We start from the raw sequence: 144,179 nt of genomic DNA, 5'->3' as shown, positions 1-144,179 counted from the left end.
GCAATTGGAAACCCAGAACACTGAGGGAGGTGGCAGATGTAAAGCCATTGAAGAGAGTTTCCTGCTTACCCCATGGATGATAGACAGCCAAGGAAGAGTCTTAATCATGGGAATTATATGAGATAAAAAGACCCTCCAGTTCCCCTCAGAGATTCGCAAGGATTGGCGAGGGAGGGAGAACAGTCATACTGCGGATGGGGTGATGAAGCCTTGTCGCCATAATGGTAATCAACTAGGGAATCCTAAGGGAAATACAATTTGGAGAGACAAGAGGTGTCAGGTGGCTGTTTAGCTTTGCAACACTGAAGCTTGAGGGATTGATATATGCTGGAGTTATAAATTTGGGAAACATCAACAAATTTCCAAAATAGCTGAAACCGGAGAACGATGAGTTCATTCGAGCAGAAGAAGGGAAGTGGGCTCCGGACTGAATTTTGTGTTCAGCATTTATGAGGTGAATGAGAGAGCCCTAAGGAACAAGGAATGCAGGGTCAAAGCCAGAGACTGGGGGAGGGGGGGTGAGTTGGTGCCAAATGCAGAGCTATCCAGCAGAGGAAAGAGGGGAAGGAGAGCCAGGCGGCAGAGGGTGGGGAGACAAATGGTGGCTGGGGAAGCAGAAGAGGCTTTCCATCCTTTCAAGAGCATTCGCAGGAAGGTAGGACTCCACCAGGGCTGCTGTAACAAAGTACCATACACTGCTGGCCTGAACTACAGAAACAAGTGTTTTCATTTTGGGAGGCTAGAAGTCTGAAATCAAGGTGCTGGTTTCTTCTGAGGCTTCCGCCCTTGGCTGGTGACAGGTCTTCCCTCTGTGTGTCTGTGCTCTGATCTCTTCTTATAAGGACACAAGTTATATTGCATTAGGACCCTCACTAATGACCTCTTTTTAACTTAATTACCAAATCAAAGGCCCTGTCTCCAAATACAGTCAGCTTCTAAGGTATTGGGGGTTAGGACTTCAACGTTTTTTTTTTTAAGATTTTATTCATTTATTTTGACACACAGAGAGAGATCACAAATAGGGGGGAGGGGGAGCAGGCCCCCTGCTGAGGAGAGACCGATGCAGGGCTCCATCCTAGGACCCTGAGAGCATGACCTGAGTTGAAGGCAGAGACTTAACCCACTGAGCCACCCAGGCACCCCAGGACTTCAATATTTGAATTTGGGAGGACACAGTACAGCCCAGGACAAGGAAGAAGAGGCATTTTATATTAGGTGGAGGGGACCTTGAGAGTGGGGAGGATATCTCTCCCTCCCTCCGAATGGGAGAGATGGGAGGGTGCTCACAGGCATCCCCAGTAGTGTTAGATCACAGAGAAGCAGAGACTACAGAGACAGACTTAGAGAGCCCTAGAAGGGAATCAGGCCAACGACACAGGTAGATGGGAGGAGTGACCGTAGAAAAGTCTTCAGGGTGGGGGAAGGTATGGGTGGTGGAGCGGTGACATTAGGAATGAACGTAAACAGTTCTCTCCTGGCACCTGGCATCTATGCTATTATCCAGGTAACCAGGAGGGTCTGCTGCTTGCCCATCATGGGAGACCCCCACACTCTTCAGAGGCTTACAGGACTAGAAGAAGAGCAGGAGAGGCAGAACATTGAGAATATTCCTGCCTGATTCTGCTTTCTTCATCTCATAGGAGGCAAGGTTATTGCTGAAGATGAGGAAGTGAGGAAGTGAGTTACAAGTGAGTAAGAGTCCAAAAGGGAGGCTCAGAGAGGGCGGTAACAAAGATGGCCTCACAGGACTAATGAACAGCAATGGCAAATCGGCTGAGTTTAAAGATTATGGGTTCAGAATGGCACTGAAGCACATGACTAGACACTGTTTGGAGCACAAGGTGGGCATCTAGCTCTCCACACTAGCAGGATTTACCCAGCATGCTCTGCACCTGAAGATGGACCTTGTTTGCAGGGCAGCTGCTTCCCATGAGGAAGGTTCTGGCCCTTCTTTCTACAGTGAGCTTGCTTTCCACACAAGGCTCTGGCTGGGTAGTGTAAGTGTCTAGCAGTGGTTAGAGTTCTGTCTCCTCCATGAACCTTCATCACCCAGCAACCAGTTGCCATTGTTCTAACTCTTGCAGGTGGGGAACTATGCCAGACCATGCCAGAAGTCTGGGCCCCTGAATAATTGTGACGGATGCTTTAGACACACAGACCAAAGAAATTATGACACCTAAATCTGCCTGAGTGAAAGCACAGAAAAAAAAAAAAAAAAGGACATTCAATTCAGTCCACACTACTGAGAGAGAGGCTGGATTATGAAGAATTAGCAGAAGAAATAATACCCTACTTCAGCCAAAGCCACCTTTTAATTTCCCAGGTAGATGCCCAGGAACTAACGAATGTCAGTAGAATAGAGAGGTTACAATTTCTGCTACATTCTAACAACTTTGGTATATTATTTCATTAACATAATGACAATTCTATGATGATAGTATTATGATTATTTGACAAATAAAGAAAACAGAGTCTCAGAGTGCCATAAGCTCTCCCAAGATCAGCCTCTGATAAGTGGCCTCCCTGACTTGCGCACTACTCAGACAGGAAGAGTTAGACTGGAAAAGGAGTATGCTAGGTGAATTCCAGTGTAGGTGACCGGGCTTGGGGAGCGTCCTGCCCACTGTGTCCACTGGACGTGAGGTGGGAAGCCTCCCCACTCACAGCCAGCTTCACACCTTGTACTGGTTTTAGTATTCAGGTTTCAGGGACATGCCATTGAGGGCATAGGAAATGTGTCTATCCTTCTCTGTTTCTGATGCCTAATGTGGGGGCCTGATGACTGTGAGGTTGGCCCTGAAAGACAAGAATCAGAAACAGTCAGAAAAACCACTGCTTCTGTCTTTTCAGTTCTAGGGACTTAATTCTTCTTGGAATATTAAAGGATGCATATGGTAATGACACGTAAGGACTCCTTTTTTCCAAATGAAAGTTCTCTCATGTTTATAACTGAGCCAACCTGCTAGGACAGAAACAGAAACAAATAGCAAAATCATTTTTCCCTAAACATATATCCAACTGTCCAGATAGTGGTGATGCTTGTGACCTTGAAGCAGCTTAAATCCATATGCGGTCTCACGTGTGAGTCCTGATAAACCCAGCTGGATTCTTCTCCAACATCCTGTTGGAGTTGTATCTGATTTTATGGCCAGTTCTCATCTGAATCCACTGGGAGAACACTTCTTGGCTGGGAAGTACTAGATCCTGAAAGTCTTGTGAGCAGGGAAGGACACGGTGAGGAGCCGTCAACAGCAACCCCCATGGGTGGAGGAGAAAGGAAGAGAAGAGCTATGCTCACAGATATGAGATTGCTGATGTGGGCGCCGCAGAAAGTCAGGTCTACCCGCAAAGGAAACTGTCTTTGTTTTTTGCTGCTTCCATAGCACAGTTGAGCTTTGCCGTGGACCTACTTACAGGATTAAAAGAAATTGCCATTCCCTTCACCCCTGTGCCATATATACCACCTCCTTGTTCCCCAAATAAAAGTCATCACCCACGGGGGGTTCAGTGGGAGGGAGGAGGTGTGCTCTTCTCTCAATGTCTGGGGTTTTATCTGCATGTGGCCAGATTTAAAATCAGAGTTTTCCTGAGGCACCCATCTCACACTCCAAAATAGTCTTTCTCTGCTATATTTTGATGTATAATCTTTAAAATCAAAACCCAGACTTAAACCTTACACCACTAGCATCTCTTTCAAGGGATCCTTGGTTCCTACGTTCTTTTTACTCTGGAAATTTCTGTGTGCAATGATTACTTCATGTACATGGGCTTTGTTCTTCCATCTGGATGTGGGACAGAGAGGGTGTGTGCTGAACGTCCCCATTCTTCCATCAGCTTGCTACAGCTGCCCCCCTTCTGTCTAGTGACACTGTCTAGAGAGTGTTGATCAAGGAAAGAAACCACCCTCAGATGGCTTCATGTAAGTAGATTCAGACCCAGTTTTCAATGTGTTGAGAGAAAAGAGCACAACTGGATGGGGAGGGAGAAGACAGGGCCCTAGGCACCCTCAGGCCCCAGGAAAGGTACTTCTTAGTTTAAGCCCAGATTTTCTCACATAGAATGATGATATCTTCCCTGCCTCACAGGGTTCTGATGGGATCTGATTTAATGTGCATGCAAAATACAAGGCTATAATATGAATAGACAGATCTTCTCAAAAACCAGTGATGACCTTCCAAAAGATCTTCTTGGCTTTATGTGGTGAACTAACCCAGGCCTGTGCTCTCTATTCTGATCCCCCATAGCCATCAACTGCAGGATGAGAAGTTTCTAGAAGTGTAAGTGGGGGAGTTAGTATGGAGGTGTCTACCTCTGAAATGGAAGGAATTTAGTTCACCAGTGTTTTGGGTTGTCATTTTGTACTTCCACTGAGGAACAGACTAACAACAGGGGAGGAAAGGATAGGGTGAAAGGAATCTTAAAAATGAGCCATCAGGGGTTTTATAAGACACCTAGGGAGACCAGCCTTACCGACATAAAAAAAGTGGCCCAGCAGAACAAGGCCTATAATATGAATAAATATTACATGAATAAATGGTATAGTCTTGGTTAAATGGCATGTCTGAGGAAATACAGCAGAGAAGCATGATTCCAGAAGACGAAATGAATGAGGGGAGATGGATGGTACCAACTGCAGGCTGCATTTGAGCTAACAATCTGGAAAAGGTACATGGACCTGAGCGTGAAGGAAACCAGCTAAATGTAATCCCAGGAGCACATTGTCTTCATTAGCTTTTTTCTTTCTCATAACAAATATGAAATGTTCTATACATAACAAATATGAAATTTACCTTCAGGGAAGGGAGTGATCTCATACACCAAGTGTATGTCTAATGAGAAAAGAGAACTCCATTAGAGCTTTTTTCTCTTTCTTTCTTTCTTTTTTTTTAAAGATTTTATTTATTTATTTGAGAGAAAGAGCACATTTGGGGTGGAGAGAGAGAGAGAGAGAGAAGCAGACTCCTAGTTGAGCAGGGAGGCCAACGGGAAGCTCAGTCCCAGGATCCTGAGATCATGACCTGGGCTGAAGGCAGATGCTTAACCAACTGAGCCACTCAGGTACCCCCCATTTGAGCTTTCTTCTTAAAATTAAAGTGAGTGGGACACCTGGTTAGCTCAGTGGGTTAAGCCTCTGCTCAGCAGAAGCCTGCTTCCCCCTCTCTGTCTGCCTGCCTCTCTACCTACTTGTGATCTCTCTCTGTCAAATAAATAAATAAAATGTTTAAAAAAAGATTAAAGTGAGTTTTTAGGGGGCGATTCTTGGTCTCACAGTTGTGAGACCATGACTCAAGCCCTGAATTGGGCTCTACACTCAGGGGGAGTCTGCTTGAGATTCTCTCCTTCCCTCTCCCTCTGCCCCTATACACACACACACACACACACACACACACACACTCTCTCTCTCTCTCTCTCTCTCAAATAAATAACTAAATCTTTTTTTAAAAACAAAGTGAGTTTTTAGTTCTCTAGAAACAAAAGTGTGGAGGACAAAGAAGTAAGAATTACTGTCTGCTTGCCCCAAGCCCTCCTGTTGGGTGGTTTCACTGAAGGCCCACATCAGCATCTCCCTTCTCTCAGATACTGGAAACACACACGAGCCAGTAGGGAATTTCCACTCAAGGAACATGATGGCAAAAACCTGGAAAACAGAAGGGCCATGAGTCCACCCCAGTTATTTTTGCTCCAAATCTATAGCTCTCACCAGACCATCCTGAATGAGACAGATATCCCTTGTTCTACTTTCTTTTTTTTTTTTTAATTTTTTAAAGATTTTTATTTCTTTATTTGACAGAGAGAGGATCACAAGCAGGCAGAGAGGCCCGCAGAGAGAGAGAGGAGGAAGCAGACTCTCTGCTGAGCAGAGAGCCCGATGCGGGGCTCGATCCCAGGACCCTGAGATCATGACCTGAGCTGAAGGCAGCGGCTTAACCCACTGAGCCACCCAGGCGCCCCACCCTTGTTCTACTTTCAAGAAGACATCTATCCGAGTTAACCCCTACCTACACGGTTGAGTGTTACCTGAAGGATTGTTTGGAGCAGTGCTTTCTTCTCATTTGAGAAACACTGTCTTACTCAGCAGCTGTTGCTATGGTAGTCTATCATAGAGCTTGAGTATTTGGGTGTAATTGAAAACCATTCACTCACAGTTTTGAGGAATATCAGAATAGCTTGAGTTTCTGTGGGAGTTTCCAGGAGTCATGCAAATTTCCCAGCCAGCAAATTGGAGACCCCTCAGTACTGGCTCTCAGCTCCCAGGATTCAATCTGAGATTTGCTGGTGTCACCATCCAATCCATCAGCAACATATTCAGAGATGTTTCCAGAGACCTTAAAATTTGCCTAAAGCCATATGGTCACTTAGGAAATGCCAGCTCAGAACTGTCTCAGATCTGGGACAGGTCATCTGAAGCATATACCTGTCCCGGGCAACCAACCATGTCGGGTTACCTTTGAATAATCCAGACTTTGGTTTTTTTCTCTTCTCTTCTAGGCAGAGCAAGTGTGGGGCACAGAGGTGGGACACCCAGAGAGACAGAATAGTGTCCACGCCCTAGGTCATAACAAACATTTATTGGTCATTTGCTATATATCAGACACTGTCCTAAGCATTCCCCACTATTACTGCTTTCAACTTTCCTGACAGTCCTATGAATAGGTACTGTTAGCCCCACTTCACAGATGAGAGAGCAGAGATTAAGTGACCGGTACAGGGCAGGGGCTGGGAAGTGTGGGAGCCAGAACTCTCCATGGCTCGGGGCCTGAACCCTTAGCTGCGAGGATGCCCTGTGTCTCCACATGCTCTTTCCTTTCTAATTCAGGGGTGTGCAAAAGGAAGAAGGGCCTCACACCACAGATGCATTGGTTAAGATGGTTAAAAGATAACCACCCCAAAAGAGGTTAAAAGCAGCCTGGAAAGAATAAACCATTAACCTGAGGAATTGCTGCCCTATGGCTGTCAGGGGAACCCCCAGCTATCACCAAGGATGCAGTTTCTGCGGAGGGGGTGGGGGGAGCATATGTGACGGGTGACAGAGAACACATGAATGCCCTGACTTCCATGGGGGGGGGATGTCGAAATATCTGAGTCATTCCGACGTGTAATGTGCTTCATAAACCCTTATCTAGGCTGGCAGTATTTTGGATTTGGGGCTTTTGGATTTTTGTTTTTGTTTTTGTTTTTGAGCCTAGCAGTTTTAAACAGAGGAGAAACTACTAGAAAACCCTGCGATAACATGAAGTTTCCTTTTCTTTTGTTTCCTTCTCAGACTTTGTGGGGACTGAGGTCGAGAAAGGGAGACCTCATTCCACCCTGGGTGTCAGGCTCTGTCAATTCACAACCGAACAACCGCGGAGCAAACGCCCCTTGGATCCCTTAGGTCACATCCCCGGGCAGATTTCCAGGCAGGGCAAGGGCCCAGCGGAGGAGTCTCCCGGTCTGGTTTTCTGTGCGGGGCCCGGGAAGGGGGGAGCAGGGTGCCTTCTCCCCTTCCTTCACGACGGGGAGGGCGTGTTGAGAACTGCCTGGTGGCAGCGCTCCAGCCGGGCAGCAGAGCTCTGGTCCCCACCGGGTGGAGGGAGGGCCTTGGGACAATGCAGACTCGGGACAGCTCCATGCAGAGCCATTCCGCCCGTCTCAGCACGCCCCTCGGTTGAAAGGTTCTCGCCTTACTTAGTCTGCACGAAAGACAAGAAGTAGCTTGCAAAGGAGATTTTCAGCACAGTGCATAGGGAATTAAACCTATATTAACAATAAAATTGGTCTGTGGAGTGGAAAAGCTGGAACGGTGCTGGCGTTCCCTAGGCAACAGGCTGAAAATGTTCATTCCTTAGAAAATCCTTCAACTGGCCAAGGCACTTTCCTGACAGTCCCGGTGGCTGGGCTCCGGAAAAATACTGAAAGCTATGGATAGGATATGGTGAGTGTGCCAAGAGATCCCCCCCTCCCCAGGTCAGGAATGCTTTTCTTGGGTTTGGGTTTGCATTGGAAAAGCGAGCTAGCAGACCATGATGGCTGACACAAATAAATCCATAACTATATTGATAAACTCTTGAAATTCATCCTTGCTGTAAAAGGGGGAGGAAGGGAAACCCTATTTGCCTCTTCTCTTGTAACCTCCAGCGCTGTGATGGAAAACTCCGTTATTCCTAAGAAATACGTGGGATGAGCATGTGTGGTTTTTGTTGTTGTTGTTGTTGTTTTTTTGTTTTTTTCCCAAGCCGATTTTATACTTTACTATAGGAGTCTGTTGTTCCATAGACTAGCAGAGTAACAGTGGCAACTGGGCAGAGTGTGTGTGTGTGTGTGTGTGTGTGTGTGTGTGTGTGTGTGTGTTCACGTGCTGTATGGGTGCTGTTTTCCCTAATTATTGCAGCATAACTTCCTCTTTGCTTTACCAGACTAAATCTCAACCATGAGACATAATGTGTAAACTTCTTGTATGTTTGCTTTTTTCAGTTCTAGGGAAAATCCGAACCGCAGTGGGCAGTGCCCAACTTCTCATGGCCCAGAAATTCTACCAGTTCAGAGAACTGTGTGAAGAAAACCTGGTAGGTAACATTCCCCATCACTACCACTTCCTAGTCAGGAGGAGAATGTGTTGTCAAGACTGGTACAACTAAAGTAAAACTGATTTTGAACCAAGTGAAGCCCCACTGGACTCTCTTACCTGCAATAGAGTTTTCTGATGAATCTTATTTCCTGCTTTTCTTAAAATTAGAACTGTTTATTTTATACTTAAATAATCTTAGGAGAAAAATCCAATCAAGTTGAAACTCCATTTCCTGTTTTGTTTTGGTTTTCGTAACAGAAATTTTTCCATTTTCCTGGCTTTCGCATGACAGCCCTGATTTCATTATTCTTACCAAAATACGGAACAGCTGATATTTCAAAAATAAGAACCATTCTGGATAATGATTTTCCTTCTGAAATAGCCGTCGGTAACTATTTCATCATCAGGGGTTTCATTCAAGGCCAAGAGGTGGACGGCAGGCCAAAGTGTAGATTTGATCTCCTCGAGACGGATGAATCATTCATCCTTCTTGGACATACCAAAACCAAATAAGCAAAACGAAGAGAGGAAAACACCACTAGCATCAACAACATTTTTTAAATTGGCTGCAAAGTACAAGGACGAGAGCTTCCTCACATCCATACGCCTTTTTAAAAAAAACTGCCTACTATGTCTGCAAGTGTCGTTCCACAGGAATAGCTTTTATTGGTCAATTGTTGGTCAAGCTTGCTCTAAAGTAAAGAACATGAAAAGCAACTTGTTTATCTTATACAGAGTAAAAGCATGATTATTTGCAATCTAATTGACTCTGATTTTAGGGTCTTAACCACATCTTCTTGTTAACAAGGACAAATATAGGCTGAATGGGATTTACCAAGATAGGGTTCAATCAAGAGAAAACGGAAAGCATGCAAAAGTTGGTGTTCTCTGTCCCTCTTCACCAGTCTTCTCTTTCCGAAACCTCCCTTTGGGATGATCCTTTCCCTTCTCCTCACACTCACCACCCACATCTGTAGTTTGTTTTCCCCTCCCTCAGCCAAAATTACCTGGCCCTTCCTCCACCTTCTCAGAAATTATAATCTGGATTATGAGACAATATAGGTTAGTAAATGCATTGATAAGTGAATTCAACAAATATTTTATTGAGCTTCACCATGTGCCACGAACAGAATTCCTGCTAATTTATAAACTTGCTAATGTGTCACAGATCTTAATTAACATGATCGTTGGCTCCTCAAATGTACAAAGTACAGATAAAGCTATTTTTCTCAAACTGGCTAAAGGATACAGGGAAGCCCCTCTAGGGCAAACACAGCACACTTTGTAACAGAGTTGTACAATAAACAGGTGTGTTATGAAGTAGAATACAAACACTGTGAAGATTTTGAAGATGAAATCACAGAGAAGACGTTTTGAAAACTTTGCAGATTTCTAGGAAAGGTTAACACTGTTAAAGCCAGCTTTTGACATTTCCCAGTCCCTGATGGGTTCACATGCCTTAGCAAGTAGAGGGAGTTAGTTGTAAACACGGGTAGCACGATAGAGGTAGGAAGTAGAACCGTACTTCCGGCAGAGGGCCACTAAAGGCTGCTTCAAGACCCGCCCCAGAAGGGAAGAAGGAAAGCCAATCATGTGCTGGTCGCCATGCTGAGGGGCTTTTAGTTATTTTGATCTGGTTAAAACCTCAGAGAGACCCTATGGAGCAGATAGTGACGTTATTTTGATGACAGATTTACAGCTGAGCAAGACTGAGGTGGAAAAGCTAAATAACTTGGCCAGGAATAAAAAATAATAAATAAATCAATAAATAATTTGGCCAGGGTCACGGGGTAAGAGGCAGAGCCAAGATTCAAATTCCAGTCTGTTTGACCTCTGTCCCATTTGATTTCCCCTCGACCCCCAAGATTCCCAAGATCTGAGTTCTACTCCTCACCCTCCTAGAGGGACATGGGGTTCATCAGTCAGCTCCAGCTCCTCTGCAGCAAGAAGCATGGTAGCCAGATGGTGGCCTTGCTTAACTCTGTAAAGCTGCACAAAAGCCCAGCTAACATTGGCCACAAACAGACCCAGCTCTCCTTCCTTGCGTTCTTATCCTGCGGAAAAGAACACCTGAAAACACCTGCATATTACCCCAGACTAGACTCTCAGGCACAGAGTAAATGGATGAGCATTACTTTATCCCAACAAAACTAAACTAAGGAACCCAGCCCCCCTCATCCTTCCGCAACCTCCACCACCTCTGACCTACAGGTCTGGTTCAGACTAAGGCAAGAGCTGCAACTCCTTGTGCATGGAATGTCACATGACCCACAGATTCTCTTTCTCTCTGCTTCCCCATCTTTCCCCTTGATGAAACAGGGGCAAAGATATTCTTGGTGAAGAGGGAACAAATTGCCCATCATACAAAATTAAACAAACTCTTTGGGCCTACCGAACATTTCATGCATTGTTGCACTAAAACAATTTTGCCAGTAGGGCCTGTAACCTAAAACACTTCAGTAAACTCCAAAATGTGAACAATTTAGTTCTTAGTTACTGGTGAGAAAAAGAAGACCATAAAACTCCATTTGCGGGGGCGCCTGGGTGGCTCAGTGGGTTAAAGCCTCTGCCTTTGGCTCGGGGTCATGATCCCGGGGTCCTGGGATTGAGCCCCGCATCGGGCTCTCTGCTCAGCAGGGAGCATGCTTCTTCCTCTCTCTCTCTCTCTCTCTGCCTGCCTTTCTGCCTCCTTGTGATCTCTCTGTCAAATAAATAAAATCTTAAAAAAAAAAAAACCTCCATTTGCGATGTACTTTGTTAAAGCTATTTTCCATCTTTTCTGAACCTAGATGTTGAGTTAACTTACTGAATGAAAATACCCCAGAGAAATTTTTTTTTAAAGATTTTATTTATTTATTTGACAGACAGAGATCACAAGTAGGCAGAGAGGCAGGCAGAGAGAGAGAGAGGGAAGCAGGCTCCCTGCTGAGCAGGGAGCCCGATGTGGGGCTCCATCCCAGGACCCTGGGACCATGACCTGAGCCGAAGGGGGAGGCTTTAACCCACTGAGCCACCCAGGCACCCCCCCAAGAGAAATTCTTTAGTTGAATTCACAAGTCAGTAGACTAGAGTTAAAACCAAATACTTAAAAACTTCAGAAATTACATCTTCCAATCAATCCAGAACTATGGGTAGTTTGAGAAGTGTAAGTTTATAAATACGTTTTTACTTGTATTCATTTTGAAACCAGACCAATAATGTTAGTCCATCAAGGGCTAAAAAGTTCTTTCCAACCTATTAACTTTGATGAGCACTGACTTTGTATTTTCTGAAAGTTGGTTTTTTTAAAGTACAGAATGGCCTTAGGTTATTATATGGCATAGGGTTTCATAGTATATCAGATTGCCTTGAATACCCACAGGAAACCAAAACTGACCCAGATGGAAGCCTCTGACATCTGGAGGCTCCCACCCACCTAACGATGAATACCTTTGGCTACCATTGGTGGTAGTGATTAACAATGAGCATGACCCCTTCACTCTCTTATATGTTTTGTCTGTTTTACATCATAAAAATTATGTATATAATCATATATAAAAATTATTATATGTATGTAATCATACATATAAATTATTATATGTAATCATATAAATTAAGTATGAGCCATACTTTGTAGTACTTGTCAGGGGTATATAGATAGGGGAAAAAAAAGTCAATCCTTAAACACTGAAGAATGTTTAATATTATCTAGAAAATGGGTCATTACAGACATCTATGTTGTATGTATAGATATGTGTTCTCACATTTGCTATTTTTTTTTTAAAAATTTTATTTATTTATTTGACAGAGAGGTCACAAGCAGGCAGAGAGGCAGGCAGAGAGAGAGGAGGAAGCAGGCTCCCTGCTGAGCAGAGAGCCCAATGCGGGGCTCAATCCCAGGACTCTGAGATCATGACCTGAGCCGAAGGCAGCAGCTTAACCCACTGAGCCACCCAGGCGCCCCTCACATTTGCTATTTTATGATATGGTTGATTTAAAACGAATTCATTTACAATGATTTTGCCAAAGTACTTGTATGATAAAATGACTTCTTATACTAGCAACATTGCAATTGCTAAAAACATAGTACTTTAAAAATCCAATTATTTTATTACTCATCATTTGTTTACCTTATTGTTTTACTCAACACAATTGTTAAAACAAATCTTATTTTAGATTCTTTATCTGTTCTCTGAATAAGTGGGATGGCATGGAGTCAATTCCAATTCTAATAATAATATATTGTATTTTTTTCCCCAGGGACAGTATCTTCATTTAGATATATTTCCTTAAAGATTTTATTTATTTATTTGACAGAGAGAGAGATCACAAGTAGACAGAGAGGCAGGCAAAGAGAGAAGGGGAAGCACCTTCCCCGCTGAGCAGAGAGCCCGATGTGGGGCTTTATCCCAGGACCCTGAGATCATGACCTGAGCTGAAGACAGAGACTTAACCCACTGAGCCACCCAGGCGCCGCTAGATATGGTTTAAATGAATCTTGTCATAGTTTTTTGAAAAGTTTGGACTCTCTCCCCATACCACATTAATAGATGTATTACAAAAGAAGAGTTTTACAACCTTGACATTTGAGAATCACTGACTCAGACAGATGAGTGTATAAAATTACCATTTGAAATGGAATCTTTAAAAAAAAAAAGCATCAAATTCATTGAAAGAGAGAATAGAAAAGTGGTTGCCAGGGGTTTGGAGGTGGAGGGGAAAGGGAGAGATTGGCAAAAAGATAGATTTTCAGTTACAAGATGAATAAGGTCTGAGGATTTAATGGGCAAGATGATGACTATAGCTGATAACACTGTATTGTAGAACTGAAATTTGCTGAGAGTGGAACTTTAAATGCTCTTGCACACACACAAAAAGATAAATATGTGATGTGATGGATGTGATTATTAATTCTATGGATAGTCCTTCCCAGTGTGTGTAAATATCCAATCATCATGTCGTACACTTTAAATTACCTTACTGTTGTCAATTATTCCTTAATAAATCTTTATAGATAGATGATAGATAGGTAGATAGATAAGATTGCCATTTGTAGCCTTACTCTTATCTCCTATTTGAAAGCCGAAAGGAACTCATCCCCCTTACATTATTTAAAATATTTTAAAATAGCCCTTTGGTCCTGCACTTGTTGTCACAGACTTTCTCTAAAGTGTGAATGTTTTTCTTTCTCTCGTACAGAATCCCAATGCTCATCCGAGGCCCACCTCACAGGATTTGGCCGGGTTCTGGGACATGCTGCAGTTGTCCATAGAAAATATTAGTATGAAATTTGATGAACTTCATCAGTTAAAGGCCAATAATGGAAACAGATGGATCCTCTTGACAAGAAGGTAGAACAATGTAGATTTTGTATGGTTCATTAAAAACCTGCACAAACACTGGACAGTCTAAATAGGCTTCTGCATTCAGTCCTGCTGTTTACAATGTGAAATGGAGCTGATATCATATTAATCTCATTGTAATGACAATGTTTACATAGTAATCATTTGGGATATTATCTGTAATATGTTTCAGGCATATTTTTAAAGAAAAACCTGTCTTTGTGAATTGGAAATGGGAATGTGGCTTTTTTGTTAATTAAACTTTAAGTTAAATCATTTTAGTCACTGGAAGGAACTGCCTCCATTTTGCTTTTTAAACTAAAATAAATGACATCTTCAGTGCATGATTATATAGAGCAAGAGTTCAACTTCCTTACACCCCTAGGATGTGTTTTGGAGAAAAATAGGAAGCCCTGAAAAACTAACCGACTTTGATAATCATTTCATAAATATAGTAATAAAGAAACCACTGTTGTTCAAATTTAAAAATATACTCCATAAAGCTTCACAGTAATCATAAATGTTGGGGTTTTTTTTTTTTTTTTTTTAAGACTTTTACTTTGGGTTGATTTGCCTTGGGGAATATTGCTCACTGGGTTTTCTCATTCAACAGTCTAGAAATAAAGATCAAATTCTTTACTTTAACAAATAACTGCAATTTTCACATTCGATTATGGTGGCTCCACCAGGCTCACACAGGTATCCAATATCCACCTCCCTAGGCCTCCTGTCATGCTTGACTTTTTTAACCCTTTGCTTTCCTAGGGCCTGAGGTCAAACAGTTCTGAGAGATTCAGCTTCTAAAAATTAGACTTGGCTATTCCCATGAAGTGCTGGCGGCCCTGCCCTTTTCAGATCTCCTTACCTCTCAGAGAGCTAACAGCAATCCAATCCATTCTGCTGCTCTCCATCATATTATCTGAGTTCATAGGGTCAGTAGACTCCCAGGAGAAATTCAGTCCCCAGGGCCATGCCTAATTGACAGGAGGGTTATTGTCATTGTCCCTCATCTCCAATACTATCACCAACAACCTGGGAGTTTTTAGTGTTAAGCATGAAAGTACCATTGATATATGTGTGGCCTCTCACTTGGGAAGCCAGACATCTGCACTCAATCTAGTTTTCTTTAATCTGTGTTTAAAACTGTCTACTAAATAAGCTTTTAAATTGTTTTTATATAAGAAAACACTACAGATGTACATAACATACTGGTAATTAGTTTCTAGAGTTGATCTGTCTAACTTCTCATTCATTGATTTTTTTTCAAATATTATTGTTTTTTTTTTTTTAAGTACAAGTAAAGGAGATATGACTAAAAAGTTTCCAATATTCTCACTCTTCAAAAATACAAGTTACCCAACAATGAAGATTAAAATGTCCAAAAATTGTGATGCTAAGAATTGACATATGTACCCTGTTGACGTTTACACAGTGAGTCATTAGTGAACTGGATTTCTAAATTTTTATACACTTTGTCTATGACCAGAGCTTTTCGGCACCCCACGAACTTGAGGGGAAGAAACGAACAAGCACAATCAGAGTTGGCCCAAATATCGTTTGCACTCTGTACTTTCCTTTTCTCTCCACCAGACTCCACTTTAAACAGCATGTGGGCAATTCTAATGTAATAAATTTATTCAGTCACTTCACCCAGGCAAGCGAGGAGGATTTGAATCAATGAGTGTGTGTTAAGAGACAAAGAGTGCCCCTTGGAGAATCACGAATCCCTATTTTTAAGATAACCTTCACAGTTGTGTCATGAGAATTGAAGGTATTCACTAAAATGAAAACAACAGATTCACACGGATCTTTTCCGGGCCTGAAAGATCACCAGCCTTAAAAATTCCTTCGTGGTTTAAGTTTGCTTCTTTCCCACTATGCCCCCCCTCACCCCCCCGCCAGGGAACAAAGTGTTGAGTGGCTTTTGTCTGTGCAGTGGCATTTAAAAATTTCCGAACATTTCATAGTTTGCTGATGCTGAGGGGGAACTTCTTTCAGTCCTGTGTTAAATTTTCACCACACAGTGTCTGTCCCTGTGACTGGAATTGCCTTCTGGGCCACCACAGACATCCTGAGGCCCCTAAGGAGTGACATCCCAGCGGGATGTTTTAGAAGCTATCCTGGAACTGATTCCAGCCGCCCCACCCCGCCCCCATCCGCCCACTCCCGCTCCCAGTATAGGAACTGTATCAGTGTCCTCACTCCAGGGTGACCCCGGAAAGAATATCGCTGTATGTTTGTGTGTGATATGCAAACGGGTATAATAACTCACTTTGACATCGACAAAGCTAAAGAACACAGCTTTATCATCTCTTCTTCATTTGGCCAATCTAGGTTGGGTGGGCCCCGGGAGAGGGCGGGGATGTTTTCAAACTCTGAACCGAGCTTTGAGATTTCACCCGTTGCCTCACCTCTTTAGTGGGGACGCAGAGTTCCTGGAGGCAGCCGCTGCTCCCCAACCCATCTCTGGCACCCGGAAGAGTCTGGAGCCTCCAGAGAGAACAACACTTAATGTGCTGGGAGCCGCAGCCTTTCAGAAGGGGGCATTTTAAATACCCACATCCTTCCCTTGGAAAGACTAGTTCTGCAATTCAGCCTTACCCTTGGCCTTAAGCTTACCGGTATATTTTTTCCCCCTGAAACTTTTGAATACCCAAGCCAGAATAATAAAGGAAAAAAATATATATATGCATATATTATATATTCACAGTGTGCATATCAGAGCTAACCACCCCTAGGTTAAAAAAAAAAAAAAAAAAAAGGAAAAAAGTGTGCGTGTTCTAACTACTGACCTATCCCAGTTTTTCCCAAGCTTGTCCTGAGAAGCTGTGTAATGTCCTGAACCTTCTGCTTTGATCAGGAGAGAAGGGCCCCTCCTCCAGTGCCAAAGAAGCCGGCGAAGGGCCCCGCGCCGCTGATCCGGGAGCGCTCGCTGGAGAGCTCGCAGCGCCAGGAGGCCCGCAAGCGCCTGATGGCCGCCAAGCGCGCCGCGTCCGTCCGCCAGAACTCGGCCACCGAAGAGCGCCGAGAGCATCGAGATCTACATCCCGAGGCGCAGACCCGGCTCTGAGCGCCCGGCCTCGCCGCGCCGCCTCCGCGCTCTGTCCTCCCTCCGCCCCCCTGCCCGCCCTCCGAGCCCGTCCGTCCGGAGCTCAGTGACTTCCACTGTCGCGGTTTGTAGTTGTCGGTCTTGCAGGAGCCGTCCCCCAGTAGCCCCCGCCGCCCGGACCGTTTGCCATGTTCTCCACCGAGCTTCGCCACCCGTACCGACGCGTCACCCTGCCTCATCCGGAGAGCCGGCCCTTTCCTTCTTGGCAGAACCGAACCCACCTGTGTAGAAATGGCCCCTTTAGGTCGCCCACCATCCTCAGTTCCTCCGAGCTAGGTCTGTCCCTAGAGTTCAGCAATATAAAATCATAGGGTATTTCAGAAATCCAGTATCACAGGGTGATCCTTTGGGACTTAACCGTCTTCCACGTTGAAAGATACTAGGGCTCGATTCCCTTTATTTCCCTAACGGTTATTATTTTGTAAAGCAGATGGAGCACTTTATTTCCAACCTCAGAAATCACGCTATCTCACCGGAATCGATGAGTGACAAGCCAAGAGGGGACCAAGTTGGGCCGGGGGTGGGGGACCTGGATACGTAGTGGGGAAGGGAGAAGCGAAATCTGCAGGTGCTGGCGATACCTGCTTCAATCACAGCTGCACAAAACTGCCTCACTGTTATTCCATCAATCACTGCTTCAAATGTTTCAATCAGCAGAAGATTGTAAATTCGATCTTTCAGGGAAATTAATCTATTCTGAAAGGCAATAACATGAAGAAAGGCAAGGAAGCACTGATAGTTTCAGATATACTACATAAGGGGGATTTTTTTTTGTCCTATTATTAAGAAAATTTAGACCTGAAATGTTTTATCAACTTTTATTGTACTGTGTGTATTATATTGTTGTTGTGGTGGGGGTCTTTAAAGGGGAAAGTGTCGGTCCTCTTATTTTGTTAGTGTCCATCCTGGGGGGGCCTACCTAATTACACGTATTTAAGTACACATCCGCTTAAGAAGTGCTGGAAATGGCAGCTAGGGTGTTTTCAGAGAGAAGTTTGGATTTTCCCATCATCCCTTTGAATGCTACACATCCATCTGTTGTAACCCAGTAGTTTGTAATGCAGACATATTTTCTCCTTTGGTCTTCTCTCATTACTACATAGAGCCCTATCCCACCCCAGCATAAGGATCGTGTCCTACGTCAAACCGATAAAATCAATTTTCTACCCGAGCAGATCCGCAGCCTCATTCCAAAGAGCTGCCCCTCATCTTGAGGTCCCAGGTAGTGAGAGAAGAAATTTGATTTGGAAGGTTCAGCAACCAACAGGAAGTGGGGGAAAAGTCATGATCCAGAAGCATTGAAAGAAACCCAGGCTTTTGGCAGAGAATGTGGATTTACGCTTTTAGTCAGGACGGATAGGCAGTGTGCACTTTGCATCTAGCTGAAGTTATCTTTAAATGCCCTAACTCGTAGCAGTTTAAACATTTAGGAGGTGGTGATCTTAAAGAATCACTGGCATCTTATGTCCAGCTCCCACCCCCAAAGCATTAGGAATTACCATTGAAAAGTGACGGATGAAAAATACACATTGAATAAGCTTGCACCAGAGCTCTTTTAAAAAATACACTCTCGTAGCCAGGTGCTAATTTAATTTTATTTATGAAATTAAGAGAGGTGATGGGTTCTGGCAACAACTATTTTCACGGACATATTCTAAAACCATTAGGGAATTCGCTACCTCTCAGAGCCATTGATGCTTTGAGCTATCTTTATAAACAGGGCACAAATGTTTACTGCTGTGGTTTACAAGAAAAGGGCTACTAACTTATTTAAAAACCAACCAACCAACTTTTAACTAGAGTGAACAAAGCACCTTGAGTGCTTTGCACAATGGGAGCTTACCGAGATTTTGAACTTCAAATGTCCATTTGTGTTAAAAAGAGTATACCTTTTCTTTGCTTTGTAGCAGCAATGGAAGGTCACACAAAGTTTGCATCAAGTAAGGCCAACTGCCACCTTGGGTAGCCTATAATCACATTCAATCTTGAAAATGACTTGGAACTCATAGACTAACTGAAGGAAGCGATCTCCACTAGAAGACCCATGTTCCCAACTACAGCTCCATGCCCTGAAATAGAGATGAGATTGGGATTAGGAAATAGATTTCTAATATGATTCAAGATCATCCTGCAGTATTTTCTTTGGAAACTGGTTTAGCCCAGGATATTTTAAAGAGAGACAAGAGAAGGCCTATTTATCTTGTCTATGTGAATGGTATTTGTATATTCATAAGCTATTTTTGGTAAGAATTTTAAATCTTTTAGCTGACTGCCTACAGGCATCATGACCTTTGCCTTCCTTAAAAACACAAATTGTACAAACACTTTATAAAAAGCTAATTATGGATCTTAAAACATGACCCCACATAAAGCTGCTTGTTAACCACTTGCCCCCTTAAGCTGACATCCATGAGCATAACCTTTGTTACATTGTTCTTTTTGATGTATTTGTAGAAATGTTTTTTAGTTCATAATGGAAAATGTATGTACCCTGAAAAATTACTTATTTTGTTTAACTTTGGTATAAAGCTGTTTGGGCATTTTCTTGGGGAGGGGGGAATTACAAAAGAAGTTTGTCTCCCACATCAAAAAACATTCAAAGAAATTAAGTATTTATTATATTTTTTGCAGATGTTTCCATACAATTCACATAACCTTTTTGTAAAGAGAGATGAAGAAATGGATTAAAGATTTTTAATATTTGAAATGGTAAATAGAACTAATTTATTTGTAATATATTTCTGTTATTTATAGATGTTTCCTTAATGTTTTACTGTGCATTACCACTTTAATTTAAGCCTTATCCTTGTGAATTTACCATTTCTTTTTTAAAACATGTCTAGATGCATATTTTAAATAACTGGAATGTAAATCACTAGCATATCTGAATTCCCGATGTAATTTTTAAAAATTATTTTGGTTTGGAAAAAAAGATTCATTTGAAAGCCTTCAGATGGAGGGGTGGGGAACATTTTTATGGCCTTATGAAGTGGAATTTCATAGGCTTATTTACCTAGATTGTGTGTGGACAAAAAAAAAATTGTAAATAGGTGAATGTTTCCCATAATGTAAAAAGAAGAAATTAATAAAATAATAATGCACAGCTTTCAGGTCTGTGTGTTTTCACTACAAAGCCCTGCTTCTCCCAAAATAAAATTGTCTTTGGAGGGAATAATTAAGTAATTAAGAAACACTATCATTCTAACTTTCATTGTGACAACACATACACTAGCCGCTGTTGAACAGGTGGGTAGACCTTTTATCCTATGTAAGGGATCAAAACACTGAAAACCAAAAGGCCTTTTACTGGGAGGATCACATGCATCTGAAAGGTTCAGGTCAGGAGCTGTATATTTCATGAAAGAAATTATTAGCCTCTCAAACACGTGTAGATTTGTGTGTATTTTACCCACTTGTATCTCTTCTCAAACGTTTCATTCATTTTGTTTCCTACACAGCTTCTACCCTTGGAAGATCAGAATAACGCTTCGTGGTTTTTATTTCATCCCCAAAGTAATAAAAAACTATCCTCACTGAGGCTTAGTGACTTGCCCAGTGGGATACAATGATCAAGTGACACATTTGGGTCCAAAATCTAAGCCTTTGTTCAGCTTCCTCTTCAGTGGGGTCTCTGTCCTTCTTCCCACATTTAAAATTGATAATTATTTGGCACTGTCTATTTCCTCTGGTTTTCGTCGCGATCATATTCATAAACCTTACTTTATACACAAAAATACAGATTTACCCCCAAACAGGTAAATTAGAATGTTTTATGAAGTGGACTTACACATCTTTGAAAATGCCAAACTCTGAAACCTGTGTCCACAGTGGTTTTTCCCCACCAAGCTCTTGGGCAAACCCACCCATGTATATGCAAAAAACGTGGAAATTAAGCAGATAAGCCACTTTTTATTGTTTTTGTACATAATAGCACAATGAACCTTTGAAACATTTTTTTTAATATCTTATTTAATCATTTGAATACAGTGAGAGAGCACAAGCAGGGAGGGGGAGCAGCAGGCTTAGGGAGAAGAGAAGTAGATGCCCTGCTCAGCAGGGAGCCAGCTGTGGGTCTCCATCCCAGGACCCTGGGATCATGACCTGAGCGGAAGGCACACGCTTAACTGACTGAGCCACACTGGGGCCCCTTGAAACTGTTTCAAAAGAGGATTATTCAAGTGGCTCAGTCTCTGTGAAACTGCAAAGATCTCATTACTTGATTTTGTGCACTAACTATTCCACATAGTGTGACCCGCGATTATACTTCTTGCCTTTACCTAATTAATTCTTATATCTCACCAGGGCTTCTTAAACATTTTGGCCAATTCCAAAACAAAATGAGTTTCTTTTTTGCATGTAAAACTTTGACTTTCAATGAAGCAAATTTCAACTTCCCGTGTAAATTTGTTTTTTATAGAAATTGAACAAAATTGTTTGCTCTAAACATGAAAAAAATTTTTAATATCTTTGAAAGCCACCCCTTGAAAATACAAATTGATTTTTGTTTAAATAAATGGCATGTTAAAATCATAGTGTCTGAATGTGTTCATTCTCAAATGCCAGTGATACTGAAGGGTGTGAAAGGTACCTGAGGTTTGCTTACTAGGCTGTTTGACTTTCAGCTGCTAAACCAAGATGCGATCAGCTCCTTTTGCAAACAGAAACTGGTAATGGTGTCTGAAAACCCTCTGTGGGTCCCAATTCATTTGCTGTGAGTTTACAGACTAGGTCTTAAATTCCTCTGTAAGTCACTGATTATCTCCCCTAAAGCAGAGAGAGGAAATAGTGTGCTACTTCCTGGTCCATATGCTTCCCTCTGGGCTTACTGCTGGCTTAGGGAGGCATCACCAGACAATCGCAGGAATGTGAAATCCCAGGACCAAGGATTCCTGATTCCTGGGTCTCCATTTAGCCTGCCAGTGGATTATTTCATTATGTTTCTGTGTAAATGAGCACAAGCCTGAGTTTGTAGAAAATGGCTGAAAGCAGGAAAGCCCTCTGATAAAAACCAAAAGTCAAGTTCTGCCATGTAGCTGATTCAACTCACTATTCATTGCACAAATGTTTTTATCAGGGCATTTGAAGACTGCCATTCTTCCTCTTCACACTTGGAGGCTTTTTTCCTCCTTCCATATTACTTGATACATGAATCATTGTCACAGGGAGCTTCTATGGAGATCAAGATAAAGAGATTTCCAGTAGAAAAATTCACCTTTTCACTTTGGAAAGAGAGAAAGGGAAGCAAATAGTCATAGTTTTCTTTTCTGCTACAAAGGAGGAAAATGCATTCTCCTTATTGACATTAAGGAAGGTGATATACAACAATTACAGGTTCTGGGACACCTGGGTGGCTCAGTGGTTTAAAGCCTCTGCCTTTGGCTCAGGTCATGATCCCAGGGTCCTGGGATGGAGCCCCGCATCGGGCTGTCTGCTCAGCAGGGAGCCTGCTTCCTCTTCTCTCTCTGCCTACTTGTGATCTCTGTCTGTCAAATAAATAAATAAAATCTTTAAACAAACAAACAAACAACAATTACAGGTTCTGTAGTCTTAAGTCCTAGTGTTTTCACTGCTTCTGGGGGGTCAATGCTCTGCAAATAGAAAATACTCCTGCATAGCTGCCCTTCTCTCATCAGTTGCTGAGCCCTTCCTTCTTCCTAGGGCTTTCAAGTCCAATGCCTGCCAGCAATATCTATTATGAAAAATGAAGAGAAACATCTGGGGACTTAAATAATACTATATGGATGGCCCCATAAGGTGTATTGGAGGAAACATCTCTCCAGGGTAAAATAAAAACATTTTACTAACTTTAAAAGATGGCCCATTTGAAAGGATTTTTGGTCCTAGGAAATAACTCTTACTATTGAAATGTTTATTTACTTCTGTAAATTAATTTTTTTAAAGTAATCTCTACACCCAAGGTTGGGCTTAAACTTACCACCCCGTGATCAAGAGTCCAACTGAGCCAGCAAGACACCCCCATAAATTGTCTTTTTAAAAATACCAGCTTTGTCACCATTGTTTCCTTTCTAGAATAACCCGTAATGTACTTTGCAACCTTGGCCAATACAATGTCTGTCTGTAATTCCCAAGTATGAGAAAAAGCAGACCTCAAAGGCAGCACTTAAACAAAGGCAAGCAGGAGATAGTTTATATAATTTACTCTTAGATTCCTTTCCAGCTTGATTTAATGTAACACATTGATCAAGAGCCTCCCTTCTCCTCAACACACTCAGTGAAGGTATTTCTCTCATCTACAGCCTGGTCCCTGGCCAGAGCAGTACCTGGAAGATCTTGGTGAGCCTGGCATTTCCAGTGTTGAGCTGGACAAGCATGAAAGAGCAACTCAAAGGCTCCTGAATTATTTCCTACATTAGTCAAGCAAGGCAATGAGTCTAAAATGATTGAAGGACGATCCTTTCAAAAGAGCTCGTGTCTTCGTGTCTAGGCTTGAGTTGGTACACCAAGGATTCCTTGGCTAGCAGACCATTCAAAATGAAATCTTACAGAGAAAGGAAAAAACTGATCGATCGTTTGGAAAATTAGAACAGTGGAGAGATGTTGGTACGGGAAAATATTGTTTGTTTGTTTGTTTGTTTTAACTGAATGTGAGTGAGTATTAAACGCTTAGTAAATAGCGGTGAAATGAGGTATAATTATTCAGATAATTCTGAGTAATTCTGGAGACAGAGAAAGAAAGTAAAAAACCCTAACCAAGCAAGCCTGAGATGTCTCTGTGTTAGACTCTTCAGGACCTGTCAGTGGCTGAATTCATCACGTAGTTTTCTCAAGGGCACTTCATTTTAAGATAGGTTAAGAGAAGGCCAAGGACTAGCTATTCTTCCAGCAAAGGCAACACATTAGAATTGGGTTAAATATTCTACTGAGAGAACTTGAGTTAAATATTAAGGAAATGCTTACTGGAGGAAAGTATGAGGTCTTGACTACCCTGAGAATCTTGGTATAAAGAAGTTATTGTGACAACAGTGTCACCTCATGAAAGAAGGTGAGTCCCTGCGTGGTTCTTAGTATTTAAATTTGTTTATTAGGGCACCTGGGTGGCTCAGTTAATTAAGCATCTGCCTTCAATTCAGGTCATGATCCTAGGGTCCTGGGATTGAACCCAGTGTGGGGCTCTGTGCTCAGGGGGGAGTCTGCTTCTCCCTCTGCCTGCTGCTCTCCTGCTTGTGCGCTCTCTCTCTCTCTCTCTGTCAAATAAATAAATAAAATATTTTTAAAAATAAATTTGTTGGGGCGCCTGGTTGGCTCAGTGGGTTAAAGCCTCTGCCTTCGGCTCAGGTCATGATCCCAGGGTTCTGGGATTGAGCCCCGCATCAGGCTCTCTGCTCAGCAGGGAACCTGCTTCCCCCTCTCTCTGTCTGCCTCTCTGCCTACTTGTGATCTCTATCTGATAAATAAATAAAATCTTAAAAAAAAATAAATTTGTTTATTAGATAATAAATACAGAAAAGACAGGTCTCTCGCCCCCTCCACACCTCATAATCCCTGTTGGCTTCAGCCCAAAGTAATAATTTCCAAGCAGCATTTCTGTCAGTGACTACAGATTCACCAGCAGAGAGGATCCATCTGGGAGGAAACAGGGCAGAGGGAAAGTCCCCACACCCTCCAGGGGAAAGACCCATGTGATATTTTGATTGTAATATTCTGACTTGGGGTTGGGTAGGAAAGAATTGCTATAGGCTTACAAATATTCCCAGCATTTCTCTCAGAAACTAGACTGACTCTCTGATCCTCTTCAGAACTGTGCCATGAGTGGGCCTGTCTGGCCAGCAGAAACAGCGCCATTCTGCAAGTGGGAAAGAGCTCAGGTTATGGCCAACCACCTGTGTTCGAATCCCAGTTATACCACTGACAAGCTATGTCTTTGGGGGCAAGTTATCTAACTTCTCTGTACCTCAGTTTTCCCACCTGTACAATTAGGATGAAAATGGTACTTACCTCATAAGGTTATTCTAAGGATTAAATAAATCAACACATGTAAAGCTCTTAATATGGTGCCTGGCACATGGTAAGCACTCAAAGATTCATTCTCATTATTATCATCACCATTATTATTACACATTTACATGTACATTTATTGGAAAAGTGCTTTGTGTCCTGACTATATTGTTTCATATGCAGTTCGTAGCTTAATCTTCACAGTAACCCACACTGAGATAGTCACTTACAGGTAACTTAGAGGGAGCATCCCAAGGTCCCTGGTAACTGACAGAGCTAGTCTTTCAATCCCATCTAACTCTAGATTCTTTGTTCATAGATGTACAGTTTGTGCAAGCAAAGCCATTTATCTGTCAGTTTTTTACTGGCAAAAAAGAAACACATATGAAAATTTCAAACAGAACAAAAGAGTAGACGTTGAAAATGAGCCCATTTTTCCGCTCCAGTTCTGCAATATTCAACAGCTTTGAACAATTTATTGTTTTTCCTTTTGAAATTTGTCTATGCATACTGAAGCATATATATTTTTTATTTCCCCACAAACATGAAGCAGACTAGACACATTCCTTTATTATTTGCTTCCCTTCGTTTAATGACGTGTTGCGTCATTTCAGAACGTTATGACCCACCTATTCTCTTTATTGGCTCCATAGCATTCCATTTCACGGGTGAACCATAATATATTGTTTAGTCCCTGGGTTGATGAACATTTAGGCTGTTTCCACAGCACGCTATGACAAACAAAATCTGCAGTAAAAATCGTTTCACAGTGTATCCTCAGTACATGTGGAAGCTGTATCTACAGGTTTTACTCCAAGATAAATAGACCAATTAGACGTGTACTTTGTTTTAAGTATTGCTAATAACCTTTCCAAAAATACTACCTTGATTTTCAGTTCACCAAACATGGACGCGTTTTAGCACTTATTTTTGCAAACAAGAAAACAGATTGTTCATAAAGTGAATTTCGAGGCACGTTTAGAACAGCAACAACAACAACAACAATAACAACAACCCTGGAATCTTCCAGTTGACTTTCAACAAGGAAGGAGAAAAAGTCTCTGGAGATGTGGAGGTGGTTCCATGCAATCTTTGATGTAACTCTCAGAACAAAGGTACCAGAACTGAAGGAAAAAGTAAACACAGCGTTAAGGTTTTGATTTATTTGACAGGTAGAGAATACAAATAGGCAGAGAGAGGCAGAGGTAGAGAGAGAAGCACACTCTCCACTGAGCAGGGAGACCAACGCAGGACTCATTCTAGGACCCTGGGATCATGACCTGAGCCGAAGGCAGCCACTTAACCAACTGAGCCACCCAGGCGCCCCTCTTTAGTTATTTTTTTTTTTTAAGAAACTCCTAAAAAGGCTTTAAGATGATTTATGGAATGAAAACATAAAACTCCAAACAATTTTTTAAACAAAAGAAAGAAAGGAAAAATTGGTGGATGACTTCACCAAGCTCTCAGGCCCCCAGGATTCTGAGTTGTCAAATGAATACTCCATTTCTTTCTAAGCTTCCAGACAGCCACAGCAAAGTGGTCAGCATTTTAAAGGTTGTCTTGGGAAGCCTGGTGGGCTTAGCCCGAAGAGCAGGCAACTCTTGGTCTCGGGGTTGTGAGTTTGACCCCACGCTGGGTGTAGAGATGACTTAAAAATAAAATTTTGGGGTGCCTGGGTGGCCCAGTGGGTTAAAGCCTGCCTTCAGCTCAGGTCATGATCCCAGGGTCCTGGGATTGAGCCCTACATCGGGCTCTCCGCTCAGCAGGGAGACTGCTTCCTCCTCTCTCTCTGCCTGCCTCTCTGCCTACTTGTGATCTCTGTCAAATAAATAAATAAAATCTTTTTTAAAAATTAAAAAATTAGGGACGCCTGGGTGGCTCAGTTGGTTAAGCAGCTGCCTTCGGCTCAGGTCATGATCCCAGCGTCCTGGGATCGAGTCCCACATCGGGCTCCTTGCTTGGCGGGGAGCCTGCTTCTCCCTCTGCCTCTGCCTGCCATTCTGTCTGCCTGTGCTCCCTCGCTCTCCTCTCTCTCTGACAAATAAATAAAATCTTTAAAAAAAATAAAAATAAATAAAAATTAAAAAATTAAAATTAAAAAAATTAAAATAAAATAAAAATAAAATCTTAAAAATAAATAAAGTTGGTCTTCCTTCAGTTTGGAGACTCCAAAACTTTTAAAGTTCCTTCCATGCTGAAAGAGCTACCAAAACAATTTTGCATATGTCACAGACCTAGTGTGTGAGTGCCACTGCCTTGCTAATCACAACACTGACAAATGTCCACGTAGAAGGAAGTACAACTACTACTGTGTCTTTTAAAATCAACCCTCTTTTACTTAACTGATTTGAGTGACTTCTGGTTCTTGGCAAACAAATAGTCCCATAAGAAGACAGAGTTAGTTCGGACATCCTTGTTGAGACTGACATCCTTTGGAGTTCGATCCAAGAATATGTCCTTCCCTCTAGGAAGTAAGCAATATTTTAGTGGGTACTTTTTTTTCTTTTCTTTTCTTTTCAAGCAGACCTCCTGACAAATAAGAAATCCTCCTTTTCCTGTTCAGACAGGACCATATCAGAGCGTGTGACTTTCAAGACCTATTTGTCTGTGAGCAGGAACTCTTCATTTCCCAAAAGCATCCCTTTGTCTCACTAAAGGTTGCAACCCTTTCTTCCCAGCAGGCTTGGCTGGTCTTGCTGCGCGGAAGTCGCTGCTGTCCCTCAGGGCTGTTACCACCTGACACCGTGTTCACGTTGTGACCCAGAGGGCAGTTTCAGCCGTGTTTAGGCAAACAGCCCTGTGTCTTTTAACACACATTAGGACAGAGGACTCTTCTTCAGTGTGGGAAAGTCCACAGAGGACTTCAGACAGCAGCTAGGGTTCTAAGGTCTGGCTAATACTTTAGCCCCAGCCCTCGAAAGACTATGCTTGGATGTTGAAAGTAAAAGGCCATTACTTTATTAAGTGTAAAATTCTGGGCTGAGCTGTCCCTACCCTCTCATAGTCACATTCTACTGTATGGAAGCTGGGAGAAGGGAAGGGAAGAAGACACACTCTGCAAATGCAGAAGAAGAAAACTAGACAATAACCCAAAGATACACCAAAGCATTCTGCCTTTGACAAAGTACATAAGGTGATTAACTGCAGGGAAGGAGGCAAAGATTTATGGAAGATGGGGTTTGACTTGCAGACTTTTTTTTTTAAAGATTTTATTTATTTATTTGACAGAGAGAGACATAGCAAGAGAGGGAACACAAGCAGGGGGAGTGGGAGAGGGAGAAGCAGGCTCCCCATGGAGCAAGGAGCCCAATGTGGGGCTGGATCCCAGGACCCTGGGATCATGACCTGAGCTGAAAGCAGATGCTTAACAACTGAGTCACCCCAACGCCCCTGGACACCTTATTTCAATCAACCCTCACAACAGTGAATTTCGTGGACAGTCAGATTTCTCTCTGGATATTTCATATAAGAATGGAATTTGAACTATAGTTCACCCTTGAACAGCACAGATTTGAATTGCATATATCCACTTATATACAGAGCTTTTTTTTATATAAATACAGTACAGTACTGTAAATACATTTCCTAATAACACTTTCTTTTACCTAGCTTACTTTATTATAAGAATACTGTATATAATACATGTAACATATAAAATATGTGTTAAAGGATTGTTTATCTTATTAAGGCTTCTGGCCAACCGTAGATCATCAGTAGTTAAGTTTTGGGAAGTCAAAAGTTCTATGTGGATTTCCAATGGTGCAGGGAGTTGACACCCCAACCCCGGTGTTGTTCAAATACACAGGTCCTGAACTTTCCAGGACAATTTAGATACTACAGATTTTGCTTATAGTTATTGATATTTATGTATACACAGGTCAGGAAAGAAAACTCCTTTGCCAAACCAAGTGATTTAATATTTGGTTCAGAAACATTGCTCTTGCCTTCATCAAATCACCACTATTCCTCCCTCACCCAGAAATCTGCAGTTTTCTACAGATTATAATTTGCAAATCTAAATGGCCTTTAGAGTCATCCTCTCTGTCCTCCTTGCTTTTAAAAGAGCTCTAAGGCCTGTTGGTCTTTTGTATATGTGTATGTGGTCTTACGTATATATAAATATCAGTGATTATACCAGGTTTCCATGGCCCTGGAAATTATTTTGGGCCATCCACTCTGTTCTCCCTCCTTCCCACCCCAATTCCCAATCTGTAGAAGTCTGAAGTACCTGGCCTAGATTTCTTTTAATTTTGAGGAAGGGGCTTAAAGTGTGTAGTTTTTGAAGCCTTTGGGTTCCTGTTTATAAATACAATGCTTATATTTGGAATCATGTTGAATCAGCCTCATATCAGTCCCTTTTTCCTTTTCCATACACATCTACACACCCACAATTCAAAAGGCTTCATGAATTCAAGATGTGGGCCATGAGAAGATAAACGGAGTGTCAAAAGCACAAAAATAGTACTTGGCATAAAATGGTTCTTAAAGTATGGCAGGGTTCTCAAAGTGTCCTTCAGCCATCTCTCCTCCACGGAAGCCTGCAACTTCCCAGCAGTCACAGTAGAAGATGCATAAATAAAATGCTTTCTTTCCTTCTCCCACCTAAAATGTAACCCTCAGGACAGTAGGGAATTTTTTTTTGGTCTGTTTTATTCCTTTCTATATTTCCAAGCAACCAAACAATGCCTAGCATATAGAAGGCACTCAATAAATATTAGTCAAATGGATGACCCTTGAAGTTATGTCTTGCCTATTCTGTAATAATCTGTAACACATTATTCTGTAATATCTGTAATAAATTATTCTCATCTCTTCTGTAAAAAGTTGCTATTGTTTTTGTGTTCGTTTAGATAAAGAGGAATTATATCCAAAGCACATGGGATGACTTGAGATGAGGAGAGGGTATTGATTGTAGGAGGAAGGTGGGTGATGGGGAGAAGGTCCTAAGTATAGGAGGCAAGTGATACTCAGGTGAATCAGTAACTCAGAGTAAAGGATGACAAGGAGTATTTAAGCCCTGGCTCCTCTTTTCTGAAGTTCTGACAAATGTTGGTTGGAGCAAATACATAAGCCCCCATCAGATGAGACGGAAGCTGTAGTACTTATTTATTTATATTTATTTGAAGTAGGCTCCACACCCAACATAGGGCTTGAACTCATGAGCCTGAGAACAAGAGTCACGTGCTCTACAGAATGAGCCAGTCAGGAACCCCTGATCCAACTTTATAAGGTACATCACAAGCATTGGTTTTACCATTAATCAGTCTTGCCCTAGTTCAGGAGCTGGGGGACTTGCTTCTCCACCACCATTGAACCTGTCCTCTTTGGGAATGCAAGAGTTGGGGTGTCTATGCAGGGCCCAATTTATTTAGAGTTTTAATTGCAGGGTAAGCCACAGGTGCTATGTCCTGGCAGCTAAGGGAACTGCTGTCCTGATGCCTCAACAGTACAAGAGGGTGATTTTCTCCACAGTGGAGCCTGCGGTCAGGTGCAAGTGGTGCGTCTCATGGGCTTGGCTTGGAGACTTCTGACTGCATGACTTTTTCTCTTCCCCCTTCCTATCAGCACCTCTCATTGACAGCCCCAGCCATCTCCAAGGCCACAAATGCCCATCTCCTTTCCCCTCCCCATCGCAGCTCACCTCATTACCTCATCTCACCACACCTACCAGCCCTTGTCTGGTAATCCCTTGCTGATCTTCAACTGCTAGTAGAGCATAAACCCAATGCCTCCCTGATTCCTCTCTCTCTCTTTTGATTCTCAAAAGTATACTTTGAGGGGTGCCTGGGTGGCACAGTCAGTTGAACATCTCATTCTTGGTTTCCTACCCAGTCATGAACTCAGTATGTGGGGTCGAGCCCTGTGAAGAGCCCCCTGGAGTCTGCTTGAGACTTTCTCCCTCTGTCCCTCTGCCCTGCTCTCTTTCTCAAATAATAAATAAATCCCTTTTTTAAAAAAAGCATACTTTGAGAGTAAAACCAACCAACAACATGTATGTGTTTTTCTTTGCTTTTCTGCTATCATACTGCTCATGGTCCTCAAAGCCTGTAGATGCTTCAAGCTAAATGCAGAACAACAAGCAGCACAAAAAAGTGTGAAGAAGGAAAGCACACAAAGTCTTACTCTTTTTTCACACAGGTAAGTTTTGTTGCCTCAATTTACATATGAAGGCACCGGTGTGCAGACTCCTGACTTATATAAGATCAAAGCCAAACCATTCCATGCAACTGAACTGACCCTCCCACATATAGGCAATGAGCATTTTAGTCCTCAAGGTGTTTGCTCAAAAGCACACTGAGGTTGGCTAATATATTCCATTTATATAACCCTAATTTTCCAATCTACTTCCTGACAGAATGTCAGTAAGACTGAAGCAGCAGATGGAACAGGACAGAATAGTGGGCAAGAGCAGGCAGGGAGACCAGTCAGCTCAGAATTCAAACCCCAGCTGAGTCAGTTACCAACTCCATGACCTTGGCGAGCTCATTTTATAGCTTGTTAAGCCTCCATTTCCTTGTCTGTCAAAACCAGATGATAATACCTATTTTACCTACTTTAGAGATTGTCATGAGGATTCAACTGGATGACGTGTTTCACAGAAAACATTCAACACAACAAGAAAACAAGTGCTGGCGAGGATGTGGAGGAAAAGGAACCTTGGAGCACTGTTGGTAGGAAGGCAAACTGGTACAGCCACTGTGGAAAACAGTATGGAGGTTTCTCAGAAAGTTAAAAATAGATACACAATCCTGTAATTGCACTACTGGGTATTTACCCAAAGAATAGAAAACACTAATTTGAAAGGATATATGCACCCCATATTTTTAGCAACATTATTTATAACAGCCAAATATGGAAGTAGTCCAAGTGTCCATTGATTGATGAATAGATAAAGAAGATGTGGGGGTGTGTATACATTATTATTCAGCCAAAAAAAATGAATAAAATCTTGCCATTTGCAACAACATGGATGGAGCTAGAGAGTATGATGCTAAGCGAAATAACTCAGAGAAAGACAAACACCATATGATTTCACTCTTGTGTGGAAATTAAGAAACAAAGCAAAGCACAAAAGATAAAAGAGAGAGAGGCAAACCAAGAAACAGACTCCTAACTATAGAGACAAACTGATAGTTACCAGAGGGCAGGTGGGGGTGGCAATGGGTGACAAAGGTGATGGAGATCAAGGAGTGCACTTGTAATGATAAGCATAGGCTGATATATAGAATTGTTGAATCACTGGGGGGCCTGGATGGCTCAATTGGTGGAGCATGCAACTCTTGATCTCAGGGTTGTGGGTTCAAGGCCCACGTTGGGTGGGAAGATTACTTAAAAAAAATAAAATCTTAAAAAAAAAGAATTGTTGAATCACTATATCACACACCTGAAATTAATATTAAACTGTATGTTGACTATACTGGAATTAAAATTAAAAACTTGGGGGCGCCTGGGTGGTTCAGTGGGTTAAAGCCTCTGCCTTCAGCTCTGGTCATGATCCCAGGGTCCTGGATGGAGCCCTGCATTGGGCTCTCTGCTCAGCAGGGAGCCTGCTTCCTCCTCTCTCTCTCTGCCTGCCTCTCTGCCTACTTGTGATCTCTGTCTGTCAAATAAAAAAATAAAATCTTTTTTAAAAAATTTAAAACTTGAAAAGAAAAAAGAAAACATGCAGCAGAGTCCTGGCACACATAGTAAGCGTTCAGTAATTGGTACCTTAAAACTATTGCAATAGCAGAAGTTTTGACCTTTTGTTTCTTAAAAAAAGGCCTGAAACCTTTTAGTTACAACATCTTAGATTAGCTATTAAATCTAACAGCTTCTTAACCAGTTGAACAGGTTATTTCATGTTGTTCATTTTTTCTGCATTAGTCATGAAAACTGGAGGCCCCGTCACTCATCTTTTCCCCGTTTCCAAAGTAAAATTTCAAACATGCAACTAACTGAAACACTTTTACAGTGAACACCCCAACATAGGCCCCCTACCGAGAACTTACCACTAATATTTTACTGGACTTGCTATATCACCTAGCTATCCATGATCCATCTGTTTCTCTACTCAGTGATCTTTCTTATATTTTATGCATTTCAAAGTAAATTACAGACACTTCCTTCTGAATACTTTAGCATAACCTCACTATCTCAAGTTTAGGGTTTGTTTACATTTTCTAATCATTGTATTATGATCTAGAAGCTACATTGGAGATGAGTCTGTCCCGATCCCTTTGCTCCACAGACAAAGTGGAAGCTGAGCCAACACACGAATCTCCGGAAATGGCCTTAGCTTTGAGACTGGAGACCCCAAACAACACACAGAGCCAGGTTTTAAGAATTTCTCCATTTCCTTTTTTGTTTGTTTGTTTTATTTTATTTTATTTCTTTTCAGTGTTCAAGCATTCATTGTTTATGCACCACACCCAGTGCTCCATGCAATACATGCCCTCCTTAATACCCATCACCAGGCTCACCCAACCCCCCAACCCCCCTCCCCTCTAATACCCTAAGTTTGTTTTTCAGAGTCCATAGTCTCTCATGGTTTGTCTAAAGTAGTCTTTGTTTCTTTTTTTTTGTAAAGACTTTTTTTTTTTTTTAATTTTTTTTTTTTTTTTCAGCATAACAGTATTCATTATTTTTGCACCACACCCAGTGCTCCATGCAATTCGTGCCCTCTACAATACCCACCACCTGGTGCCCCCAACCTCCCACCCCCCACCCCTTCAAAATTCTCAGATCATTTTTCAGAGTCCATAGTCTCTCATGGTTCACCTCCCCTTCCAATTTCCCTCAACTCCCTTCTCCTCTCCAACTCCCCTTGTCCTCCATGCTATTTGTTATGCTCCACAAATAAGTGAAACCATATAATAATTGACTCTCTCTGCTTGACTTATTTCACTCAGCATAATCTCTTCCAGTCCCGTCCATGTTGCTACAAAACTTGGGGATTCATCCTTTCTTTCTTTCTTTTTTTTTTTTTTTTACAGCTTTATAAACATATATTTTTATCCCCAGGGGTACAGGTCTGCGAATCGCCAGGTTTACACACTTCACAACACTCACCATAGCATACACCCTCCCCGATATCCATAACCCCACCCCCTCTCCCAACTCCCTCCCCCCATCAACCCTCAGTTTGTTTTGTGAGATTAAGAGTCACTTATGGTTTGTCTCCCTCCCAATCCCATCTTGTTTCATTTACTCTTCTCCTACCCCCTCGACCCCCCATGTTGCATCTCCTCTCCCTCATATCAAGGAGATCATATGATAGTTGTCTTCTCCGATTGACTTATTTCGCTAAGCATGATACCCTCTAGTTCCATCCACGTCGTCGCAAATGGCAAGATTTCATTTCTTTTGATGGCTGCATAGTATTCCATTGTGTATATATACCACATCTTCTTTATCCATTCGTCTGTTGATGGACATCTAGGTTCTTTCCATAGTTTGGCTATTGTAGACATTGCTGCTATAAACATTCGGGTGCATGTGCCCCTTCGGATCACTATGTTTGTATCTTTAGGGTAAATACCCAGCAGTGCAATTGCAGGGTCATAGGGTAGTTCTATTTTCAACATTTTGAGGAACCTCCATGCTGTTTTCCAGAGTGGTTGCACCAGCTTGCAGTCCCACCAACAGTGTAGGAGGGTTCCCCTTTCTCCGCATCCTCGCCAGCATCTGTCATTTCCTGACTTGTTCATTTTAGCCATTCTGACTGGTGTGAGGTGATATCTCATGGTGGTTTTGATTTGTATTTCCCTGATGCCGAGTGATATGGAGCACTTTTTCATGTGTCTGTTGGCCATCTGGATGTCTTCTTTGCAGAAATGTCTGTTCATGTCCTCTGCCCATTTCTTGATTGGATTATTTGTTCTTTGGGTGTTGAGTTTGCTAAGTTCTTTATAGATTTTGGACACTAGCCCTTTATCTGATATGTCGTTTGCAAATATCTTCTCCCATTCTGTCAGTTGTCTTTTGGTTTTGTTCACTGTTTCCTTTGCTGTGCAAAAGCTTTTGATCTTGATAAAATCCCAAAAGTTCATTTTTGCCCTTGCTTCCCTTGCCTTTGGTGATGTTCCTAGGAAGATGTTGCTGCGGCTGACGTCGAAGAGGTTGCTGCCTGTGTTTTCCTCGAGGATTTTGATGGATTCCTTTCTCACATTGAGATCCTTTATCCATTTTGAGTCTATTTTCGTATGTGGTGTAAGGAAATGATCCAATTTCATTTTTCTGCATGTGGCTGTCCAATTTTCCCAACACCATTTATTGAAGAGGCTGTCTTTGTTCCATTGGACATTCTTTCCTGCTTTGTCGAAGATGAGTTGACCATAGAGTTGAGGGTCCATTTCTGGGCTCTCTATTCTGTTCCATTGATCTATGTGTCTGTTTTTGTGCCAGTACCATGCTGTCTTGATGATGACAGCTTTGTAATAGAGCTTGAAGTCCGGAATTGTGATGCCACCAACTTTGGCTTTCTTTTTCAATATTCCTTTGGCTATTCGAGGTCTTTTCTGGTTCCATATAAATTTTAGGATTATTTGTTCCATTTCTTTGAAAAAAATGGATGGTACTTTGATAGGAATTGCATTAAATGTGTAGATTGCTTTAGGTAGCATAGACATTTTCACAATATTTATTCTTCCAATCCAGGAGCATGGAACATTTTTCCATTTCTTTGTGTCTTCCTCAATTTCTTTCATGAGTACTTTATAGTTTTCTGAGTATAGATTCTTAGTCTCTTTGGTTAGGTTTATTCCTAGGTATCTTATAGTTTTGGGTGCAATTGTAAATGGGATGGACTCCTTAATTTCTCTTTCTTCTGTCTTGTTGTTGGTGTAGAGAAGTGCAACTGATTTCTGTGCATTGATTTTATATCCTGACACTTTACTGAATTCCTGTACAAGTTCTAGCAGTTTTGGAGTGGAGTCTTTTGGGTTTTCCACATAGAGTATCATATCATCTGCGAAGAGTGATAGTTTGACTTCTTCTTTGCCGATTTGGATGCCTTTAATTTCCTTTTGTTGTCTGATTGCTGAGGCTAGGACTTCTAGTACTATGTTGAATAGCAGTGGTGATAACGGACATCCCTGCCGTGTTCCTGACCTTAGCGGAAAAGCTTTCAGTTTTTCTCCATTGAGAATGATATTTGCGGTGGGTTTTTCATAGATGGCTTTGATAATATTGAGGTATGTGCCGTCTATCCCTACACTTTGAAGAGTTTTGATCAGGAAGGGATGCTGTACTTTGTCAAATGCTTTTTCAGCATCTATGGAGAGTATCATATGGTTCTTGTTCTTTCTTTTATTAATGTGTTGTATCACATTGATTGATTTGCGGATGTTGAACCAGCCTTGCAGCCCTGGAATAAATCCCACTTGGTCGTGGTGAATAATCCTTTTAACGTACTGTTGAATCCTATTGGCTAGTATTTTGGCGAGAATTTTTGCATCTGTGTTCATCAAGGATATTGGTCTGTAGTTCTCTTTTTTGTTGGGATCCTTGTCTGGTTTTGGGATCAAGGTGATGCTGGCCTCATAAAATGAGTTTGGAAGTTTTCCTTCTATTGCTATTTTTTGGAACAGTTTCAGGAGAATAGGAATTAGTTCTTCTTTAAATGTTTGGTAGAATTCCCCCGGGAAGCCGTCTGGCCCTGGGCTTTTGTTTGTTTGGAGATTTTTGATGACTGTTTCAATCTCCTTACTGGTTATGGGTCTGTTCAGGCTTTCTATTTCTTCCTGGTTCAGTTGTGGTAGTTTATACGTCTCTAGGAATGCATCCATTTCTTCCAGATTGTCCAATTTGTTGGCGTAGAGTTGCTCATAGTATGTTCTTATAATTGTCTGTATTTCTTTGGTGTTCGTTGTGATCTCTCCTCTTTCATTCATGATTTTATTTATTTGGGTCCTCTCTCTTTTCTTTTTGATAAGTCTGGCCAGGGGTTTATCAATCTTATTAATTCTTTCAAAGAACCAGCTCCTAGTTTCGTTGATTTGTTCTATTGTTTTTTTGGTTTCTATTTCATTGATTTCTGCTCTGATCTTTATGATTTCTCTTCTCCTGCTGGGTTTAGGGTTTCTTTCTTGTTCTTTCTCCAGCTCCTTTAGGTGTAGGGTTAGGTTGTGTACCTGAGACCTTTCTTGTTTCTTGAGAAAGGCTTGTACCGCTATATATTTTCCTCTCAGGACTGCCTTTGTTGTGTCCCACAGATTCTGAACTGTTGTGTTTTCATTATCATTTGTTTCCATAATTTTTTTCAATTCTTCTTTGATTTCCTGGTTGACCCATTCATTCTTTAGAAGGATGCTGTTTAGTCTCCATGTATTTGGGTTCTTTCCAAATTTCCTCTTGTGATTGAGTTCTAGCTTTAGAGCATTGTGGTCTGAAAATATGCAGGGAATGATCCCAATCTTTTGATACCGGTTGAGACTTGATTTAGGACCAAGAATGTGATCTATTCTGGAGAACGTTCCATGTGCACTAGAGAAGAATGTGTATTCTGTTGCTTTGGGATGAAATGTTCTGAATATATCTGTGATGTCCATCTGGTCCAGTGTGTCATTTAAGGCCTTGATTTCCTTGTTGATCTTTTGCTTGGATGATCTGTCCATTTCAGTGAGGGGAGTGTTAAAATCCCCTACTATTATTGTATTCTTGTCGATGTGTTTCTTTGATTTTGTTATTAATTGGTTTATATAGTTGGCTGCTCCCACGTTAGGGGCATAGATATTTAAAATTGTTAGATCTTCTTGTTGGACAGTTCCTTTGAGTATGATATAGTGTCCTTCCTCATCTCTTATTATAATCTTTGGCTTAAAATCTAATTGATCTGATATAAGGATTGCCACTCCTGCTTTCTTCTGATGTCCATTAGCATGGTAAATTCTTTTCCACCCCCTCACTTTAAACCTGGAGGTGTCTTCGGGTGTAAGATGAGTTTCTTGTAGGCAACATATAGATGGTTTTTGTTTTTTTATCCATTCTGATACCCTGTGTCTTTTGATTGGGGCATTTAGCCCATTAACATTCAGGGTAAGTATTGAGAGATATGAATTTAGTGCCATTGTATTGCCTATAGGGTGACTGTTATTGTATATTGTCTCTGTTTCTTTCTGATCTACTACTTTGAGGGTCTCTCTTTGCTTAGAGGACCCCTTTCAATATTTCCTGTAGAGCTGGTTTGGTATTTGCAAATTCTTTCAGTTTTTGTTTGTCCTGGAAGCTTTTAATCTCTCCGTCTATTTTCAATGATAGCCTAGCTGGATATAGTATTCTTGGCTGCATGTTTTTCTCATTTAGTACTCTGAATATATCATGCCAGCTCTTTCTGGCCTGCCAGGTCTCTGTGGATAAGTCTGCTGCCAATCTAATATTTTTACCATTGTACGTTACAGACTTCTTTTCCCGGGCTGCTTTCAGGATCTTTTCTTTGTCACTAAGACTTGTCAATTTTACTATTAGGTGACGGGGTGTAGACCTATTCTTATTGATTTTGAGGGGGGTTCTCTGAACCTCCTGGATTTTGATGCTTGTTCCCTTTGCCATATTGGGGAAATTCTCTCCAATAATTCTCTCCAATATACCTTCTGCTCCCCTCTCTGTTTCCTCTTCTTCTGGAATCCCAATTATTCTAATGTTGTTTCGTCTTATGGTGTCACTTATCTCTCGAATTCTCCCCTCGTGGTCCAGTAGCTGTTTGTCCCTCTTTTGCTCAGCTTCTTTATTCTCTGTCATTTGGTCTTCTATATCGCTAATTCTTTCTTCTGCCTCATTTATCCTAGCAGTGAGAGCCTCCATTTTTGATTGCACCTCATTAATAGCTTTTTTGATTTCAACTTGGTTAGATTTTAGTTCTTTTATTTCTCCAGAAAGGGCTTTTATATCTCCCGAGAGGGTTGCTTTAATATCTTCCATGCCTTTTTCAAGTCCGGCTAGAACCTTGAGTATCATCATTCTGAACTATATATCTGACATATTACCAATGTCTGTATTGATTAGGTCCCTAGCCTTTGGTATTGCCTCTTGTTCTTTTTTTTGTTGTGAATTTTTCCGCCTTGTCATTTTGTCCAGATAAGAGTTTATGAAGGAGCAAGTAAAATACTAAAAGGGTGGCAACAACCCCAGGAAAATATGCTTTAGCCAAATCAGAAGAGATCCTGAATTGTGAGGGGGGAGAAAGGGGATAAAAAGGGGTTCAGAAAGAAAGAAAAAAAAAACTATTAAAAAAAAGAAAGCCGATAAAGAAAAAAATATAAAAAGAGGAAAAAATATATATATATTAGATAAACTATTTAAAAAACGTTAAAAAATGGTAAAAGTTAAAAAAAATTTAGCAGAAGAAGAGAAAAAGAAAAAAAATTGAAAAAGAAAAAACAATTAAATTAACTGCAAGGCTAAAAAATCATGGGGAGAAAGCCATGAGTTCCGTGCTTTGCTTTCTTCTCCTCTGGAATTCCGCCGTTCTCCTTGGTAGGTGAACTTGGTCCTGGCTGGGTTTCCCGTAGATCTTCTGGGGGAGGGGCCCGTTGTAGTGATTCTCAAGCGTCTTTGCCCCAGGCGGAGTTGCACCGCCCTTACCCGGGGCCGCGCTGAGTCATCCGCTCGGGTTCGCTTTCGGGAGCTTTTGTTCCCTGAGCGCTTTCCGTAGAGTCCGGAGGACGGGAATAAAGATGGCGGCCTCCCGGTCTCCGGCCCGGAGGAGCCGAGAGCCCGGGGCCCCACTCCTCAGTGCGCCCTCAGAGAACAGTGCCAAATGACTCTCGTCACCCTGGCCTCCGGCCGCGCTCCGAGCCGACCGAGCCTGCGACCGGTTCAAGGCAACCCTGAGCTGAGAGTCACTCCTCGGCTCTGTCTCTGCAGCCGGCTTCCCCGTTCTAATACCGGTAAGCTCTGCGACACTGAGACACCCCCGATCCTTCTGCGACCCTGCGGGACCTGAGGCCGCGCTTACCCCGCCTGGGCTTCACCCCAGTTAAGCCTCTGGAGCGATGTCCCTCAGCAGAACAGACTTTTAAAAGTCCTGATTTTGCTCCGTTGCTCCGCCGCTCGCCGGGAGCCGGCCCCTCCCCCCGCGGTCTATCTTCCCGTCGCTTTGGATTCACTTCTCCGCCAGTCCTACCTTGCAGAAAGTGGTTGATTTTCTGTTTCTGGAATTGCTGTTCTTCTCTTCAATCTCCCGTTGGATTTGTAGGTGTTTGCAATCTTTAGATAAGCTATTTAGCTGATCTCCCGCTACCCGAAGTAGTCTCAGCCTGCTACTTCTCCGCCATCTTGACTCCTCCCCCTGTAAAGACTTTTTTACAAGCAGTTTTATTTTTTTATTTTCTTTTTAAAGATTTTATTTATTTTATTTGACAGAGAAAGAAAGAGAGAGAGAGAGCGCATGTAGGGGCTGTGACAGGCAGAAGAAGAGGGAGAAGCAGGCTTCCCAGAACCAGATGCAGGGCTCAATCCCAAGACCCTGGGATCAAGACCTGAGCCAGAGGCAGACGTTTAACCAACTGAGCCACCGAGGCGCCCCTGAGCAGTTTTAGATTTGCAACAAAATTGCAAGGAAAGTACAGAGATTTCCCTTATACTCGAATAACCTTCTCTATTATCAACATCACTTACCAGGATGATACATTTTTTACCAAGGATGAACCTACAATGACACATCATAATCACCCATAGTCCGTAGTTTACCTTAGGGTTCACTCTTGGTGTTGGACATTCTATGGGTTTAAGAAAATGTATAATGACATACATTCATTGTTATAATATCATATAAAGTATTTTCACTGGCCTAAAAATCTCCCGTGCTCTGCCCGTTCATCTCTCCTACTAACCCCGACCCTGGCAATCACTGATCTTTTTACCGTCTCCGTAGTCTTGCCTTTTTCAATACGTCATATCCTTGGAATCAGGTGAATTTTGGAATTAGGTGACTTCTCAGACTGGCTTCTTTCACCTAGTGATATGCATTTAAGGTTCTTCCATTTCTTTTTGTGACTTGATAGCTTGTTTCTTCTTAGCACTGTATAATATCCCATTGTCTGCGTGTGCCACCATTTCTCCATTCACCTATTGAAGGGTGTCTTTGTTGTTTCCTGGTTTTGGCAATTATGAATAAAGTTGCTATAAACATCCACATTCAGGTGTCTGTGTGGACGTGTTTCCAACTCTTTTTATTTTTATTAATTTTTTATATTTTAAAGATTTTTATTTATTTATTTGACAGAGAGAGACTCAGTGAGAGAGGGAGCATAAGCAGGGGGAGTGGGAGAGGGAGAAGCAGACTTCCCGCTGAGCAGGGAGCCCAATGCAGGCTGGATCCCAGAACCCTGGGATCATGACCTGAGCCGAAGGCAGATGCTTAATGACTGAGCCACCCAAGTGCCCCTTCAACTCTTTTTAAATCAATACCATAGAGCACAATCACAGGATTGTAAGGTAAGAGTATGTTTAGATTTGTAAGAGCTACCAAACTGTCTTCCAAAGTGGCTGGACCATATTGTATTTCTACCAACAATAAATTAGAGTTCCATTGTTCTACATCCTTGGCAGGACTCGGCGATATCAGCATTTCAGGTTTTTGCCATTCTGATAGGTGTGTAGTGTTGTTTCATATTTGTTTGGATTTGCATCATTTGGTTTGTTGAAGTCTATCTTGGATACTTCTAGGTGGTGCCATGGACTGATTTGTGTTTCCCCAAAAGGTGTATGTTGAACTCATTCCCTCCAGCGTGATGGTGATCAAACATGGGGACTTTGGGAGGTAATTGGGATTAGAAAAAGTCATGACAGTGGGGCCCTTGTGATTGGATTAGTGCTCTTATAAGGAGAGACACCAGGGACCACGTTTGCTCTCTTTCCCGTTTGAGGACACAACACAAAGGTGACCATCTGCAAGTTAGGAAGAGAGGTCTCACCGAAACCTGACCATGCTGGCACCATGATTTTGGACTTCTCAGCCTCCTGAACTGTAAGAAATAAATTTCTGTCATTTAAGCCACCACCCATGCTGTTTTGTTATAGCAGCCAGAGCTAAGACCAATGCACTATAGATATATTGAAACTATTGGCTCATCTTATCATAGACTGTAAACTAGTGCCCTGCAGAAAAGACTAATGAAATCTCAGTTTGTTGAAAATATGTTAGATAAAAAGTATAAATTAAAAAATTATAAATAGGGGCACCTGGGTGGCTCAGTGGGTTAAAGCCTCTGCCTTGGGCTCAGGTCATGGTCCCAGGGTCCTGGGATCGAGCCCTGCATCCAGCTCTCTGCTCAGCAGGGACTCTGCTTCCTCCTTTCTCTCTGCCTCTCTGCCTACTTATGACCTCTGTCTGTTAAACAAAAATAAAAAAAACTTTAAAAAAAAATTATAAATAAAAAAATGCCATGTATTTACAAATCATGTATCTAATAAGAGGTTAATATCCAGAATATATAAAGAACTTCTACAACCTAATAACAAAAAACAAATAACCTAATTAAAAAGGAGCAAAGGTCTTGAACAGACATTTCTCCCAAGAAGATATGTAAAGGGCCAATAAGCACATGAAATGATGCTCAACATCACTAGTCATTAGGAAATATAAGTCCAAGCCAGAAGACACCACTCTTGCCAATTAGGATGCTTATTAGCAAACAGAAACTAACAAATGTTCATGAGGGTGCTAGAGAAAATGGGACCCTTGTGCATTGCACGCGGGAATATGGAATGCTATAGCCACTCAAAAACAGTATGGTAGATCCTCAGAAAATTAAAACTGGAATTACCGTATGATATAGTAATTCCTCTTCTGGGTATATAGCCAAAGAATGGAAAACAGGGTCCCAAGGAGGTATTTGTTACATCTACATCCACAGAAGCATTACTCTAAATAACCAAAAGGTAGAAGCAACCCAGTTGCCATCAACAGGCAAACAAATGAACAAACTGTTCATTCAACTTTTTAAAAAAGGAAGGAAATTCTGTCACATGCTACAACATGGAAGAATCTTGAAGACACAATGCTAAGTGAAATAAACCAGTCATAGAAGGGACAAATATTGTATGATTCCGTCTAAGTGACTGACTGAGAGAACAAATTCATGGGGACAGAAAGTAAAATGCTGGCTCAAAGGGGCTGGAGCAGGGAGAATGGGAAGTTATTGCCTAATAGGGACAGAGTGTCTGTTTTGCAAGATGGGTTCTGGAGATGGATGATGGTGATAGTTGCACAACAGCACAAACGTACGTATTTCCACAGAACTGCACACTGACAAATGGTTAACTGGATGGCTCAGTGGGTAAGTGTCCAACTCCTGATCTCAGCTCAGGTCTCAATCTCAGGGTTGTGAGTTCGAGCCCCACATGAAGCTCTGTGCTGGGCATGGAGTCTAGTTAAAAAAAAAAAAAAAAGGTTAAGATGGTAAATTTCATGTTATATGCATTTTACCACAATTCCCCTCAAAATAAAATATTATCACATAATAACTAATTACTCTAAGATAGGAAAGAAAGGATGAGTGAGTTACTTTTTGGTGAGTGTCTACAGGCCTTTAAAAAATGTTCTACCAAAATTTTTTTAAAAATAAATAAATAAATATTGCTTTACCAGTAATCCGCTGTGTCCGTACAACGTCTATGGTTTAGGAAGCACATCAGCACCCACTATCTCAGTTATATTTACAAAATCTCTGTGAGGCAGATAAAGTATGTTATTCCAACTTTATAAGAGAAGAGACTGAGGCTCAGACAAGGTCTTGGAGCAAGGAAACTATAGAATCAGCTATTAAGGGCTGGTCTCCTGTCTCTAAAATGGTAGCCAATATACTTTTAGAAGCTCCTGGCTGTTTCTAGAATCTTTTGTGGTAAGTCACCCCAACATCTCCTGGAGCTTGTGATGTGTCACAGCACGAGTGGTTTTAACTCGGTTGGTTCGTAAGCCTCGCCAACTGGCCGGTGTCACGGGTCTGCTTCCTGTAGAGCCCAGTTCACTTCACTGCACTCATGGTCAGAGACAGTGGGTCTAACTCTGGCCAAACATCTTTCAAATGGAGACGCCTTTTTTTTTTTTTTTTTTTTTTTTTTAAGATTTTAGTTATTATTTGACAGAGAGAGACACAACGAGAGAGGGAACACAAGCAGGGGGAGTGGGAGAGGGAGAAGCAGGCTTCCCACTGAGCAGGGAGCCCGACCTGGGGGGTTTGATCCCAGGCCCCTGGAATCATGACCGGAGCTGAAGGGAGATACTTAACCGACTGAGCCACACAGGCGCCCCATCAAATGGATACTTTTAACAACAATTCGGTATAGATGGAAATTTGTATAGATTTTTCCTTACTGCTACTGAAAAACTTGAAGTGCTTGCTGGAGGTATATCAGTATTAGATGCGCAGGAGAATCGGAACCTGTTAGAATGCAGTTACAATTAAGAGGAAAGGTAACTAGACCTGGTTTAAGCTACAAAATGATTTTGTTGGTTCCCATAAGTGCTAAGTTTAAAAACCATATAAGACTCAGGTCTGGAATCATCTAGAAGTTTGTGAAGAATCGGGGTCCTGGACTCCATTCACTTGCTGGGCCCTCTTCCAAGCATTGACTTCCTCTACCTGACTTCTGTCATGATGGCTCACTGGACATAGCGGTGGTCTCACCTCCACACACATGGTCCATAAGAGGAGGGATTGCTTTGTCCCAGCATTCTAGGCATGAGTTTCATTTGATTGGACTGATGAAGGGCCATGCCCCACCCGGTCCCTGAGGCCTGGGGAATAGGTTTACCAACTGACTTAGCTCATGTCCTGTGCTCACCTCTACAGGCCAGGGATAACCACTTCTCCCTTAATCCTCCAGAAATGGAAAATGTATGCCATTAGAAAGTAGAAACGGGTAATGACTTTCGGGAAGGATCCAACAAGTATTACCTCAGCAGAGCTTCCCATGCTGGGTGCTGCAGCCTGTGGAGTGGTTAGGTAAGGTACACTGAGTGCTCAGTAGGCCTTGGAGCCCCAGGCAAGGTTGGAGGCAGCTGGAGTTCCCATGGACGCTCTCCAGCCCTGAGCTGAGCCTAGCTGTATATGCTACACAATGTGACCGCTTTCTGTGTCTGCCGTGGGAAGAAAGGATTGAGAAATACTGTGCTACCAAGTCATTTGGATACTTCTCAATCCATGAAAGCAATTTACCAGTCATGTTAATAGACTTAGGCAATCTTCTCCTGAAAGCACTACCTTTGTGAACTGCAATCTTATCTCAAATTTCCATTTCCAGAAAAGATGGTGCAAAAACTAGTTTGGATACTGCCTCATCTAGGTTTGGGTCTGAATATAGGGTAAAGTGCACATTGGCTTTGAGAGCAGGAACAGAGTATTCTTCAACATTTCCTATATGTAGGGCTTAGAATTGATCTAGCTGAATTTGATTCTAAACAACAGTGGAGGGGCGCCTGGGTGGCTCAGTGGGTTAAGCCGCTGCCTTCGGCTCAGGTCATGATCTCAGGGTCCTGGGATCGAGCCCCGCATCGGGCTTTCTGCTCAGCAGGGAGCCTGCTTCCTCCTCTCTCTCTGCCTGCCTCTCTGCCTGCTTGTGATCTCTCTCTGTCAAATAAATAAATAAAATCTTTAAAAAAAATAAAATAAAATAAATAAACAACAGTGGATCTAGAACAGGATTTCCTTTGTTGGGGTGTAATAGGTAAGCCCCTGACCTCAGCCTGGGGGCTGTCATGGTCCTTTGACTTCCAAGAGTTGAAGGCAAAATGCATGGTGGGAGGAGGGATATATCCCTCACCAAAGCCACACATGGTCCCACCTCTCTTCAATTCTTAGCATTGCAAAATGTTGGTACCTCTTTGGAGCTTCTCCACTGCTGGTCTGTGGCTTAGTTGTGGTGAACACACACCGACAATGAGGACACAGAATAAAGGAGAAAGGAAGGGGAACCTGGAATTCCCTTTCCCTCTTCACCCAGAACTTTAGCAACTTTGATGGAACCTGGCTCTTCCTCACTTCCCTCACCTTGCCTTCATTTTAGAGGCCCTGGCCATAGAATCCGGTAACTTACAAGTTAGAAATAAAGTCTAGGGTGGGAAATATGGACATGGACATGCTCCATGCTCAGGAGAGCCCTGTGCTTTGTTTATTGCTTTTTTATAACCATCTTAACATTCTTTTTTTTTTTTTTAAAGATTTTATTTATTTATTTAAGAGAGAGAGAGCGCGCGCAAGCAGGGGGAGTGGGAGAGGCAGAAGGAGAAGCAGGCTCTCTGCTGAGCAGGGAGCCCAATGCAGGGCAGACTCCATCCCAGGACCCTGGGATCATGACCTGAGCAGAAGCCAGATGCTTAACCGACTGAGCCACCCAAGTGCCCCCCAACTTGAAATTCTTAATAATTATACCTTTGTATTTGTGTTTTGGAGATGAAGTCCAATGGGACAGCAGTGGATGTTCATACGCTGAAGAGTTAGGTGTCACGTGTGGCCTTGCTGGCTCATTCTCATGGAGTGTGCAGTCTCATGTCCCAGGAGCACAGGATTTCAGTGGACTCACTGGAGATCCCCACTGGAGATAGCAAGAGACTGGGCAGACTCCAAATAGATGTCAGATAGGGTGCCAGGTCTACGACTGAGTAACTGGAAGGGTTCACCCCCAAGAAGCCATTCTTTCTCTTCGAGCCAGAAAGCAAGCAATGGCATTCTCAGAGTCATGAATGAATGAGGACTGCTATCATGTTTTCTCTTGCTCTCGTTACTTCCTTATAATAGCCAACCACTTGCTTCAAAGATTTTATTTATTTATCTCATTTTAGAGAGAGAGAAAGGGAGAGCACATACAAGTGGGAGGAGGGGCAAAGAGAGAGGGAGAGAATCGCAAGCAGACATGGCACTGTACCCAGAACCTGATGCAGGGCTGAGTTCGTGACTGGAGCTGAAACCAAAAGTCAGTCCCTCAGCCTACTGAGCCACCCAGGTGCCCCAGCCAACCACTCACTTCGAAGATGGTGATACAAAAGGAAAGGGAAAGGAAGGGAGATCCATAGTTCCTTCTCCTTTCAGTCTTTTCTTGCTCAGGAAGCCAAAGGTAGAGAATGTCGGTAGGATGTGGGCATATTAAGAAGTGAAAAACGACAAACAACGTTTGGTTATTTTTCTGCCATGTTTCCACTATTCTCGCTACAACAAAATATATATGCGTGTACAAACTATGAAACAGAAATGGTGTGATCTGGGTGATTCTGCATATGTTTCATGCTCTTATACTTCCATCTAAAGCTGCCATTTGTGGGGCGCCTGGGAGGCTCTGTCAGTTAGGAGTCTGCCTTTGGCTCAGGCCATGATCTCCAGGTCTTGGGATCAGGTTTCTTGCTCAGTGGGGAGCCTGCTTCTCCCTCTGCCTGCTGCTCCCCTGCCCTGCTTGTGCGAGCGCTCTCTCTCTGTGAAATAAAGAAATAACATGTTTTTAAAAATAAAGAAAGAAAAGTAAATAAAACTGGCATTTGTGATATAAAGATGAGTGGTAAAAATTCATGCTAATAATGTACAATTGTAGTTTTTCTTTACTTGAAACATTAAATAGCAAGTGGAAAACACCATGACAGGTGAACAAAAGGAAGAAACATTAGATTTTAGTAGCTTTCATGGTGTTTTTTTCTTTTTCTTTGGTCCTCTAAGTTAATGGGGCTCGTCCTGGCTGGAGCCCAGATACCTGCATTTCAAAGCTCCCTGCCAGAAGATTCCAAAGCACAGCCTGAAGGTAGAACCTGGTATCTCTTTCCCTGGCTTCCCAGGGCTCTATTCCTGCTAGCCTGCTCCAGCACTCCCCCACCACTGCTCCTCCACCTTCGTCTCCAGAGTCCTGAGCACAAAGTCAAGGTTCTCTGGGCTCCGGAGTTGTCTGCCCCACATAGCGTGGCTCCCTTTCTCTCAAATAACATTGACGCTGTGCTTCAGATGGCCTTAATGTGAAAGCATACAGTTGCCCAGCTACTCTGAAGGGACAGCTCAGTTTAGAAAGCACTACATCCTAACTTCCAAGGCTCCACATTTTTGCTCCCTGAAGTCATAAGGTTCTTTCCTACCTGGTTTCCAAATGCCCCTCTGACCTCTCACTTAGTTTAGAATTTCAGTCATTTTCCTAATCGACTACAGGTTTTCCTGGAGGCCTGTAGTCTTCAGGAAATCCTTGAGATCCTCCCCACTTGTCTCCAGTGGAGAACAGACATGACAACTGGGAAGGACTGGCACTCTGCCCGCCTCTGCTCACCTCCACCTCCCTCTCAGGGCAGTAGCCCATTCTGTCCTCTCCTCCCTCTGCCGCCTCACTGCTACCTGAAACAAAACAAAACACTTGGCTTTTCCAATTTAATATTTTATTATCTTTTTAAAGAGTCTATTGATTTATTTGACAGAGAGAGAGAGAGCGAGAGAGGGAACGCAAGCAGGGATTGGGAGAAGGAGAAACAGTCTTCCCACTGAGCAGGGAGCCCGAGGCGGGACTTTGATCCCAGGACTCTGGGATCATAACCTGAGCCAAAGCCAGACACTTAACCACTGAGCCACCCAGGCGAATAGTTGAATGTAGGCTCTTCTCCATGAATGGAAGTATCATCCCTTAAGTTTACAATCCCGCTCTTGATAGTTTTGCCCAGGGAAGAGACATTTCCAGTCATAAACCTTTTACTTGCATTCTGTCACATAATCTTTTACTTAAACTTATGATTATCAGTATTTTGTGGACCTTTTACTGATTTCAAAGAAACTACATTGTTATTAGATCAATAGGTATTATTGTTTATGTCCTTAGAAGTTAGTGCTCTCAGAGGCAGGCCCGATCATTTACATCACCCTATCCTCTGCTTTACTGGTGAGAAAACCAGCTTGGAGAAGCTAGTGTTATGGGGCCTGGTACAATATTTAGTTCTTCTGAAGTCGAGCTCAGTGTATCAAAGTCAGAAAAGGCAAGAAACCTGTAGGTTGGTGAAGACATCTGTGCACAGTGCGGGGCGGGGTGGGGGCACAATGCAGGTTGCAGGGACAGAAGCTCCTTCACTCCTCTCCCCTCTTCTGGACCTCACCCGTTACCCCTTCACCCGGCTGTTCATCTGTATCCTTCAAAATGTCCTTTATGAGAAGCTGGCAAACAAAAAAGGGGGATAAAGAAAGAGAAAAGGAGAGCAAAGAGCAAAGAACAAAGAGCTGAAGGAGAGATACTGTCCTTGAGTAACTGGGGAATGAAGCAAAAGCAAGACATCCAAGAATAGACAAATGAGATTCTATTCAACCAGTTATTTTTTCTAGTAAAGGACCAACTCTGGTAATTTAAAAACATTCTCTAGAAGATAAACAAGGAGATGAGGGGACTCAGGCTTGGAGAGGTCATGTAACTTGAAAAGGTTAAGAGAGGAACCAGTGTTCGCATCTCGTTTAAATGATCCAGTAAAGTCCTTCTGCCTCCAAGAAAATGAAAAAGTATACTTCTGTTTCTGTTCCACGGTCATCATAAATTTCACATCTTTCATGAGAACAACAACAAAAAAGCACAAAAGGCAAAATGAGATCTTTTCGGAGTGTTTTTCTTTTTTTCTTTTTCTTTCTTTCTTTCTTTTTTTTTTTTGTTTGTTTTTTAAGATTTTATTTATTTATTTGACAGACAGAGATCTCAAGTAGGCTGAAAGGCAGGCAGATAGAGAGGGAAGCAGTCTCCCCGATGAGCAGAGAGCCCGAGGCAGGGCTCCATTCCAGAACCCTGAGCCAAAGGCAGAGGCTTTAACCCACTGAACCACCCAGGTGCCCCTCGGAGTGTTTTTCTTAAGGGAACCCAGAGGAAGGAGAAAGCAAATCTCTCTGGGTGGGTCAGCCCCTTCGTAAGGAGGAATCGGTGTTATTTTGAACTTTGCAAGTGGGATGCCCGTGGTAAAAATTCAAACCGTTTTGAGAGAGAGAGAGAGGATTACCTCATCTTCAGTAGAAGGGCCACCACTCTCTCCAGCCTACAACCCATTTCTGAAGCTTTCACACAACTTCCTTGTATAACAAGAGAGAAGGAAGGAAGACAGCACACAAGGAGTGGGGGAAGGAAATGGAACAGCTGCTATTGTAAGACAGGGAGAAAGGCAGCCAGTAGGTGGGAAGAATAGGTGGGGTGGGGCCTGGCCAGACAAGATCAAAGGCAGCAGCAGGATTAGGAGCATTTACCTGGCCTGAGGCAAGTGGAAGCAGGACTCTGAACCCGGCCCAGGGAATGGTGGGTGTGTGGAGGTAGGTCCCGTTTATCTAACATGCAACAACCGCATATCTTTGTAGGCCAACCTGTTTTGCTCTAAAACTTTTAAAGGGTTTCTGCTTTAGGTATTTATTTTTACCAAATTTAGAGGTGACATCCAGGTTTAGCGGGATACCAGCTAGCTTGCTTGGAGCTTCACAAGTTCAATTGTCTTTCACTTATGGCCCCAGTTCTAAAACACCTCTCAATGCAATGTCAAAAACAAAACAAAACAAAAAACCAAGTGGGGAGACTGGGTGGGTCAGTCGTTAAGCATCTGCCTTAGGCTCTGGTCATGATCCTGGAGTCCTGGGATGGAGCCCCACACCAGGCTCCCTGATTGGCAGGAAGCCTGCTTCTCCCTCTCACACTCCCCCTGCTTGTGTTCCCTGTCTCGCTGTGTCTCTCTCTGTCAAATAAATAAATAAAATCTTTTTTTTTTTTTTAAAGCATTTTTAGAAATCCAAATGCAGAGGCACAAAATCTTGGCAGCCAAAATTGTATGGGCTTTGAAAGAGAAATGGAGCCCAAGGTCACGTATTGACTTGTAGTTGAGTGCCAAAGGATGAGAGACCAATTTTTTTAAAAAAAGAGGAAGACTGGATGTTATCTGACCATTCACTTTTGAGCTGGTAATATACTCGGGATCCCTTGGTAAGGGACATGGCTGTTTGTAACTTAGAATACCCGATCCATGGGCGCCTGGGTGGCTCAGTGGGTTAAGCCGCTGCCTTCGGCTCAGGTCATGATCTCAGGGTCCTGGGATCGAGTCCCGCATCGGGCTCTCTGCTCAGCAAGAAGCCTGCTTCCCTCTCTCTCTCTCTCTCTGCCTTCCTCTCCGTCTGCTTGTGATCTCTCTCTGTCAAATAAATAAAAATAAAATCTTTAAAAAAAAAAAAAAAAAGAATACCCGATCCACTGTCTGAGGCCCAGTTTATAATACCCAGACCTGTTGTCTGGGTGTCGTCTTCATGGACAAAACATGTTGCGCTTCCTAGCTGCTTTCCCGCTAACAGAATTCCCCTAAACCAAGGTGGATCTTCTGGTTACTTCCAGCACGAGGCCAGCAGGCATTGATTTATAGCATCACATAAATGTCATCTCAAAAGAGCCAGAGAACCCTCCTTGACTTTCCATTTGCAAAGATTGAGTTACAAAAAGCGCCCCCCCCATACCTGGATGCAGGTTTGACATTGTGACAGTCAGTATAATCGAGGAAAACGCCCTTCAAGGAAAACATGCTATTATGCGAACCCAGTGGGCAGACACAGAAACAGGAAGGCTGAGATTAGAGTCTGCTTTACAGTTCTTTTGATGTTTCCGGAGCCAACTCGGGAAGCCTGTGAGGCTCTCAGGGAGCTGATCAAAGGTACCTCGGCAGGTTCAAGTTAACACGGACTTGGCGAAAGCAGGGCAGCACCTGCCTGCGAATAGCAACACATTTCACCAAATAAAGTGGACCTTTGAATCAAGCTTGGAGGTGACAGACCATTATAAAACTTGCACAGAGTTTTTTCCTGCTGTAGCTGCGGTCTCTGAAAGGGAAATAATGTTCTGCTTCGTTTTCTTTGCTTGGTGGTATTTATTTTAAAGCTGATCTTTGCCCCCTGGTGTATACCATTTAAGACCTCTGGCTCTAATTAGTTTACATGGACTTGTTTCAAAAAAAAGGTGATATTTTGGGGTTGGAGGAGAGAAGAGTGGAAAGGCACTCTCATAAATCTTCACTTTCCTTTTTAAAGTGTTACTTCTTGAAGCAGTGCCTTCGGTTACTTCTTGAAGCAGCCCCTCATCTCTATTTGGGAAAATACAGTTTCCCCCAAAGACAATTTCTATACCGAGGAAATTAAAAGGAGCAGCACAGAGTAATGAGATACACTAGGATAAGTCTAAAGTTTCTCTGAGTCAAAAAACAAACCACCACTCCAGACATGTACTGAAAAAAGTAGTAGCCCCAAGGTTGCAGGCTCAGAAAGCTGATACTTAGAAAGGGAAATGAAATGCAGTGAATCAGAGATTAGGTGTTAAGACTCACACAGAGAAGCTACAAAACAGATTTCTTGGCATTGGAGAGTTCATGATTTCAGGCTCTGGCCAGCCATAGGATTTAGGAAATCAAGTCTCCCTGAGAAGCAGAGGTGGCCAAAGGGTAAAACAATGGGGGATGGCAGGGAGCTTGATAGACAACAGAAAAATAGAGGTACTTAGAAAATAAAACTTGAGGGGCACCTGGGTGGCTCAGTGGGTTAAGCCTCTGCCTTCAGCTCAGGTCATCAGGGTCTTGGGATCGAGTCCCACATCAGGCTGTCTGTTTGGCAGGGAGCCTGCTTCCCCTCCCTCTCTGCCTGTCTCTCTGCTACTTGTAATCTCTCTCTCTCTGTCACAAAAAAAAAAAAAAAAAAAAAAAAAAAATCTTTATTAAAAAAAAAAAAAAGAAAGAAAATAAAACTTGAATGTGATCATCTGCCAAAACAACCACCAAATCTTTTTTGATCAACAGAATGATAAAAATGGGACAGGTCCAAGCTGTTTCATTTCAGGCATCGTGTGTGGAAGGAGAGGGGCTTGCAGAATCACCTAGTGAATGTAGGCTCTATTAGCCACTAACCACAGCCAACTTGAACTTGGATGAGCCTCAGGTTCCTTAGCTACATAATGGGAATAACGTCTCTCACTAGGGTTGTGAGGACTCAAGGAGACAGGTACATAAACTGTTCGATAAATGTAATACTAATGAAATAAATCACATAAAGTGTTCAGTAAATATTGTTTCTTTTCCTTTTCTCATTGATCTCACATTTTTCATTGCAACATTGGGTTTATAGAAGATACATTTATAGAAAACATTACAATTGGAGGACTGCTGATTAGAGCATTGGAAATAAGTAATGTTCCAGATTGTGGAGATTTACTATACACATAAGCTGGGGGTGGGGTGGGGAGAAAGGTTACCTAATGTGATACACATTGGCTTGTCACAGAATCAATGGAGTAAATCAAATTTCCAAAACAAAAATTGATCTTGAAACCCCTCCATGGTTTCCTTTTCCTAACCTGTATGTTCTTCAGTTAAATGCCTTTGTCTATATAAGTTCTCTCTACGTCTGAGTAAATTCCCACCGTGGAATTTGATTTCATTTGCAAGTCAACCATACAGCGCTTCAAAAGCTGTACATTCTATTGACGTCTATAAAACATTTCATTCAAAAACTATTTCCTTGACATTTGGTGAAAACCTTGTAGTACTTTTTACTGTACTCCTCACTTTTCATGCTTCCCTCATTTATTAGCTGTCCTCCTGTGACCACCAACCATAAATTGTTGCTCTTTCTTTTTTTCTTTAAGATTTTATTTATTTGTCAGAGAGAGAGAGAACACAAGCAGGCGGAGCAGCAGCAGGCAGAGGGAGAAGCAGGCTCTCTGCTGAACTAGGAGTCCGATGTAGGACTTGATCCCAGGACCCTGGGATCATGACCTGAGCCGCAGGCCGACTCTTAACTGACTGGGCCACCCAGGCATCCCAAATTACTACTATTTCTTCAGCCACAAATTATTTATTATTTTTTCGGTCTTTAACACATTCTTTTTTTTTTTTTTTTTAATTTATTTATTTGACAGATAGAGATCACAAGCAGGCAGAGAGGCAGGCAGAGAGAGAGGAGGAAGCAGGCTCTCCGCAGAGCAGAGAGCCCGATGCGGGGCTCGATCCCAGAACCCTGGGATCATGACCCGAGCTAAAGCAGAGGCTTTAACCCACTGAGCCATTCAGGCGCCCCTATTTTTTTCGTCTTTAAATCATAAAACTCATCTCAGGGGTGTCTGGGTGGCTTAGCTGGTTAAACATCTGCCTTCAGCTCTGATCATGATCTCAGGGTCCTGGGATGGAGCCCATTGGTCTCGACACTCAGCCGGGAGCCTGCTTCTCCCTCTCCTTTTGCCTGCCACTCCCCCTGCTTGAGCTCTCTGTCAAATAAATAAATAAAATCTTGGGGCACCTGGGTGGCTCAGTGGGTTAAGCCTCTGCCTTTGGCTCAGGTCATGATCCCAGGGTCTTGGGATGGAGCCCCGCATCAGGCTCTCTGTTCCGCAGGGAGCCTGCTTCCCCCCTCCCCACTCCCCGCCTGCCTCTCTGCCTACTTGTGATCTCTCTCTGTGTCAAATAAATAAATAAGATCTTTAAAAATAAATAAGTAAATAAATAAATAAAATCTTAAAAAAAAAAAGAAAGCACTCATCTCATCCCCCTCATCTCAGCAGTCTGTTTTTGGGTAGAGGTCAAGATTTGATACATTCTTCTCTTAATGAGCTTAATGAGACCTAAAACCTGATGTCTGAAAGTTGCTTTTTACTTTCTGAACAAGTCTTCAGAGATAAACTGTATTTTTTCCTTTGCTACAAATGCATGTTTATCTTCCTTTAGTATTAGGTCTATTTGTTGCTGGCTTAGTTTGACAGGTTGCATGGACTGTACGTATGCTACATACGAACCCAGCATCTGATACCAAATTTATGTTAAACTCTAATTGGCTAAGTTGACCTAGATGATAACTCTACATCCAATTACATTTATTTACTTATTTTTATTTCTTTAAAGATTTATTTATTTGAGAGAGAGAGCAAGCAAGAGAGCACAAGCAGGGGGAGTGGCAGAGGGAGAGGGAGAAGCAGACTCCTTGCTCAGCAGGGAGCCAGCTGCCAGGACCCTGGGATGGTGCCCTGAGTCAAAGGCAGAGGCTTAATGATTGAGCCCCCCAGGAGGCCTAAATTACATTTCTTACAAAAATTGTCTAATACCTCAACAAAAAGCGAAAGAACAATTTTTTTAAGGTATGGAAAGAGAACTCCTAGTGTTCTCCTTATGTAGAGAAACTAGCTAATAAGCCAAGCCACAGGTTTTTCTTTTTTTTTTTTTTTTTAAATTTTATTTATTTATTCATGAGAGACAGAGAGAGAGGCAGAGTCAGAGGAAGAAGCAGGCTCCCAGGAAGCCCAATGTGGGATTTGGGATTCGATCCCAGGACTTTAATCATCTGAGCCACTTAGGTTCCCTGTTTTTTGTTTTTTTAAGGTTTTATTTATTTTTGAGAGAGAGGGTGAGAGAGGAGAAGGGGGAGAGCAAAGTGGAAGAGTGAGAGGGATAAGCAGATTCCCCACTGAGCAGAGAACCCGATGTGGAACTTGATCCCAGGACCGGGAGATCATGATCTAAGCCGAAGGCGGACACTAAACCAATTGTGCCTCCCAGGAGCTCCTGCTTTTGGTTTTTTAAGCCTTCCAGGTGATTCCAATTTGCAGATAAATCTAAGAACTCGTGATTTAGCATTTAAAAGTAACTATAGTAAAATTCTACTTTCTAGTAATGGTGGAGTCATTTCTTTTCAGACTAACTTTCCTACAGGTAATAACAACAAAATGTGAACAAAAAATTAAACAAAAAGCTAATTGGAGGCCTGGAGAGTGAACAACAGCAGGAAGAAACTGGAGGGTTGTTTACCTTTAAAATGAAGGAACTTCAAGGAATAAAATATCCAACTTGTGGCTTGATGCCTGAGGGCTCTCGGTTCCATCTTCACTAGAGGTGGCAGAGAGCTGCAGCCTTAGTGACCTGAGATACTAAGGACAGAGTTGGAGTTGGCAGAGTAGATGGAAAGTTAGAAGAGGAATCCTGCAAAGGAGAGAGCAGCAGAAGGAGCAAACCTAACTCTGAATCTAAATCTGTCCAAATCCTTGGTCTGCTTGTGCAGGGAGATCCTAGTGTGCCCATTGAAAGGCAACAGCTGGAAGCTGAAAAAACTGATCACACATTTGAGCTACTATTTACCACAGGGAAGACAGATGTTGAAGTTTCAGTCCAGCCAAATGAACTGCCTGCTGGAACGAAGAACAGAAACAAAAAAACACTCTTTAGAGGAATGTAGCAGAATCCAGAATCCTTATTAAGGTATTATCTATAATGTCCAGCATACAGTGAAAAAAAATCACTAGGCAAGCGAAATAATAATGTGACCCTTCCTGAAATGAAGTGCAAACTGACACTTGATTTGACATGTAAATTAACAAATACTTTAAAACAACTATTATAAATAGCTTATACAAAAATATACTTGTGTGGTGTCTGGGTGGCTCAGTGGGTTATGCCTCTGCCTTTGGCTCAGGTCATGATCCCAGAGTCCTGCGATTGAGTACCACATTGGGCTCTCTGCTCAGCAGGGGGCCTGCTTCCCCCGTCTCGCTCTGCCAGCTTGTGATCTGTGTCAAATAAATAAATAAAATCTTAAAAAAAAAAAAGAAAATATACTTGTAATTAATAAACTGATGGGAAATCTCAACAGAGAAACAGAAATAATTAAAAAAGAACCAGATGGGAATGATACATGTACAAAACATAACTGAGTGAAAATTCATTGGATGGGCTCAATAGAGTATTAGAGATAGCACAGGAGTTGGTGAATTAAAAATGACTTAATACAGGGGCACCTGGGTGGTTTAGTCAGTTAAATGTCTGCCTTTGGCTCAGGTCATGATCCCAGGGTCCTGGGATCAAGCCCCAAGTCAGGCTTCCAGCTCAACAGAGTCTCCTTCTCCCTCTTCCTCTGACCCCCACCCTGCTTATGCTCTTTCTCTCAAGTAAATAAGCAAAATCTTTTTTTATTTTTTTTAAGATTTTATTTATTTGACAGCGAGAGAGATCACAAGTAGGCCGAGAGGCAGGTGCGGGAGCGGGGGAGGCAGGCTCCCTGCTGAGCAGAGAGCCTGATGCAGGGCCATCCCAGGACCCTGGGATCATGAACCGAGCCAAAGGCAGAGGCTTTAACCCACTGAGCCACCCAGGCGCCCCACAAAATCTTTAAAAAAAAAATTATTTAATACAGGCGCGCCTGGGTGGCTCAGCATCTGCCTTCCGCTCAGGTCATGATCCCAGGGTCTTGAGATCGAGTCCTGCATTCCTGCATCAGGTTCCACGCAAAGTAGGAAGCCTGCTTCTCCCTCTCCCACTCCCCCTGTGTTCCCTCTCTCGTAGTATGTCTCTGTCAAATAAATAAAATCCTAAAAAAAAAATTACTTAATACAAATTATTCGATTTGAAAAATAAATAGAAACAAGACTCAAGAAAAACAGAGCCTGGAGAAATGTCAGGTGATCTAATATAAATCTACATAAGTTCTAGAGAGAAGACTGCAGAAAACAAAATTTAAGTAATGGCCAAATTTTCTCAAATTTGGTAAAAAAGCAAAACAAAATATCAACTTACAGATGCAGTAAGTTCAACCCCAAACAGAACAAATACAAAGAAAACCCTACCTAAGCACATCATAGTGGAACTACAAAAATCCAAAGATAAAAGAGCCAGAGAAAGACATGATATACAAGAGAACAATGAGACCATTGATGTCTCATCCCAAACAATAGAAGCCAGAAAACAAATGCCTTTAAAGTGATGGAAAAAACAGAAAGCAAAAGCCATCAACCCAGAATTCATCTTTAGTGAAACTGTCCTTCAAAGATGAAAGTAAAATAAGACATTTTCAATTAACAAAAACAGATGATTTGTCACTGGCAGGCCTGTGCAATTCTCAAGGAAATTCTTTAAGCTGAAATGATAACATGTCATTTGGATTCACAAGAAGGAATGAAGAGCACCAGAAGTGATAATATTTAATGAAAATACAAGACTATATATATCCTCTTTTCTCTGAATTTTTAGAGACATGGACCAGCCTAAAACAAAAATTATACCATTGTAATTAATTTATTATGTATCTAACTCTACTATATACAAAAAACAAAGGAAGGAAGCATACTGTTGCAAGGTACTGTATTTTGTATGAAGTCGTGTAATAATAACCCTAAATAGATTGTTGTAAATTTAAGATGTATTTTTTAATCCCTAGAACAACCATTAAAAAAAGTACAGCTCATAAGCCAATAGAAAAATTAAAAAGAAACACTAAAAATATTCAATTAACCTGAAAGACAGAGGAACAGAGAAAAACCCAAGACACATAGCAAAAATTACATTAAATATATATAACATTGTATGTTAATTGGAATTAAAACTAAAAGTTAACAAAAAATTGTATTAAACATAAATCAAATATATACACCAAGTAAAAGGCAGAGATTGTTAGGCTAGATAAAAAAGCAAGACCCAACAGTATCCTATCTAGGAGGGATGAACTTTAAACAGAAACACAAATAGCTAAAAGTAAATGAAAAGCGATTATGTAAATACTAAGCACGAAATTCATTTCTATTCGGCTATAATATGGACAGTTATATGGTCTTTTATATTTCACATTCCAATTATATTTACCTGTTTTTTAATGGCTTACATTTATTACACACCAGTTATCAACCAGGATCTTTATGAACCTCAAGGCAGACAAAAAGTCAAATAAAACACAGGCAATTTTGGAGGACTCTTTGTTTTTTAAACTTTTGGGTTTCGTTTGACCTTTGACATTTTTCTTTTAAATCACTCATATGGTGCCTTCTCTCTCCCTTCTAGTATGATTAATTAAACATCTTAACAAGGGAAGCCTTTCAGGATTTGCTGGTGTCCCTTATCTCTACTCAAAGAATTTCAGTCTTTGATCTAGCTATTAGAGCAGGTAATGAGTCTTAGTCATCTTTATCTCATTTATATTTGATATTCCTTTTTCTTCACTTTATTTCTTTTTCTGGTTATATCTACTTCTGCAACCCTGAGGTGGGGCCACCCCCTCGTGGTTAGGTTTCCTTCATAGCTGCACCCATCACAGGCTACCACACACCTTTACCTCACTTACTTGACTTCCACCTCTTTGCTTGATTTCTCAGTGTTGCTTTTGTATTTATAAGTCTGAGTTTAGCCCTTTCTACGGTAGGGACTTTCTTAAGTTGACAAAATTAGACAAACTTAATTTTGAATTTCTCTACATTCTTTAAACAGTACTAAAGCTCTGATGTTACCTCAAACTCAAGCCAGTTCCTAGCTGGAGCAGGGCTGGGAAGAATAGGACTGTAATAACAAAGAAACCTCATACTAAGCATGACAACAAAGAATGGTTTTGTGGCATGTGACAAATCTGGTCAACCATGTAAGTGAAAGGAACACCACCAATTCCCTTCTGGCTATCCTGGCCTAGTAAGTAATTGTCTATCGACACAAACTCCATTTGGTATGGCACCAGTTTTCACCCACTGTGACCTTAGAAAATAAACCTAACACACAAACAGTCTCATGGCTGACAGAACCCCACTGTTTTAATCATTTTAGAAAATGTTTTCAGATGTTTTAAGTGATTTCTGTACAGATTCACATCGTGTTTGAATGTAGAGGCCTAACTGTAGCACTTGATAAAGTTTATTTTAAAGAGTGACGTGAAAGAGGGAAATACAGAAGGACCCCGTGGGTTATTGTTTCCTTCTGAAAACTTAAGTCCTAATCAGGAGCTTTGAGACCTTTTTTCAACACTGGCCATGTCTCAAAATGTGAAGGACAGATCACCAAGGGCTTTAGTGGCTAGCTAAACACTGATGGAATGAATCATTTCAACTTGTCATGCAGTTTTAAGTCAAGATTTAAGGGCCTGCTTATGCCTCCTATCAAGAGTAAATATCACACATCCTGTTTATACGTACTGGCTTGTTGTCCACGGTTCTTCAAAGAGCTCGTGACACCCCCCTAACTCACACTCCACCCTACCCCCAACTTCCTGCTCATTGGGTGCTATATTCCTACTCATTTTTAAGAAGTGCTTCCCTCAACAAAATACTCTGCATTACAGTAAATTTTAAAGAAAATACTTTATTACATCATGAAAAAAAGGCATCAATCAACTAGATTCATACTTGTTTGGAAAAAAATGGAAAATTTATTAATTAGTATGTGGGCATCCTGTTCCACATGGGAATGAGAAGATGCTATAGGTTCTCTAAGTATTGCACAGTCTGGAGATAAAAAAAAAAAAAAAAAAAAAGGGAAGGGAGAAAGAGAGGGGAAAAAAAAGAAATCACATGATCTTGGGAACCATCTCACATTATGAATAATCTACCAAGAAACATTTAAAAAAGAAAACCCTTTGTTTCTACAGTAGCTTTGAGTTTATAGTTCTTGGAATGACTGTATTCCATTGAAGACATCTCAGTAACAGAAGCTTCACTTTAGCAATCCCATGTGCAAATATTAATAAAAAAATATATAAAATAATGCAGTTTGTCTCTTGCCATCACCCCGGCAATCATAATAACACCTGTGAAAACTTTTCTTCTTGAAAATGGGTTAAGCTGTAAGTTTAGCCTGAAGCTCCATCTCTGCAGCCCGTTTGAGTGCAACATCCACGAGAAGCTGAAATCCACTAAAATCCTGGTTGAGGTCCGGTGGAGTAGGTGGGGGAGTGTTGAAAAGACCACTCTGTGGATTTGTACTTGGTCCAGATTTACATGTGTCCTCTGGGTACAGGAGGGAGGTGTCTGTGAAGCTGCTGGCTGCTATCTGCTGTGTATCTGTGTTTTGTCCCACACCAACTGGCTGGCAGAGAGAGAAAGGCACGTCTTTCAATGCAGTCACAGTGGTATGACAAATCACGGATGGACGAGCCAATATTGATCCTGGGGACGATGGCTTGGGGGACAGCGGCCTCCCTAGGGCTGGGTTTGGTCCAGCTGTACAGGAATGAAATGGGCTCTCCTCTAGAGCCGGTAAGAAGTTTTTGATACCAATGGCTGACTCCACAGAGCTCGCCTCAGAAATCTTGGCCCCACGGCGGGAAATTGTGAACTGATTTGGATCTTTGCCATCTTTTCTCAGCATGTCTGGGAGAAGCCTGCGGCGGGCGTTGATGAACCAGTTACAGACCTGAAATCATAAAGGTATGCTTTAACACTCGGCAAACACGTTCTGAGAACCTTCTGTGGGATGCCTAATTGATCTCTCTCTTTGCAGTAAAGAAGGCATGAAAAGGCTTATCGGAACTTCCAAAGTTATTTCAAGGTATTTGAGCTCGCCAAGAAAGAGAGCTATTTCCTGCCATAAACCTATTTCTCTTCTAATACAAATTCCCTTTTTAATCTCATCATCCTTAAGCCTTTTCAGAAGGAAGAAAAGGATAGAAATTCTCAAATGTCTGAAAATGAGTTTAGGGAGGGAAGTTCACCCTTTACCACTCCCCCATATTAACCTACTACCCACTGCCCCAGCACTTAAGTTAATCAACTACAGAAAAACTTTTCCTGTATGAAAAGGGCCACTCCTCCCAGTTACTGATTTTTCCCAGTTCAAATGACTGTGTCAACAGACACAACATGAATTACTTCACTGAAGTCTGCCCTTGTTTAAATATCAAACCAGTTTCCTGGGCAATAGAGGAAGATTTAACCACCTCTTTATGTTTGGTGCATAAAAGAAGGCCCTTTTAGGCATTAAAGGAAATGCTATTTGACAGATGACCGTCAAGTGTTTCTGCTTCTCTAAAGAGCCAGTTAGTACTATAAAGTTTACAATAGAAAAATATTCTTCTTCTTCTTCTTCTTTTTTTTTGGAGTGGGGAGGCATTTAATGATCTGATAAACAGGAATGCTATAAAAGGTCTTTGGAAAGGAAAAGAAACCAACCCCATGCATATACCTCATGTTCTTTTTCCTTACCTGTAGTGTAGACAGGTGTGTTTGTTGGGACAGTAATGCTTTTTCTTGTTCTGAGGGATAGGCATTGTATCGGTGCTCATACAGCCAATCGCGGAGAATCTGCACAGATTCCTTGGGAAGGTTGCCCCTTCGCCTTCTCTTGCCTGCACCAGCAGAGGAGGAGAGGTCCAGAGGGATGTCCATGTTGTCATCATCCTCCGTCTCACTGCCCGATGCCACAACAACACCTGGTCAAGTACAAAGGCCGGCGTCAACCACGTTTATCAGGGGAGCACCAACGCACAGCTTATCTCTTAGGGCCATTAGTGTGCAACCACACTGTCTTAACTCCTGAGAGCCAAGCAAGTACCAGTGTTTTCTCTCTAGACGTATCAGAGCACATGTCAAAGTCTCAACGGTAACCTGACCAGTGGTGGCATGTTAGAGATTCTCAACCAATGGTCACGAGCCCTTTCATACCCACTTTCCTGTAGAATTTAACTTCTCACATTCCTTTTGAGTGATGCCCAGAAGAAGTCTAGTGCAGCAGAGGAGGCAACGCTGCACCCGAAGTGAACAGTTGGGTCACATGTGAACAGGAAAGGCGCTACAGCAGATGGAATGTATCTAACAATGTTCTTGAGGTCATTGCTAACTCAGGAAAAACAATCCAAGGGTCCTAATGTACATTTTAAATAATACTTTGCCTCCTTCTTCCATTGAAAGCTCGAAATAAAAGGGCAGAGTCATACATTTTTTCCCACTTATATAAGGAGGGAAAATCAAACACTTAACCCAGTATGTGTCCGTGTGTGTACATATATACTTTTTTTAAAAGTAGGCTCCACAGAGGGGCTTGAACTCATGACCCTGAGATCAAGATCTGAGCCGCAATGAAGAATCCTCATACTTATCCGACTGAGCCATCCAAGCATCCCCAACCCCAGTTAGTATTCTAAAGGTAAAATTTATTTCAAATTTTTCTGCCAACTCCATGGTCATTTCTTTTTCACTGCTACCTACATTTATTCAAAACTAGACACCTACTTTTAATGAAAAGCACTGGTCACCTTTTATTAAATACAAACAGCCACTGAAGTTTTCAGTTTTGGTACACAAAAATATTTTTTTACTATTGGTACTTGAGTAAGAGCTCAAAAGATGCTACTACTGAATAAACTTTTAAAATTTCTATAAATGTCAACTGACAGTTTAATCAGAATCTAGAATATATACCAAGAAGTAGACTTCAGTCTTAAAATATTACATGACAAAGACTGAATATGCACCCCCTAGAGGAAATGCTCTTTTGTTGGTAAGTACTTTAATCCTACCAGAAATTTTAAGAATTTACAGCCATAGAGAATATTTACATCATATATAATAGACTGGGGTCAACAAAAATTCAGACTTGGCCCCTTTAACATTTAAACATAATTTTTTTTTTAAAGATTTTATTTATTTATTTGACAGACAGAGATCACAAGCAGGCAGAGAGGCAGGCAGAGAGAGAGGAGGAAGCAGGCTCCCTGCTGAGCAGAGAGCCCGATATGGGGCTCGATCCCAGGACTCTGAGATCATGACCTGAGCCGAGGGCAGTGGCTTAACCCAATGAGCCACCCAGGTGCCCCAACATTTAAACATAATTTTGAACTTTTAAAAAAATTTCAATTACAAATGCTATGGACCCTCCCCCCTTTCAAAAGGACAACTGGCAACTCTGAATGACTAAAGAAATACATTCTCTATTTTGAAGACAATCTAGAATGTTTAAAATGTAAATGAATTACAAACAATCGCATGCTCAAAAAAACCAGTAGTTCTATATAAAAAAATTAAAATAACATAAAATTGAAAGAAAACAGAACATTCGTAACTTTGTTGATGCAATTCAGAGTGGTTCACCTTGATAAAAAAATAAAAACAAATACTCCACATCGTGATAAACCATTTGATGCATTGTAAAAAAATTTTTAACCCGTACTTTTAAAGCATTTTAACACTCAAAAAGCTATGCATTCCAAGATTTGTTGACGAGCTAGTTCAGTTAATTGAGTCTGACTTTTACTTGGGGACACATTTTTAGTTTTGGACTGCAGGGGGCAGATGGTGTTGGAGGGAGTGTCCACAGAAAAGAACCTTCCAAAGACAAAGTAAAGCAAGTTCTAACAAAAGAGTAGGATGATCTTGCAAATTCACTTCAGCTCAAGGCTTAACTAACAGCCATCAATAAACCGCACAGAAGAATCCTAAGTTTTAACCGCCATGTATTTGATGTTCCCTTTTGCAGAGGATTTCATTAAACTGCTTTTAAAAAAGTTTTTTTTAAAAAGAGGCACATTTAAAACTGAAACTGCTTTCACTGTAGAAAATTGGAGAAACTTTTAAAACCTGTATCGAAATTTGGGCAAAGCGCTACTAATAAAATACCTTAAGAAATTAGAAATGAGTTCCTGTTTTACATTTACTTTGATAAATAAAGAAATCTACCTTTAAAAAAATGTGTCAAGTAATTGAATGACTAAGGCAAATTTGAATAAAAGCAATTTGTTTAAACTCTTCAACGTCTGAAAAGCCAGACATTCTTCTTGAGCCAATAATCCCTTTCCCCCCTTTTAAACTAGAAAAGTGTGAAAATTTCCTCAGTAAACGGTGAATTCCCAACTGTAAGTTGGTAACAACAAAAGAGTTTGAGACAAACAAACAAAAAAACCCTGAAGCCTGCCCTTTGATCTGGTTGCTTAGTTTGACAAGAAGCCTGATCTTTCAGAATAGGTTAGTGACACACAAAAAGCAGGTTTCAGTTAAGCAACACTAAACTGCAGTGTGACTCTACTCTGTTCTCAGTTCATTTAAATAAATGAATGCCAGGCCTCTGGACCTCTTAACAAATATTTCCAGTATGGGCACAAAAGCTGAAGTAACAGGAAGTTAAGACTTCAAGTTCCTTGGCCACACCAGCTGATACTTCACTGCAGCAAACCACGTTTGCTGCTGTCAGGACTGTTTTCATTAAAACTCTCCCTCCGGATTGTGGCTCAGCTTGGAAAAACAAAAAGACTTTTCCACGTTACTCATTTCCTATTGTAACAGAGCTTTCCCGGTTACCACTTTTTTCCAAAGGTCCTGCTCTGCTTACACAAAAAAATGTGGTGGTGGGGGAGGGGGCTCACAAGCCTTTTTTTACTCCATCCACATGCAAGGAAATGTTTAGAAAGCCACAAGATGGCCTATGGATCCCACCGCTGGGAAAAATCAATCTTTTCTTAATAGGAACTGGGGTTGGGGGTGGCGGGGGAAGGCCACAGATCATGGCTGTGAAGTTGGGACTTTAAAAAAATACCTGGAAGAGGCTAGAAAGGGATCTAGAAGTTAGAATAATCGAAGGAAGAGTTTAAGTATACAACTAGGAAAAAGGAAGCCTAACCTAACAAGTTTTCTGATTAGAGTATCTCAGAAGATGCCACGGGAATCGTAGTTAACACCCCAAGCACAAACTCCAAGGTGAGCTTGGCTGGACCCAGCTGGAGAGCAGTTCTAAAGGAAGAATTCCAAAGTGTCAGAGACTAGGAGCAAAAGACATCGGGGATTTTCCTCACTCAATCTTCTTTGCTTGTTTTAAATCCATTTGCAGGGTGGGAACTTTCTGATATCCTCAGCTTTCTAAAGACGAGACACTATTATCACAAAACAGGCTTACCAAATCTCGGGCCCTGCAACTGCCTTTAAAGTGCTTTTGTTTTCAAGAAAACTTTGCAGATTTTCAGAGACTTTTATAAAACAGAAAATAGTCCAACCCCACAAAAGCCAGGCAGGACAGATTTCTTCCCGGCTCCTGGCTGAGTCGACCCGAAAGGCGGCCCCCTCCGAGGTAGTTTGAGGAAAGGGGCGGGGGAGGCAGAACGCAGGAGGACCACAGAAGGAGGAGCCCGGGAGGGAGGACAGCCAGGGAAGCTTTTGTTCTAGCGAGTTTCTCAGCCTCAACTGAAATCGCCCCTCCAACTGCACGAGTAGAGAGGACTTCAGGAGTTTCAGATTACAAGAAACTAGAAACGATGCTGTGAATCTCAATATTCTGAGGGGTCTGCCCACCGTCAATACGATTTGCCGGGAAAACCTAAAAAGGGAAAGAAACTGGGCAATCTCAGCAGTCTCGGCTCCCCCGCACAAGCTGTGAACCAGTCGCAAAGTTTCCCTTCCAACACGTCACCTTTCATTGTTTCCATGAGTCGGCGCTCGGTAGCAGGACCTCCTTACCCGGTGCGGCCGGGGCCGCTGCCCCTGAATATTCGGGGTCCCAGCCTAGTTCCTTTGCTGGGAAGGGGGGACCTACTCGAGGGGGGCTCTGGGGAGGGCCGAGGAGCGCTGGCGGTGGGGGGGGGGGAGACGACGAGGGAGAGCCGCGGGGAGAGCGAGCGTACCCGAGGGGCTGCGGGAGGACCCGCGAGGCAGCTCTACGCCTTCCCCACCCGAGCCCGAACAATGGGGGGAGCCCGCCCCCGGCGGAAACCTAGCTTTGCTTTAGGCTCCCAAGAACCGCTTTACATAAACAAACCCCCCAAGTGATGCCCGTCAGTTCCACCAGGAGACCGAAAACGCCTTCCAGTAAGAAGCTAGACCCGTCAGTCCTCGGTGAGGTGACACAGCCTTCCAGACGCCACGCCGGGCGCTCCCCGCGCGCGTCTGTTACCGAGTCCCGTTAAACATCCGAACCTCTAAGCCCTCAACGTTCTCACTGACCGTTGTGGGAGGGTTCGCTGGGAGTCCTACCACCAACTACTATGAATGCCCCGGGTTTTGACATTTAATTTTACTCTCTCTGGGAAAGCATGGGTTGAGAAGCTCCGCGTGTTCTGAAGCCATCGGCCCAGAATGAAAGGAACAGAACTCCCAGGTGAAAACGTGGCCGAAGGAACTCTCCAGGGTTGAAGGCTACCCCGCTAACAATATTGGGTTTTGACGGTATCCGCCGGCGGAGTCTGAAAGAATGTGGAGTTACAAAAACTCCCGGACGCTCCCGGGCATGCGCAGCAGCCCCCCCCCCCCCGCCGCCCCCGCGCTGGCTTCCCTGAGAGATTAACTTCTGTTTTGAACCACTCGACATAAATCACAACAGAAAAGCCAACTCTGGCTCACCACGGAACGTTCGGGGTACCTCCCAGTCAGGGACTCAAAAGTTAACTTCAGAAGGGAGTTAACATTCTTTGACCTTTCGTGGTGGTTTTTTTTTTTTTTCTTTCTGTGTATTTTGTTTTTAAACCAGACTGACGGCAAGTTTTAGTTGTAACGCTTCCAGAACGCTTCGTGGAAACAATGACAGACTCACTCTGTGCCCTTACAACCAAGCCTGCTTGTCACACTTGGACTCATTCTGACCACACGCCGCTTTAAGCTGCTCGCCCTCAGTCCTTACTCTTCATCTTGCTTCAAACTCATCGTGGGAAAACTTTAAGAGACTGGGAGTTTTTAAAAGTTCAGCTTTCCAAGGCTACCGACACCCTAGGGCGGTTTGAGGGCCAGGGTCGCATTCCTTCGATTGTGAAAACACCCCATCCCCAGCGAAGAGAGTGCCCGGGCCCAACTGGGAGGGAGTGGGGGCCCGGGAGCCCAACTTTCAGACAAAGGCGCCGCGGTCCTGGCGGGGAGAATCGGGTCGGGGGGTCCCCACGACCTGGCCCAAACCTCCACCCGCGAGAACCAGCGAGAGGCCACGCGGCGGCTCCGCGGAGCGTGGGGTGTCGGCTGAGACAATGAAACTTGGGAGGCGCACAAACAAGGCACTGAGCGTGTTTCTTGACAACGTGCCAGCAGCGTGGAGAGGCCCGTCTCCCCACAACAGCCCCTCGTGTTGTGTCTAGAAGGAAAACAGCAACTGCCATTTCAGACGCAGCTTCAACAAAGAGAACCGCCGCCGCTCCTGAGCGCCCCGGACTGAAAAGTCCACTAAGTCACTCTTTCCCCAATCCCGGCGGGGCCCAGCGAGCACGTTTCCCCGAGACCCGCGCCCACCGCGGGCACAGCCCGCTAAGCCTTACCTTTCTTGCTTTTCATTCTGGAGCTCCCCTTCCAGCGCGAGGCGATGTGGGGGTCTCGAGGGGCCAGGAGCGGGGGCAAAGGGGGCACGCGATTGTCCTCTTTCCCGGCCGACTCTCCCGTAACTTGTAGGACGCGCTCCAGCCGTTATTGCTAATCAAGTCGCTCGGATCCCAGGCTCCCGCTCCTTGGGTGGAATTCAAGTGACACTTGGGTTTACTCCTGCCGGGCTCTTCTGGCAGCCGGCTGAGGACTCTCCCTCGCGCAACTCGCTCCCCTCCCCACTCCTCTCCTTTGTTCCCCGATCCTGCTCGGCGTACCTCCGCGCTGTCAGAGTGAGAGAGGCGAAGAGGGAAGGTACAGGAGGTCCTGCCTCCGCCCCCAGCTGCCCGCCCCGTCCCCCGCCCGCCCAGCCGCTCCTCCGCCCCTCCCCCGCACCTTCTAGTTGGGGAGGACGGCACCGAGCGCTCGGGCTGCACTGCCTCACTCCGCGCCTCTCTGCCCGCTGTCACCCGTCCCTCGTGGAGGCGGCTGAGCCCAGAAACCCGATCCTTCCTCGATGCTGCGCGCACGCCGCCCGCATCCCTCGCTCGGCTGCGGCAGCGGCGGCGGCGACACCAGCCAGGCGCCCGGGTTTCTCTTTTGGGCCTTTCTTCCTCCGCCTGGCGAGGGTGCGTTTGGTTAGGAAATTGCAACAGATGGAAAAAGGCTGCCCCCTCCTCCACCCCAGGGAAGAAAAGGCTCCCCTCTCGTTTTTGACAGCTGCCCCAAACTCCACCGTTCCCGGCTCTAGCCTCAGGAGAAGACAGCTGCTTCTGATTCAAGGGGCGGGGCGCCGTAGGAAAAGTATTCAGGACAAGAACCAACTTCTTCCAGAATGCGCGGCTGCCATTGACACGCGGGCGCGGCGCGTCGCACCCTGCTCCTCCCGGGGCTCTTCAACGGCGGCGGCGGTGGGTGGGTGGGGGCGGTTGGGGGAGGAGAATGAGACACCGACACCCCAGGCAAATGTCTGTTACCCCCGGCTAAAGCTGTGAGTTCCGGACTGGATTGCAAGGCAGTTTCAAAATCTAACTCGTTGCGGACAGACACTTGTCATGCTCACATGCTCTTTAAAAAGTCTCAGCCTGGGGACTGCCCGGGCGCGCGCCTGCCCCACAGCAAAAACTCGGCCTGAAACCTCTACCCTAGGACTCAGGAGGCTGCCGCCTTTAAGGAAAAGGGGCGACCACACTGGGGCTGCTCGTCTGTTTCGGTAAACAGTCTACTTTTAGAGCTTAAGCCCTGTTAGAGGACCCCTTCTCTCCTCGGGTATTTCAAACAGAAACTAGCCATTGAATAAACACATGTTCCTGTTGGTTTATTTTGGTTGAGAGTTAGGGCTCCAACAGGAGTTCCTTGATGAGATTACCCTTTTAAAAAACCAGATGCTGTTTGGCCGACTTCAAGAAACGCCGGCCCCCTCCCCGCCCTCTCTGCTGGGTCTAGTTTTCGCTCGTGTGTGTCCTGTTGTTTTGAGGCAGACGAACTGTCGCATGCCACTGTACGGCTTTCCCCATCACTTAAAAAAAAAAAAAAGCAAACAAACCAACAACAACAACGTAAATAAGCCTACTAGAGACGTCAGCGCCCGAGTCTGCCTCCAGTTTCGGCTCTGTGCTGTTTTTGTTTTGTAGCCTCGATGGAGAAGCCGTCAGGAAAAGCTCCGTGGAAATAAGGTTAAACCCGAGGACTAAGGCAGCCAAACGATGACTAACTAGACTTTGGAGCCTCTGTTTTAGGATTACACTGGAAATTAAAGACAGCCTCCCACCCACTCGCCCTCCCAAAAAAAGACACCCCCGCCTCTAGAGTGAATTAAGGCCAGAGTTTACAAAGCTTGGGTGGTTTTACCAATTACAGGACTTAAAATGAATAAACAAGGAAAAAAGCGTCATTCTAAGAAGGCAGCAGCCTTACGATTTTTTTCTTCTGTGGTTTGCCGCCTGCTCGGCACCTAAGAGAACACACATCTAAAACGGCAAAGGGGGGAAACATGGTCCTAGGGGAAACCACCAGCCTGGAAGCTACCCTGCAACTTGCTGGAGCAGACTTCCTTCCCCGGGCCTGGCTGGAGATGAATCAGCTGCTGCGCCCGAGTGCAGGACAGATGTGGGGCGGGGAGGGGGTGGGGGGCCGCCCGTTAGAGGGCCGCGGCGTTCTTGCATTTGAAGGGTTGTTTGTTGCTGGGATTGGTGGCTTGTATCCGTTGGGGAACTGGGAGGAGGAAGGAGCGAGGAGCGAGGAGAGACGCAGGGAGGAGGAGCCAGGGGCCGGCCGACGCAGCGACTCCGGGGTCTGAGTGGCAGGAGCTTCGTCTGGAACCGGGCGGTTACTGGGGAGACGCTTTGTTTGCTAAGTTCGAAAGCTGCTTCGGCTGCCTAGGCCGTTTTCGAAGCCACTCCACAAAACACGCCTTCGGGTCGGCTTAACCCTCCCCCTCCCCGTTTACTGAAGCGCGAGACAAAAATGTTTCCTTCTGCGTGGTTATCCTTGGCCACGCGGTGGCTCTCATTAGGTACACAAAGGTATCTTTTTTTCCAAGTGAACTTGGCTAATTATTGCGATTCTCAGGCAACCGGGATGGAAACCAAGAGTTGAAGCGACTTTATAGCTAGAAAACAAACTTTACAGGGGAAGGGGGAGGAGCGGGGAGAATTAAAAGCCTCTTTCAAATTGCGAGGAGGAAAACAGTCGAACTTCAAACTCTCGCTGGAGGGCCGGCTTGATCCGGCCAATGCTCACCTTTTGCTCGAGCGAATCCTATCGAAGCTGTTATTAAATCTGGCGAGATGGCACCAAAGAGGAACACCGGCATCATCTCGTGTGATGGCTCTCTAGTAGAGTCTCCCACCCCCACCCCAGGCTGGTCTCAAACTTGTTTGGAGCTTTGGATTGTTGTTGCATTCTGGGAAGAAAGTGCCTGGAGTCTGCATAACACAGGGAAGGAAAACAACCCGACCCAGTGGGCTCAAAAAACCCGCAATTGCTTAGGATATTTTTTGTTTATTTGCTTTTCTCAAGGTGGAAAAACAAGTTCCAGTTCTGGCTCTGTCAGTCCCTTAATGTCCCAGGCCGGGCTTCTCGATTAAACTGATCCAATGACTTGAGTTTCCTTCCAGTGCTAAAAGAAATGCTATAGATTCCCTTTTGCTACATATTACTTGCTGAATTCATATGAGTGTTAAATTGGAAAATTATGTGAGTAAAAGTGAGAAGGTGCTTGGTGCTGGAGAAGACCGCTGATACACGTTTTTCACCATTATTTATTTTTTCCCTCTAGGCACACAAAGTTCCATTTGGTGTCATCTTTTTGAAGCCGCCTCAGGGCCAAGAAAGACAGTTGGGTAAGTTAATCCACAGCCTACAAACCCTTCTAACGCAAAAACTCAGCAAGAAACAGAAAGGCAAATAAGCCAGGAAAGTGTGTGCAGTGTGCAGTTATATATATGTATTCAGGTGATCAGAGAATGTATTTATTTCCTCCATCTACTGGACAGCCATTGATAAAGCATGATTTCCATCCAGCAAGGATGATGACTCACACAGTGGCTGGATCCCTTTTGCTTCTAGTCTCTGGGGAACAGATACTTTTATAAAAATGCAGACTGCCGGGCTCCAAATACTGCACCAGAATTCCATAATCAACTTTTCACATCTCAGGTCAGAGGGTCTTGGGCTGCTTTTGGAGAAGCTGGCCATTGTCTTTCCAAGGGCCTGGGCTACAACAATCATCTTGTGGTGATTTTATCCACCCCATCAGGATTACTCTCCCCACTCTTAGTTGCATGAATAATGTAACTGGGGCTACAACTTCTGTTTGTAATCACTTTCCTCCTGGCCTGCACTTCCTTTCCCAGGCTTTTCCCCTCTCCAGTTCAGTCCTCATCTTTCTTTACCTAGAGGGGGTTTGGAATCAAGGTAACAAAGCAAAAAGGTTATTAGTTGAGCACAGCCTTTCCCCTTTTATTCTCAGCAGCATGTATCTATATTGTGTTTTCCAGTTTATGAAACACTTCCTTAAATTATCTCATTTAATACACAAACTGTAAGGTGGGTTATTCTTTCCCCCTTAAAGTCAAGATAAATAACACATCAAATACAACAAAACTAAAAGATATAAAACCAAGTATTGGACATAGATATCTGGCTTTAAATCAGGTGATCTCTGTCATTCTTTGGGGGAAGGTCCATCGGATGTAGAACGTGGTGAAGAGCAGACCCTAACCGTAGATGATACACCGGGGCCTCCTGAACAGGTAGGGCATGCTCTAAGATCTCCGTCTCTGAAATCTACTTATAGTTTTACAAGAGGCTGTCTTCCAATCTGTCTGCTTTTTATACTCTCCCCTCCCCCATTTTTATTTATTTTATTTATTGTTTTTAGATTTTATTTATTATTTGACACAGAGAGAGCAGATAGCAGATAGAGCAGGAACACAGCAGCGGTAGAGGGAAAGGGAGAGAAGCGCTTCCAGTGGAGCAGGGAGCCCAGTGTGGGGCTCCTTGGGATCATGACCTGAGCTGAAGGCTGACACTTAAGGACTGAGCCACCCAGCCCCTGGCCCCCATTTTTAAATTAAAAAAAAAAAAAAAGCTATTCTCTAAAATTCAACAAGACGGCTAAAATGTAAAAGGCCTCCTAATTGCCCCCTTTACTCTCTGAGGGGGCATATGTGTACTACACACTAATATAAGGAACTTTTCATTGTTATTTGTTGTTTTCAAGTCCTCTGTGCCCAGGTTGGACCCACACCACTTGCTGCAAGTCTGGCTCTTTTTCCCTAGTCAAAATTTGGCCTAAATGTCACCCCAGAGAAGTCTCTGTGACCTTCTGACCTAAGTTCAGGTACCCCTCTCACCCCTCACTGTCACCACCTAGCTCAGGGTTTCTCAGCCATAACCCTGTTAACATTTGGGGCTGGCTAATTCTTTGTTGCAGGGGCTGTCCTGTGCATGGTTTAGCAGCATTCCCGACTGCTAACCAATACTTGCCAGTAGTACCCTCCCTACCAAACATCTCTAGACATTGCCAGATGTCCTCCAGAGGGGATGGAAATGGTGGTGGTGGCATGGGGAGGTAGGGATTACCTCTGGCTGAGAACTGCTGATCCAGCTCAACCCTTTCTTCATTTCTTCCATAACCACAATTTTTAATTATTTTGCTTATTTGACTGTTAACTTATTTTCTTTGACTCCCCTTCTAAAATGTATGATCATTACGAAATTTTTATGCACTTAGCACAATGCCTCATACATCATAGATACTCAATAAATATTTATTAAACAAAATAATGTATGCAAATGAGACTGTAAGTGGGTACACCTGGCTGGCCCAGTGGATAGACCGTGTGACTCCTGATCTTAAGGTGGTGAGTTCAAGCCCCATGTTGGGTATAGAGCTTTCTAGAAAGAAAGCAAAAAAAAAAGAAAGAAAGAAAAGGAAAGAAGATAAAATGAGAGTATAAGAATCATTAATGAAAAGATTACAATCGTTACAATCAACATTTGTTGAATATAACATGCCAGCCAGTTTCCAAACATTTCACTTATTTAGTCTTATTTATTCCTGGAAAACAACCCTAAGAAGTATTCCTTGTTATTACCCCATCTGACAAATGAAGTTGTTGGAGTCTGGGGAGATTAAGTAATTTGTCCTGTCACTCTGAACCCCTAGACAATGATCCAAACAATAATTATGTTCTGTAGTTTGCTTTTTTCCACTTATGTAACAGTTTGCTTAGTGAGGAGTATTTAGATAGTTCTAGTTTGCTACTAAGCACAAAAAGATAGTCCAATTATATTTGAAATACTTGACAATTGAGAGAACATGGATGGGCTCACCATCCAAATCAAGGGAACGCCTCCTGATTGTAAACTAGTGTGTCTCAAAAGAATGTCAGCTCCTATGCAGATTTCTGGGGGCTTGAGTACATTTGTAGGGTCCCTGGGAAGTGGAATGGCTGGGTCAAAGGTATGTGTTTTTCATAGATATTGCCAAATGGCCCTCTAAATCATCTTACCTATTTAGAAGTCCAATGCGCTATCCATTGCGCTACAGAGCCATCATCTTACCTATTTAAAAATCACACCAAAAGTATGTGAGAAAACCTCTTTCTCTATGCCTTTACATATTAACAATCAATTTCAGTTCGTCAGTCACCTGGGCAAATAAATGGCACCGAACTTTTGTAAGGTTCACATTTCTTTGTTTGAGAAGGTGAGCACATTTTAATGTATTTATTGGCAATTTTTAATTCTTCTTTTGACTGATTCATGACTTTTGAGAAATATTTTATTATATTGATTGTTTCCATGTTCTTTCTTCTTTTTTTTAGAAGGGTAAGTAAGAAACAGTCTGCTTTTGTTCATCTGACAAAGAACTAATAGGAGTGAATTAACATTGAGGGAACAAGGTTAGGTGAACCAGTAATGAATGCAGGGAGGCGATGTGTCCATTTTTAAAAAATATGTATCATTTGGAATAAGTACCATAATTATGCAGCAAGAATAAGACTTTCAGAATATCATACCCGTTTGTTTTTAACTTATTCCCTTTCTCCTCCTTCTGTCAAAGGGTTAATTCATTCTCATGTTTCCATTTATCACCATTACCTCTTCCCAATGCTGTGGAGGACCCATTTATAATAGCAATAAAATCATGAAATATCTAGGAATAAATTGAACAAGAAATATGTGCGAGTTTTATGAAGGAAACTTTAAAACCCTACTGAGGGACATAAAGGAAGACTTAAGTAAAATAAAAGATATAATTTATTCTTTCTAGCAAGATTCAGTAGTGAAGGCATAAAGATGTTTATTTTCCCCAAATCAATCTTTAAATTTAAAGCAACTTCCATTAAAATACCAACAGGATTTCTAAAAATTGCCACAGTTCATCAAAATTAAAGAGTTCACTATAGGCAGGGAAATTCTGAAAGAGAAGCACTGGGGATGAAAGAGGGCAGGGGAAGCCCCTCCAAGTATCAAAGTATATTATATTTTTAAAGGTTTTATTTTTAAGTTATCTCTCCATCCAACGTGGGGCTTGTACTTAACAGCAGGACGTCAAGGGTCACATGTCCCACTGACTGAGTCAGCCAGGTGCCCCTAAATAAAGTATATTTAGAAGTTGATAATAATTAAAATGTAAAAGTTTTGTACCAAGAAAAAAAGGAAGAGAAAACAAAGAACAATGAGACACATTAGAATATATATGGAGATTTAGATTTTTGGCAAAGGTGTCTTTTCAGAGCAGGGGTAAATTGAATTGGGACAGTTGACTACTCGTAGTTAAAAATAAAGCTGGATCTCAATCTCACTTCTTTAACAGAAATAAAATTCACCTGAATCAAAGATTAAAATGCTGGGGTGCCTGACTGGCTCAGTCAATAGAGCATGTGACTCTTGATCTCCGGGTTGTGGGTTTGAGCCCTATGTTGGCTATGGAGATTACGTTAAAAACAAAATCTTTAAAATAAATAAATAAATAGATAGATAGATAAATAGATAAAATAAAGATTAAAATGTTAAAGTAATTAAAAAGGCACTTATGCGTGCTCTAGAACAGTGGTTGTCCAGGCACATGGATCCTATGCATGTGGCGATTTTTCTTCCCAGAGGACAATCTTCTGGAAACATGTTTGGTGAGCTTAACCTGAGAGGAGGGGGATGCTACTGGCATCTAGTGGATAGGGGCTGGGGATGCCGCTGAGCGTTCTACCATGCCTAGGACGGACCACACAAAAATTATCCTGCCCACGGAGCCTATAGTGCCAAGGTTGACACAGCCTGTTCTGAAAGAAGACATAAATATGATCTTGGAGTGAGGGGCCTCTCTAATCAGCTCATAAAATCAAGAGACAATAAAAGATATAAACATTTATAAACATTTTGTGTCTTCAAAGAACTTACTTTTGAGGAAAAACACCATACATTTTCCAAAAGCAAAGAAAATGGGAAAAAATACTTGCAGCATATGTCAGGCACAAGACCAATTTATCTAATTTATGAAGAACTACAGACTATAGGAAAGAAGAGCTCTGTGTTTAAAAAGTTGGGCAAAGTCTGTAGGTAGGCAGTTCACCAAAAAAAAAAAAATAATAATAAAGGAATCTGGATTTAAAAACCCATGAAAACCCTATGTAGCAGTCATTAGAACAAAAATAGTAAATTAGGGGCACCTGGGTGACTCAGTCATTAAGTATCTGCCTTTGGCTCAGGTAGGGATCCCAGAGTGTTGGGATCCAGCCCCACAAAGGGCTCCCTGCTCAGTGGGGAGCCTGCTTCTCCCTCAAGCACTCCCCCTGCTTGTGTTCCCTCTCCTGCTGTCTCTCTCTGTCAAATAAATAAAATGTTTAAAAAATTAAAAAATAGTAAATTAGACTAATTAATAATATATAATGATAAGGTGAATATATTAAAGATTAATTATATATTGATAAGGAAGGTCTTTTAAAGCAGGGTACAGAACAATTATCCCTTTTGTGTAAAATATTTTATGCCTATATTTTTTGGAATGAAACTCAAGAAATATTAACTCAAGGAAATATTCACAATGGCTACTTTTTTTTTTTTTTTAAGATTTTATTTATTTATTTGACAGACAAAATCACAAGTAGGCAGAGAGGCAGGCAGAGAGAGAGAGAGAGAAGAGGAAGCAGACTCCCTGTGCAGCAGACAGCCCGATGCAGGGCTCGATCCCAGGACCCTGGGATCATGACCTGAGCTGAAGGCAGAGGTTTTAACCCACTGAGCCATCCAGGCGCCCCCCCCCCCCCCACAATGGCTACTTTTGAAGGAAGAAAAGGAAGGGAATAAGATGCACAATAAAGGGGCTTTTACTTTTTTTCATCTTGTACTTTTTTGGTACAAGTCTGAGAAGAGAGAGGTGAAATGGAGTTAGAGAGGCAAGTACCCCATTATAGGCTGGTGTAGGGGGCCTACATCATTTTATTTTATCATCATTTACTCCTTCTGTGCTCTTCCTTTATGTAGGTCTGAGTTTCTGACCTGTGTTATTTCCTTTTTCTCTTAAGAACTTCTTTTAAGGGGCGCCTGGGTGGCTCGGTGGGTTAAAGCCTCTGCCTTCGGCTCAGGTCATGATCTCAGGGTCCTGGGATGGAGCCCCTCATCAGACTCTCTGCAGAGCAGGGACCCTGCTTCCCCCTCTCTCTCTGCCTGCCTCTCTGCCTACTTGTGATTTCTGTCTGTCAAATAAATAAATAAAATCTTAAAAAAAAAAAAAAGAACTTCTTTTAACATTTCTTGGAAACATGTCCACCATCATCATTTTTAATGACCAAATAGTAGTCCATTGCAACTGGGGATATAATTTATGTACCACTCCCCATTTATTGGACATTGAGATTTTGTTCTGGCTTGAGTTAGAGGGAATTTTTGAAGCTCCTATATAAAAAATAAGCAGGGATCTAAAATAGTTTGAAGTTGTATTTGGGGCCTTTAAGTCTGGCTCTGCAGGCCAGGAGCCATGGGTGGTTAATCATTAGCAAGTGCGAATAACCCCCAGTGACACCCTGGGAGCTCATTGCCTTTTCCAGGACACAATAACAAAGGCTGTCAGACCATTTACATTGTTGAACTAGATGACCAAATCTGCAAAGTTAGAAAGGTTAATCCCAATGCAGGTAATTTTTATAGAAAATTTGGCCAAGTATTCCAACATGTAAAAACAGGGCAAGATGCTTTCCCACAAAACAAATTCATACATGCTATCAGTGGAGGGAGGGAGTCAGCATATCCCCTGAAAGGCATGGAACATTTAAGTCAAGGCTTTCTCTTCTCCTGGCATATTTGGGAACAAGGGAACAATCTGTTATCTCCTGAAGTGTTCAGCAGGCCTCCACAGGATGTCATGAAAAAGCCAAAACAACTCTCCCATATTACCATAAAAGGCAGGAAAACATCCTCATGTCCAAGCTACTTGGATATACTTTATTTTTAAAACTTAGATATATGTTTATTTTATTTTTCCAACCCGTTTTGGGAGCTGTCCTCAGCAACACATTTACAAGGTAGAAGATCAGGTCTCCTGTTCAAGGTGAAATAAATGTTTGAATCAGTCCCTATTTTTCTCTCCCCTTCTGTTTGTGCTTGGCAACAGTCCACACTCAAGTGTACTAGTCCCGAATACAGTTTTTTAAAAGATCTTAAAAATAGCCAGGTGACCTCAGAAACAAAGACTCTGTCATGCCTAGAATGTCTTTCTTTGTTTTGCTTTTTTACTTTTTATTACGGAAAAATTTAAATATCTAATATGGAGATCCTAGTATAATGAATCCTCACATCCCCATCACTTAGATGCAACAATTATCAGCCCAAGGCCGCTCTGGCTTCATACTCACGTACTCCCTTCTCTCCTATATTGTTTTGAAGCAAATACCAGACATCATATCATTTCTGGATAAGCTCTTACAGTTAATGTTCTGGCTGGTAACTCTTCATTCCCTAGTCTAAGTGGTTTGTGTACTAAGGGGGCTAAGAAGAAGTCCCAGAATGATGCCCTGTTGTATCTTCCTTTCTAGTTATTTCTGTTTATCAACAGAAATTTTAAGAAAATTTAAACATTTTCTTCTTGCCAGGGAAAATAATTACATTTTATCTGTAGATGGCATTTTAAGGCTGTTAGTTCTCCTAGCCTCTTTTAGGGCCATACCTGAGGTAAATTTTCTTTTTTGGACAATTCTATCTTCAAATAGTTACTGCCATTTCTCCTAGTTGAACAGTCAGACCACGTGTCCTCTGATTTTTTTTTTTTTTTTTTTTTTTGGTTCAGGCAACATGTTCATCGAATCAGTATCTCACTTTGAGATCTCTAGAACTACTGTTTTAGGTTACTGGCCCTAAAGAAATAAATTACTTTTAAAAACTAATGGCTACAAAGGTGTTTAAGGCAATTATTTCCTCCTTGGGTGTGTCCTGTGTATGTGAGAGACAAGAATAGGGAGATGGGGGAGGAAAGTCTAGAAAGATTTGATACATCTAGTGTGGAGTTGTTTAGTTGTTTTCAGCCAGTGCAGCCAGATGGTAACATGAAAACACACACAGGCCTTATTCCACAGGATAGAATCATGACATTCTGACCATAAAGTTTGAAAAAAGTAGAATTTCAGGTAGCTGAACTGTTTTTACTCCCCCCCCCCTTTCTCCTTTGCCTCCTTCCTTCTCTCTCTATCTGTCTCATAATTCTTGGACACATTGTCCCTCACTGGAAATCAGAAATTGGTGAGTCTTAAATATTTTGTACTTCACAAGAACCCCATTTATTTATTTTTTATTTTATTTTATTTTATTTTATTTTTAAATTTTAAGTCGGCCCCATGCCCAGGGTGGGGGCTCAAACTCACAACCCTGAGATGAAGAGTCAGTCATGGCGCCCCTTAGTTTTAAAACTAAGTTTTAAAAACTAAACAAAACAACCATTTCAAAAAAGGGTCTAGATTTCTTGAGTTAGGTTCACTTTGTTTTCATCTAATAAAATCATACGTTCACCTACCAGCCTTTTTATGAGAAAGAATATAGGAAAAAGCCTTCACAAACTTCTCCTTCATCAGTCACTTGTCACTTCGTATTTGTCTGATTACAAAGTGCATTTTCTAAACAGATTAATGATTCTGTAAGCACAGTGCTTTGCCTTCTCTCGACATTTTGTTGAGCCTCCAAGAATTCTTGAGAACCCCCCCACGCCCCCGCCACAGTCTTAGATACAGGCCCTTCTTTGTAGTTGAAATCCAATTCACAAAATAAAGTCTCCGTTTTTCATACTAATGATATTGTTTAGAAAAAGTCTCCTTTCCAATAGAACTTAAATGTACACTTGCTTTTCCCATTTCTCCAAAATCTGTATCTTATTTTGTAAATTGTAACTTGCATGAAAAACACAAAAAACTCTGATCAGGGAGAATAATAACACAAATTTAGTTTGTTCAACTTCAAGCCGTGAAAAGAAGGTTTAATAAAGTTACTGTTAAGGAATCCTTATCTGGTAACAGGCTGTCTAAGCTGGGAAAAAAACCCTTACAATGCTGGAATGGGAAGTTGACATTCATTCCTCATCGATTAGCTGATTAGCTGTAGGATTAGAGGCCTCCCCTCCATCCCCATGCCCGCCGCTCACACAGAGCAATTGTCCAAGCTGCGGATTGTTCTTGAGAAATAAAGACCAAAAAGCTTGGAGGACTTTGAGGAGTTTGTATTCTTTCTTCCAGGTCAAGGAAATCGAAGATTTATATTCTTTTAGCTGGGGTCCTCTGGATCTACACTCTAACCTTCATCCACTCCAGACATAACTTCAGTGTCCACAGAAACAAAACAAAAATAAAATTGTGTATGTCTAGAATTCAGCTTTATCTGTTGCCTTAAGTCCATCACTCTCAATGTAAAATAGTGTCTGTGTCCAAGTTGTGAGATTATGCCTCCCCTCTCTCTTGCAGGTTTTCTTTTCCTTCCTTCCTTCCTTCCTTCCTTCCTTCCTTCCTTCCTTCCTTCCTTCCTTCCTGACTTTATTCATATATTTGAGAGTGACAGAGAGAGCAGGGGGAGGGCAGGCAGAAGGAGCCAGGAGCCCACTGAGGGGCTTATCCCAGGACCCTAGGATCATGACCAGAGCCAAAGGCAGATGCTTAACTGACTGAGCCACCCAGGGGCCGTCTTGTAGCTTTTCCTGCAGTGAGCTTGGACTTATCTTTTATCATCACAAAAAACAGTAGGTGTTATTTTTTTTAGTTAAAGAAAAGACCTTGGCCTCAGGTTCTAGGTACAATGAGAGGTTATGCATGAATGAAATAGTGATATTAAGTCACTTGGCAAATATTGACAAATATTCTTGAGAGCTCACTATGTGTACAGTGTGAAGCTGGCTGGTGTGAAAATTAAGTAAGCAAAGAACAATAGACGAATGTGCCCAGGAGTTCAAAGGAGGAAAAAAGACGAGTTGTTTAGTGAATTCTAAAAGCTGAAGGAGGGGCACCTGGGTGGCTCAGTGGGTTAAAGCCTCTGCCTTCGGCTCAGGTCATGATCTCAGGGTCCTGGGATCGAGCCCCGAATGGGGCTCTCTGCTCAGCAGGGAGCCTGTTTCCCCCCCTCTCTCTCTGCCTGCCTCTCTGCCTACTTGTGATCTCTCTCTCTCTCTCTGTAAAAAAAAAAAAAAAAAAAAAAAAAAAAAAATCATTTAAAAGCTGAAGGAAGTAGAATTGGCAAGGTTTTGAGAAAAAGGAAATCTCGTGTTCAAAGCTGGTGAGAGAACAACTCACCAATGTATATTTAAAGTCTTGAAAATGGGTTCACTCTTTGGGGGATTCATTCTAAGGTTCAGTGGTCTAATTTGGCAGATACATGGAAGGTAAACCTCAAAAGACATATTGAGGTCAAACTGCTAGGCTGAGGTGGGGTATGGGGCCTTATTCTGTAGGGAATGGTGACTGTTTGGCAACACTTTTGGAGGACAAAGTTTGCCGTTTTCTCCAGAATGAATTAGAGGCAAAAAGTCTGGTTAAAGGGGTTTTAAAAAATTGAAGGCTTGGGAAAAATCAATAAATAAAGATGGAAGGCCTGAAATGCCACTGTAGCTGTGAAAAAGGGAAATGATTTTTTTCACTTGGTACTCGAAGTTTCTAAAAAATAAGACAAGATTTATGGCACCTTGATATTTGATGCTGTACAGGCAATTACTACAAGTACTTCAAGTATAGAAGACACTTTACCACTGTTGATACTATAAAAGAATAATGAGTAACCTAGATGAGAATGTGGGCCTACTTCGGGCCAAGCCAGTGCCAGAACTCAGACTGCACAAATCAGCCGTTTCAGTTTGCTTTAATTTTCCTGTTCATATGGCAGAGGTCAAAGGGTGCAACAGGCAAAGGCTTGCAGGAGGCTTGGTTTCTTGGTCACCGTCTTGGGATGCCTGCAGATGGGCTGTTGGCTCATTACTCCAGTGACTGAGATTACTTCCTGAGCCAGCTCATAACTATTACTTAAATAGGCCATTTCTTACTGTGATTGACAGGATGTTACAAGAACTCTGGTCTGGCAGGAGGCTGTTCCTTAAATGTTTTGTTGAATGAATCTGCAGTTTGTAATCAGTTCTGGGGAAGCAGCGCTGGTATTGTAGGATTAAAGTAGAAATCTGGGGCTGTCAACCTTCATTTACTTTTTTTGTGTGTGTGGTAAATTATACATAATGCAAAATGGTACGTGGTACCCTTTTGAGTGTACAGTTCTGTGGCATTAAGCACCTTTACTATGCTGGGCTACCATCTCCAGCACTAGAACCTTTCTCATGACCCTAAACTGAAAGTTTCTACCCACTGAACACTAACTCTCTGTTTCTCCCTCTCCCTAGCCCCTCACAACCTCTCTTCTACTTTCTGTCTCTATGACTACTACTATAGGTCCCTCAGATAAGTTAAATCATACAATATTTGTGCTTTTGAGACTTAATCTACAGAGTATAATGTCTTTAAGGTCCATCCATGTTAGAGCTTGTGTCTGAATATCCTTATTTTCTCATTTATTTTTGTTTTGTGATTTTTTTAACATACTTTTGACTTTACAAAAAAGTGATAAGAATAGTACAGATAACTCCCATATGCGCTTCACCACCCAGAATCTTCAGGTTTGGTTCATTTTACACACATACACACAATCATTTCCCACAGATATGTCCCTTTTTTCTTTAATCAGTTGAGAATAAGTTGTAGGTATGTTGCCCCCTTGAGCTCAAAATACTTGCATGTTTATTTATTTATTCTTTAAAGATTATTTATTTATTTATTTGACAGAGGGAAAGATCACAAGTAGGCAGAGAGGCAGGCAGGGGGGTGGGGAGCAGGCTCCCCACTGAGCAGAGAGCCCGATACTGGACTTGATTCCAGGACTCCGAGATCATGACCCGAGCCGAAGGCAGAGGCTTTAACCCACTGAGCCATCCAGGCACCCACGTGTTTATTTCTTAAGAACAAAGACATCCCCTTACATGATGCAATGATCAAACTTAGGAAACTAACGGAGCACCTGGGTGGCTCAGTCAGTTGGGTGGCTGGCTCTTGGTTTTGACTTGGGGTGTGATCTCAGGGTCCTGGGATTGAGCCCTACATCAGGCTCTGCACTTGATGGGGAATCTGCTTGAGGATTCTCTCTTCCTCCCCCTCATGCTCTCTCTCTCCCTCTACCTTGTCTCTTTCTCAAATGAATAAATGGGTCTTTAAGAAAAAATGAGGAAACTAATATTGATATAATGCTATTACCCTAAATACGGACCAGATTCATATTTTGCTAGTTGTCAAATAATGTTTTTCATAAGAAGCAAAAATTTCTAGGCTAAGACCCAATCTAGAATTGCACGTATGTTTAGTCAGTATCCTCTCATCTGGAACAGACGGTCTTTTTCATTCATAACCTCGCCACTTTTGAAGAGTAAGTCCCGTTATTTTACAATAGCACACTCTGGCATTGCCTCACCTTTTTTCATAATTAGATAGCGGCTGTGCATTTTTGACAGATATATCGCAAAAGTGACATTATGCCCTTCTCAGTACAGTGTATTAGGTGGCACTAGGATTTCAATATTGACTTGTCCCCTTACTGGAATACTAACTTTAATTACTTGGGTAAGGTGGTGTCAATCCACTGTGATTCTAGCTTGAATCAAATATAACCATCATATATACCAACTTCTTTTTTTTTTTTTTTTAGATTTTATTTATTCATTTGAGAGGGAGATGGAGAGAGCACAAGCAGAGGGAGAGGCGGGGTGAGGAGGGAGAAGCAAACTCCCTGTTGATCTGGGAGCCCAATGTGGGGCTCAATCCCAGGACCTGGAGCCAAAAGCAGACGCTGAACCAACTGAGCCACCCAGGCACCCCCTTATTTACCAGTTTCTAACACCATTTCTTTTGCATTTATTTGTTGGCATTCTACTAATATTAGCCTTCTACTACTGTTCTACTGAGTGCTGTTCCTTCCCCATTTGTTTGTTTGCTTGTGTATTTATATCAGTATAGGTTTGTGGAATCCTATTCAGTGGGTTATAACCAATCGCTGTTATTTTGATGCTCAAATGGTCTCATATTTGGCCAGTGGGAGCACCTCAAACTGACTCCCATATCCTCTTGACTTGACTCTGTCATTTTTTGAGGACTTTTTCTTTTCTGGTATGGGAAAATGTTCCAGACTCATACTGATTTTCCCTGTCCTAGCTTTGATACCAATTATTTCTCCAAGAAATGCTAATTATTTTCAGTAGAGAAGGTATTTAGAAACCAAGACCTGAGCTCTAGGTGTGTTTATAACTACTGGAGTATCATTACTTTTAGGACCTGTCAGAGAGGGTAGAGGTGGACATATGTGTACACACACACACCTGTAACCATATGCTGAAAACCATGAGTTCATGGTTTCAATCCGACACCACAAGACTCATTTCAGTCTTCCTGGTTTTCATAGTTATAACTCTCTTCTCTGACAGGGAGAAACCTGTGTCACCTTACTCTTAAGCAGTTATCACATGTTCAATTCTAGAATATATCAGTCACACCTCTGTAAAGAATATATCTACTATTATAATTCGTTTTTTTTTTTTTCTATAGTCTGAGGGTATAAGGTCAAAATACTATGTTCAAAAGTTACTTGAGTTAGTTCTTCATTTCATCCTGTTCAATGTGACTTATTCTTTTGAAATGCATTTAGGTTTATTTTTAAAATTTATATTCTATTTTATGGTTGCCCCATATTCTTTTGATTATATCATAATTTTTTTGTATTTAAAACAGTGGCGTTGGGGCACCTGGGTGGCTCAGTCAGTTAGACATCTGCCTTTGGCTCAGGTCATGAGCCCAGGGGCCTGGGATTGAAACCTACACAGGGCCCCCTACTCAGCAGTGAGTCTGCTTCTCTTTCTCCCTCTGCCACTCCTCCTGCTTGTGTTCTCTCTCTCTGTTAAAATAAATAAAATCTTAAAAAGACACAAAAACAGTAGCGTGGTTCCAAAGTCAATACTAAGTATAAGGTTTACCTAAAGAAGGGTCAGTCCTGTAAGTTCCTCCCATGTAGGTAACTCCTCTAGGTAACCAAGACTATTAGTTTCTAGTGTTTCCTTCCTGTGTTTCTTTTTGCAAAAAAATAAGTAGATATTTGTATATTTCTTTATTATATGGTAGTATACTATAGATGACCAATTCTCAAACTTTTTAATATCAGGGTCTCTTTGCGTTATTAAAAATTATTGAAGAAGTGAAGAGCTTTTGTTTATGTGGGTGGTATCCATTATATTTACTACATCAGAAATTAAAATCTGGGAAATTATAAAAACATTTACTAGTTCAATTAAAATTAACAATAATAAGCTCCTGAAATGTAAACACATTACATTTTTGTGAAAAATTACTCCATGTTCTCAAATAAAAAAACAGAAAGAAGGTGGCATTGTTTTACTTTTTTTTTTTTTTAACAAATCTCTTTAATGTCTGCCTTAATAGAATACAGCTGGATTCTCTTTCTGCTTCTTCAAGTGATCTCCTGCAGTTATATTGTTTTGATAGAAGCATGAAAAGAAAAGCTAGCCTCAAACAGACATGTCTTTGGAAAAGGGAAGAGTATTTTAACAGTCTTTTCGAGTATTGTGCATGTTCTTTGATATTACTTTAAAACACAATAGTGATATTTTCTTAAAAGTTAGTTGCTGTGTGGAATCTGAAGCTATTATCCATGAACTTTTAAAAATCCTCTTACATTAAAAAAAATTCTTTTACCTGAAAATCTATGGATCTACTTTATACTTTGACAGAATTTTTTTTTAAGGTTTTTCCTTATTTATATGACACAGAGAGGGTGAGCAAGAGAGACAGAGAGCAAGCATAAGCAGGTGAAATGGCAGGTAGGGGAGAAGCAGACTTCACTCTGAGCAAAGAACCTGATGCCAAGCTTGATCCCAGGACCCTGGGATCATGACCTGAGCTGAAGGCAGCCACTTAACCAACTGAGCCACCCAGGTGCCCCAATAGTATTTTTTAACCATGCATGATTTTGTACCATCATGCTTTAGTCATTTGGAAAATTATGGTTCACTTAAATATATGGATCTCCCAAATGTTGATACATTGCATTGTACAGAATGAATAAAAAATTGTTTGATTTAATATCATCTCTGAATCCATCAGAAAAATCTTTAAGTTGAAATCAGTAAGCTGAAAACCCCATGGTAGTGGATGGGACTTTTTCAAAATTCTAATTTTGACTTGAGTTTAAATTTTACCACTAGTAATATATACTATCAGTTGTTTTGCTTGAAGAAATAGGTTCACTTCAGTCATTTCTGAGAAAACAAAACTAAACAAAACTATCAGATATCCATGTCTGAATAACAATAGTTTGTCATTTGTTCTTTCAAGTACAAATGGTGTTCCATGAAAAAGTGGCTAGTTCAGCTTGTAACTCAGACAACAGCAGAAATACTTTTCCTTGAGATAAACATCACACTCTGTGTGCATCAGAAGTGATTCATGTATACTTCCCATTTAGTCACACAAAATATTGAAAAGACATGTCCTTAGGGTCAAGTTTCAATAAAATTACCAATTTTAGGGGAACCTGAATTGGCTCAGTTGTTAAGTGTATGTCTTCAGCTCAGGTCGTGATCCCTGGGTCCTGAGATTGAGCCCTGCATCAGGCTCCCTGCTCAGCTGGAAGCCTGCTTCTCCTCTCCCACTCGCCCTGCTTGTGTTCCTTTTCTCACTTTGTCTCTCTCTGTCAAATAAATAAATAAAATCTTTAAAAAATAAAAATAAATAAAATTACCAATTTTTACTGCTTCATCAAGGTGAAATTGTCTCCCCCACCCCTGCCTAAGAGTATGTTGCAGTAAAGTGTCCTTGTCACAAGCTTGATTTACAGTGGGCCCAGTAGTTTTATCCTCATTGTTTTTGTACCATCAGTGAGATGCCAACATAGTGAAAAAGACAAGTGATGACTTTGTAAGTAATATGAGGAAAAGAGTTTGACTGCACAGAAAATCTCAGGGACTCTCAGGTTGTGGACTTCATTTCGAGGACTGCCATAGATACTTTTTTGTATTTTCCTTTTTTCACTTAAGAAATATATTCTGGGGGTGCCTGGGTGGCTCAGTGGGTTAAAGCCTCTGCCTTCAGCTCAGGTCATGATCCCAGGGTCCTGGGATTGAGCCCCACATGGGGCTCTCTGCTCAGCCGGGAGCCTGCTTCTCTCTCCCTCTCTGCTGCTCTGCCTACTTATGATCTCTGTCTGTCAAATAAATAAATAAAATCTTAAAAAAAAGAAAAAGAAATATGTTCTGGAAATCTCTCCATATTAGTTTATAGAGATCAACTTTATTATTATTTTTTTTAATAGTTCCATAGTACTCCATAGTATGGATGCACCATACTTGAATTACTTTCTTTTGTTTGGACATTTAGACTGCAGTTATAAACAACTTTGTAGTGAACAGTCTTTTTTTGGGGGGGGGGGGTAGTGAACAGTCTTGTGCATATGTATTTTGTATTTTTATAGTATTGAAGATGTTTCCCGAGGACAACTTCCTAGAAGTGCATTTGCTGTGTCAAACACGTGTGGTTTTGTTAAATGTTGCCAAATTCCACTTCACAATGCAAATTTGCATTTCTACCAGTAATGAATAGGAGCTCCTATTTCTTTACACCTCACAACAAAGTATAATGCAGAAGATAGAAACATAAATTAATCATATATTAGACCCATAGGTTATCTATGAAGCTGACACCAATCTTTTCTGAGAACTTTCTTCTCTAATACCAGTCTATGGGATGACTGATTTAAGTAGACCCTAGCCAAAGCTGGGCCAGATTCCCTATCATGGGAACTCTGGAATCAGAAAGGTGGTGTCATTCTGTCTCTGTTAGGAAATGAAGTAAAGTTGGAGCCAGTTCAATTATATTTGGTTGTATACCAACCCATGTAGAGAAAATCTGCTCTATAGAAGCAGAGGTGAGAATAACCCCATTTTCCTGATATCTTCTCTAATTCCTGTTTTAGATCCTGCAAGGGTTGGTTGAACTTCCAGCCCTTGGATTATAGTAGACTTGTTACATATTATTGCTCCCAGATACTCTTCGTATTATTACTGATTGGCGACTTACAATAAAAAGAATCACAATTAAGAAAAAGAGTTACAATGTAATGAGATGATACCTGAACATAAACCTGCATTAATTAGGTTATAAGCTTTCATTGTTTTAACAAAGGCCCAAATAAATAAGAAAGAACTTTATTTCTCTCTGTGTCAGTCTGAATATAAGCATTCCAGGGGGGTAATATGGCAGCTCTGAGGTGCTGAGGATCACCTCACTTAGCCTTCTGTTTTGCGGCTCCACCCTGGCTGTACTCTCGGGTTTTTTTTTTCTTTTAACAATGTATTTATTTATTTTAGAGAGAGAGCCCAAGAGGCCCTGAGCAGAGGGAGAGGGACAAAGAGAAATCTCCAGCAGACTCCCCACTAAGAAAGGAGCTGGACACAGAGCATGATCCCAGGACCCTGAGATCATCACCTGAGCCAAAATTAAGAGTCAGACGCTCAACCAGCTGAGCCACCCAGGTGCCCCTGTGGCTGCTGTCTTGTAATCTGAGATGCTTGCTTTAGCTCTTGCCACCTATCACCTCTTCAGACACTGGAGGAGAGAAAGGAACAGGGCAGGCATGCCTATTTCTTTTAATAGCTTAAGAATATATGATATGTATATATTCTCACATCCCATGAACTAGAACCAAGTCACAGAGTCAAACCCAGGTACTAAGGAGGTTGAGAAATATAGCCTTTGGCTGACTGGCCATGTGCTAATCTAAAATTTGATAATTCTGTTGCTAGAGGAAGAGGGGGAAATGCATACAGCCCACTCCCCTGATCAGCCAATTATACATGCTCAGCCTTCTTCCTATAGATAAAACACACGTGTCCCACATTCAAGTGAAACAACACAAAATCCCATCTGACCACTTCACTCAGTTCAAAATCTAGGATCTCTGTGACATACATTCCTCCATCAGGACACTCTGTGACTCTTTCATGTGAGCATCTTCTGAAAAACAAGTTATCTGTCCTCCCCACCTCCACTCACCAAAAACAGTGGTGAATTAGGAATGGGATCATAAGAATCCTCTTTCAGAAAAAGAGGGAAGGGGAGAGAAACAGCAATCATTGTCCTACAGCAATGGTGTAATGCGTGCTAAGGTGAAAGGCTCCCTGCCCTGGCGGTAAAGTTTGTTTCCCCTTTAGACCCCCACTCTGCAGGAGTCTCCTTCATCACCCTCTGTGGCTTTTGGCTCTGCCTCTGGAAGATTCTTCAATCAGTTATCCTTCATAACCACATCTGAAATGGTTTTGAAGTGCATGCTCCTGCCTAGGTTCAGTTGTGGGGTCCTGGGGATTGCTTTAGGGGTTGAAGAATTATAAGTTCTTGAAGATCAGTCTTGTGGATTCTTAATATATTTCTGGTATATTTCCTTCCACTCAGCTCCTCGATCAAGTAACCACAACCACACATGGTGTCTGGAAGGCCTGAAGAGCCTCCTCTTTTACTCACTGGCTGGTACATGGCTCCTATCCACACTCAAAATATTATGGTGGATATCACCTGAAGCCATGTGAAGCAACTGGCTTAGGTAGGAAAGCAACCAAACTTTATTAATCTGGCTCGCTCCTATTGACTGGTAAAGAGCACATGAGAAAGGTTTTACTAAACATCCTTAGTGGAAATGTATTCCATTTTACTCTGCTTTCAGACCTACCTCTTGCCTGGACTCATCCCTCTCCAGTCCTTGCCTGGACTTAGCTAAAGACAGAAAAAGCAATCAGTATATATATATAGATACAGATACAGATACAGATATAGATATAGATATAGATATAGATATAGATAATTGTGACTTTTCTCAAACACTCCTCCTAGAGCTATGAGCCTGATTGGCATGAGTCCTGCCTTCCAAGATATTTCAGGAGATATTTGTCTGAAACTAATATAGCTACTACCACATTCTTTCGGTCAGTGTTAACATAGTAGATATTTCTCTGTCTCTTTACTTGTAATCTGTCTTCATATTCAATCTTGTGGACAGCATATTGCTGGGTCTTGTTATTTTTATTTATTTATTTATTTTAAAAAAGATTTTATTTATTTATTTGACAGAGGTCACAAGTATGCAGAGAGGCAGGCGGGGGACAGGGGAAGCAGGCTGCTTGCTGAGCAAGGAGCCCAATGCGGGGCTTGATCCCAGAACCCTGGGTTCATGACCCGAGCCGAAGGCAGAGGCTTTAACCCACTGAGCCACCCAGGTGCCCCGGGTCTTGTTATTTTTATCTACTCTGATAGTCTCTCTCTTTTAATTGGTATATTTAGGCCATTCACATTTAAAGTGATTATTGATATACCTGAATTAATATATGCCATATTTATGACTTTTTTATTCACTGTTCTTGTTCTTTGTTTTTGTGTGTGGGTTGGGTTTTTTGTTCTTTGTTTTCCTTTGTTTTTTGGGTCTTCCACTCTTATTTTGCCTTCTCTGTTTTTAATTGAGCATTTTATATGATTCAGTTTTTCTCTCCTCTCTCAGTGTATCAGTTACACTTCTTTAAAACTTTTTTTTTTATTCATTGCCTTAGAGTTTACAATATATACTTACAACTAATTTAAGTCCACTTTTGAATAACATTATATCACTTCATGGGTAGTGCATGTACCATAGAATAGGGTATCTCTAATTCCTCCATCCCATCCCTTATGATATTGTTGTCATACAATTTACTTGTCCATAAGCTAGAATTGTACTATATATCATTGCTGTTACTATTCTGAACTGTTATCTGTTAGATCAGTTAAGAATAAAAAAAATAAATTATTTTATTTTACCTTCATTTATCAATGCTTCATTTCTGGACTCTCTTTATGTAGATCAGATTTTCTGAACTTTATCATTTTCCTTCTCTCTAAAGAACTTCTTTTGACATTTCTTACAAGGCAGGTATACTAGAGAAAAATTCCCTCAATTTTTGCTTGTCTGAAAAAGTCTTTATTTCTCCTTCACCTTTTTTTTTTTTTTAAGATTTTATGTATATTTATTTGTCAAAAAGAGAGCACGCACAAACAGGGGCAGCAGCAGGCAGGGGGAGAAGCAGGCTCCCTGCTGAGCAGGGAGCCCAATATGGGACTCTGTCCCAGGACCCTGGGATCATGACCTGAGCCGAAGGCAGCAGCTTAGCTGACTGAGCCATCCAGGCATCCCTCTCCTTCACATTTGAAAGTTAATTTTATTGGATGTAGAATTCTGTTGCTGGCTTTTTCTTTTAATGTTTTAAATATTTTACTCTCTTCTTGCTTGGATGGTTTCTGAAGAAAAGGCCAATGTAATTTTTATTCTTATTCCTTTATAGAGAAGGTGCTTTTTTCTCCCTTCTCTGGTTTCTTTCAAGATTTGCTCCTTGTCTTAGATTTTCTGCAGTTTGAATATAATATGCCTGTGTGTACACTTTTTGTTATTTATCCCTGTGGTATTCTCTGAGCTTCCTGAATCTGTGGTTTTGTGTCTCATAAATTTTGGAAAATTCTCAGCTATGATTATTTTAAGTCTTTTTTTTTCTTTTCTTTTCCTTCAGGTATTGCAGTCCTTATATGTTACACCTTTTGTAAGTGTCCCACAGTACTTGGATATTCTGTTCCATCTTGTTCATTCTTTCTTTTCTTCTCTTTGATTTTCAGTTTGGGAAGTTTCTACTCCTTTATCTTCAAGCTCACTGATTGTTTTTTCATGTGTAGTAGTCTATTGATGAGCCCATCATTTCTGCCACAGGTTTTGATTTCTAACGTTTTCTTTTGATTCTTAGAGTTTCCATCTCTCTGCTTTTATCATCCAGCTGTCCTTATGTTGTCTACCTTCTGTATTAGACTCCTTGACATATTATTCCTAGTTATTTAAAACTCCTAGTCTGAGAACTCCAAAATCTCTGCCAAATTTAGTACCCCCATTTTTAAAAAGTAAAAATAAAAAGAAATAGGTAAAATTCACTTTTTTTTGAGGGAGGAGGGGCAGAGGGAAAGAGAAAGATATTCTCAACCAGGCTCCACACCCAGTGTGCAGAGCCCAACTCTGGGCTTGATCTCATGAACCTGAGATCATTACCTGAGCTGAAATCAAGAGTTGGATGCTTAACTGACTAGGCCACTTAGGCACCCCTAATATTATCTGTAATAATATATTATTTGAGGCACCTGAGTGGCTCCGTCAATTAAGCATCTGACTCTTGATTTTAGCTTAGGTCATGATCTCAGGGTCATGGGGTCAAGGCCTGTGTGGGGCTCCATGCTCAGTGGGGAGGCTGCTAAAGATTCTCTCTCTCCCTCTCCATCTGCCCCTTCCCCCATTCATGCATTATCTCTAAAATAAATAAGTCTTCTAAAAAATAATAATACTGTATTTTTATTTAACGTAATATCAAAATGTTATCATTCAACATGTAATGAGATATATTTAATGATATTTAATATTATATGATATTTAAATTAAATGACATTTAATTATAATTGACTTAATTATAATTATAATTTAATTATATAATTTATAATTCATATATAATATATATAATATATACAATATTTTATAAATATTATATATATTATATACAAAATTATAAATTAAATGATATTTAATATTTTTTGTACTAGGTCTTTGAACCTCCATGTGTATTATTACTGTTATTTTTTTTAAGATTTCATTTTTAGGCAATCTCTACACCCAACATGAGGCTTGAACTCAAAACCCCAAGATCAAGTCTCATGCTCTGTTGACTGAGCCAGCCAGGCATCCCACACCCTCAGTGTGTATTATTAAGTTATAGCACATCTCAATTAGGAATAGTCATTTTGAGTGCTCCATGGCCACATGTGGCTGGTGGCTACCATGTTGGATAGCTCAGCTATAAGAACTCTCTATTTCTGATTCTTGCCATCTAAAACCACAAATTCTGGGATGAGATTGATTTTTTAAAATTATGGTAAAAAACATATACCACAAAAATTTACTATCTTAACCATTTTAAGTATATAAGTCAGTGGTGTTAAGTATACTAACATTGTGCAAGCAGTCTCCAGACCTCTTTTCGTGTTGCAAAACTGAAACTTTGTACCCATTAAATAACAACTCTATTTCCCTCTTCCCCCAACCCCTGGTAACCACCACCCTACTTCCTGTTTCTATGAATTTATCTACTTCAGATACCTCATATAAGTGGAGTCATACAGTATGTGTCTCAGAAGTGGGATTGCTCGATCATATGGTGTTCTATTTTTATTAATTTTTTGAGGAACCGCCATACTGTTTCTCATAACAGCTGCATTTCCACCAACAGCCACAAAGTTTCCAATTCTCCATATCCTTACCAATACTTTAATTTTCTAGGTTTTTAAAAATTATTTTATTTTATTTTTTAAAGATTTTATTCATTTATTTGACCCAGAGAGAGATCACAAGAAGTGAGGAGCAGCAGAGGGAGAGGGAGAAGCAGGCTCCCCGCAGAGCAGGGAGCCTGATGCGGGGCTCAATCCCAGGATCCTGGGATCATGACCCAAACTGAAGGCAGAGGCTTACCTAACTGAGCCACTCAGTTCCCCCTTGTTTTGTCTTTTAATTTTTAATAGTAGCCATCCTACTATAAGTGGGTAGAATGTGGTAAGAGGTGATATCTCCTTGTGATTTTGATTTGCATTCTATTATTTTTTCTTTTTTAAGGAGGTTCCATGCCTAATGTGGGGCTTGAATTCGTGACACTGAGATTGTGAGTCACATGCTCTACCACATGATCTACCGACTGAGCCAGCTAGTGTCCTTACCTTCTCTGATGATTAGTGATGTTAAGCAACTTTTCATACATTTGTTGGCCATTTGCCTATCATCTTTAGAAAAATGTGTATTCTAGTCATTTGCCCATTTTTTTAATAGAGTTTTTTGTTGTTGTTGAGTTGGAGACTTTTTATTTGCAGCAAATACAATCAGATGCATACAGGATAGTCTCAGGTAGAAGTTGGAAGTCATGTAGTTTTATGCATTATATTTAGCAACACATAAGGTCGACATAAAGGAAAAAGGATCAAAGAAAGGATACAAGCCAACAACAACAATGACAAAAAAAACAAAGTAGAAAGCACTCTTCTGACCCAGGACAAACATGGCCTTCTATGCGGCTGAATTGCAGTTCTGGTTGCCAAAGGTCAATGAAGAGGTAATTAAACTCAATAAGGCCCAGAGATCTGTGGAATAGGGAACCAACTACAGAAGTACAATCTAGTCACCATTTTCATCAGTATTTCCCTATAGCACTTTAAGTATTTAAGACATCTGGAATATAGGGCGCCTGGGTGGCTCAGTGGGTTAAGACATCTGGAATATATTTTGTTATTTAATCTAATTTTGTTTTTTTCCAAATGGTTATCCAGTTCTCAACATCACTGACTGGATAACTCATTCTGTCATTCATCCTAATTTGAGAAGCTACCTTCGTTTTTTAAATATGTTTAAATCTTAAATGAATCTGAGACTGTTTCTCGTTTACCTGGTCTACTCCATTATTTTATTTATTCTTGTACCACAGAATTACATTATTTTAACTATTGTAGCTTTATAATATCTGAAGGAAAGTGTCTATTAATTGATTACCACTATTCATTCCTACTTCTTCATTATAGTAATAATTCCTCATCCTCAGTTTTAGTGGAACATGTATCTGTGGCTGGGAGCTATAGATGACAGCTTGCCTTGCAGACTGGTGTGGTCACATGACCAGGATGAAGCCTACAGTGGATGGAAATGAAGTGTGCAGCTTCATCTCCTTATAGACAAGGGTCATCTCCTTATAGACAAATCTACTTGTCCTGGACTCTCCTGTGGTCTAGAATATGGACGTGGAGGTTAGCCAGCTTCTACCAAGTGGAAAAGGATATAAACCCAAATAATAGCAGCATGAGGTGAAAGAAATCTTCTAGTTCCTGAATAACTGGAGTACGCTTCATCATAACACTGAAACACTTACCTCGAGACAGTTTGGGGAGATTTAAGAACCCTTCTATTTTATACACGAACAGACATTTCTGCAAAGAAGATATCCAAATGGCCAACGGACTCATGAAAAAGTCTTCAACATCATTCAGCATTAGGGAAATACAAATCAAAACCACAGTGAGATACCACCTCACACCCGTCAGAATGGCTAAAATTAACAAGTCAGAAAACGGCAAGGTGTTAGCGAGGATGCTTAGAAAGGGGAACCCTCCTACACTATTGGTGGGAATGCAAGCTGGTACAGCCACTCTGGAAAACAGTATGGAGGTTCCTCAAAAAGTTGAAAATAGAGCTATGCTATGACACAGCAATTGCATTACTGGGTATTTACCCTAAAGATACAAATGTAGTGATCCATAGGGGCATGTGTACCGCAATGTTTATAGCAGCAATCTCCATAATAGCCAAACTATGGAAAGAACCTAGATGTCCATCAACAGATGAATGGATAAGGATGTGGTATGTACACACACACACACACACATACACACGAATACTATGCAGCCATCAAAAAAACCTAGATTTTTCCATTTGCAACAATGTGGATGGAATTAGAGGGTATTTTGCTAAGCGAAATAAGTCAATCAGAGAAAAACAATTATTGTATGATCTTACTGATATGAGGAATTTGGAAACAAGATGGAGGATCATAGGGGAAGGGAGGGAAAAAATGAAACAAGACAAAACCAGAGAGGGAGACAAACCATAAGAGACTCTTAATCTCAGGAAACAAACTGAGGGTTGCTGGAGGGGAGGGGTTTGGGAGGGATGGGGTGGCTGGGTGATGGACATTGGGGAGGGTATGTGCTATGGTGAGTGCTGTGAATTCTGTAAGACTGATGAATCACAGACCTGTACCCCTGAAACAAATAATACATTATATGTTAATTAAAAAAAACCCTTTTATTGTATTTGAGCCCAATAGTGTGTGTCTCTTTGCCAAAACCTAATTAACAAATGGCTGTTAAGAGTGACTATTTTTCCTATTCCAAATGTAATGTACGTCAACTGTAGAAAATTCAGAATTCAGTGAGCAAAAAGAAGAAATACACAATGTTTCTTTATAATTACACAATGACACAATTATTACAGAATTGAGTATTTGGGGGTATATATTTCTATTGTCTGTGGTGACTTCTATAGTGATATATAAATATACAGATAGACAATAGATATTTATAATCACATAGTTATATAGAAATGAATGTATATTCATATAACATAAATGGATTACACTCCATATGTTGAGTTGTAATATATTTTTTGTACCTAACGGTGCATATGGTGAACTTTCCCATGTTATGAAATATTCCTCTGGATATAGTATAATTTATTTAACAAACCATTTATTGTTGGACATCTAGATTCTACAGATTTTTAACCATCATAAATAATGTTGAAATAAAGACTTTTATAGAAATGTATTTGTGTTCATCCATGATGACAGGATAAATTCCAAAAAGTGAGATTTCTTGGTCAAGGAATATGTAAAATTCTATTATTTATTTATTTATTTATTTATTTATTTATTTGCAGGCACTGTCAAGTTGCCCTTTTGAAGGAATATGGAAGTGTTGAGTAGAAGAGTATCACTTCTCTTTAGTCTTTCTGACATTAGGTATGGTGAGTTTTTAATTAACAAAACAATCTCGCTAATTCTTCTTTTTTGCTGTTGTTTTCAAAGATATTTTAAAGAGAAGTTGGGAGAGACTTCGATGGTGTTATGTTGGTAAAAGGAAACTGGGGCCTTAAATAAGATGGGGTCTTGAGGCCTAAAGAAGACGCAGAGAAAGGCCACCTCTTTATTTAATTTCATTGGTAGAGCCAAGAGACCATTATTGGAAGCAGTGTTGCAAGGAAGTGCCAAATAAGATCCCAGGGTACACAGGATCACCAGTCCAACTGGGGCTAGAGTTGGAGATAAAGCTTGGCTACAAAGCCAGGAAACTGGTAGGAGATGATAGAGGAAAAAGTCTGAAGCATGAGGATCATGCTAGAGTGGCGTGGAACATGCTAGAACAGGAGAGAATAGTTCATGAATTAGTATGGTTGAGAGTATCAACTTTAGACTCAGACTGTCTTGGTGCACTTTGTGTCAGGGATTCTTGTTTCCATTACTGCAGCTGACTATAGCATCATATGTACTCATGTCCACTCAGGGTATGAGGCTTCAGGAACATTTAAGAGATGATAATTATTTAACATCTTACTATAATATGACCAGTTCCAGGGCGCCTGGGTGGCTCAGTGGGTTAAAGTCTCTGCCTTCAGCTCAGGTCATGATCCCATGGTCCTAGGATCGAGCCCCACATCGGGCTCTCTGCTCAGTGCAGAGCCTGCTTCCTTTCCTCTCTCTGCCTGCCTCTCTGCCACCTTGTGATCTCTGTCAAATAAATAATCTTAAAACAAAAACAAAAACAAAAAAACCTTTTATAATATGACCAGTTCAGTGCAGCATGAAACAAAAATAGGGGAAAGAACTTTTGGAAAGGAGTAGATAAAATTCACATTTTGCATAAGTGATATGTCTGTGTGTTTAGAAAACCTAAGGGAACTAATTAAGTGCTCAGTAATGAACTGAGTGACCCTGGGCCTGTTACTTCATCTCACTGAACCTCAAGTTTTTCATTTATAACTTAGGATAATAATGATAAATAACAACAGGGTTACTGTGAAGATTCAACAGGAAAATATATATAAATACACGGTATAGTGCCTGACATTTGGCAACTGTTCAATACTAGTATAATTTTATCATTTTTTATTGCTATTTTTATTATGGCAACTATAGGACAGATTTTTAGGTCAGTAACTTTTCTGTATATCATCTGTAATGTATATCATCTGTAAACAGCTAAAATATGATGGAGAGAAGTCTCTTTTATAGTAGGAAAAAAAGCTTATAAAATTCTTTACAAAAAACACACTAGACTCTATGAGGAAAACTCCAAAATATACTCAGAGAAAAATAATAATTTGACTAAGTGAATGAAACTACCATCTTCCTGAACAAGAAAACTCCATATTCTAACAATCAGGTTTAACAAAATTCCAGTTAAATCTCAATTCAAATTTTGGGACAGAATTTTACTTAATGATTCTAAACTTATCTCATTGTTAGAATGAGTGGCAAACAAGATGAGCTTTGAGGAGTAGTTAGCAGACTTGATTGCATTAAGAGCCAGGTCTTGAAGAATAAAAATGTTCACCTGCCACATTTTTCTTTCTCTCTCTCTCTCTTTTTAAAGATTTTGTTTTTAAGTGATCTTGATACCCAAAGTGGGGCTGGAACTTAAAATCCTGAGATCAAGAGTCTCTTGTCTATGGACTGATCTAGCCAGGCACCCCCACATTTTTCTCTTTCAACATGAAAATAGTTATACTGATTCCATGGAAAAAAAAAAACTCTTACTCTGTCTATTCTATTAAAGAATGCCAATAAGAAAATAAGCGTTTCTTTTTAGTCCTTTTTTTTTTTCTTTTTAGTCCTTATTACTTATCTTATTACCTTATTACTATCTGGGGATATTGAAAAATTAGGGATTTTTTTATTCCTACATTTCTGAGTTCACCAAGTGACATATAATACCATCTCTTTTTTCACACTCGGAAAAAACCTTGCAAGGTAGGTTTTATTTATTATCAGCTTTACATTTTTTTTTTAAGATTTTATTTATTTATTTGAGAGAGAGAGAGAGCACAAACAGGAGGAGTGGCAGAGGGAGGAGAAGAAGAAGCAGACTCCCAGCAGGGAGCCCCACACTGGGCTGGATCCTAGGACCCTGGGATCATGAGCTGAGCCGAAGGCAGATGCTTAACCAACTGAGCCACCCAGATGCCCCTATCAGCTCTACTTTATAGAGGGAAAAACAGATTACTCACCCAAGAAAACTTGACAAAGCCAAAGAGTGAGTCAGTGGTAAAGGCCAGAGTTAGTCCACTCCATTGACTATAACATTCCCTGTGAATCTAATGAGCTAGATCCCGTGCCAGGTAACAGGGATGCAGACCTCGCATACCTGGGTCCTTCCTGACCCGGGTTCCTCCTACCTCTGCTGGTAAGGGCAAGGTGAGCCCCATGCAACAATCTGAGCACCTTGCTCCCTTGGTGAAGAACGTTCTCTTCCACCAGGTCCTGGTCTTTCCCAGCTGAGGCAAATCCTTGTTGTCCTAGAGACTTCTTTCTCCCTTGTAACAGATAGAATGTTTTTTAATGATTCCTGGCTTGTGTTTCCTCACGATAAGCTGGTTTCTGTTTCCTGAATCCTTTCCACTCCGGGGGCAAGGGCAGGAGTCACCTCCGGAAGAAAGAGGATATGGTGAAGGGGAATGTTCTGTCACACAGGAAGGGGAAGGGCAAAGTCTGCCCTTCTTCTTACGGTCATTGCAGACCAGAGTGGAGCTGGAGGTATGAGAGTGCCAGGTTAGGTGTGTTCCGATGTTCTTTTTGGGGTCCAAGATAAGGTCACACAGTATGGTTGGGACAGAGAATTGAGTATGTTTTCCTAAACCGCTGTTGATTCTCAAGAAGTGGTACCAGACCCTCCCGCAGGTGAGTTTCATGGATTGGGGAAGATGCAGAAGGGGTTGACTTGAGAACTGGGAGCCTTGTGGGTTCCAAAGGGGCAAAAGTGGGAGGACCTCGCAGCAGAGGCTGGGGTGTACCCACTGGGCAAGGACACAGTTCGAGGGTGAGGTATAGCTCAGAGGAGGTGACTGTAGGAGAGAGAGCCCGCTGGACACTTGACCAAGCCCTAAACTACTCTAGCAGCAAACTTATACCAAACACACATGGGACCTTGCCATGTTTTAATCACAAGGCCAGCAGCCGCCTGGACAGTGCACCATCCAAGCACCTTTTATCTGAAAGACATCAAGAAGATACATAAGTCCTGCCCATCTTCCCAGAGCAAAGAAGAAGGGGTGGATGAGACAACATTTACAAGATGGAGTATTTTATCTAAAGGCATTTACTCAACCAAATAATTTTTTATCAGCCCTAACGGGAAGCTGAATTTTGGACCAGTTGCTTACACTGAAACAAACCTGCATAAATGGGAAAAAAATAGAAATAATGTGAAGAAACGAAATCAAGCTTCCCTCTTGATACCTGAGAAAGGAAGAGGGTGGAGTAGAAGAGGGATATCTGCTTGCAAATGAGCAAGCAAAGGGAACAAACTTGAAATTGTTTTCACGCATTTGAATTGTATAATTTTACAACCTTGCTGCATTCTATATCTTCCATGTTGTAGGAACTGAAAGGTTGCATTTAAAATCAAGTGGGCCTTTGGGAGCCATGGATTTCAGAATGATTATCACTATCTCTAAAGAAATTAATTACAGCAAAATAGCAGTTGCCACTGTGGCTACTGACAGATTTCTTCTGCATATGCAATTTAATACAAATTGTGTTTTGGGGAGGGACACCTGGGTGGCTCAGTTGGTTGAGCATCTGATTTTTTACCTCAGCTTGGGTCTTGATCTCAGGGTTGTGATTTCAAGCTCCACCTGGGCATGGACACTACTTTAAAAAAAATTGAGGGGGAAAAAGAGTGCTCAAAATGAAAAAAAAAAAAATAAATAAATAAAGCTACCTCATCAGGATAACTGACCATAGCTTTCCTGGCCAATCTATAAAAATATGTCTGTGTCATCCTCAGTCAGTATTTAAGCAAATTAAATGAACTCTTTTGAGACTGTATTCTTCTCTATTCTAGACAATAAACCTTTGTGTTTTTATAATAGTCTAGAATTTACCTTTTCTATCTGATGCAAAAAGTTAATCTTGTGACACGGGGGGAGATGTATTAGTATCTCCATTTTGCAAGTCTAGAAATGGTGTTGAGATTTCCCTTGGTGTTGAGATTCCATATTGAATATTCCATAACTTGGGACAGTATCCCCACGTTTGCCCCCACACCTTTACATTTTATGGATCCTATCAGGTATTATAACAGTGCCCACGGAAAACAGCCCCATGTTGGTGTTATATGGGTCTAAGATTCTAACCCAACTGAGAATCATTTTGGAGGAAGCCTGTGTGCGGTGTTTTAATCTTATAAAACTGATTAGAGGAAAAAGGAAAGAAACCTATCCTAAAGCACCTAAACATAGAAACTTCTTTTGTATCCCAGGTGTGGCTTCCACAGACCAAACAGTGATGCTGTATTGGTCTGACAGAACCTTCAGTTGAGTGATGTCTGTCTGAAATGTCTCCAGATGATTTTTGTACTGTGAAATAAAGCCAAACTCTGGAAACAAACAAACAAAATGTCCTAGGATTGCTTATGGCTGTAGAGCCATCAAGCAGGTGAGAGAAATAATGTGCAAACCCAGGCCTTCTGATCTCTAGTCCAGTGTTTTTTTTATAGCACCAGTGATTTCCAGGGCGTTATTTCTGGAACCTTCTTCCTCCCAAAACATGAGACATGACAGGATCAGCTACCCTGATTTGAGTGGGAATGAGGTGGAATCCAGAGTCCTGGCTACTCCTTCCCAGTCCCTGGAGCACCTCTATGGAGGTGTCTCTGCAGCACCCCAGGACTCCACTGAAAACCACTGCCCTGTGCCACGCTACTCCCAAACCACTTCAACCTCCCCCATTTCCAGCTATAATTACATGGTGTTGAGAACAGAGAGCCTGACATCAACCTGTGAGACAAGTAATTTTGGGCACAGAGTAAATCACAAAAATGACAGTATGGTGAGAAGAAACATGCCAACTGAATTTAAAGATAGAGACATGGTTTAATTGCTCCTCTTACAATATACCATCATTACTGTCTGCTCAAGTGCTTTGGGGCAATTCATTGCTGAGATATTGTGACTTTCCATGATGCAAACATTCAGCTGCCCAGTCAGAACTGAGACGCATGAGGACGAGTCTCCTATAGCAAACATCCGTTACCCATTAAGGCTGTGTGCCCCACATCTGAATGAGAAAGCGGGGGTGGTCAGGAGAGGAAATTCTGCAGAAGGTGGCAGTGGCAAGACCGCCAACCCACTCTGAGCTGGTTCTCCTTCAGTTTGGCCGCATATGAACTCTGTACAGCAGTCCAAAGGATGATGCCAATGAGGAGAGGGCCTTTTGTCAGAAACTCTGTGCTAATCCAGCCATTTTTAAAGCTGCCTCACAAGAAAGGAGAGACTTGGGGCTCTTCACACAATTGGTGACCCCATGCCTGAACAAAGAGTTTTGCAAAGGAACTCTTTGTAGGAGGACTCTGTCCCACCTTGTGTATACCACCTCTGCAAACATAATTTTTAAGGTTTTCATCATTGGAACACATTCTGTAAGTTGGAAAAAAAAAAAGAATTGTAGAGAAGGGTTAATAACAAAAAGCAGTCCCTACTCCCAAGAGGGAAAATTATTTTTAACTCTTCTAGTCACTTCTGTTTTTATTTTTATGGTAATTGCCTCATGTCTTTAAATAATATACTAGCATTGCTATTTCTTGATGTAGTATTTTCTGAAATTATCTGTTGAGTCCGTAGTATGAAAGATGAAAATTTAGCTTGGCTCTACCTCTTCCCCAGCCTCTTTCCCAATAGATTTGTGTTCTTGTTTTTTTTTTTTTTTTTTGAAGTTTTTATTTTAGTTCCAGTTAGTTAATATACAGGGTTATATTAGTTTCAGGTGTAGAATATAGTGATTCAGCAGTTCTGTACATCACCTTTTGCTCATCATGACAAGTCACTCCTTAGTCCCCATCACCTGTTTTACCCTCTCCCTATTGCCTACCCCTCTGGTAACCATCAGTTTGTTCTTTATAATTAAGAGCCTATTTCTGAGTTCATCTCTCTCTTTCTCTTTGCTTATTTGTTTTCTTTCTTTTTTTAAGATTTTATTTATCAGAGAGAGAGTGAGAGAGAAAAGGAGGGAGCAGGGGGAGGGGGAAGGAGAAGCAGACTCCCCACTGAGCAGAGTCCACAGTGTGGTCAATCTTGAGCCCAAGGCAGGTGCTTGGCCAACTGAGCCACCCAGGTGTCCATTTGTTTTGTTTCTTAAATTCCACATATGAGTAAAATCATATGGCATTTATCTTTCTCTGACTGACTTATTTCACTTAGGATAAGACACTCTAGCTCCATCCATGTTGTTACAAATGGCAAGATTTTGTTCCTTTTCAAAGATTTTATTCATTTATTTTAGAGAGAAAGAGCAAGAGTGAATGGGGGGGGCAGAGGGAGAGAGAAAATCTGAAGCAGATTCTGCATGGAGCATGGAGCCTAACACAGGGCTCAGTCTCAAAACCCTGAGGTCATGACCTGAGCCAAAATAATGAGTTGTACACTTAACCTGACTGAGCCACCAGGTGCCCCATTTTATTCCTTTTTTTTTTTTAAACGACTGACTAATATTCCATTGTACACATATACCACTTCTTTATCCATTCATCAGTTCATGGAAACTTGGGCTGCTTCCAATTATGTTCTTATTTGAGCTATTCTCTTGGTTACAGTTATAATTTTAAATGAGCACCTTCATTTCTTGTTCTGTCAACTATTGACTTTATCTCTTTTCCCTCCTATTTTCTTTCACCTCTCCTCTTGATTTCTATCACTCAGTCTGTCATCCTTCTGTTGTCAATGGCCACGACCTTTACATTCTGCTATGAAACTCAAGTTGACCCTTGAACAATACAGATTTGAACTGTGCAGGTCCACTTATATGTGGATTTTTAAAAAATAAATACAATACAGTACTACAAATGTGTTTTCTTTCCTTATTATTTTATTAACAACATTTTCTTTTCTGTAGCTTGATTGTAAGAATATAGTATATAATACATATAATCCACTGTTTATATTATTGGTGAAGTTTCCAGGTAACAATAGGCTGTTAATAGTTAAGTTCTCGGGGAATCAAAAGTTATTCAGGGATTTTTGACTACGTAGGGATTTGCATCCCTAAGCCTCATATTGTTCAAGAATCAACTATATAATTAAATCTTTAGATTAATTCTAAGAATTGAAAGTCAGGGGCACCTGGGTGGCTCAGTCATTAAGTGTCTGCCTTTGGCTCAGGCGATGGATGATCCCACGGTCCTGAGATCCAGCCCCTCATTGGGCTCCCTGCTCAGTGGGAAGGCTGCTCCCTCTCCCACTCCCCCTGCTTGTGTTCCCTCTCTCGCTTGCTCTCTCTGTTAAATAAATAAGTTAATAAAATTTAATAAAAATAAATAAATTAATAAAATCTTTTAAAAAAAGGAAAAGAATTGAAAGTTAGTTAACTATGTTTATTATAATAATGGCACATGCTATTGGTTGCCTACCTAGCATCTACCCTAACCTCATTTAACAGAATCTAACAAGACCCTGAGTTTTTCAGGTGTTACCCTCAACCACTTAGCCAAAATTTTCTGGGCCAGACAAAGGATCCCAGATGGGCTATTCAGATTTTCTCAAATTTGGGTCTGCATCAGAATGACCTAGAAGGCTTATTAAAACAGACTGCTGAGCTACATTCACAGATATTCTGACTCTATAGATCTGGGGTGAGGTCGAAGAATTTGCATTTCCAGCAAGCTTCTAGGTTAATGCTGATTTTGCTAGTTTGGGGTCTACGTGAAGTATGGCCATTGCAGTAACTAGGGTATTGCTCTGGCTGCTTTAATAGTGATCAGAATAAATGGACAGAATTTACTTCTCTATCACATAAAATTCAAAACTAGTAGAAGTGTAAGAGGATCAGCTTGGTGAAAATACCTTGTATCCCAAGTTTCCTTCTGTCTCTTGCTTTGTTATCTCCTTAGAAATTGCCCTCATCTTATTTTTAAAGCTGACTCACTACTACCAAACCTTCATACTAGCAAAAAGGAAAATGTGAGGCAGTGGAGAGCATATAACTTTTTTTTTTTAAGATTTTATTTTGTGAATATTTTATTTATTTATTTTTGCAAGAGAGAGTGAATGGGAGCATGAGTGTGGGGGAGGGGCAGAGGGAGAAGCAGACTCGGCTCAATCCCAGAACCCTGGGTTCATGACCTGAGGTGAAGGCAGACTCTCAACTGACTGAGCCATCCAGGCACCCTAAGATTATTTTATTTCTAAGTAATCTCCACACCCAATGTGGGACTCAAACTCACAACCCTGAGATCAAGAGTTGCATGCTCCACTGACTGAGCCAGCTAGGTGACCCCATACTACTTCTTTTATTTATTAATTAATTATTTATTTTTCTTTAAAAATAATTTATTAGTTTTGGATCACAGAATGCAGGGGAAAGCACAAAGGCAGTGCCTGTGACCCCTTGGCTCTACTTCCCAGGCTATGCATCTGGAACCACCTCTGTACAACATCAGTCTTGGCCATACTACTTCTTTTAAAGGAATAATCCAGAAATTGCCCACAACATCTCCAATTATATCCTATTGGCCAGAACTTAGTCACATGGCTACACCTAGGAACAAGGGAAGCTGGGAAATGTAGTTTCTAGGTTGGTGATTATGGGTCCTGATAAAATTCAAGGTGGTTCTGTTATAGAAAGGAAGGAAGAAGAGAATGGATATCAAGTGGCAATTAGCAATCCCAGCAGCAGTGGTTCCATTCTCCTTTCCAACAATTCTTTAGAGGAACACATGACACACCTTTAGCCAATGAGACCGGAAAAGATGTCTGCTGAGGGTTTCTGGGAAAGTATCCCTTTCTCCAGGAGAGACATAGTATCTTCTTTGGGGTTCTATCATGTTGGATGTGAACCTTAAAAAAGAACAGCAGGAAGGCACCTGGCTGGCTTGGTCAGAAGAGCATGTGACTCTTAATCTTGGGATTGTAGGTTCCAGCCCCATGTTAGATATAGAGATTACTTAAAAATAAAATAAAAAAAAAAAAAGGAGAGCAGCCGGTTTCTTAATACTGTGAGAAGAGCTATCCTGTAGACAAAGCTTACAAAGTAAAGCTGGCAGAGAGAAAGATGGAAAGAACTTATGTGCTCAATGAAGACCCAGAACCACTGAGTTACAAACAGTAAGCCTGAAGCTTCCCTGTCTATAGTGGCCTTGTTATGTCAGATAATAAGTTCCCTATTCTTTAAGCCACATTGGTTTTTTCCTGTAGTTTGCAGCCAAATCATACAAATGAATAAAGTGGCTTTCTAATTGTTTTTGTTTCTTTCAGTTTTTGCACTGTAGGCCTTTTTATATGGGCCTAAAATCTCAAAGTTAGTACGAGATACTCAACACCTTCCCTTTTTTCTTCTAGCCTCTTACTTGCTGGCTAGGTCTGCTACATAGCTGTCACCCTGAGACTTCCCTGAATTACTTTCCTCGTTGGAAACCACCATTTCCTGCATGCCGGTTCTGCTTTTCCTTAGTTTATTCCTTTGTCTTGCTGAGGCATACCGCCAAGTAACTTCCTAAGAAAAGATATGTGGGAAGTGAATTTTCAGAGTCCTTGCGTGTTGGGATCTGTAGGCAGATTGGCTTCCTTCTCAGGTATGGTCTCTCCATGCATCCTTCAGACTGGAATTGCCTCCACTATGTTTTTTTCTCTCTTTACCACTTCTTTGTCTTTTGGGAATTTATTGAAAGATTTAGATCACTGATGGCGCTTTTCTCATCTCTTGATTGCTCCTCAATTATACCTCTTTATTTCTTTATTGTCATTTTAATGAGGTCTTAGGAAGAAGATCACATAAATATGTCATTCCTCCATCTTGAACCAGAAGTTTTATCCCCTTTTAATAAGACTAATAAATAATTCAGACTTTGAACTGAGTCATTAGATTGGATACTTTACCTTTCAGTACTCTGTGAAAGAACATCTTACTATTTCTGAAAAAACAATTTTTTTAGCACATTCAAGATAAAGTTAAATGAACAAACTGTCTTTGCTTGGAAATTTTCACCCACTCACTTTCCTGAATGTTCTCCAAACTACAATCAGGAACTAGAGTTTCTACTATTTTCCATTAGTTCTGAATAATTCTTTTTTTTTTTTTTTTTTTTTAATCATTAACGCCAAAAGTCTGACTGAGCATCCAGGCCAATAGAAATTTACAGTTCCAAAGGAAGTTTGGGGGTTGTTTTTCTAATAATTTTTCAATAATTCAGTTGAAATTCAGTAATTTTTTTCAATAATTAAATTGAAAAGAAAGGAAAGAGTTCTTAATTTCCATAACCATATGAAGTAAGCATAAAAATCCCATGTCAACAGGTACAATGGGAAGAGCATGTAAATAATAACAGCAAAATGGCTGAATGTTAATGGACCACTTAAATGTGCTCGGATGTAATGAATGCAAATTAGCCTTTCTTGAGAGTCTACTCTGTGCCTTGTAACTTTCATATATGTAATAATTAATGCCCTCAATCTTGTAAGGATCTTATTTCTATGATATTGCTAAGGAAACAGACTGAAGTAATTACCTTGAGTGAAGTCACTGACAGGAAGGAATTGGCTGGGTTGGGGTTCAGTTCCACTTTTACTGAACCCCAAAGCTTGTGCATTTTGCATCTCTTCATCATTCCACAAGATAGGTGGGTGCGTCCTTTCCTATCTGTATTCATTTCCTTGTGCCTCTGTAACAAAGTGCCACAGCTGGGAGACTTTAAGCAACAGAAGTTCGTTGTCACAGCTTTGTAGGTTAGAAGTCGTAAATACAAGGTGTTGGCGGGGTCATGATCTCTGTTCCATGCCTTTCTTTTAGCTTCTGTAGTCATAAGTGATCCGTGGTATTCCTGGGCTTGCAGCTGCCTCACTCGTCTTTTCCTCTGTGGTCACATGGCATTCTCTGTGTGTGTGTTTGTCTCACATAGTCATCTTCTTCTTCTTCTTCTTCTTCTTCTTCTTTTTTTAAGATTTTATTTATTTATTTTTTTTGGCAGAGAGAGAGAGAGAGAGAGAACAAGCAGGGCGAGTGGCAGGAAGAGGGAAAAGCAGGCTTCTGATGAGCAGAGAGCCCGATGTGTAGCTTGATACCAGGACCCTGGAATCATGACCCGAGCTGAGGGCAGATGCCCAACAGACTGAGCCACCCAAGTGCCCCATCACATGGTCATCTTCTTTTTTTTTTTTTTTTAAAGATTTTATTTATTTATTTGACAGAGAGATCACAAACAGGCAGAGAGGCAGGCAGAGAGAGAGGAGGAAGCAGGCTCCCCGCTGAGCAGAGAGCCCGACTCGGGGCTCGATCCCAGGACTCCGAGATCATGACCCGAGCCGAAGGCAGCGGCTTAACCCACTGAGCCACCCAGGCGCCCCAACATGGTCATCTTCTTATAAGGATACCGGTCATAATGGATTAGCACCCAGCCCCCTACCCTAGGTCAAGTATGACCTCATCTTAGCTAATATATTTTTAATGACCCTACTTCCAAAGAAGATCACATTCTTTTTTTTTTTTTTTAAAGATTTTATTTGTTTATCTATTTGTCAGAGAGAGAGAGCACGCACAAGCAGGCAGAGTGGCAGGCAGAGGCAGAGAGAGAAGCAGGCTCCCTGCCGAGCAAGGAGCCCGATGTAGGACTCGATCCCAGGGTCCTGGGATCATGACCTGAGCCGAAGGCAGCGGCCTAACCAACTGAGCCACCCAGGTGTCCCAGAAGATCACATTCTTTTAAAAAAAAAAAAAAAAGAAGTCACATTTTGAGGCCCAGGGAGTTAAGATTTCAACATGTCTTTTTAGACACGGTTTTAACCCATAACACCATCTAATTTAGGTTTCCTTCTCTATCAGAACTCTATTTCAACCATGTCCTGATGAATAAAAGTATTAGTATTGTTGAGGAAAAGAAGTTTTCCACAACAACCCTTCAAGATTCTTTTGGCTGGGCTAAAAATTAAGTTGACATGAGACAGATTAACAGAAGCAAATTGAATTTAATTACCTATATACTTGGGGCTCTATAAGAATATGAGGTCCACAAGCAGTTAGATAAATGAGGCTTATATTCCTTTCAGAGCTAAAGAGAAGAAGGTAGGCACCTGGTACCTGAAAGGGAAGGAAGACAATTCACAGGGAGATTAGAAAAAAAAAAAAAGACTAAGTGGGGTGCCTGGGTGACTCAGTCAGTTGAGCGTATGACTCTTGGTTTCAGCTCAGGTCATGATCTCAGGGTCATGAGCTTGAACCCCATGTTGGGCTTCTCATTCAGCAAGGAATCTGCTTAAGTATTCTCTCCCTCTGCTCCCCCCCCCCCACTCTCTCTCTCTCTTGCTCTCAAATAAATAAATCTTAAAAAAAAAAAAAGAGTAGATGTTCAGGAAACAAATGTGGATGGGTCACACAAAAACAAATGGAACACAAAATAGAATTTTAACAGACTTTGCTAAGCTCCTCCCTGTCTACCACACCTAGTTTATATCATACTGTAATTATCTATGGCGATAGCTCCTTTCCAGGAACAGGTCCACTAACTAAACCATTTCAGGCAGGTAGGCAGAAGATCAAAGGGCCTTTGTTTTTTTATTTTTGTTATTTTATTTTGTTTTTTAAATAATCAGTCTAAAATAATCCATATACCAGAGACACACTTTGAGGTGGCAAGTTTGCTCACCTACATTAAGTAAAAGTTCTAACACAAAATTTGCTCACATAATACCATAAGTATGGTAAAATTATCATTGAAGGAAACTTGGTTTTTAAATCTTAAATCTATATTAGAATCATACTGTTGAAATATTTCAATGGATCATTTTTCTTTGTGTTAAATTTTTTCATACATTCGAATATACACTGGAGGGCACCTGGGTGGCTCAGTTGGTTAAGCGACTGCCTTCGGCTTAGGTCATGACCTTGGAGTCCCAGGATCGATTCCCACATTGGGCTGCCAGCTCCATGGGGAGTCTGCTTCTCCCTCTGATCTTCTTCCCTCTCATACTCTCTCTCACTCTCTCTCTCAAATAAACAAATGAAATCTTAAAATAAAAAAAATAAAATATACACTGGAGTTATATCACATTAGCAGTAATTGAACAATTAATTCCTCAAAAAAAGTCTCACTAAAGTGATTTCAGGGTATTAACCAATGTATTGTGATGACAGGTCTTTTAGAATGTAAAGATTATCCTCAGAGGACTGCCCTTTTTGTAGTCTCTGAAGCATGACTAAAATAAATTTGGAGCTCATTTCAATGCTAAGTCTAATTATTATCACTTAAATATTTATGGTGCTCTTTTTTCATTGCTGATGGCTCTTCCAGAAACATCTTGCTGCCCATTAAGACTAGATGTACCTGCTGTGTACTAATGTTTTATTTATTTGAGTAGAGAGTAGATTGGACCAAACATATAAATAGGAGTATTTCATAAATGCAAAAAAAATAAAGTTGTTTTTGGTGATTAAGATACCTTACTGTGTTCTTTATAAAAGGGAATGTGTACAGTCTTTGAATTCCCCTGGCTGGAACATTGATCGATCAATCTATCTATCTATCTATCTATCTATCTATCCAGACTATAGCACAGGGCCCCTTTCAGGTGTCTAAAATTATCAAGAGGGACGAAGTCCTATTTGCAAAAGGGCACACATTTACATGTGCCTTGCATAAATCATTTTGCTCATGCTGCAGTTCTGTTACTTCTGTGGTTTCATTTCCCCTAACTTACTATCAATCACCAACCCCCATCTTCCAGAGAAACAGGTTTAGTGGGAGGCAATGCCATTTTCTGGTTATCCGTGTTGTTCTTCTAAGATTCCAGACATGGGGAAGTTCATTCCTTTAACAAAAGTAACCCAACTCCTCCCTAGACCCTCCAGCTTTTCAGCTTAGGAGTGTGTGTGACTAAGAACATGTCTATTTATACAAAACCTACACATACAGCCTGAAGCACCCACCCTGCTTGTTTGCAAGTCCATTTCCTCTGCAACTATTTCAGAGTATCCTTGGGATAGAGGAGAATTGCTTCTCCTTTCCATACTCCCATTCTGTTCCTCACTTTCCCCCTCCCTCCTACCACCCTCTGGGCTTCTTTATCATTCATGTCTGCTCTTTCACAGACATTTCTCCACACCCTGGTCCTCTCTCTAATCTCTACCCCTCTTACACCGCGTGCAGAGCCCTTTCTCATTTTTCCCAAAGGATATAAGGCAAGGCTGCCATGTTTAACATATTTTAAGTTTTGAAACTAACATAAGGGAACTATTTTTGCAGAAAGGGGAAATTTTAAGTCTGGGTTACCTGTTATTACTGTCAGTGGCATCCATTGACCACACCCTTCAGTTGGGGTCTTCTGGGACCATCTGTCCTCTAACTCCCCCACCTCCCCCACCCCCGGCCCTCCTCTGTGTTGTCTGGGCCCTCTTGCTCCTTTTCAACTGCCTCATCTCATACCACATTCAGGTAAAGGAAACAGAAATCCCCTAATAATTAAAAAAAAAACAAAACAAAAACAAAAAACTGTGCTCTAAATGAAGACCCTCCTTCTACATTCTTGAGAGGCACATTAATAATGGCATTACTAATATTATCAAACAGCACCTACCGTCCCATCCTAGTCTGAAACACATGCACCACGATTACTCAGCGGCCAGCCTTCCCTGAGAACAATGGACAGAAAGGACACTGGGAAGGTCCCTCCTGGAACAAAATAAAGGTCTCTTTCAAACTTTTATGCAGAATGCAGACACTGCTCCAGGGTTACATCAGCGCTTTAAAATTCTTCCTGCTACTGAAATATGTCAACACTACCTCGTGAAGATATGTTTTGGGTTACGTATTACCACGTTAGTGATGGGAGAGGTCCCAAAGAACGGGGACTTTCCCTGGGCTCCCGACCATCTGTCTCATGGGGACCACTCACTGAAAATAGATTCTCCTCCTGGTTCTGTCACCTGTTAGCTCTGTGTCCTTGGATAAGTCACCTGAGCTCTCAAACTTTCGTAATCCCACCATCAGAATGGGGAAAATAGTACAAGCCTCAACATGCTTCAGGACTTTGCAGGAAGTGAGAATATAAGAAAGTAAGTACTTATAAAATTGTATACAAATGCCTACTGTTATGATTACTAAATCTTAGTCCATTGTAAGAGAGTCTTGTGATGAACAGATGCCCCAGAGAAAGTAGTTTTTGTGGATTCTGGGATGTTTCTAGAAGCTGGTTGGAAGCTGGAAGGAAGGAACACATTTGAATATAGTCATTTATAATATCTGAAGTTATTATGCCAGGATTCTGGTGGACAGAGTTATTAAAATAAAATAACAATAAAAATTTTTAAAAATAAGGTAAAATAATAATTAAGTTCAAAAAGGAAGGCAAAGGAGTAAGCTCTGCAGGAGAGTGTGGTGCATGAAAATAGGAGCTCTAGGTTCTGGGATAGAAGCCAGGTACCCTGGGTGCAAAATGTTCCATTAGCAGCAAGACCTTGATAGAGATACTTAGCCTTTCTTTGCCTCAATTTCTTCATCTGTAAAAAAAAAAAATGGCCTAACACAAGAAATATTAACCACTGTTATATCTGGATAGCCTAATGATGGTCTACCCCAGATTTAAGGAGACTTTTCTACTTAAGTTCAGAATGCTTCACTGAAACCTTTGAGTTTGAGAATTGTACTTTATGTGTCTGCTAGTGAATGATGTGAACTAACCCCCATCATCCTCCCCTTTACACTCTACCTTGCAAGGTCCTTCAATATACATACTTGTATGTTTATGAATTACCATTGCACTGCTATAAAACATCTTAGTTTTTATTCACTCTCTCCTGATTTGTGTACCAGAGTTCATGCTATCACTGTGGCTCTCTTTGCAACAGTATTGTACTTGGTTCTTTCGGGGAAGGGGAGGAAGTGAGAAAGAAGTAGAACTGTCTTACAAACTGTGTTTGCATTGAACATTCTCAAATGCTGTGTACACACATGTGAGCATGTGTGATGTGTGTTTCCTGTTGTTTTGTTTACTCAGATCCAGCTGGTGGTCTGCTTTTTTTCCTGGACTTTCTTCCGTGCTTCCATCTGACCAGTGGTTTCCCAGTTTGTGTGTTTATGGAATTCATTTGTTCCTTATCCACAAAAATCTACCTCCATGACCTCAAAATGTATGTGGGTGTGCCTGTCAGGGACAAACAGTAGAGGCGTTGTGTCTTGGAGCCAACCTATACTCTGTATGAGATCCCAGGACAAGACCATTTACTTTGGGCCAAATGTCATTTACAGATAGAAAAAGCTGGTCCTTAGTCGAATGATCTCAAAGCTCTCTCGGGTGAGGAAATGGGCAAGGTCGGTAGGCAGTTTCAGGCTGAACCTGTTTGGTTTCTTTTTGCCGCGGCAAGGTGACCACAGCTGAGGATTTTGCTTTCTCTGCTCTGAAGTTTCACAGCTTCCCTGGTGAGCTCCAAGGTGAATGAGGTAACTGTCTCACTTTATCCAAACAGGGGCTGCTTTGTAACCCAGACAGCCGGCCTAGTATTCTAGTGAGACAGGGGCATGTTCTCAGAGACAGCCGGACTCGCGAGAGCATCACCTACCCTGCACCAAAGTACCTGGTGAGCTGCAGAAGCATAAATCCACCGTGTAGAGTGCCAACAAAGGGAGCTAACTCTGTGACTCAGTATTTATAACAGAAGGCCGGAACCTGTGATGTGTTTGTCTGCTCTGGGATCATGTGTCTCCTGATCTTTCGCAACAATGATGCTGAGAAGCATAGGCTTTCTTGCTCTCCTTTCTTGTTTCCAGAACTCCATCAACTGGCATTTTCCAGGACGCCGCCCCTTTCCTTCTTTTCTTGGCTTTAGTTTTATTTAGTTTAGTTTATTTATTTATTTAGTTTCATTTATTTTATTTTTTTTTAAGATTTTATTTATTTGACAGGGAATGAGAGAGAGAGAGAAAGGCAGAGGGAGAGGGAGAAGCAGGCTCCCCACTGAGCAGGAAGCCCCACATAGGACTCAATCCCAGGACCCTGGGATCATGAGCTGAGCTGAAGGCAGCCACTTAACAAACTGGGTCACCCAGGTGCCTCTTGTCTATAGTTTGAGCTTTATTGTTCCTTTCTTTTCTTAAAAATTATTTTTATTAGCATATAATATATTATTTGCCACAGAGATATAGGTCTGTGAATCATCAGTCTTACACATTTCACAGCATTCACCATAGCACATATCCTCCCCAGTGTCCATAACCCAACCATCCTCTCCCTACTTCCATCCCCCAGCAGCCCTCAGTTGTTTTGTGAGATTAAGAGTCTCTTATGGTTTGTCTCCCTCCCGATTCCATCTTGTTTCATTTTTTCCTTCCCTACCCTCCAGACACCCTACCCTGCCTCTCAAATTCCTCATATCAGAGAGCTCATATGATAATTGTCTTTCTCTGACTTATTTCACTCAGCATAATACCCTCTAGTTCCATACACGTCATTGCAAATGGCAAGATTTCATTTCTTTTGATGGCTGCATAGTATTCCATTGAGTATATATACCACATCTTCTGTAATCCATTCTTCTGTTGATGGACATGTAGGTTCTTTCCATAGTTTGTTGTGGACATTGCTGCTATAAACATTTGGGTGCACATGCCCCTTTGGATCACTACATTCGGATCTTTGAGGTAAGTATCTAGTAGTGCAATTGCTGGGTCATAGGGTAGCTCCATTTTCAGCTTTTTGAGGAATCTCCATACTGTTTTCCAGAGTGACTGTGCCAGCTTGCATTCCCACCAACAGTGTAGGAGGGTTCCCCTTTCTCTGCATCCTCTCCAACATCTGTCGTTTCCTGACTTGTTAATTTTAGCCATTCTGACTGGGGTGAGGTGGTATCTCACTGTGGTTTTGATTCGTATTTCCCTGATGCCGAGTGATGTGGAGCACTTTTTCATGTGTCTGTTGGCCATCTGGATGTCTTCTTTGCAGAAATGTCTGTTCAGGTCCTCTGCCCATTTCTTGATTAGATTATTTCTTCTTTGAATGTTGAGTTTGATAAGTTCTTTATAGATTTTGGTTACTAGCCCTTTATCTGATATGTCATTTGCAAATATCTTCTCCCATTCTGTCAGTTGTCATTTGGTTTTGTTGACTGTTTCCTTTGCTGTGCAAAAGCTTTTGATCTTGATGAAGTCCCAGTAGTTCACTTTTGCCCTTGCTTCCCTTGCCTTTGGTGACGTTTCTAGGAAGAAGTTGCTGCAGCTGAGGTCGACGAGGTTGCTGCCTGTGTTCTCCTCAAAGATTTTGGTGGATTCCTGTCTCACATTGATGTCTTTCATACATTTGGAGTCTGTTTTTGTGTGTGATGTAAGGAAATGGTCCAGTTTCATTCTTCTGCATGTGGCTGTCCAATAATCCTAATACCATTTTTTGAAGAGACTGTCTTTTTTCCATTGGACATTCTTTCCTGCTTTGTCAAAGATTAGTTGACCATAGAGTTGAGGGTCTATTTCTGGGCTCTGTATTCTGTTCCACTGATCTATGTGTCTGTTTTTGTGCCAGTACCATACTGTCTTGACGATGACAGCTTTGTAATAGAGCTTAAAGTCTGGAATGGTGATGCTACCAACTTTGGCTTTCTTTTTCAACATTCCTCTGACTATTCGGGGTCTTTTCTGGTTCCATAAAAATTTTAGGATTATTTGTTCCATTTCTTTGAAAAAAATTGATGGTATTTGATAGAGATTGCACTAAATGTGTAGATTGCTTTAGGTAGCATAGACATTTTCACAATATTTGTTCTTCCAATCTGTGAGCATCGAACGTTTTTCCATTTCTTCGTGTCTTCCTCAATTTCTTCATGAGTACTTTCTAGTTTTCTGAGTACCGATTCTTTGCCTCCTTGGTTAGGTTTATTCCTAGATATCTTATGGATTTGGGTGCAATCATAAATGGAAACGACTCCTTAATTTCTCTTTCTTCTGTCTTGTTGTTGGTGTAGAGAAATGCAACTGATTTCTGTGCATTGATTTTATATCCTGACACTTTACTGAATTCCTGTACAAGTTCTAGCAGTTTTGGAGTGGAGTCTTTTGGGTTTTCCACATATAGTATCATATCATCTGCAAAGAGTGATAGTTTGACTTCTTCTTTGCCGATTCGGATGCCTTTAATTTCTTTTTGTTGTCTGATTGCTGAGGCTAGGACTTCTAGTACTATGTTGAATAGCAGTAGTGATAATGGACATCCCTGCCATATTCCTGACCTTCAGGGAAAAGCTCTCAGTTTTTCCTCATTGAGAATGATATTTGTGGTGTGTTTTTCATAGATGGCTTTGATGATATTGAGGTATATACCCTCTATCCCTACATTTTGAAGAGTTTTGACCAAGAAAGGATGTACTTTGTCAAATGCTTTTTCAGCATGTATTGAGAATATCATATGGTTCCTGTTCTTTCTTTCATTAATGTATTGTATCACATTGATTGATTTGCTGATGTTGAACCAACCTTGCAGCCCAGGAATAAATCCCACTTGGTTGTGCTGAATAATCCTTTTAATGTACTGTTGGATCCTATTGGCTAATATTTTGGTGAGAATTTTTGCATCCATGTTCATCACAGATATATGTTCTGTAATTCTTCTTTTGGGTGGGGTCTTTGTCTGCTTTTGAGACCAAGGTAATCCTGTCCTCATAAAATGAGTTTGGAAGTTTTCCTTCCATTTCTATTTTTTGGAGCAGTTTCAGGAGAATAGGTATTAATTCTTCTTTAAATGTTTGGTAGAATTCCCCTGGGAAGCTGTCTGACCCTGGGCTCTTGTTTGTTGGGAGATTATTGATGACTGCTTCAATCTTTTTACTGGTTATGGATCTGTTCAGGTTTCCTATTTCTTCCTGGTTCAGTTTTGGTAGTTTATACGTCTCTAGGAATGCATCCATTTCCTCCAGATTGTCAAAATTTTTGGTGTATAGTTGCTCATAATATGTTCTTATAATTGTTCGTATTTCTTTTGGTGTTGGTTGTGATCATCACTCCTCTTTCATTCATGATTTTATTTATCTGGGTCCTTTCTCTTTTCTTTTTGATAAGTCTGGCCAGGGGTTTATCAGTCTTATTAATTCTTTCAAAAAACCAGCCCCTAGTTTCGTTGATTTGTTCTACTGTTCTTTTGGTTTCTATTTCATTGATTTCTGCTTTAATCTTCTCCTGCTGGGTTTAGGCTTTCTTTGCTGTTCTTTCTCCAGCTCCTTTAGGTGTAGGGTTAGGCTGTGTACTTGAGACCTTTCTTGTTTCTTGAGAAAGGCTTATATGGCTATATACTTTCCTCTCAGGACCACCTTTGCTGTGTCCCAAAGATTTTGAATAGTTGTGTTTTCATTGTCATTTGCTTCCATGATTTTTTTTCAATTCTTCTTTAATTTCCTGGTTGGCCCATTCATTCTTTAGTAGGATGCTCGTTAGCCTCCATGTATTTGAGTTCTTTCCAGCTTTCTTCTTGTGACTGAGTTCTAGCTTCAGAGTGTTGTGGTCTGACAATATGCAGGGAATGATCCCAATCTTTTAGTATTGGTTGAGATCTGATTTGTGACCCAGGATGTGATCTATTCTGGAGAATGTTCCATGGGCACTAGAGAAGAATGTGTATTCTGTTGGTTTGCTATGGAATGTTCTGAATATATCTGTGATATCCATCTGGTCCAGTGTGGCATTTAAAGCCTTCATTTCCTTGCTGATCTTTTGCTTGGATGATCTGTCCATTACAGTGAGGGCGGTGTTAAATTCCCCTACTATTATTGTATTATTGTCGATGTGCTTCTTTGATTTTGTTAATTGGTTTATACAGTTGGCTGCTCCCATGTTAGGGGCATAGATATTTAAAATTGTTAGATCTTCTTGTTGGACAGACCCTTTAAGTATGATACAGTTACCTTCCTTATCTCTTATTATAGTCTTTGGCATAAAATTCTAATTGATCTGATATAAGTATTGCCACCCCAGCTTTCTTTTGATGTCCATTAGCATGGTGAATTGTTTTCCACTCCCTCACTTTAAATCTGGAGGTGTCTTTGGGTCTAAAATGAGTTTCTTATAGATAGCATATCAATGGGTCTTGTTTTTTTATTCATGCTGATACCTTGTGTCTTTTGATTGGGGCATTTAGCCCATTTACATTCAGGGTAACTATCAAAAGATATGAATTTAGTGCCATTGTATTGCCTATAAGGTGACTATTACTGTATATTGTCTCTGTTCCTTTCTTGTCTATTACTTTTAGGCTTGCTCTTTGCTTAGAGGACCCCTTTCAATATTTCCTGTAGGGTTTGTTTGGTGTTTGCAAATTCTTTTAATTTTTGTTTGTCCTGGAAGCTTTTTATCTCTCCTTCTATTTTCAATGAAATCCTAGCTGATATAGTATTCTTGGCTACATATTTTTCTCGTTTAGTGCTTTGAATATATCATGCCAGTTCTTTCTGGCCTGCCAGGTCTCCGTGGATAAGTCTGCTGCCAATCTAAATTTCTTCCATTGTATGTTACAGACTTCTTGTCCCAAGCTGCTTTCAGGATTTTCTCTTTGTCACTAAGACTTGTAAGTTTTACTATTAGATAATGGGGTGTGGACCTATTTTTATTGATTTTGAGGGGGGTTCTCTGTGCCTCCTGGATTTTGACCCTTGTTCCCTTTGCCATATGAAGGAGATTCTCAATTGGAGCTAATTGTAATTAGCTCCAATATACCTTCTGTCCCCCTCTCTCTTTCTTTTTCTTCTGGAATCCTAATTATTCTATACTGTTTTGTTTTATAGTATCACTTATCTCTCGAATTCTCCCCTCATGGTCTAGTAGTTATTTGTCTCTCTTTTGCTCAGCTTCTTTATTCCCTGTCATTTGGTTGTCTATATCACTAATTCTCTCTTCTGCCTCATTTATCCTAGCAGTAAGAGCCTCCATTTTTTATTGCATGTCATTAATAACTTTTTTAAATTTCAACTTGGTTAGAGTTTAGTTCTCTTATTTTTCCAGAAAGGGATTTTATTTCTCCAGAAAGGGATTCTTTAATATCTTCCATGCCTTTTGCGAGCCCATGTATCACCTTAATAATCATCGTTCTGAACTCTAATTCTGTATTGATTAGGTCCCTAGCCTTCGGTACTGCCTCTTGTTCTATTTTTTTGTGGTGAGTTTTTCTGCCTTGTCCTTTTATCCAGATATGAATATATGGACAAGAGAATAAAATACTAAAAGGGTGGCAAAGACCCTAGAAAAATATACACTGACTAAATCAGAAGAGACCCGAAACTGGGGGGAGAAGAGAGGGGGAAAAAATAAAAAAAATTTTTAAAAAAGCATATATATATATAAATAGACTGGTGAATAGAACAGAGCCACCCACTTGATTTTGGGTGTATTCTGGTCTCTTAGAAGTAACTAACTCCCAAAATTTTAAAGAAAGAAAAACTTATTTATATACAAAAATAAGGGTAAACATGAGGAAGGGATGGAATATGGCTGTAAAGATGAAAATTTTAAAAAGATTCTAAAAAAGGAATTGATAAGATAAGTTGGTTGAAAAAAGAAAAAAAAAACAGAAGAGAGAGTGTGATCAGACTGGAAACTAGAACAAAGCCATGTGCTAGATTTAGGGTATATTTTGATCTATTAGAAGAAATTGTATCCCACAATTTTAAATTTAAAAAAAAACCTATATGTATACAAAAAATAAGGTTAAATACAATGTAGGGATAAAATATGACTATAACAATAAAAATTTAAAGATTTAAAAAAAAAATGTATTGTTAAGATGAAATAGTTAAAAAAAATTAGAGGAAAAGTTAAAAAAAAAAATAGAATAATTAGGGCGCCTGGGTGGCTCAGTGGGTTAAAGCCTCTGATTCCGGCTCAGGTCATGATCCCAGGGTTCTGGGATCAAACCCCACATTGGGCTCTCTGCTCAGCAGGGAGCCTGCTTCCCCCCCTCTCTCTGCCTACCTCTCTGCCTACTTGTGATCTCTGTCTGTCAAATAAATAAATAAAATCTTTTAAAAAAATAGAATAAGAAAAACAATAAAATTTAAGAAATCACTTTGCAGGACTAAAGGATCATGGGGAAAATGCCATGAATTCTACGCATTGCTTTCCCCTAGCTCTGGATTTCACAGTTCTCATTGATCCATGAACTTGGGCTTGGTTGGTTGTTCTTGCTGATCTTCTGGGAGAAGGGCCTGTTGCAGTGATTTTCAAATGTCTTTGCCCGAGGCGGAATTGCACTGCCCTTGCTAGGGGCCAGGCTAAGTAATCTACTCGGGTTCACTCTCAGGAGCTTTTGTTCCCTGAATGCTTTCCATACAGCTTTGGAAGACAGGAATGAAAATGGCGGCCTCCCAATCTCCGGCCCATAGGACCCGAGAGCTCGGGGACCCACTCCTCAGTACGCCCTCAGAGAAAAGCAGTGAATCCCTCCCGTCTCCCTGGTCGCCAGCTGCACTCCGTGCTCACGTGGCCTTTGACCGAGTGTTTCTATCTCTGGCTCATGGCCCCTTTGGAGTCTCCAAACCCAGCGATTCCTGCTGCACTCTCCCTTGCTGCTCCTCCCAGAGGAGGAAGGAGGGGGTTCTCCCTGGATCTACCATTTGTGGGGTCCCTGCTCAAAGAGCAGTGGCCTGAATTGCCTTGGATCATGGCTTAAGATAAACCCCAGCTGAGAGCTCACTCCTTGGCTCCAGCTCCATCTCTGTAGCCAGCTTTACCACTTTAATACTGGGCAGCTCTGCCACACTCAGATACCCCCAGTCTCTCTGCGACCCTGCGGGTCCTGAGACCACACTGTCCCCGTGAGGGCTCCACCCCCCACTTAGCTTCTGGAGCAATGTCCCTCAGTAGAGCAGACTTCTAAAAGTTCTGGTTTTGTGCTCCACTGCTCTACCACTTGCCAGGAGCTGGCCCTTCTCCCCGCGGTCTATCATCCTGTCATTTCAGATTCATTTCTCCCTACATCCTACCTTCCAGAAAGTGGTTGATTTTCTGTTCCTAGAATTGCTGCTCTTCTTCTCTTGTATCTTCTGTTGCATTTGTAGGTGTTTGGAATGATTTGATAACTATTTAGTTGAACATCTGGGACCTAATCCTGTTTCAGTCTGCTATTCCTCCACCATCTTGCTTCCTCCTTCTAGTGTTCCTTCTTTAAAAAAAAAAAAATGTTTATTTATTTATTTGAGGGAGAGAGAGTGCATGTGAAAACACCTAAGGGGGGAAGGGGCATCTTAAGGGAGAGAGAATCTTAAACAGATTCCCTAGTCAGCACAGAGCCTGACATGGGGCTCTATCTCACAACCCTTAGATCATGAACTGACCTAAGCCAAAACCAGGAGTGGTATATGCTTAATCGACTGAGCCACCCAGACAGCCCTATTGTTCCTCTTAATCATTTAAAATGGCACATTGTGTTCATATAATATGTTATGTATTTAGAAATTTTATTCTGCTTTTTTAAAAACTCAGTGTATTTTGAGCATTTCCCCCATGCTATTACATTCCTTTGGAAACATGAATCTTGATGATTATGTAATATGACAATTTATGTCCTATGATTGCTTAACTATTCCTTTTTTTTTTTTTTTGGATTGTCACTTTTCAGTATTGCACTTAATTCCGATGCTAGCCCTTTCATCTGACTGGAATGCCTCTGGGCAAGTTCCCTCCTTATGGTGACATAAAATTCAATTAAAATGATATTAAATAATAAATTAATAAAAGTGTGCCATTCAAGTATGCTTGCTGTAAGGAAAGAAAAAAATCTTTTCCCCCTATCTGTCTTAGTTTTAGTGGCTGGGACCTGCAAATCAGACTGACAAATTGATTAACAGGAGAAAAACAGAGGTTTATCATGGCCCGCATGGTACATGTGTGGGGCTACTCCAGGATGAGTAACTCAAAGAGGGTTTAGGTAGCATCTTAATAAAAGAATAATGATATTGAGGAAGTATGACAAGACAAAAGCTTCTGGGGGTGGTACGTTATAAGAAAGCAAATGTGTGGGGAAACTAGGGAAGATCTGGGCACGTTAATAAAGTTTGTTATGTAGATTCTTGGTGCCATCTTTAGGCTGGTAAGAGTCTAGAGTTGTCTCTGGGGGTTCATTTCTGTCCTTTCTGGTAGAGAGGGGAAAGGAGGGCACCTTTACAAACTTATGCCTTGCTTTTTGACAAATGGGGAAGGAAGAGAGCTTTTCTTGTATCTACTTTTCCTCAGTTGTGTTCACCTCAAAATAATCTTTATGCCCAAGTGGTGCATTTGAGGACACGTCCTACTACCTTCTGCTGCCCTTCATGTCAGTCATCTTCACCGATGCCAGCATCCTCTTCTAAGGAGACTTCTGCCTCCAATGCAGATACCAACTTAGGGGGTCTTATCTGAACCCCCTGGGCCTTTCTGCATCAGTCACAACTGAGAGGACCAAGTGGATGCCAACCCAAGGGCAAGCTAGAGGCAATGCTATGGGCCCATGGGAGAGGACAACCATGTCAAACTCAGAAGCTGTGAGATCAGAAGGCAGTTACCTGAGGTAGGGAAAGGGAGAAGATGCAGAAAGAAGCCTTGAGGGAGAAAACACAGTGAGAGACAGACTGGAGATTTGAGTTTCGAAACTGACTCTGCCACTTGACCTTGAGATATTTATTTAACTCCCGCAAACTTCACTATTCTCATCTGTAAATTGTATATCATCCCCTTTACCTCATAGCTTTTGGGGAAGAATTAGAGATAGAGTGTCTATAAAGGGTATATAACAGAATAGGACCTCACCAAATGGTAGCTATTATTATGCATAAAAATATTTTTTAGAAAGGAAACAAATACAATAGAATCTTCTAAAATTATCACTTATAATAAAGAATAAAGCATATGGAGGAAGTAAAGGATTTATATAACACAATAGCTAGATTTTAAGTTCTTAAGACACAGTCTGTTTTAATGACATGTTAATACTCTGTACTTAGTACCTTACAAATTTTAAGTGTTTGATGAATGTGTATTTCTTTCAGTAAATAGCTTCAAAGCAAGATTTTTCTTTTGACTCTAGTAACACTCAGATACCTAGTTGGTTGAGCATTTTTACCAATGGGATCACCTTGCCATGACTTGCCTCAGTATAACTTCCTGAGAGCCTTGCATGTGGAATCATTGCAACAGTTTTTCCCTTTGAAAGGTTGGGGTTTATGAGGGCATTTCGTCCTTCAGTCTGTTCTCTATTTCTTTTAAATCTCATTTGCTCTTTAGTTTCTACCATATTTCACAGGCAGGCAAAAAGAGCAAACAAAAGACCTTTCATAAAAGTAACTTCTTACCCTAACTTCTGTGCACGAAATCTGCTAGGAAGACAAATAACAATCACAAAAGGAAGGAAAACATAAACCAGGTTTGTTCCCCAAATCTTTCGTAGGGTACCAATATTGATATTTAAGTGAAAAGTTTCTGCAAGATCCTGGAAGTAACCCTGAACTCAAGGAAGACTGAACCGGGGAGGGAAAAGGGGCATTTCCACACCCAAGAGTGCGAGGTGTGGTAGACACCTGCTGTTTTTGTCCTCTTGGGGCAACACTCCTGTGAGAGCTGGTCTTCCCAGAGCCCATTGGAACAGCAATGAGGTTGGGTACTCCATCCAGTCATGACTCCCCAGCCATGTTTACACAATACATTTGGGCACTGACCCAAGCAAATCTGATCTTATTTCTTCCAAGGGATTTGATATATGAAATATTGGAAAGAGAGGGAGTCTCTTATTTTTATACCAGGAATTATAAGGTTATACATATGACTGGCACTACTAGCCATATTTCCTACCACATATAAGGAATTTATTTATATCAGAAGAGAATTAGGTCACATAGGGGAAAAAAAAAAAAAAGCAGAGACAAACATAACCTGAGAGGAAGAGTAGGAAATATAATCTTGATGACATCATTTGCACACCTGAAGGCACCTGTGACTAAAGCCTTTGTTCAGTACAGCAGATTATAAAAGTAGAAAATGAGTTCTCCTGTCCTCACCCACCACCACCCCCACCCTGCAGTTCTAGCACCAGGGTTGGTAAAGTGGTAAAAAGGTTTTAAAGAAAGAGGGAAGTTACTGGTACACAAACACAGGGAAGAATTTGGAACTGAACAGCCATCCAGGAGGGAGGGGATGAGGAGTAGAAGTGGAGGAAGAACAGAGAGGGGATGATCCAGTCCTGTGATAGAACTGCTCCTCATAGCTTTTCAAATTTTAAACAAATTCAACTAAATATCACTAAATATTGATGTCAATCGATTTCTTGGGAAAATCCATTTTTTTTAAAGGTATGTAGTTTTGTATGCTCATAGCTTTATATTGGTGACATATAGAGATGAGAGAGACAAGATAGAGTTGATAGTGTGACTTGTTTGGTCTTTCATAGGTCCTGAAGTTGGTTGTGGACTAAACCAGTTATTTCAATCTTCAAAGGACCAAGGGGCCTTAGCTAACATCTGAATTATAGATATGAAAACGAAAACAAAAACAAAGAAGATTCAACACACACATAATAGGTGTTCCTAGAAAAGAAAACAAAACACAACAAAACAAAAACAAAAGGAAAAAAATTATTTCGAGTTAATACAAAGAACTTCTCCTCAAAGAAGAGATCTAAATATTCAGGTTAAAACGACATACCCGGGAAAAAAGTAATAAGATCACGACAAAATCAAAAAGTGATCAAGATCCCGACAGAAAAGACTTGTCACCTTTAAATAAAAAATAATACGTATCAGGCAGGCCTTAGATGTCTATCCGCGGGGACACTAGAAACAAACGTTGTTGAAAAGAAAAAATATGATACAGAATTCTTAGTCTAGTCAGGATATCTTCCAAATGTAAAGACGTGAGAAACACAATCTTATATATGTAAGAGCTTTGTAATTTTAGTAGTAATAAAATCTCTCTAAAAAATCTACTTAAAAAAAAAATAACCCTGCTGTCTGAAAGAATAATCAAATTTAGAATTTACAAATTGAGAAATTGTGATAGAGATAGATTAACAATAAATACTGACCACAAAGTTAGAAGTATTCACGAAGACAGTAGAAGAGTTTATAGGGACAAAAATGGGAAGTGACACCACAACCCCAAATATCAGAAGTAAGAGAGATTTTTTTCAGGGAAGCACCTAGAAGGCTCTGAGCTCAGAGTTAAGAAATCCAGCACACTGGAGAGGGAGTGACATCATGCTACTTCCAGACCGAGCCCTTGAAGGGACTGGCAGCTTCTACTTTCCTTCCTCTTGGAGCTCTTGGAACCCAGCTACCTTTCAGAACCCAGAAGGCACTCTGTGAAAATCATGGGCCACATGGAAAGGTTAAGTGAAGGTGCTCCAGTCAACAGGCCCAGCTGAGCTTCCAGCTTACAGGCACGTACCAAATGTGACCACGAGAGTGAGCCATCTGAATAATGCAGCCTAGGAGGCTCAGAAGAATAGACCTCTGCCCATATCTCACGGAGCAGAAGATGACCCAGTGGAGCCCAGTCAACCCACAGGAGCACTGGAAATTACAGAAGAGTGTGTGCATGTTGAAAATACTGATAACAAAAGAGAATACTATAATTAACAAATACTGAGAGCTGAAGAGGGAAAGGGATATAAAAGATAAAGTGTTTAAGTCTTCATCCTTAATGGAAGGAATCAAGACATAGCAATATAATTTAAAGTGTTCATTATAACCACCAAAAGGACAAACCCAGAAAATCTTAAATTGTTCTGGAAAGTGGGAATAAGGGTAGAAATAATTCAGAAGGCAGTTTGTATTTTTAATTTTAGACTCTTGTTTTCCTTTTTACTTTTTTTTTGCCATGTAAATCTACTTTCTTATTATTTTTAAGAAACCAGAAGGTTATATTTAATGTGTAAAAATAAAGAAATGTATAAAAATATTATCACTTCCATAAGGGAAATGTAGATTTTTTTCTTCCATTTTTAAATTTTATCAACTTATATATATTATATATGATAAATATATACAAATATAAGATATATTTTAAAATCATTTTATATACATAAAGACTGATTAGATGAAAATACAAAACCTAACCACATGTACAATGAAGATAAAAGACCTCAGAGAGACTGGAAATAAAAGAAAGAAGAAAAGTGGATTCAGATTGCTTCTCGGCCTTTTGGCTAAGATCAACTGAAAAATGGAGTCAGCTGGGGCACTTGGGTGGCTCAGTCAATTAAGTAACAGACTCTTGAATTTGGCTCAGGTCATGAGCTCAAGGTCATGAGATCAAGCCCCCATGTGAGGCTCCACGCTCAGCTCAGTGGGAAGTCTGCTTGAGATTCCCTCTCCCTCTCCATCAGCAACCTCCACCCCATGTGTGTGTGCACATGCTCTCTCTAAAATAAATAAATAAATCTTTTAAAAAATATATTTATTTCAGAGAGAGAGAGAGAGAGCAAATAAGCATGAGTGGGGGGGAAGGGCAGAGAAAAAAATATAAAATAAAATAATAATAGAAATAGTAGTAATAACTTCCTGACCTCCAATACCTTCATTCTTTATCAAGGAAAATGAAGAATTTTTTAAGTAAGTAAACAACTAACACAGTTGTTTAAAGAATGACAACAATATTCTTTAAAAAGTTGAGAGAGGGGCGCCTGGGTGGCTCAGTGGGTTAAAGCCTCTGCCTTCGGCTCGGGTCATGATCCCAGGGTCCTGGGATCGAGCCCTGCATCAGGCTCTCTGCTTGGCGGGGAGCCTGCTTCTCCCTCTCTCTCTGTCTGTCTCTCTGCCTACTTGTGATCTCTCTCCGTCAAATAAATAAATAAAATCTTTTTAAGAAATAAATAAATAAAAATAAAACGTTGAGAGAAATAATAGCAACAACACAAATGAACTGAAACACTTGTTAAATCACTCTAGCCACTTTTTGGAACACAAGAACTAAAACACAAAACCTATCCTATAAAACAGAATTAATGCTAGCTGGGCTAGCATGAAAAAACTGGAGAAAGCATAAGTATACAGGAAATGAGGAAGGAGGAAAATCCAGGCTGGCCCCACCGTTCCACCCCACTCATCTGTGATTCATGGTTAGGATTCCTATTTCTTCAGGCGTTTGATTTGTGAAAGTTAGTCCAGGAGACTCTGGAACTAACCCTAACAGATGACAATTCTGAGAAACGGGTGGAGACTAAAACAACAATACGAAGTCCTCAGGGCGGGATGTTTCTACGGTTGTGCTTAAGATCAAGAGACACAGGACAGTTAGTAAACTTCACGCAACAGGTTTTTGTCATGGAGAAAGTTCAGATCCTCATTTGACTGGCTGTCAGTCAATCAGACACCCAGGTACCATTTGAAATGGGGGATGAAGCTATAATTGAGGTGATCAGAGGTAGATAAGAGGGGTCTACTCAAAATCAAACAAACAAAAAAACCCATACTACTTCTCTGGGCGCCTGGGTGGCTCAGTGGGTTAAAGCTTCTGCCTTCAGCTCAGGTCATGATCCCAGGGTCCTGGGATTGAGCCCCACATCGGGTTCTCTGCTCAGCAGTGAGCCTGCTTCCTCCTCTCTCTGACTGCCTCTCTGCCTACCTGTGATCTCTGTCTTGAATAAATAAATAAAATCTTTAAAAAAAAAAAAAAAGATCAAGAGACACAGGACGGTTAGTAAAGGAAAGCTGACTTCACCCAACAGGATTTGTCATGGATAAAGTTCAGATCCTCATTTGACTGGCTGTCAGTCAACCAGACACCCAGGTACCATTTGAAATGGGGGATGAAGCTATATTTGAGGTGATCAGAGGTAGATAAGAGAGGTCTACTCAAAATCAAACAAACAAAAAAAACCATACTACTTCTTTATTCTAGACTAGAATGTCATAATAGCATTCTCATGTTGGGAAAATATCGTTTAATTCAGCCACATCTTGGCAGGTTTTTCTGAACATCACTTTTATTTCTCTATAGTAGATAAATTATCTGGCATACACACATAAGCAAAGTGCATTTCTTTTGTTTATCCTTAATTAATTTCAATGGTCACAATGGTAAAGATCAGCAACAACAACAACAAAAATCCATTCTAGGAAAATGCTACTCTTTTCCATGAATAGCATGCTCATTTAACTTGTTATAATTTCATTAAGGTTAACAACAAAATTTGCCTGCCTTCTTCACATGATAAAAATCAATGTTTTCCCGATATCATTGTAAAACTAAGGTTCAATTCATAATTTGTGTGTATACATATTCATAAAAACACTTGAGGGAAATGGATTCTAGAGTCTAGATAGTCTTTCCTACGTATTAACAACCTTCATGTGTAAGTACATTTCTAGTTTCAATTTTGGTTGTTTAGAATTTAAAATTTCGGTATAATTTTTTGTGTTAGAGCATTGTGCTCAGAGAGTGTACTCTGTATAATTTCTGCTCTTAAATTTCATCAGTAGTTTCTTTGTTGCCTGATACTAAATTCCATTGACTGGAAAAGCAGATTGTCCATGTGAAAGGTTTAACATTCGATATGCAGCTATTAGGGTAACTTTGTTCATTTTCTTACCACAGCTTCCATAATCTAGCTTATTTGTTGCCTATGTGATATGGGAAAGACTGAGAAAAGTATTTTAAAATATCCTGTATCGATCAGTATTGTATATATATTCATTTCATTTTTCGTTATCAGATATTTTGACAGAATCTTACTCACAATTTAAGGGAATATGAAGTATAACCTTTATTAACATATTTGATAGTGACATCCTTTCAGGAGTAGAACTAGGTTCACGGCCAGAGCAAATGCAAAATTAAACTTTTTTTTTTTTAAGTGCTTTTTTTTTTTTTAAAGATTTTATTTATTTATTTGAGAGAGAAACAGTGAGAGAGAGCATGAGCGAGGAGAAGGTCAGAGAGAGAAGCGGACTCCCCGCAGAGCCGGGAGCCCGACGTGGGACTCGATCCTGGGACTCCAGGATCATGACCTGAGCCGAAGGCAGTCGTCCAACCAACTGAGCCACCCAGGCGTCCTGCAAAATTAAACTTTTAATTTTATAATATTCTGTATTATCTCTGCTTCCCAAACTGTCCATGTGTTGTTTCTATTTTTCAAAGATAAAGAAATAAGCAAAATATAAAATAAGACAGTCTTTTGTATCAGTGCTTTATGCCTTCACCTCTATGCTGTATGATATTGTTAGCATTATTCTTGCCTTATGTACTTATTTTTTGTTTAAGGTTGCCTGATAAATATTTGGCCATTCTTTCTTTTAATTTATATGAGAAACTATAAGGGATGCCTGGGTGGCTTAGTCGGTTAAGCAACTGACACTTGGTTTCAGCTCAGGTCTTGATTCCAGGGTCGTGAAATGGGAGTGGGGAGTAATGTAAGACTTCCCACTTAGCAGGGAGTCTGCTTGAGATTCTCTCTCTCCCTCTGCCCTCCTCCCTCATGTGTGTGTGCCCATGTGCACGTTCTCTCTCTCTGTCTCTCTGAGATAAAAATAAATAAAATCTTTATATCAGAAACTACAGGATTATCTAATATTAGAAAGTTTGTTAGTATAATATTATTAAATAAAACAAGGAGTTCATTAGCCTGATGCTCTGGCAGCCTTCATAAGCCAATGAAAACCAACCAACTTGGAAATTTCTCAGGGTTACAAATTGAAACCTAAAGACAGCCAATCACAAACAGCCAAATAGGCTTTCCACTTTAATGATCAATGATTTCCTTTCCTTGCCTCTACACTCTCTCTATGTAAGTCTCTCCCTGAGTTCCTTATGGAGTGTCCCTAACCACTTAGTTGTCATTGCCTGATTTGAACTGATTTTTGCCCAATAAACTCTTAACATTTTTTATATGTCTCAGTGTATCTTTTAACTATATTAATAAGCTCAATAAGCCTTTGATTTGTTTTAAAAGGACCCTTTAATTCCAAAGAATTATGATTTTTTTTTTTTTTAAGTAGGCTCCATACTCAGTGTGGGGCTTCAACTCACAACCTTGAGGTCACAAGTCGCAGGCTCTACTGACTGAGCCAGCCAGTTATCTCTCTGGTTAAATCTTTAAAAAGCAGTATATGCTAGAAGGCATTCAATAAAATTCAACATCTGTATACCTAGTGCTAGAAAACTAGGAAAAGAAAGACATTAAGTGAATCATTTTACCTTTCCTCTTTTCTGTGACCTATTTATCAGGGCATCCCTAGAAATCTCACCAATTGGATGGATGCTGTCTGAAAATTGATGGATTTGGTCTGAAAATTTTTGTCCTTTCCTAGGAAGTTTAACGTATTTATACTTGTAATTAGAACAGGTATGGTGATCTTTCTTGTGTTATTTTGTTTCATTATTTATTTATTTATTTTTTTAAAATATTTTATTTATTTATTTGACAGAGATCACAAATAGGCAGAGAGGCAGGCAGAGAGAGAGGAGGAAGCAGACTCCCCACAGAGCAGGGAGCCCGATGTGGGGCTCAATCCCAGGACTCCGAGATCATGACCTGAGCCGAAGGCAGAGGCTTTAACCCACTGAGCCACCCAGGCGCCCCTCATAATTTATTTTTAAATTCTACTAGTGATTACCTCTAGGCTAGTGCAACAGATCTGCATTTCTCTAAATGACAAAGCCAAAAGAGAAATGGAGCTCTCCTTAACTCTCCAGCTCCATTCAAGATAAAATGCATAGCTGACTTCTGCATTTCTTAAACCATGGGTTCCCTTGCCTTTGCTACTATTATAATACAGATTACTGTTAGTTAAATATTTTTACATTATGTGTCTTTTCTTTCAATATTTCCATGAATGTAAGTGCAGAAAGTCTTCATAGATCTTAACAAGAAGAATTCAACAGTTAAAAAAGGGGATAACCTATCATCACGAAGATATGCAAAAGTGGCTTAGCAGTAGGAATATGAATCAGTGTAACTTGCCCTATTAACAACAACACAAGGAGCAAAACTACTCTATGAGCATTGCAAAAGATGCAAAAAAAGAGCATGTTTCAGCTTGTGCCAAAGACCCACTGATACCTGAAGTTCTGTTTTTTGTTTGTATATTTTAAGTGTGTTTTGTCTCCGCTCAGTTGAGTAATTTCTTTTGTTCTCGCTTTAAATTCAGTCTTCAGGTCATCCTCATCCTACTATTGAGCTCATTGGCAAGTTTTTTCATTTTGGTTATTTGTATATTTCAGTGCTCGCCGGTGAAAATAACAATACAGGCACGAAATAATTGCAACCAGCAGGGACAAAAGGAATAGGATGGGAGCCAGACCACAGGTATCCAGGAATATTCACAATGTAGGGAGCTTAAAAAGGAGTTTTCATTACTTTAGCAGATAAGATGGATGCCGAGTCCGCGCGTGGCGGGGTACTGCACAATGTCAAGGATGAGTGGGATGATTTTCGTGATAGAAACTGAGAGGATCAGAACTCCTAGGCACCAGGTAAGGTCCTATTGAATAGGGGTGTCTTAAGCAGAGCCTGGAAAATATGCTCATATGTACACCATTCGTTTTGGGGAAGTGATTCCAATGGCGGGAGGTACTGGAAAGGGGGAACAGGATGACAATTGCATTTTCAATGGCTCACTGCTCTGGGGACCTGGAGTTTAATCTTGCTGGAAAGTTGGTGAGGAGCCATGTATAATTCACCTGAGAACTGTCCACCAGAAGGATAGAAGAGGAGACTTCATTATCGAGCTCCCTACCCTGACGTCAAAGGTCGTCCTCTGGTGTGTTACCTCTCTGTCCTGCTGGCTCCCATGGTATCCTAATGGCAAGGCAGCTAGCTCCCTGCAGGTCTGCTCCCTCAACTGGTTGAGGCAGGTGTGAGGCACTTCAGGCAGAAACATGATGTATTCATAACCCTTAAGATCCCTTCTAGCCTATAAAATTCTATGACCCCAGTTTCATCTTCCCATTGACCATCCAGCCATGGTAACCCTGGGTTGAATGTTTGCACTTTATTGGTAAATAATTTCCTTAGAAAATGTAAAACGTGGAACTTACAATGATTCCTTTTCCAATTTTTTTTTTTTACCAAAAGAATAATCTTCAGACAGAAATCTAACTGTACTTGTCTGTTACATGTGGTCCCAAATAGTAAGAATTTGAAGTTCTGGAAAATAGTTATGAGTCTGAATATAGACTCCTACACGACTAGGTTATAACAAAGACAACGCTAAGCAAAAACATAAATAAATGAAAGATGTGGTAAGGACCCTTTTAACGCAATTTCCCCCAAACTTTTTATTTTGAAAACTTTTAAACTTACAAAAAACTTAGAAGAATATTTCTTTGTTTTTTTTCTTTTTCTTTCTTTTTTTTTTTTTTTTTAAAGTAATCTCTTCCCTCAATGTGGGGCTCAAACTTACAACCCCGAGATCAAGAATCGAATCACCAGCCAGGTGTCCCCTAGAAAAGCTGCAGGAATAGCACAAAGAACTCCCTGGTACCCATTCCCTTGATTCACAAACGCCCAATATTTGGCCACTTTCGCTTCCTCTCTTTCTCTTTTTCTGTCCCCTTCTTTAAATAATTTTCTCTGAATCATCTGGAAGTACCTCTCAGACATCATTGCACTTTATTTCAAACTACTTAATCCCTAACTTCTAAGATAAAGGACCATTTCCTACATATGCTGTGATCATATTCAAGAAGTTTAACATTGGTATGTTATCTAATAATCATTTACTATTAAAATATTTAAAATAATGGCCATAAGGGAGATTTTTCCTCTACCCCTCCTATGTTCTCCAGGACAAACACAGATCAACAGGCGAAAGACAAACAGCAGTGTATTAACATGTATTCTGCTCATGTCCACATGGGAGCACCCAGCAATGAGTAATCCAAAGGGGTGGTTAGAGCTCCGGCTCCTGTACGATCTTTGGCTAAACACAGGAAAGGTGGCTTGGACTTTTGGCCAGGGGAGGCAAGTTCTGAGAAGGTGACCTAGAAAGTATGGTAAACTAAGGTTGTTTAGTAAGGCTTGTTTCACAGATTAAGGTCAGCACTTTCTCCTGGGATAAGAACTGGAAGAGACTTCCTCTTCCTTTGATCGGAGGGAGCAGTATCTTTACAAATGGAAATTTCCATTTCTTTTACAAAAGGAAAACTTGTACCTTATTTTTAGAACTTTTCCTCCATGTCATTAACTAAAATAATCCATTGGCCAGCAAAGGCATATTTTGGGGTGGCTTAGTTACAGCCAAAAGTCCAATTTCCCCAATTGTCCCAATAATGTCCTTTATAGTTGTTTTTTTTTTTTCTCTTTTTAATCCGGGACCCAATCTAACATATACTGCATTTAATTGTCATGTAGCTTTAGTTTCCCTTAATCTCAGCCTTTTCCCCCTACTTATAAGATACAATATGTGAGGCTCCTGGATGGCTCAGTTAGTTGGTTAAGTGTCTGCCTTCAACTCAGGGTCCTGTGATCGAGACCTGTGTTGGGCTCCCTGCTTAGTGGAGAAGCTGCTGCTTCCTTTGCCCCTGCCCCCTGCTTGTGCTCTCTCTCTTTCTCAAATAAATAAGTTTTAAAAGGGAAAGGTACCATATGCAGAGAGTCCCGGCCTACTGTCTTAGACAATGTATCAGAATTAAATTCAGATTAATCACTTCAGCTGGACTGTTGTGTCCTCAGCATCTTTAGTAAGCTCCTATGCCCTATTAACTTGGTCCCATCTGCTTTTAAACACTCTTACTTTCTGGATCAGTAAGATGACCATGATCGAGGTCCACCTTTTGCTTTTCCTACTCCAGACCTGAAATCAAACAGGGAGTCAGTTCCTTTCAGTGGGAATAGTTTTTTGATTGCTGTGATTTAATATACAGCATTTGTATGCTGTGGGGAAAAAGAAAAGTAGTCTTGGATAGGTTGGGGAACTGTGATAATGTATCCCATGATCTATTTTCTCCAGCAGATATCAAGTACTTTATAGTTGCTAATTATGGAAATAATTTCTGACAATTGGTTTTTAAAAAGATTATCATCAGCTACATTAAATTAATTAAAACAAGAAGGCCACTAGACTGGTATGGCTTTGATACCTTAGTAGCCTACGGAAGCAAACAAAACAGACACCCAAAATGCCTCAAGGTTAAGAAATAAAAAACCTAAGGACAGCCAATCTCAAACAGCTAACTGGGCTATAAAGCCCTAGCCATAGCCGATCAAATGATCTCCTGGCTTTGCTTCTGTCTTTATAAAAGTCTCGTCCCAGTTCCTGGGGCGGGGCGGGGGGCGTGGAGAACCCCTTAGCACTTCCAGTTCGGCACTGCCTGATTCAAATCAGTGGTTGCTCAAATAAACTTAGAATCTGTAACATGCTTCAGTTTCTCTCTCTCTCTCTCTCTCTTTTTTAAGATCTTATTTATTTACTTGACAGAGAGAGACACAGCAAGAGAGGGAATACAAGCAGGGGGAGGGAGAAGCAGGCTCCCCACTGAGCAGGGAGCCCAGTGTAGGGCTCCATCCCAGGACCCCGGGATTATGACCTGAGCCAAAGGCAGATGCTTAATGCCTGAGCCACCCAGGCACCCCTTCACTTTCTTTTTTAACAGCCATCTCTTGTCCTTAAAGTCATCTGTGGAACTTTGATAAACGTTTGTTCACAGGTTTAAAATAGATTATTCAAAGTAATGAGATTCAGAGGACGTGGAAAAAAGGAATTTGTATTCCAGGTGAATAATCTGATTGCACGATCTTAAAAGTTTTCTTCTAAATCAATGTTACATGATTTTGCAATGAATGACAGTGACCCCTACTGGGATTGGTCATGTAATGATTTACTTAATTGAATGATTCATTGGCTATGACACATGAGACAATTATTTCTGCTACATTATGATATTGTCTATCTAATGCAGTGACTGAGCTGTGCCCCATGCATGAGGAATCCTTAAGTGCTGAATCATGAGAGCAGTGGTACAAACTCTTGTAATTATTTTTAGTCTAAATATTTAAATATTAAATAATGTTTCAGAAATTTGCCCTTTACCCACATCCCTTTTGTCTGTTGGGGGGAAGGATGGGAAGCTATTAGTTTCTTAATGCATGTAGAAATTAGGAAAAAAGAAACCATTAAATTTTTTTTTTTAAGATTATTTATTTATTTATTTATTTGACAGACAGAGATCACAAGTAAGCAGAGAGGCAGGCAGAGAGAGAGAGAGGGAGAGAGAGGGGAGGAAGCAGACTCCCCGCTGAGCAGAGACCCTGATGTGGGGCTCGATCCCAGGACCTTGAGATCATGACCTGAACCGAAGGCAGAGGCTTTAACCCACTGAGCCACCCAGGTGCCCCAAGAAACCATTATTAAGAAAAGATTCTACGTTAATGATACCATCCCTGGATACACATATGATATCTTTCTGGAATGAACATTTTTTAAGCTTTTTAGAAAATTTGTCTGTGCTAGAGATGTTTATGAATCTAAAATCCTACTCTTTCAAAATCCACTTCAGCTCGAAAAGGTATGTTTTTGTTTGTTTTATTGTAAAATAAACATAGCAAAATTTATCATTTTAACCATTTTCAGTTGTGCCGTTCGGTGGCATTAAGTACATTCATACCATTGTGCAAAGAAGAAGGTAGGTCTGTAAGTTGTGGCCTTGATCTGTTCAGATCTGTTTCAAATTATGTCAGGCATAAGGGGAGGTTTGTTTGAACCTATTTCATTCTGGTTTATATACAGCAGAGACAGGAGTCGGGGTGCGTAACATCCCATCCTAACTGACAGGCATGATTTTAATGAGAACAAACACTACATATAAAATAAGGAAACCTTAAATAGAATTCACTTTTTATTTTTATAAACTCACATAAAAGTAGACAACAGAAGGGGTGCCTGGCTCTCTCAGTTCTCCATCTCTGGGTCATGAATTCAAGCCCCATGTTAGGCTCCACACCCAGTGGAAAAAGAAAAAAAGATAGACAGCAAAATCTTTTTTTTTTTTTTTAAGATTTTATTTCTTTATTTGACAGAGAGATCACAAGCAGGCAGAGAGGCAGGCAGAGAGAGAGGAGGAAGCAGGCTCCCTGCTGAGCAGAGAGCCCGATGCGGGGCTCGATCCCAGGACTCCGAGATCATGACCTGAGCCGAAGGCAGCGGCTTAACCCACTGAGCCACCCAGGCGCCCCTAGACAGCAAAATCTTTTTGACACTAATATATAAATGGATAAATGATGTAAACAATTCATAAGATATAATAATGTTATAGTAATATAAATAACAAAAGAGCAAAAACTCATTATGCTTTATTATATGTCAAACACTGTTTTGGTCAAGAAGTGCTTCTTTTCTGTTATGTTACTTAATCCTCTTAACAACCCTATGAGGTGGACACTTGTACATCAGAGAAGTTGTGCAGTGTTAAGAACATTGCTACTGGAACCAGAATTCATAACCTGGGCTTAAATCCTGTCTGCCATTTATTGCTGTGTGGCCTGGGAGAGTTACTTAACCTCTTTGTGCCTTATTTTTCATTATTAAAAAAATAGGGCCTGTGCCAGTACTAGTACCTACCTTATAGAACTGTTGTGAAGATTAAATAAATCACGGGGCACCTGGGTGTCTCAGTGGGTTAAGGCTCTGCTTTCAGCTCAGGTCATGATCTCAGGGTCCTGGGATTGAGCCCCACATCGGGCTCTCTGCTCAGCGGAGAGCCTGCTTCCCCATCTCTCTGACTGCCTCTTTGCCTACTTGTGATCTCTGTGTGTGTCTCTCTCTCTTAAACAAATAAATAAAATCTTAAAAAAAAAAGATTAAATCCCTATAAAGTATGCGAAACCATGAACCAGAGTTGTCTGATTTTTTTTTAAAAGATTTTATTTATTTATTTGACAGACAGAGATCACAAGCAGGCAGAGAAGCAGGCAGAGAGAGGGGAGAAAGCAGGCTCCCCACTGAGCAGAGAGCCTGATGCAGGGCTCAGTCCCAGGACTCTGGGATCATGACCCAAACCAAAGGCAGAGGCCTTAACCCATTGAGCCACCCAGGCGCCCCCAGAGTTGTCTGATTTCAGAGCTCTTAACCGCTCCATTAAGCTCTTCCATTCAGTCATTCCACAGATACTGCAATGCTAGGCCCTATCTAGGTGCTATGGATCCAGTAGTGATTATAAGAAAGCCCCCAATCTTTCCCATCCTAAAACTTACAGTAAAAATTGTTTAGCCTCAATATCGTCAAAAAAGAAAAATGAAAACTGTTAAATGCTAAAGCCAGTAGCAACGTTTACCGATGTAATATTCTCATGTACTATAAAGAAATGTGAAATTAGCACAGTTATTTTAGCCAAAAAATACAGGCATAGGCATTTAAAGTCATAAAATTGCTGGCACCATTTATTCCATGAACCACAATGAAAAAATCCAAAATATAAAACCATATTTATGAAGGTATTTGTTAGAGTATCATTTATGAAAGAAAAAGAAAAAAAAGTCCAAAGATTTTATCAACTGGGAAATCTTAAATAAATTATGATGCTGCATAGCCACTTACAGCATATGTGTATAAGGAAATTCCACATAATAATTGTTTCAGGCAGCAGCATAGTGATTCCCCAAAGACAACCACATCTGATCCCCAGAATCTCTGACTATGTTAGGTTACATGACAAGGGGTAGTTAAGGTGGCTAATCAGAGGACCATAAAATAGGGAATTATCCTGGATAGGTGGGCCTAATGTAACCACAAGGGTTATTAAAAGTGGAGGGGAGGGGCGCCTGGGTGGCTCAGTGGGTTAAGCCTCTGCCTTCGGCTCAGGTCATGATCTCAGGGTCCTGGGATCGAGCCCCGAATCGGGCTCTCTGCTCAGCAATGAGCCTACTTCCTCCTCTCTCTGCCTGCCTCTCTGCCTGCTTGTGATCTCTCTCTCTCTCTGTCAAATAAATAGATAAAATCTTAAAAAAAAAAATAGAAGTGGAAGGGAGAGGGCAGAAGAGTCAGTGTTAGTCAGTGTTAGTGATATGTGGTGAGAGATATTTGATTGGCCCTAACTGGCTTTGAAGATTGGAAAAGGGACCTTTACCCAAGGAATGTGGGCAGCCTCTAAAAGCTAGAAAAGAGAAGGAAATGGATTCTGTACTCAGGCTTCTAGAAAGGAATGTAGTAGCCCTGACAATCTTTTGATTTTAGTCAAGTGATACCCATTTTGGGCTTTTGACCTCCAGAACTGTAAGATAATAAGTTTGTGTTAGTTTTTTTTTAAATTTTATTTATTTATTTGAGAGAGAGAGAGAGAGAGAAAGCACAGAGAGAGAGAGTGAGAGGGAGAAGGCGGCTCCCCACTGAGCAGGAAACCCAACACCGGACTCCATCCCAGGACCCTGAGACCACGATTGGAGCCAAAGGTAGATGCTTAACCAACTGAGCCCCCCAGGCGCCCTAAATTTGTGTTGTTTTAAGCTACAAAATTAGTACAAATTGGTACAACAGCAATAAGAAATTAATGTAATAATCTTGGGTGAGAAGGTGTCAAAAATTGCTCTGTGTTCCTAGGCTGTATCCCAACTGAGTTTTCTTTTCTTTTCTTTTTTAAAGATTTTATTTATTTGAGAGAGAGTGCACGCGTATGCACATACACGAGAGCATGAGTATGTTAGGGGAGGAAGGGCAGAGGGAGAAGCAGACTCCCCACTGTGCAAGGAGCTCGACCCTGGGCTTAATCCTACCCCAGGACCCAGTGACCATGACCTCTGCTGAAGGCAGACACTTAAACTCACTGAGCCACAAAGGTGCCCTCCAACTGACTTTTCGAAGGCGGTGCAATCATCCTTGATCTAAGCTGTGAGTCTTTATAACAGATGCTTGGAAGGGGGGAGATGGGAGTATGAACACCTCAGGCTCCTGGAACCCATTTGTATTTTCTGATAAATCCTCTAGTTTCCTTCCTTTACAGATAACTATCTTTAGTTTGTGAGAAAATTTGGTTTTCAAATTCTGACAGGCTTCAGACAACCAAATATATATACAACAATTTTGGATATCCTTCTGGAAACAGAAAGGACATCTGTAAGGAAAGCTATATGATTTCTTCCCCCTTTTCTTTCAGATGGCCCTCCTTCAGCTAAATCTGTCTTTACTGTAGCTCCTTTCCAAAGGCTAAAGATGTATCTAACAGCTTGAGTTTTTCCTACTAATGTCACAAATACTGCAGTCCCAACATACAACAAACCTCAGTTTAACCAACAGTTCTGCTACCATGTGCCAAGAATGGCTAACTTCCCAGCCCAGAATAGTGGCGCCCTCAGCCCACCCCCAACTCCAATCAATTCCATATATAGGATCCATCGCCTGTCACACTCCATGCCAAATTCTGTATTGATTAGGATTAACTAAAAACATTAATTCAGGGGCACCTGGCTGTCTCAGTCAAAAGAGCATGTAACTCTTGATCTCGGGGTTGTGACTTCCAGCCCCACACTGGGTGTAGAGATTACTTAAATTAAAAACAGCAACAACGACAACAAAATAGTAATAAAAATAAAAACATTAACTCAAACTACCTTAAAAAAAAAAGAACCTACATATTAAGGACCTTGATAATCATAGAGGTGACATTACAAATCAGTATGAGGAAGGCTTTTTTCAACAGGATATTGATTTTTAGTAAATATCTTTAATAAATCCTACTAAGACCATTGATTAGCCACATGGAGATTTTAAAAAATCAAACAAAATAGGCCCTACCTCATAGCATATACAAAAAGTGAATTCTGGGTGAACTAAAAAAACCTAAATGTAAAAAGCAAAATTTTAAAATTTTGAACAACATAGAGAAGAATTTCTTACTTAAGATGTAAAAATCATAAACTATAAGGGGAAAAAAGTAATACATTTAATTACATTAAAAGTTTAAAATTCTATTTAACAAAAAGATCTATTTTTAAAGTAAAAAAAATAAAATGAGTCACATGAGATAAGATCAGTTCACTATATTTATTTAGCTTACAAAGAATCAGTACCTGGAATACATTGAAAAACAAACTCAGAAATTAATGAGAAAAAGACAAATAATGCAACAACAACAGCAAATGAACAAAAGCCATGAATAAAGAATTCACAGATGGGAATGGAAGGAACCCAGCTGGGGACCCGGCCTCCCCAGTGCAGTGGCTGATGAGCTAACCTACTAACAGATGAGGTCAAGAAGCTTTCTTCCTATTGGACAAAGATGGCCATGACTCATTACAACAGAGGAACTTGGACCTGTCATGAGGTCACTGGGTCAGAACCCGGCAGAGGCTGATTTGCAGAATATGATCAACAAAGTGGATGTTACCAATGGAGCATCTTCTGACTGTGTTTTTAAAACCTTCTGACCCATGTCTTGGGGCCAGCAGATTAGGGTGTGGCTGTGGACTTCAGCACAACCATCAACACTGCTATTTAAAAAATTACAATTTACATCCATTCCAAATTGTAAATTCGAGGGTTTTTTTCCCCCAATGAAAAGACTATTAACTTAAAAAAAAAAAAAAGAATTCACATGAGGAAAAACCTACATGATTGATAAACATGAGAAGATTCTTACCCTAATGGTAATCAGAGAAACGCAAATTTAAAACATAAGATCTTGTTTTATGCTTATGGAATTGGCAACAGTTTCGGTTCTGACAATACCAACTGTGGGTGAGGATGTGGAGCCCCTAGAACTCTCATCTGCTCTGGGTACGAGTACAACTTTGTAAGACCAGAGTGTGGTAGGGGGGCCAGGCTGAGGTTGGGCATAAACTGTGGCAGGCACAGTGATTCTTAGCTTAGCTCAGCCTGGCTTCCCTCAGTGTTGTGACATGAATGGTGGCAGAAACTGGGGTTTTGTGCTTCCATTTAAAAGTCAAATGGTAGGAGACGGTACCAAGAAGAGAAGACACCTCTCTTTTCCATTGTCTGTGAGTGTAGAGGTGAGTTCTGCTTGGCCCTGCTTGAGTCACGTGCCTTCTCTAGTATGTTCCCAAGGGCATGGGGTTATTATTATAAGCTCAGTCAGAGTCATGTACCTGCTCCTTTGAGTAGACAGGGCCAGGGCCTGGCATTATGCTTGATAGTTACATCCAGACCAACCAGATTCAGGGAGGGGCAGACTCCCAGAGGGGAAAGAGGGTTTAGGCAAATTCAAACCACAGATGTCCACTGTAAGATCAAACAGATCATGCTCTTTTGTGGTCTTTTTTCCTTTACCCACAATTACTAATATTACGTAGACATTTCTCAGGGAGGGATTTATTTTTAATTTTTAAATTTTTTTAAATTGAGCTTGTCAAGAAGGAAAAACTTCCTCTACCCATTTAGGTTCAGTAAGTAGAGACCTTTGATTTAAACCAACAAAAGATTAATAGGGGCAAGGCGTCGACGTTTAATTAATATTCACATATACAGGAATAGACAGAAAAACAGTGAAACTCCAAAAAACAATTAGATACAGGATTTATATTCCCTTTTAAGAAAGGAGAGAGGTTTGGGCTTCTAGGGAAGACAAATCATGGGGGAATGACAAGCAAATATATGGGGCAAATAATGGAAGATGTAGTTTACTTTTAGTAAAGTTGTGTTCACGCAAACTCATCTCCTTGCCAGCCCCTCCTCTACAGTGATAAGAGTCACTCTCTTTCTGGTGGAGGGGAGGGGAGACACCTTCACAAAGGGAAATTTATGCCCTGTTTTAAGCAGATAAGGGGGCACAAGATGTCTTCCCGCATCTCTTGATGCTCAGTTGCCTTTAGGTAAAAATAATTCCTATGCCAGATGGCATATTTTGGTGTGGCGTAGTCTGATCCCTTTCAAGGTTTAATTTACAGATAATAGAATTCACCATTTCTGGTATTTAGTTCTGTGAGTTTGGCAGACAGATTCGGTGGTAACCACAACCATAGTCAAAGCATAATTTAGTTACATGATAGTCTCATAGACTCAGCCAATGCAGGCTAATGGCCCCCTTGACAATCACCATTACTGGTGGTTGGGGTACCCCGACTGGAGTTAGTCCCCACTCCTGGGGTCCCCTGGTGAGCAGCTAGGTGCTGGGACTGAGGGCCCCCAGAATGATTGCACCAAGTGAAAAGAAAAGGCTCCTTCAAAGGCAGGAATACTGGACAGGGCAAAGTTACAGATTCCATGACAGTGTCCAAGGAAACAGATTTAATGTGAGTAAACTCAGGAACTTAACAGGGCCCTTGTGATCTCTGGGATCAGGGCCACCACAAGTATAACTCCTCTTGCTTCATAACGGCCCTGAGCCCGGTGCATTCTGCACCCCCAGAAGGTTCGGGAGTCCCATCGTCATCCAACCCTCTGAGGGGTTGCTTTGCAAGGGTAAAGACAGCAACAGGAAAACCCCATAAGAAAGTTTAATTGTGGGACACCTGGGTGGCTCCGTTGGTTAGGTGTCTGCCTTCGGCTTGGGTCCTGGGATCCAGTCCTGAATCTGGCTCCCTGCTCAGTGGAGAGCCTGCTTCTCCCTCTGCCCCTCCCCCCACTCATACACTCACACACACACACACACACACACACACACACACACACCACTCTCTCTCTCTCTCTCTCTCTCTCTCTCTCTCTCTCTGTGTGTCACAAAACATAAATAAAAATAAAATCTTTAAAAAAAAAAAGTTTAATTGCTGTGTCCTCAAGGAGGGCTTTGAGGGGTAAAGAGAGAGCCTGGACATGGACAGGTAGGCAGGCTCTTAGGTAGGCTAAGCTGTGGACAGCATGCTGATGGCAGTGACTGTGTAATGTGGATTAAAACTCAGTACAAAGTAGTGCCCAATTGGTCTAAAAAAATTTCCTGGAAGTTGGATGTCCCGTGGTGTGTCCAACTTCAGGCAATGTCATCAGGATGCCTTTTTTTTTCAATGCCTCCTGTTTGGGGCTCCTTCAGAGTCTCCTCGTGTAGCTCGGAAGATGACTGTCCATATCCTCAGAATCTCTCTCTCACAGTCTGCAGACCGTCAGCTAAGCCCGGTTCCGGCTAGCTTAAGTACCTTGCCCTGAATGAGGTCTGAGTGTCTAAATCAAACTGTGCTCAACACATGCAGTAGAAGATGGTGGCTGAAACCAACACAAATTGAAGCAATAATCTAAAACAATAAAAGGCATTATTTGTAATTATTGAAATGGTTATTTTAGTAATACTAACAATAACTGAAAAAATGATTTCAATAATAATAATATATTGAGTTCCTATTAAGCACCAAGTGCTGTCCTTTACAAAGATTCTCTCATGTAATCACCACAGCCCATTAAGTAGGGACTATTCCCATTTCACAGATGGCAAAACTGCCCTCCCCTCCCCCCCGCCCAATTTTGTACTCTAATGCCTGTGGGGCTGTCCGGTGCAATGGCTCTCTCATTTGTGTGTGGCCATCAGTTCTTACTTTCCAATCCCATTTCTATCACTCAAGTGTCCATTTCACAATATATCCTGGCCGTTGTCTCTAGATCCAGAAGACACTCATTGGCAGCCTTCTCCCTAGGAGAGTTGCTTTGGTACCCAACTTGGGAGTTGACTTGTGAATTTTTGTTTCAGAGGCTGACCTTTTAATAACCTTGTCTTCAAACACTATGCCTGTCAAGGAGCTGGTGCTAAAGATGAGTTAGACTGAGCCTTCTCCACAGAAGTGAGAGACAAGGACATCTCAACAAGTGGCAATCCTGTAATGGACTGTAATGGAAGTGTTCGGCTCGCGAGGGAAAGACCTCATTCTTCAGAGGAAATCAGAAAGGAGGACCCATTAAAGGTAGAGATTTGATCTCTTTGTTCATTGTGGTATACCCCACTCCTTAAACAGTGTCTACCATGTGGGAGAGATCTGTCAAAAAACTGAACAAACCAAGTGGTGTTTAACTTGACTCTTGACCATTGAGGATGGTTCCAGGCAGGATCAGCATTTGCAAAGGCACAATAGGATGAAGACCTTTGGAATTTGCTGCTTTTGAGATACCTGCAGTGGTTCCTTCCTCCTTAGCCCCAAACATAAACATGTGCTGGGAGAAAATCCTGTGCTTGAAAGGTGATCTCTGGCAGTAGTATGGACTACAGAAGTGAGTTCTTCGGGGAGTTAGTAAAAATCATTGTTGGAGTAACTTCAGAAATACTCTCTGGTTTAGACTTTAATGATGTTCATCAAATATTTCTTGCATTCCACCTTTCAGACACTTGGTAGGATTACAATTCTTCACTCCCCCTGAAGTTTCGGTGTGGCCATGTGACTTTTTTGCCCCCGCAAAATGTTAAAAGGTTGTAGTGGAAACTTTAAGAGTCCCTGCTCTGCTCAGTGGTTGTGTAGCCTAAGCAAGAAATGAGCCTTTGTGTTAAAAGCCCCCACTTTCACCTTCCATTGGTCTAGTGAATCCTCACCGAAGCCCTATGAGGGAGATACTGTTCCAATTTTCCAGATAAGGAAAAGGAGGGTTGTTCATAGCCAACCTACCTCT

The 144,179-nt window shown here is 41.1% G+C and overlaps 2 protein-coding genes and 2 long non-coding RNA genes across 4 annotated transcripts in view; 3 read left to right on the top strand and 1 right to left on the bottom strand.

Moving 5' to 3' along the window:
* The window catches only part of DLGAP1 (DLG associated protein 1), a 771,821-nt gene extending 753,727 nt beyond the window's left edge, over positions 1 to 18,094 (top strand). Inside the window, 4 exon segments of the mRNA XM_047697015.1 lie at positions 8,455 to 8,546; positions 13,727 to 13,844; positions 13,847 to 13,878; positions 16,730 to 18,094. Coding sequence (XP_047552971.1) covers positions 8,455 to 8,546; positions 13,727 to 13,844; positions 13,847 to 13,878; positions 16,730 to 16,939 — 452 coding nt within the window. The 3' untranslated portion in view covers positions 16,940 to 18,094.
* Positions 18,095 to 59,923: 41,829 nt separating this feature from the next.
* On the bottom strand, positions 59,924 to 67,923 carry TGIF1 (TGFB induced factor homeobox 1). Its single transcript, XM_047697964.1, has 3 exons — positions 67,792 to 67,923; positions 61,778 to 62,004; positions 59,924 to 60,989 (listed from the first exon to the last, which is right to left on the bottom strand). The coding sequence occupies exons 1-3, from the start codon at positions 67,805 to 67,807 to the stop codon at positions 60,414 to 60,416; spliced, it is 819 nt and encodes a 272-aa protein (XP_047553920.1). The 5' UTR covers positions 67,808 to 67,923; the 3' UTR covers positions 59,924 to 60,413.
* A 2,552-nt stretch (positions 67,924 to 70,475) lies between these two features.
* LOC125082399 (uncharacterized) lies at positions 70,476 to 75,475 on the top strand. Its single transcript, XR_007121964.1, has 3 exons — positions 70,476 to 71,029; positions 71,112 to 71,175; positions 75,394 to 75,475. It is a non-coding gene; the product is annotated as an uncharacterized LOC125082399 (long non-coding RNA).
* A 13,828-nt stretch (positions 75,476 to 89,303) lies between these two features.
* Positions 89,304 to 143,474, top strand: LOC125082398 (uncharacterized). Its single transcript, XR_007121963.1, has 5 exons — positions 89,304 to 89,494; positions 96,473 to 96,554; positions 101,071 to 101,246; positions 131,077 to 131,187; positions 143,319 to 143,474. It is a non-coding gene; the product is annotated as an uncharacterized LOC125082398 (long non-coding RNA).
* The last annotated feature ends 705 nt before the right edge of the window (positions 143,475 to 144,179 follow it).

This window comes from Lutra lutra, chromosome 12, assembly GCF_902655055.1.
Source record: "Lutra lutra chromosome 12, mLutLut1.2, whole genome shotgun sequence".
In the NCBI taxonomy this organism is placed as follows: Eukaryota; Metazoa; Chordata; class Mammalia; order Carnivora; family Mustelidae; genus Lutra; species Lutra lutra.
This window is presented reverse-complemented; position numbering and strand designations above follow the sequence as displayed.

Coding starts and splice junctions, on each gene's coding strand:
- TGIF1 (XM_047697964.1), bottom strand. Junction 60,990..61,777: donor CACACCTGTCTACACTACAG/GTAAGGAAAAAG, acceptor TTATGATTTCAG/GTCTGTAACTGGTTCATCAA.